The 136904-nt window shown below is 42.5% G+C and overlaps 1 protein-coding gene across 1 annotated transcript; it reads right to left on the minus strand.

Annotated features, from left to right (window-relative positions):
- Window positions 1-27167: 27167 nt before the first annotated feature.
- MED27 (mediator complex subunit 27) lies at window positions 27168-112029 on the minus strand. Its single transcript, XM_066563105.1, has 8 exons — window positions 111794-112029; window positions 109139-109283; window positions 79410-79540; window positions 55179-55272; window positions 44966-45073; window positions 37552-37593; window positions 30368-30445; window positions 27168-27624 (listed from the first exon to the last, which is right to left on the minus strand). The coding sequence occupies exons 1-8, from the start codon at window positions 111997-111999 to the stop codon at window positions 27490-27492; spliced, it is 939 nt and encodes a 312-aa protein (XP_066419202.1). The 5' UTR covers window positions 112000-112029; the 3' UTR covers window positions 27168-27489.
- Between the last annotated feature and the right edge of the window lie 24875 nt (window positions 112030-136904).

The following is a 136904-nucleotide window of genomic DNA, read 5'->3' on the forward strand; positions in this document are numbered from 1 at the left end:
ATAAGAAAAGAGTAAAAAAGTCACTCAGCCTTCAGTACAATTAGCGTGGGACCAAATCCTGTTTTCTCCCCAGCTTAAAGGTGGGCAGGGTTTAGCTCAGCTCCTGATAAAGTTGACACTGCTGTGGTCAGGATGGCAGAAAACCCAGCATGCAGCACATTTCAGATGGACAGCAAGACTCATTTCCTTGTGGCTGAAACAGGAGTAAGATAACCCTTCAGCAAGCTGGAAAAGCAGTAAAAGCCAAACTTGAAGGAAACCCAAGGGGATAAAATCAGGGATTCAGCCTGGTTACCTTCCAATAAAAAAAAAAAAACCCAAACAAAAAACCAAAAACAACAACAAAAAACCAACCAAACAAAAAAACCAACAAAAAAAACCCCAAACCAAAAACCTCCAAACAAACAAAAAAAAAACCCCAAAAAACCATACAAAACCAACCAACCAAACAAAAACCAACAAAATAATAATAATAATAATAATAATAATAATAATAATAATAATAATAATAATAATAATAATAATAATAATATTTAACTAATAAGTATCCAGGTGAGCTGGATGAGTGGGGAGAACCCTTTGGCTTTCTCCCCCTGACACCCCCAAGAGCAGGACACAAAGAGAAGGCAGTGGGGAGCCCTTGGCCACAAATAATTCTGCATAAATTGGGCCACCTCCCCAGTCAAAGAGGAGCCTGTGCAGTGCCTGCATCACCCCCTGGTGGGTTTGGAGTTGCAAACACGAGCAGCTGCTGAGGCTGTGGATGTGATGGAAGAGAGCTGGAGAGAGTCGAGGAAGGGGAACAGGATTGCTCCCCGTTACACAGGGATGCTGCTAAGGGATAATGGGGAGCAGCAGCAGCACCTCTGTGTCTGGGGGGTCCAGAGAGGCTCTGGACCATGCAGCAACAAGGCCTGGGGGGGCTCAGAACAGCTCAGTGAGTCCCAGCAGTGGCTGAGCAGTCAAGAACTCAAAAAAGGAGCCAGGGCTGGGAAACGCGACTGCGGATCTCAACTGCTGCAACAAAACACACAGAGAGAAAACTACAGATCCTTCTGCTGCTGGATGGGGGCTCCTCCTGAGAGAGAAAACCACAGGGAAGCAGCCTGGCACTGCTGCAGGGAGCTCCAGGAGCAGGGAGTGTGATGGGGAGCAGCTGCCCCTTCCCAAAGTTTGGACAGAGCAGGGAGAGGCAGCAGAGCTGCTGTGACTTTATGAAACTTCACCTTCAGCAGAGTCTGCTCATCACCCCATCATCCCTGCCAGCACAGAGCAGAAATGGAAAAGATCCAAAGAATTGCAACAAATAGTATCAATAATCCATGAGAAGAGATTAAAAAGACTTAAGGCTATTTAGTTTTAGAAGAAGAAGGGATGGGATAGAGGTGAAGACAAGGAAGGCAGAGGCATACAAAGCACTGAGTGAGGTAGAGGAGGTGGCTGGGAGCACAAATTGGCCCCTGCAGCACCAAACCAGGAGACTTTCAATGCAGTTAGAGGAGGGTGCCTTCCAAGGCAGAGCTGCAGGATTGCCCTGCCCGAAGATCCACAGGAACGTGGAGCTCAGCAGGATCTCCAAACTGGGCACAAACTGGAACAACAGTGGTGTTAGCCAGGATTAAATTTAATAATTTCAGCTACAAACTATCTTGCCCAGCATTTTGTACCTCTGGGGTCTCTGGCATGGACTCTGCTGCAGACAGGACAGTGGGGTGAGGATATAAAGCCCTGGGGGTAATTCCTGTACCTTCCATGTTGAATAGCCTGAGGACAGGCCTAGAGCTACTGATGGGGAAATAAGAGCTGCATCTCAGCATCTGCCTGGAATAGATCCCCATCTTTGAGGGATTGGGCTGTGAGATGAGAGAAACCCCTTAGAGGACCTATCAAAAAAAGCAACAGTGAATAATTACTGTCATCCACAAGGTGTCCTTCATCTTGGACCTCAGAGTGAGAGGCTGTGCCTGGGGAAACTGAGGCACAACGACACAGGTGAGAGCCCAGAGCTCCTGCCCACATTGCAACAAGAGCTCTCCCTCCCAGAGCTGCACACCCCCTTGGCAGCAGGGGCACGGCAGAGAAAGGGAAGCAGGTTGTAAATTCAGGGTGGGTGCTCAAGGAGGCTCAGGGGGATGGAGGGAAGGATCTGGGGGCTCCTGTGGCATCAGCTGGGTTGGTCTGTCCCCCTGCCCTGCAGCTGGCAGCATCCCCAGGGTGGGAGGGACAGGGGGTCTGCAGCCAGCACAGCCCAGCTGTCCCCTGGGATGGTGGCACCAGCAGGAGGAGGGACAGGGCACCCCTGGCAGCTGAGATCACCTGCTCCCCATGGTTTGTTTGGAGGGTTTTGCTGGTTTGCTGCAGGAGGCCAAAGCAGAGGAGCTGTCAGGAGGCCAGTGACATTTATTATTAATCCCTGCAGTGTGTCACTCGCCAGCCTGTTTGATAGTGCCTCTGTGCTGGCTACCATGGTTTCTCACCTCTCTGCTGCTCAGGACAGGGTTTGCTATGCTTCAGGGACTTGCTGGATATTTTTTCCCCCCAGTCACTTTTTCTACCGTCTCTTCCTCCTGTCCCACAGCCGCTCTCTCCTCCTGGGTTTACCGCACGGTTTGCTTTGATCATCTTCTCCTTCCCTCTTACCCCAAGCCCCTGACTTCTCCCCAGACACAATCCCCAGTGCTCTCTGCCAGCTCAGCCCTATTTCATCTTTAAACGAGGCTTAAAAGACTCTTTACAGGGGAAGAAACAAACATCCCTCCTCCCTGTGCACCCGTGGATTCCCTGCCAGCCCAGCCCAGCCCAGCCCAGCCCGGAGGCTCCCGGCCACGCTGGGGCTCAGGGAGCATCACCACGGTGGCACCACTTCTGTTCCTCAGCCGCCCTCGGGGAAGAGAAAATGAGCAACTGTAGCTTTAAAACAAAGATTAGATGCAATTTCCCCCCCCCCTCTCTCCCTGCCTTTCTCTCTCCTTTTTTAAAGGGAACTTGTCAAGGTTTCCATCAATAATAGATAATGGTGCATCACTCTGGCAGGTTACACCCTCCGGCTGTTTTGATATTTTCCAGAGAATTTGTCAGCAATCTTACAGCAAAGGAGGGCTGGGGGAAGGGTGCTGGGGGGCGGGGGGAGAGGCCTCATTAATTTTTTGTCATTTGCATTCCTGCTGCTAAATAATGTATTGATTGCTCTTTCTCTCTCCCTCTTTAATTCTCTCTCTTCTGCAGTGTCTCGCAGCCCGTGGCCCTCACTCGGTGACAGATGAGTTTGTCACAGGCACCAGACAGCTCCTGCTCCCCAGCACTGGGCTGGGAGAGCTCAATGTGACCCTGGCACCAGCTCCAGGCCTGGTGACACCAGGGGGACACCGAGGACTCTCCCAGAGCAGGTGCTGAGACATCCCAGTCTGTGCCTTGGTTGTTATAAGTAAAAAAATCGGCCAATTTTTTTTTTTTTTTTTTTGAAAAAAGGGTTGCAGGGTGAACCAGTCAGACCAGTTGCTGCCAAGGTGAAGTTCTACCTGTTTGTTATTTTAATCACCGGCCATTTTCGTTAATTGCTGCTTTTGCATGGTAAGGCCCTGCCTGGGGCTGAGTTGTCCTTCTCCCTGGTGAGAGGAGGGGACATGGGAGGGGGGCATCAGACAGAATGCAAAATAACCTCGGCACCAGCATGCCATGGAAACCCACCCCACCAAACTCACCGAAAGGACCCCGAAAACAAGGAGCCAACACAGAATTAAGAGATCAGGGTGATGTCTGGACGTGAGGAACAAAGTACCGAGCCTGCGGAGATGCTGAAAACATTTGCTGCTCCTCGCCCTGAGCAGAGACCTCTGCTGGAACCAAGACCTCAAGCCTGGAAGGCTCAAAAGTTGAAATACAGAGTATAAATATCTTGCTCTTGTGAGAAGGCAACGTGTTTTTCTGCTGTGAATGGATTGAGCTACACAATTCTCTGAGTTACCCCATGAGCGAGGAATGGAGGTTGTGGATTGATTGTGCCTCCCAAGCTTGAGCTGGTCTCTCTCAATAAGGGCATTAAAAAGGAGAGAAATTCTCCTGCCCTGTTTATATCATTGGTAATTTCCCTCCACACCTGGCTCCAGGAGCTCAAGCACAGCAGCACAGGGGGGTCCCAGCCCCTTGGGTGTCACCAGAGGAGGGGTGGCAGCCGTGCCCAGCCAGGGAAAGCAGCCCTGGAGCCTCTGCCAGCCCAGCTCCACAGGCAGCTCTGGGCATCTGCAGGAAGGAGCCATGGGAAAAGCCAACATGGGCAGCTCTTACCTTGGGAGAGCAGGAAAATGGGAATTTTGGTCTCTAATTCAGGAATCTGTTTCCCTGTCCCTTCCACAGACCTGAGCCCTGGGAGACACAGACAAGGTCCACTGAGTTGGCAGCTGAGCTAAACAAGAACTTGCACATGATTTGGGCTTTGCTCAGCTTAATGTGGCTTGGCTTATCTTTTAATTAATAAATACTTAATTACATAGTTAATATTTTAATATTTCCTTTACAAAAATCTGATTTAATGGAATTACTTCCAGCTATTTGTTTTGTATTACTTTTATGTTTATTTTCCTCTTTCATTTCTCGTTTTCCCCTCCAACCCACTGCTCTAATCCCTGAAGCTCCCAGCTGATCTTTGCTACTGGAAATCAGGGAGGAAATTTGCTTGAATTGCTACTGGAAATTTCCAGGCTTTTAGGTGAAATGCAGTCTGGCCCTTGGTGCTGGCATCCACCAGCCTGAAGTGTTAATGTGGGTTATTAGCACTGGATTCTTCTCTGCAAATGTACCAGCCCCTGGAGAGGGGAGGTAGAGGGGAGGTGCCCAAGGAGGGGAAGTGAGACAATGGGATTGTTAAAAATTGGTTAGAAACTGTACTGGGAGTGTGGTCCTGTTCTTAATAGGATGACCCCAAAGATGGGGAGAACCCCAAGCCTGTGTTTGCCTTTCAAACCTTACCTGGCTGCTGTCAGGAGCAGCTCACCTGCACCCAGGCCAGCATGGAGAAGGGTTCCAGCTGTGGGGATGTGACCTGCAGCAGTGACAGCTCCTCTCTTCCTCTCCTCAGCCCCTGGCTCCTTGCTGCAGCTCCTCTGGCTCCAGGGTACTGCACACGGTGAGGGGATGCACTGAGAGAGTCACTGAATTAAAGCAGATCCTTCCCTTCCCTTCCCTTCCCTTCCCTTCCCTTCCCTTCCCTTCCCTTCCCTTCCCTTCCCTTCCCTTCCCTTCCCTTCCCTTCCCTTCCCTTCCCTTCCCTTCCCTTCCCTTCCCTTCCCTTCCCTTCCCTTCCCTTCCCTTCCCTGGCAGCCCCCACCTCACAATCACACCTGGTCTCCTAAGTTCAGCTCCAAATCCACATTCCCCCAGCCCAGGTGAGCTGAGCCCAGGTGAGCTGAGCCTTACCTGGGCTGGGACATCTCCCCCATCCTCTCTGGGAGCCCATGCTGAGGACAGTGGGTGTTTCCATGCCTGTTGGGATAATAAAACAAATAAACAGAAGAGTTACAGCCAAGGCACTTGGGGCGCCATAAAACAGGCTAAAAGCAAATACAGCCTCGTTAATCCATCATAAAATAACAGCTCCTTACGATCCTGAATGCATCAAAAATGAACGAGAGACCAGCGGGGCCACAACTCACCCAGGGCTGTGTGGAATGTGAAGCAGGGCTGGGAACAAACCCCAGCCTGCTGGGCGGTGGCTGAATCAGGGCTCCAGGAACTCCCACCTCCCTGCCCAGGGGTGTTCAGAACCAGTGACAGCAGGAAGAGAGGTGTGCTGGTGAGAGAGATGCCCATGCTCCTGCTGCTGGTGGGGCTGGGGGTGACAGGGAGTCGGTGTCAGGAAGGGAGGAGATGAAACAGATCTGGATGGAAACTTAACGGGGCTCTTTAGTGCTCCATCTTCCCACTAATGAGGGTTCTGCATGTGAGGGCAGGAGAAAAAAAGCCACCAGGCACTAATAAAGCCCTGTGACTCTGCTGACTGCAGGCACTGGTGCTAATGAAGTCACCAGAGAGATGGGATTCCTCTGGCAGCTCTGACATTGCTCTGTAGAACTGTTATTTTAATTCAGTCTGAGGAAACAACAATAAAAATGGAAAAAAAAAAAGAAAAAAAAAAAAAGCCACAGACTGGTGTGGCCTGCCCAGGCAGCAGCTGATGCTGGTTTGCCTGGTGGCTGGGGAGCCTGGGTGGGAGGTGGGGTGGGAATGGGGGTGTTAGGGACCCATCGAGGGCTGGGATGCTCAGGTCAGCCCTGGGGCTCAGCTCTCCTCGGAGCTGGGCTGTGAGCACCTCCTGGATGGTGTGCCAGGAGCCCTGGGGACACACAGGCAGCTGAGGGCAGATCCTGGAGAGGAAGGCAGGACAGAGAGATGGACACTTCCCACACTGGATTTCAAAGGATTCCATAAATGCCACGTGCACCCTCCAGAGCCATCCTTGGAGCAAACACCCAGCAAGGGCCAGTCCATAGCCCTGGAGGTGGAAGATTGTTTCCTGGAAGCAATGGCTTTATACATACAGACATATATTTAAATCAATTTTTACATATTAATATATTAATAGAATTTATACATAAAATATCAATATATTGATATGTTTTATATATATATGGTATATATATGGTGTATATATATATATGTGTATATATATATATATGGTATATTATTTATACCTAACATATCAAAATATTTTTAAAAAATCCCTAAATGTTCCTCCTCATGTACATGTGTGTGTATATACACATATAAAAGCTCAGGGCTGTAGTTTGGCACTGACAGGCTTGAGCAGAGGCTGGTTTTGGAAGCCTCACAATGTCCCCTGACATCCCCCATCTCATCAGCTTTTGTTTGAGGCTCACTGAAGTTAAGGAGGAGTCGTTTCACCGTCCTGGGGCCCGGTGTCCTCATTGTCACCTGGTGGAGCAGGGAGGAGCAGACAGATCCCCCCGGGGTTCTCCAGTGCCTCTTTTTAATTAGAAACCTCGTCTCTGAGTCTTACGTGCCCTTCCACAGGGCTCTCACCTGCTTAATCCTGGGAGATTATTTTCTGGTCTCTTTTAAAAAATAACCCAACCACCCCAAACTCTTTGGTCTCTTTCAATTCTTTTCATTTCACCTCATTTAATTCCTTGCCAGCTTAATGACTTGGTAGTAATGAATAAGATGAAAATTAGGGCTTAATAAGTGTTAGGAAAAGACAGTTTTCTTGCTGATGAAGGGAGCCTGGTGGTGGGAAAGTGGAGCCTGGGGAGAGCACAGAGAAAACCCCAAAGCTCCTCCTGACCTTGAGAGGGGCGATGCCAACTCTGGCTGCAACTGGTGACAATGACAAGCTGCAGAGAGATCAGGGATGCGGGGCTGGACCAGCCAGGGATGGCACAGGGCACAGCTGTGAAAAATTCGTATTTTTATGATTGGATTTTCGCAAATATTCAAATGAATATTATCTGTGTTGTGTTAGAAAGTAACGCTGTATTCATTCTCTTAAGTAGTGTGTTAAATATAGTTTTAGATGTGAAAAATTCGTATTTTTATGATTGGCTTTTCGCAAATATTCAAATGAATATTATCTGTGTTGTGTTAGAAAGTAACGCTGTATTAATTCTCTTAAGCAGTGTGTTAAATATAGTTTTAGGCTATAAGAAATGTTAAAATAGAAACTATGCTATGGAGGACATTTTTCTAAAGAAAGGACTGGCAGTGAGATAGCAGCCACAGGACACCTGAATCTTTCAGAGAAAGAGAATTTATTGCCCCATTATCAGGAGAAATGAACTTCTTCCTGCCTGGAAGGCGCTGTCAGGATTCAGAAGTTGAGGATGACCAGACAGAATCCTGTGTTTGAATGGAATTTATGCATCATGCATGAGATATATGAATATGCAACAGGCTGTTGTTTTTAAGGGTTAATCCTCTGTTAACGTGGGTCCTTTTTCGGGCTTGTGCTGCCCACAAAAAGGTACCCGGACGTTCATAACCCTTTGTTTCTATTGACTCATATTGTCCTAATTCAAACTGTCCAAATTATTATTACAAATTATTATTCAAACTGTCCAAATTATTATTAATCTTATTGTATTACTTTTTTTTGTAACCATTTTATTACTACTAAATTTTTAAAATTTTAAAAACAAGTGACTGGCGTTTTTCACCCAGCTCACAGCTCACACTGCATTAGCTGACTCTGGACATGTCTTCTAATTACTGATAATATTGGAACTGACAGGTTGATCAGGGGAGAAAAGGTGCAGAGTTAATTGACCTGTCAGCAGATGTGTCCAACAAGATTCAAACACAAACCCGTCCCTGCCCCTCTGCCCCAGCCCCTGGTGCCCCACGCTGGCACTGTGGGCATTCCTCTGACTCCCAGGGCACCCTGAGAGCTGCCCCCACCTCTGCCACCCTCCAGGTTACTCCTCCATTGTTGCTTTGATTTTTTAAGGTTTTCTAAGCCTTCGGATGTTTATATTTTTGTAAGGAACTTTCTCACGCGCTTTCTGTAAGTAACTTTATTGTCTTGCATTCTTTTCTAGAAGAGGAGAAATTTGATGGACTGTTGGTTTGTCCAGTGTCATTGGAGAGGTGGCACTGTCGGCCTCCAATCCACTGTCACTCTTAGAAAACTACAAATGTTAAAGTGAGAAAATAAACTCGTGTGTGCAGGCTTTGCAGCGTTGCCTTCCCCAACACCTCCTCCTTTTCCAGGTGCACCAGGGGATTTCAATTCCCCTTTCCTAGTGCAAGGACTAGAGGTGGTTAAATGGGTTTCCCCACATCATCTGAGCTGCTGAAATTCTTATTCGAGGGTGGGAAAAATCCTGAAGAGGAGAGTGAACGAGGAGCTCAATGAGATGGGGCAAACAACACCAGGCTCAGGAAATTCCCTCAGCTAAAAGTTGTTGACACTAAAATTTATTAGAGGGCTCAAACATATTACAGGGATCAAAAATCCTGTTCCTGCTCACTCCTGTGCATCTGCTTGTGGCTACTACAGCAGACAGGAGACCAAAACCCCACTAAACCCCCACTATCCTGCAGCAAAACAGCTCTTGGATTCAAAAGGATGCTCCAATCCCCACACCTTCTTTTTAATTTTTTAAATCATTTTTAAATTATAAGTCTCCTCCAAGCCTGTTTCTGCTGTGACAAACAGCATGAAAGAACCCCTCAATAATAAAATCAGCTGCTGCCCCTGCACAGCCCAAGATCAGATGCACCTGCAGTGGGGATCGATTGCCTGATTAGGGGGAATTGATTGCCCCAGCCTCATTAGCATATCGTTAGCAGTGACCCCATGGCTGGCCCCACTCAAGCAGGCCATGGCCTGGATGGATTAAAAAACGCAGTGCACTGGGGAGGGATGGGAAATCAGTGAGCAGGAGAGGGGGAGGTGGAGATCCTGGTCGATAACATGCGCAGCATTGCCCTGCTGAGGCCTCCAGTGCTCAGCACCCAGCACTCCTGGAGCATCCCAGGGGGATGCAGCTCCAGGGAACACTGCCCTGCCCATGGCAGCCCCAGAGGAGCATCCCCCTGGGGACCATGGAGGGTTTCTTCAGGAGCTCCAGCCCTTTTGAACATTGACTAACAGGTTTTTTTTTTTTAGTGCTGTGAGTCAGGAGCCCCAGATAGGATTTCCATCTGTACCATGCCAGACTGTGCTTTGGGCCTCCATCCAAATAAAGCTGAAGAACTGGTTGGGGTTTGATTTGGTTTTATGGTTGGGGTTTGATTTTTTCCTTTATCAGTTTTGCACACAAAAGAAGGGGAGAGGAGCCTGGGCTGCTCCAGTGGCCCTGTCCAGCCTGAACTTCGCCGTGTGAGTGGCTTTACCTGAGGTCAGGGGACAGCCTGGTGTCCCAGGGGATGGAGAGCCCCATCCCAGCTGTGCAGAGTGGCCTGGGTTTGTCCTGCACACCTGGACTCTGGCACAGCATGTGGGGACACAGCTTTTCCCTGTTTTACCAAATGATCAAAGCAGCAAGGATGAGCCTCTGGGAGTGGGTGCAGGGAGCAGCTGCTCCCATTCAGCTGGGATAGCTCCTGCCCACTGCCCCAAGGTGGCATTCATCCCAAACCCAGCTCCTGTCCCATCCCTGGAGGCACCCAGGTCCCTTTCTCTGGACTGATTCACACAGGAGCCCCTGAGCATCCTCTGCCTTTGGGTGGAGAAGCAATTGCCAGGCCCAGGGGGGGCAGCAGCACTGCAAATGCAGCCAGACATGCAGCAGCAGCCCAGGGCTGGACTGTGAGCTAATGAGATCCTGGCTCCAGGCAGGAGCAGGGCTCCTGTCCAAGGCCTTGAGCCATCCAGGAGGAGGCAGAGCCAGCCCTGGTCCAGCCAGGACAGGAGCCCCAGAGAGGTCATGGCCAGGCATGCAAGGGCAGTTTGTCTGCTCCCAAACATCCTTTGAGCATCCAGGATCAGATCAGATATCTCCGTCTCTCCTGGTTTTTGGTGGCTTTTTTTTGTTTGTTTTTATTTTATTTTTTTTATTTTTAATTTTTTTGTTTTAATTACCTGATGTGACAGCTGCGGGATGCTCGAGGACCACGGGCGCAGCACAGGTGACCTTACACAGCTCAGGTGACATTCAAACATGGACACCCCGTGCCCATCTCTGCTGACCACATCAGAAACATCACATGGTGTCCAGCACGGCCTGGACAACAGCAAGAGGACACAGGGTGCCCCACAGGCCCCTGCCCTTGGTGTGTGCTGGGATGTGGGGATGCCACCTCCAGCATCGTTCCCCCTCACCTGCAGGGTGGAGGTCTCCCTGTGCTGTGGGTGTTGTTCAGGTTTATAAGGCATTTTTAAAGTAAAAGGTGCTAACAGCAAATAAATTCTGGTTTCCCAGATAATCAGCACAGATTTGGCTAAAAAAAAAAAAAAAGGGATTTCCTTCCTCCCACACGGGTGTCTGGGACAGTGGAGAGCCCCAGTGCTATTCCCACACGGGATGCACTCCTGCCTGTTGAAGCTGTCCATCAGCTCCCATTATGGTTCATTTTCTCTGCTGGGTGAATTATTGCCGGGGCCTCGGCGCCGGCAGCCCTTGGCCAGCTCCTGTGACACAGCGCATTAATTAACAGCGCTGTGCTAACGACCCGCGGATCTCATCACCGTAATTGCACCGCGCGCTCCGGCCGCCAGCATCTCATCTCCTATCGATGGACGGAGCCGGCTTCCCCTCCCACACCAGGCTTCCTTTCCCACTTTCCCCCCCCACGCTCCTTTCCCATTTTTTTGGTGCCGTTTCTGAAGAGGAACAATTTGTCCGGAGCCCGGGGATCGCGGCAGTAGCGGGAGAGAGGAGCACATCCAGGGGTGTGGGCATCCTGCAGCATCCCTCAGCTCCTGCAGGAGCCCTGGGAATGTGGGACTGAGCCTGCTCCCCCCTGCAGTTTGGCTGCTGAGCCTCCCTGAGGCATCCCAGCCCCAGCCAGCACCGGGGTGATGCTGCACTCCCGCAAGGACACAGCTCCAAGGTGCTCACTCCCTCCCTCTGCACGGGGACAGAGCTGCTCTTCAACAGGAACCACCTTTCAGGCAGTGCTTTCCAACAAAAAACCCCTCCTGAGCCCCTTCCCTGTGTTTTTCCAACTGCAAGAGACGTGAGTGTCCCACTCCCCCTCTTCCACCACCCAACATGGAAAATGAGAAAATCCCGTGAGCAGGACCCACCCGAATGACAGTGACCCTCCCCTGCCCAGCTCTTCACAGGATGATTGCACATTGTTCCATGAATGAGGAATGGCTCACTGCAGATTTCCACCTGTTCCCAGCGTCTCCCTGTGATCTCTGTGGCTTTCAGGGAGCACAAACCAATTTTGCAGGCAGCAGAGATGTCTGAAGCCTCCTTCACCCCAGGTTTCAAGGGTTTATCTCCTCTGCTTGGCCCAGCTGTGCCTCCTTGGGTGGGAATGGGCAGGTCAAGGTTTTGCTGCTGCAGGCCCATAGCCTTGTCCAAAGGAAAAGGTGTTGTGAGCATCATTAAGCCACCAAAGAGAAACAAAACCCAGTAAAAACTGTGTTGGCAGCTGGGTCCCAGAGACTGATTAATTAATTGGCTGATTAACCACCTATGCGTCCAACCCAAGGGGCTCCTCTGCTGCTTTTCTCACCAGTTAAGGGAGCTGGGTCTGCAGGAAGCTGCTGGGGTGACAGATATGCTCACTGAGGTGCAGAGAACAAGGAGAGCAGCCCCTGTGTGCCTGGCATGTTGGAGATAACTTACTGTTGCTGGAGTATCTTCCTCCTCCTCTCCGTAACAGGCCAGAAATTAAATCACCAATATTGCTTTACTGTTCCCGAGCACCTCCACCCACCCAGCAAAAGGCAGGGATGGAAAAGCTGCTGTGGCCTTCAGGAAAAATAAAAAAAACCTCAAACCAAATCCCCCCCAAGCTTCCTCTTTCATTCCCTTGTCAAAATAAGCAAATGAAAAAAAATATGGAGAATGTTTTGCCACCAAACCTAATGCTTCACGCTGTGTAGGTGTTCTCCTTCTTTATGAAATTAGTGTTGGCCAAATTTAGTTATTTTCACATCATTTCAAAACAAAGAGTCAAGATACTCCATCTTTTAAGGATTATGAAGAAACATTTTGACACAAAAACCCAACCCCCCCATTCATCAAGACCTCATCTAATTCAGCACAAGTTCATGAATAATTTTCATCAGCCTGAAACTGCTCGTGGCTGGTGAGACTCAGCCCAAAGTGCCCATCAGGGTGAGCTCCTCTGCCCTCCCAGGAGCTGCAGCAGTGAGATGTCCATCAGCTCCTGGCAGCTGGGAATGGTGACCCCAAAGTCCCTGAAATTTCCTCCCAGGCCCAATGTTTGCTGCAGCAAACAAATGAAATCCTGGAGGAGTCAGGAGATGTGGTGAGAACCCTCCAACCCACCTTCCTCCCCTCCCTGGGGCATGGCCACATCCCCACCAACCTTCTGCACCACTTTTGCTGCTCTGGCCAGCAAGAGCTGTTTGGAGGGAAAAAGAAAAGCCCATCCAAGAAAAGCCTCATCAAAGAAAAGCCCATCCAAGAAAACCCATCAAAGAAAAGCCCATGCTGGAGTCAAAGCCATAAACCTGGGCCTGTGGGGCCACCGAGGTGTGTCATCATGATGTTTTATGAAAAGTCATTTTTGCTAGGATCTTTTCTCCTGAGAAGCTGAGAAGCCTCAGAAATGAAATGTAAGCAATGGTTATCTGCTGCTGTGGAATGCAACAGGTGCATCTGGGATTGGTCTCATGTGGTTGTTTTTAATTGATGGCCAATCACAGTCCAGCTGTCTCGGACTCTCTGATCAGTCACAAGATTTTATTATCATTCCTTCCTTTCTTTGCTAGCCTTCTGATGAAATCCTTTTCTTCTATTCTTTTAATACAGTTATAAGATATCATTTTCTTTTAATATAATATATATAATAAAATAACAAATCAGCCTTCTGAAACATGGAGTCAAGATTCTCCTCTCTTCCCTCGTCCTGGCACCCCTGCAAACACCACCACTGAGGTGGCCTTTCCCAGGGCAGGGTGAGGGTCTGTCCCTGTGCCCCTGGAGAAGATCTTGGCCATGCAGAACATGAGGGACGCGTGTCCAGTCTCAGTTTTTCTCTCCCCAGGGGCTCAGCTGCCAACCCAGCCCCCCAGGAAGGGCATTCTGGGCTCAGGCAGCAGCACTTGGGGTGGTTTGGGGGGCAGGAAGGCCAAGAGCTCCTGCTTCACCTCCCTTCTGCCCTCCGTGCCAGGCTGATGGCAGCAGCAGTGCCTGCTGCTCCCAGGGGCTCCCAGAGCTCTCAGCACTGCAGGGGCTGCCTCCTGTTCTTGTTTTCCTAAATAAACTTCTCCACAGCCAAGATTTTTCCACACTGGCTTGTACTGCATGAGCAGATCCCCCCCAGATGTGGCTGCAGCTGCCTCCCTGCACTGCCTGCCTCTGCTGGGAACCCAGCTACAGAACTTCTGGCTGACTTGCAAGAGAATATTTTTATCATTAATTTTTGCCTCATGAAATCTTCTGAACCCCATTCTGCCTTCCTGGGATCTCTTGGAGCCAGCCCGTGGGTGTTCAGTGGAATCAGGGGGTTAAGCTGGAAATTCTCCTCCCAACATCCACAACTTTGCACAGTTGTTTTTAAACTGATGGCAAAGATTTAGGAGGGTTCTCAGCTAACAAATGCTACCAGATAACCTGGGAAACATTAAATACCATTTAATCACAGAGGACTCCCCCAGGGCTGGGGGCAGTTTTGGCAGCCCAGGCTGGGCTGATGCTGTTTTGCCAGCCAGCTTTTCAAGCCCTGAGCCCAAACAGCCCCAGGGAAAGCTCCCCAGCCCCTCTCCCCTCCAGGCTCTGCTCCACTCCCATTTTCCCTGATGGTGAGGCAGGACCCAAGGCATCATCCAGCCCCCCTGAGCTGCAGGGCTGGCAGCAGCACAGGCTCCAGAGGGGGATCTGGGGTGCACCTGTGAGCAGGGAACACCTTGGGGCAGCATCTCCCTGCAGGCAGAGGCTGCAGATCCGCCCGGTGCCTTGGGCTGGCGGAGCCATCCCCTCACTGTGGGACACTGCCCCTGCCGAGAGCCTCAGGAACACGCCAGCCTTGCGTGTGGGGGAAGAAAATAATGAACAAAAAAAGGAAAAAAAAATAAAGGAGGAAAAGAGAAAGGAGATTAAAAATTATAAACGGCAACGGACAACAAAACAACAAGAAGAATATACAGCTTTCTCCTCAAACTGTTCTTTTAGTCCCAACAGCGTCTGCTGTGCAGAGCTCACGTCTCAGAATTCACAGCTGCTCAAAAAACCCAAAAAAGCTCATGAATTATTTATCCCTGCTCAGATCAATCCTTCAGCGGGCTGTCAGTGAGGAATCAAAGCCCCAACAAGGCAGGCAGGTGAGGAAGCAGCTTCCCAGCTCCCTGAGTGACCAGCAGGCCCCTCAGCTCTCCTGCTGCCCCTCACCTGCCCCATCCCTGTCCCCCTGTGGCCCTGGTACCCGTCACACACAAATTATAAATTGAAATAATTTAAATTATAAACTGAAAAAAAATTAAATTTAAATTTATAAACTGAAATAAAATTGATGGCAAAGGTTTATTCCAAGGAACACAGGGAAGTTTCTCCCCCTCGCCCCCGAATGCAGCCATTTCTCATAGCACAGCTCAAAGGTGCTTTTTCCACAGCTCTGCCTCCCCCAAGGGACTCCATCTCCTGCCTGCACCCTCTCAAACCCTGAAAATCCTGGGTCTGTCCCCCACAGCCTCTTCCCTCTCGTAAAACTGGCAGGGAAGTTAAAAGAAGAGGATTTGCAGCAGCTGAGGGAAGGAACCATCTGTGTCCCTGTCCCCACTGTCCTGTCTATCCAGCGTCTGTCTGTCTGTCAGGAGCTGCACATGCAGAGGAGAGCAAAGGACAGGGACACACAGGGGCTGGAAAAACTCCTATTTGTCCACCCTGTCTGGTGTGGAACAGCAGAGAGGGTGGGATGGAAACAGAGGGAACATTTCAGCTGCTGTTCCTCTTTGCTTTTCAGGTGAAAAATCCGCCCTGTAAAGAGAGGTGGCAATGTCCCAGCAGTGTCCCCAGGGCTGCTCCGGGCTCTGGGCTGGGACTGGGGGTGCTCCCAGGATCTTTCCCCATCACACCAGTGAGAGCAACAGGGGTGACCCTGGACTGGGGAATCTGAAGGGATGATCCTGGACTGGGGTACCTGAAACGCTGCCCCCTTCCAGGGTGAGGATCTCTCCGTGGGCTCTCACTGAGTTCAGTCTCTCTTTTTCCCCAATCCCGAGTTTCCTGCAGTCAGCCCCGGTTCCTGCATCACCACCGCTCCTCCTGGAGCATCTCCGTATCCCTGGGTGAAGGCAGCGCTGCTTAATTAGCGCCGGCTCCTCATTAACTCCGGTCCGGAGCTCCCTCCAGCTGCAGCTCCGCTCCTGCACAGCCCAGCCTGGCTCAGGGCAAGGCAGGAACACACCCGGGACACCAAATCCCCATCCCTGCCATGCACAGGGCAAGGCAGGAACACACTCGGGACACCAAATCCCCATCCCTGCCATGCACAGGGCAAGGCAGGAACACACCTGGGACATAAATCCCCATCCCTGCCATGCACAGGGAAAGGCAGGAACACACCTGGGACACCAGATCCCCGTCACTGCCATGCAGAGGGAAAGGCAGGAACACACCCGGGACACCAGATCCCCATCGCTGCCATGCATAGGGAAAGGCAGGAACACACCCGGGACACCAAATCCCCGTCACTGCCATGCACAGGGAAAGGCAGGAACACACCCGGGACACCAAATCCCCGTCACTGCCATGCACAGGGAAAGGCAGGAACACACCCGGGACACCAAATCCCCGTCACTGCCATGCACAGGGAAAGGCAGGAACACACCCGGGACACCAGATCCCCATCGCTGCCATGCAGAGGGAAAGGCAGGAACACACCCGGGACACCAGATCCCCATCCCTGCCATGCCAGGCAAGGTGGGCACTCCCTGCCAAAAACCCAAGCTGCGATCCCCACTGCAGGACTGAGGGAGTGGGCACAGGGGGCTCAGCTCTGCTGCTCTCCCTGTTCCCATCCCACCCCCCCGAGATGCTCCGGGAGAGCCTCCAGCATCCTGAATTCCCGCAGCACCGCCCCTGGTGCACAGCCATTCATCAAGGCACACAAACAGCTCGGCTGCTAAAGGCCACGCCGTGACAAAATGCCAATAGCTGTATTTACATTCAATATGTGCCGCTAATCTCGCCTTCAGGAAGCGTCTGCTGAACCTGCCTGTTCCTTGCCGGGCATCACCTCTTTAATCAGTCTCTTGTTACTGATCGCAGATTGATTGCAGTTCCAGTAGCCAATAGGTTTTCCTTTTAATTTTCGGCATCATGTTTAATTAAAGCAGGGTGGGTCCGACCCCATCAAATCATATCAAAGTCTGCCTAAGCCCCAGGTGAGTGAAAACACCGGCATAAATTATTGATCAATCTTTGCTCAGATTAATCTATCACTGCCTCTCCCCGGGCAGTGCAGGACAGAGCTTGTGAGGTGTTTTGTGGCAGCTCAGGACACTGTGCTGGCCCAGCCAGAGAGATCAAAACTTGCTCCTCAAAGGCATCACATCTCCTCACGCTTTCCTCCCAGAAAATCCCAGCCCAGGGGCACAGCAGGTGCTGGGAGATGCTGCTAAACTTCCAGAGCTCGTTATCCGCTGGGAGGAGGATGCAAACCACTGCGAGAAGCCAAGATGAAAGAAATCCCCATTTCTGCACAAATGCCAGTCTAAAAGCCCTGGAAGAATGAGTGGTTTTGCCCAGTTTTGGAGGCCCTGGAGCTGCAGGGTCAGTGGGAGCAATGCTCAGGACAGGAAAACCTTTCTCCCCTGCCCTGCTGTAGAGTTCCAAGTGATCCATGGAAAGGCAGCTGGCACCTGGAGGCAGCTCTGTGTCAGAGGAGATGAGGAGCACAGGAGGTGGCTGTGATGGGCACAGAAAACCAGGCAGACATGGCAGGAGGTGCTGCTGCCCCTCAGCCCGAGCATTTCCCCCTGTGAGCTCTCTGAGCCAGGAGGGGTTTCTGCTCCTCTGGGGCTGGGCGAGAGCCTGAGCTCAGAAATGATCCAGAAATGCTAAAAACCAACAGAGCCTTGGAGCACCTGAGAGGTCCTGCGGGGCTCAGGCGGAGCCGGCTGCTCCAGCACTGCAGCTGGAGAGCAAACACGCCTTTGGATGATGAATAAAGATGGAGAAGAGGCATTCCTGCTGCTCCCAAGGCTCTCCTGCCTGAATACTAATTGCTGGTCTGAGCTGAGACTGCTTAAAAGCATGTTTGGGGCCAGGGTCTGGAAGAGACTGCAGTGCATTTGCATCATTCCGGGGAAAAACAGGTGGTTTTGCTGGATTCAGAAAACTTCTGTTCCTGGAGTAAACTTTGGATGCTGCCAAAGCCCGAGAGGGGTGAAGGGCTGCATAGAAATAGCTGGAGAGTGGGGAAGCATTGCCAAGAGCATCAGCTCAGCTCGTGAGTCAGCAGCATTAGCTCTCACCTCAACAAGCAATCTGCAAATTGTGCAAATCTGCTTTTCACAGTTCACCTAACCTGCGAAATGGCCTCAGATTTACAGCCCCGGTGTTCACGCTTAAAAACAACTGAGTTAATGAAGAACTGGGAGGGAGGGGAGGAATTGCACAGAGACAGAGTCTGGGTTTCACCTGGAGCCCTGGCTGGTGCCATCCCCCATGAGGGTTTCTGCCCCATCCCCACAAACACCTGGGGCTGGTTTGTCACCGTCACATTCTCTGAAAAATCCCTTTGCCAGGATTTCTTCTCCTGGGAAGCTGAGAAGCCTCAGAGAAAAATGAAAACAATAATTACTTGAGTTGCTTCTCCTGTGTTTTGCTGCTTTGGAATGTGGTTTGGACATTGTTTACAAACAGGTCATTGTTTGACTGGTTTCATGTGAATTGTTTTAACTTAATGTCCAATCACTGTGTCAGACTCTGAGGAGAGAGTAATGAGTTTTTCATTAGTATCTTGTTAAGCCTTCTGTAATTGAAATAATTGAATAATATCCTTTCTCTATTCTTTAGTATAGTGAATATAATATAATATAATATAATATAATATAATATAATATAATATAATATAATATAATATAATATAATATAATATAATATAATATAATATAATATAATAGCCTTCTATGAACATGGGGTCATATTCAATCACTCCTCCCAACAATGCGGGACTCAGAAAATACCACACTGATTCCCTGAACCAGGCATCTCCTCTGCTTCCCTCTTTTTCCACCTGCTTGCTGCAGCTGCAGCCCCATCTGAGGCTGAGCTGGAGGATTCTTTGATAAGGCAAAGATTTCCAATCCTTTCGGATTAAAACCCTCCCATCATCAGACGCAGGGCGGACAAGGAGATCAGTCTGTGCAAGGAGAGGATGAAAGGGGCCGTGTTTGCCCTCCCTTTGTAAAGTGGTGAGATCAATACCACGTTTCCACTGGGATAAAAGGGCCAGCTCGGCTGTGGGGAAATTGCTGGGGAAGGAGGAGGCAGGAGCAGAGTGGAAGGAGCCACCCCAGGGTTTACCTTTAAAGTATTTTTAGCACCGAGCTCAGAAGAAAAAGCTGCAGCTGAAGAGTTCAGAGCAGGATGAGTAGAGGACGTGGAGGAGTTACCTTTGTGCACGGGTCCTGGAGCAGAGCTGGGAATGAGAGGGAGCAGAGGAGAGGGGGGAAAGCTGTGGCAATTCCATCTGCTCCTGCACTGAGAACACATGTGACAGGAGGGTGGTGGCTTTGAAACCTCTCTCAGGGCCTCACCCCTTGGATTTTAGATCTCTGAAAGAAAACCCATCAGTTCTTCATGCAGGGCTGTGTGTGAGAAGGTACCTGCCAGCCCCATGTGTGTGAAATCCTGGTGTTCAGCAACCCTTGGGTGATGCTCTGGATCATTTCCAGCATTTTGTGGAGCTGCTGCATCCCCTGTTCCATTGCTGCACCCTGGGACCTGTCCAAGATCCATGGAAGCCAGTGGAAAACTCCCATTGGCATCAATCAATCCATGATTAAACAGAGGCTGTAAAGCCTGTGATACCTGAGGGATGAAAGATATAAATATAACTCCTTTTCAAAATTTACATTTTAAAGAAATGCAGTTTTCCACGATCAGTAAAAACCCAGCACTGCTTGTTGTGGTGAAACTCGGGAGGTTGTTCTCCTCATTTCAGGAGACACTGAGCACAAGGAGGGGGAAAGCTGCTGAAATCTGAGTGCAGACCTGGAGGACAGAGAGGAGCACATGTGCCAAAAGCTCCTCAGAACTCAGGCTGAAGGATGCTTCAAGCCAGGAGACTCCAGCCCCAACGGCCTTGGAGTGCAATAAACCAAAGACAAGAAACTCTTGTTTTTTGCAGCTTCCTTGAAATAACAGGGGAAGAGGACAAAATGCCAGGTATCCCAGAGTTATTTCTTTGAAATGGGAGCATTAAAAGGACCGATTTTATCTAAAGGTGATAAAACAACAGAACTCAAATGGCATCCAAGGAGACCAAAAGCACATTACTTGGTGCTAGGAGCCTTACAGGAGAAAAGTTCTGCTTGGCACCACAAATTTAAAGTGCAGCTTAAAAACCAGGGACTTCAAGGTGGGTTTTTTGTTTCTGTTCTGTTTCATTTTTTTTTTTAAATAATTACTTTGCCTTTGGAATGCTCTTCAAAAGCTTTGCTTTCTCTACCCAGCAATTCTCACACCGTGCTCGTGCAGAGCCCTGGTGGCACCAGACTTGGGGAAAATAAAGTGAATCCACTTTTAATCTCAAGGGCTGAAGGTGTTAGGTTTTGTTTAAATCACCACTATTTAATGTTGAATATTTGCAGCTCTTCTGATAACCAGGGTGAGGGTGTATTGATTTCTCCACCTCGTGCTAGAAGGTGGCTTGTATGAAAAAAGAGACAACTCAGCTCTTTTCTAGTTCAGAGCCTGCCCATGTTTGACTGTTTTTCAAGCAGCACCCTTGCTCCTCCAAGAAAATCCTTAAAAATATTCACAGATGAAAACTAAATACCAGCCTTTCTGCTGAGTTTTGTAACAGTCCATTAACAGTAAAACAATCAAACAGATTTTTAACAGAAGCAAATAAACCAGTTTAACTGATTTAACAGGAAAGTGAGGTGTCAAATGTGGGATGATACCCAAAGATTTGTGAGGAAATGCACGGTTTTAAAGCTTCTTGAACAAGTTTGGGGATTTCTGCCTTGCAGAGAGCAGCAGCCCCTGCACATCTGCAAAAGCTCTGTGGGGAGCAGCTGTGCTGATATTGGAGGGCTCACCTGTATTTTCCCAGCACAATCAACACGGCTGTCAGGTGAGTTTGGCAGGACTCCCTTCCCTTTCCCCCACTGCTGCTTTAAGGCTGGAAGAATGTCCTGTCACAGCAATTTAAATGTTTCCCAGCCCGGCCTTTCCACTCTCCTACCTCAGCAATTTGCAGTTTTAATTTCACGGATGTTTGTAATTACAGCAAGGGGCTCAGTGAAAACAAAAAGCAAACCAGGAGAGCTTGGCAGCTTTGCTTCTTGGCTTGTTTTGTTGAATACTCTGGGATTAATTTCCTCATGTTTTTCTGTAGGAGAAAAGTACTTAGTACAATGAATAATTTGGCTATAACCTTCCAGGGCCTCAGACCCAGGTGGCACCTGAGCTGAGGCCAGGAGCAATCCTGCAGCAGCATCAGTTGCTTCATCCACAGATCCAGGGGGAAAAAACACCCAAAAGCTCAGGGAACCACAGGGGCCCTGAGCAGAGCAGACCTTGATGTGAAGGAGCAGCATGGTTTCTCTCCCTCCCCTTAGCTGGGAGCACATTTCTGTCAGAAAACCGAGGTTTGGGAAGCTCAGGATGAAGGGTTTTGGAAGCGCGAGCATTTCATCAGAGTCACCTCCTGGCTCAGGAAGAATTCATCACGAGAGCAGGATTGATAGGAGAGCTGGGTAAAACCCCAGAGAAAGAAAACAAAATCTAATTAAGCCTCCTGTTAAGGCTGTGGTTTAGCAATTTTTGCTCAAATTCAGCATCTGAGGACATCACCTGGCTTTGGCTTGCCCTGCCTGGGCGGGATGCTCTGTCCCCTCCCCAGCCTTTATTCCCTCCCAGCTCCCATTCTCCTCTGACATTTCCCTTCCCCTCAGGTCCCCCAGCAGGTTCCAGCCTCGCCAGCTCCAGGAACTGGTGGCTGGCAGAGTTTTTCATCCAGCAGAAAATGAGCAGTGCCCACGGGTCACCTCTGCTGCGGCTGCTCTCGGGATTGCTCCCAACCGAGGGGAGCCCACAGCCCACTGGCACCCCCGAGCCCCAGCTGGTGACACTGTAAAAAAGCACTCCTGCTTCCTTTTCAGCATTTTAAAGAGGGATTGTCAACAGCAAGGAAAGAAAAAGGGCTAAAAATACCGTAATGAACCCAAAATGCAGGGAGGAATTGCAGATGGTGAGAGACAAGGGCACGGCAGTGCTGCATGGGCACAGGCTGCTGCTCCCCTCCATCAGCTTTATTTTTATATATACCAAGGCTACAATGAAATTTCCTGCTCATAATTCTTCACCTGCAGATGCCAAATGAGCAGCTTGTTGTGAAACTCAGTAGCTGAGACGTTGGTAGCAGGGGTTAATTGTAATTGGGTACATAAATCCCAGCCTGCATTACTGTCCCTTAGAATCACGTTCTCCACGCAAATATTTGTTCTCATGAATTCGAAATGATCTCACCATTAATATTTTTCACATATTTGTTGTTTTCTGGCAATACTCTTGAGCTGATTTGCAGGACTGCTGGAGATGTTGAAGACCAGAGTGGGGCACCTTTAAACCCAAAATGCTCAATCTCAGCACCTGAATAACAAAACTTCTCTGTCCTTGATCCTGGTCCTCTGGTTTTCAGAGCAACTTTTTAATCAGCACAATCCTGTCTATTACAAGGACTCCCATTTTAAATTAGCCTCCTCATTAACATAGAAAAGTAAATAAAATGAGAAATGCTCAGCTGTCCCTGGGTTCTCCCAACTCAAAAGACAATAAAAGCCCATTTACATTCCTATGCCATACTTCATTTTTTTTTTAAATCCCCCTTTCATTTTTATGACACAAACCCAGCAATCAGGTATTAGTGCTGCTGTTGAACTTTACAGAGGATAAAATGCCAGCCGATAAAAAATCCTGCTTGCTGCAGGGACACACCCCTGCCCTTCCAGAGGGTCACTGCTCTCCTTGTGTTAACAAGGAGCAAGTCTGGAGACGTCTCTTGTTTTGATCCTTTTCCTTTAAAAGGGAAGAAGAAAGACAACCTCACAAATTCCAACAAGTTCATGACACACACACGCCTTTATAGGAACTAATTATCTGATATTGCAGTCACTGTCCCTCAGAGGAAGAGAGGAGACACAAAACAACCAATTCCCTCCTTAACCCGCTGCTTCCAACCAGGGAATACCCATGGGAAAACCAGCTGCTGTCTGATGTGAAGAAACCCAGCTGAAGCCACCCCTTCCTGTGCTCACCTGCAGCAAATCTCCTGTTCTGAAGGACACCAGGTGAGTCTGGAACAGAAGCTCTGACTTTCAGTGCAGCGTTTGTGATGAACCAGGGCATTGGAGACTCAGCTCAGGCTGTGGGATTCAGCCCCTGGGACAGCTCCTGCTCAGGGCTGGGGGAGGAGGAGCAGGACATGGCCTGAAGGGCCAAACTCTCTGATGACACCTGACTTCAGTCAGCTTGAGGCTGATCTGCCCCCCTCTCGCATGGATGTGAACTAAACCCATGCAGGGATCTGTGCTGGGGTCACACCAGCAGAGGTGAGGGTGGCAGGAGGAACTTTTGACTGCTTTAACACCTCCAATTAAAGGGTTAATTAATACCTGCAATTAAAGGGTTTGACTGCTTTAACACCTGCAATTTTGGGTGACAGCTGGAAGGGGACCCTGAGCCTCCTGCCTGACCCCCTCCAGGGCCTCAGCTCTGGATGTCCTGGAGCAAGGGCCGATGGATTCCCAGGGAGATGCTGGTGGAGAGCCCAGGCACAGGGGTGGGAAGGGGCCCAGTCCTGCACTGCCCTTCGTGACAGGGGACTTTTGGAAGGTTTTTCCACATCTTTGGAATTCACAGCTCTGGAGACACCAGAACAAGTTGTGGAGAGAACGCTCAGGATGGGGATCCTGCCGCACACCAGAACCCCCAGTCCTGCTCACCCCAACCAGGGCTGCAGCACCACAGCACAACACAGAGGCTGCTACTGAGAGACAAATATCCTCATATTTAAGCTGCATTTCTACCTTGAAAAGCAATTTGCAAACCCACAGAGCGATTCTGACAAGCCTCACTGAAACCACGTTCTGAGTTTGCAAGAAAGATGCTTTTACCCAGCGCTGGGATTCATCATCATCAGGCCTTCAAAGTGCTCTACAAGGCAACCCAGCTCTCACATTTGCAGAATTCCAGTGGCTTTTGGAGCATGGGGTGGATGAAGCCTTCAGGGAGTTTAGCCAAGGATGTAAATTTGGGGTAGAAGAAGCTGCAGGAGCCCTGTCAGGTACCCAGAGCCCCGTTGGTGTGGCCAGGGCTGCTGCATTGCTGTGATGGGATTCCACTCACTCTTAAAATTTAAAGCTGTTTGGGAGAGGCCAAAGAGGAAAGGGAAACCTTTCCTACGTGTTCTTGAAGCCCTTCTCCAAAAGGTTTAGCTTTGAAATGGGACCACACCAACAGCACTCACTCTCTTGCTGCATTCCTGGGTAAAAAACTTCCCTGTGGATTCCTCTGGCTGCTGCACAGCACCAGTTAACCCAGAGCCTAATGCAAAAAATGTATTTGTTTCTGGGCAGATGTTAAAAACTTTGGGAAAAGGCAACAAATATACAAGAAAGGAAAGAGAACTAAAAGGCTTTGGTTAGAAAATTAAAGTTGTTTGCCATGGCTTGATGGCTTAATCAGTCGATCAATATTTTTCACAGGGCAGGCGGGGAGGGAGCCATGAGCTGTGATGAAAAATGCATGAGGGGACAAGGGAGACCTGGGAGTAGAAAATTAAAAAGTCAGCCTGTTACATTTGTCCAATATTGGCAGAGAAATTAAAGCAGTTTGGGGAGGGAAAGGGGAGCGGCTGCGGATCTGCTGCGGGTTCCCTTCACCAGAGAAACGTGGACATTAATTAAGTTGCTTTCTTAGCAAAAAGATGGATTTTGTAACCTTTAGCACTCGCCAGCACCACGAGCACAGCAGGAAGGGTTTGCAAAGGGAAAATAGAAGGGATTTCTTGCCAGAGGAGCAGGCTGGGCTCAGGGAGGTGACACCAAGGGACAGTGCCCAGGGCCAGGGGCTGCAGCAGGAGGGAGCTGGATGGACCCTGCACAGGAACAGCCACACTGGGATGATTCAGCTCTGCCACAGCCAGAGCCACCACAGCAGCTCTTGTTTCTGCATGAGCATCACTTTCTTTTTCTTTCTCTGCTCAGTTTGGCCACTCCTGGTTCTGCTGGCCTTGCAGAAATGAGGATAAGGACAAGTGCAGGCCTGGAAGATGCTCTGGAAGAGGTGAGAGCCAACCACTCCTTATGGATCACAGTCCTTGGTGTTTGCCTTAGAGATTGGGACTGCTTTAATACCTGCAACGAACTCTAGTGGTAAAGAGCAAAGTCACTCATTCTTCAGTTAAACTGGTTTTGGTCACCCATCCTTTCTAAGGGTGACAAAATATTTATGATGTCCAGTATCCAAAACTGAGAAAAACCACAGAAATTCTGTGACTGTGAGAATGGCTCTGTGCTCAGGAACGACCTCCCAGTTTCCAGCCCTCACACTGAGAGCAGCCTCTGCTTTCCTTGGGGATCCATATCCCAGGGAAAACCAGGCACTGCCACCGGGCTCTGGACTGCACAGACTGAATCCAAACTGCTGGAACTCCTGAGCTGAGTCTCACTCCCCTAAATATTGGAAAATATTCCAACCTGCTGCCCTTCAAGGCCTGCAGGGACAGAACTCCAAGATCCTGACCCCTCTGCTGTGGTTAAGGGAGAAGGGATGTGACAAAGGGGTTTGTGTTGCACTTCAGTAAAACAAATGATTTTTGTACTGAGGTACTTAAAAGTGAATTCTGTGACTCTCCATCACACTCCCCAGTTACAGGATTAAAATTTCAGGCTCAATTAACAGACCTGGACAACGCTGTTTTCTGCAACTAATTATCTCCAAATGCCAAGACACGATTCCACACACGGTACTTTTGTGAACCTCAGGATTTGCTTTCTGCACCATTATTTAAGCATAAACAGAAGGGAGCAGCCAGCAGTGCCTAAAGCAGGTTGGATATCATATTATGACCTTTATAGTAACAAAAAAAAAAAAAATGCTTATGCTATCAGAAAGCCAGGCCTTCTAATTAGCAGAGGAACAGGATGGAGAGTGGGGCTGATTATTTCCAAGGCTTGGGCTCATCCAAGATGCAAACGTTGTTCTGTCTTGGCTGATCTTTCGACTGAGAAGGCTGCTTGGGTCAAATAACAGCACAAAAAGTTTTCATTAGGTAATCCAACTGCAGCTGGGTTTGAAATGGCCATTATCCCACTGCTTTGGTAATTCTTCTCTTTGGTGACTGGGAATGTTAATAATAATATGGAAAAAAAAATTAGATCTCATTATTAACATGCTCAAACACACATTCTCATCCTTCATACACAATGCTGTGCCTCCACAGTCATAACCATGGATTTTCTTTCAATTTCTCTCTCCATCATATGAGCCAGTCCTGCAACAGAAGCTTGTCCAAAGGCAGAAGGAACCTCAAAAATGACTCTGCAGCACTGTCAATTTATTTGACACTTAATGGAGTGACAAGGGTCCTCCAGAGCTCCCCTTCCCAGCTCCCAGCTCAGCTGATTACTGAAGCCTTTGTGGTTTGCAGCAGCAAAAGGTGGGAATGAGAGTGGAATTAATCAAATTGGCTGTCAGGGGGTGACACAGGAGAGCAAAACACCAGAGGAGAGACTTCACCCACGACACCCCCGGGCTGGGACAGGAGCAGGGACCTTTCCCTGTGTCTGGGGAAAGGAAAAGCAGCCAAGGCTCATAGAATGGAACCCTCCCATCCCTTCCGAGCTCAGGGATTGCTGGGAGGGATCCTGCTCTTCTCCAGCGTGTTCCATGTACATTTTAAATCATTTAGGAAACACGCTGGATATCTGTGCTGCAGAAACTCTGCTTTAGGGCTGAATTATTTCAGTTGTAGAACACGACTGTCACTGCTCATCACACGTTTTCTAACCACTTAATACATGCAGATTTTGTTAACATTTCTCATTACAATTTCAGTAAAGGGAAACATCTGTTTCCCCCCCGCCTTAGAAAGTTACACTGCATCTTCCAAGCTGCCACATGCCTTTGAAATTCTGTGTTTAATCAATGCCATAATCTCCTCTTCCACAAAAATACCCCAGCATCCAGATAAGCAGCCTTGCAACAATTCCCCCTCCCAACATTTCAGCATGTTTAAATGTTTCCAGTTTTCCTGAAGAAAAGAGCAGCACTGAAAAATCCACACCAAACCCAAAGGTTTTGCTGACCAAACAGCGAAACAAACAGCACGAATTTTGAGAATACAAAATTTATTTCAAGCTTATAAAAGTCCTCAGCATTGCAAATTCTGTCACAAAACGTAAACTGTACAATGGATATTTTCATTAAAGTTTGGAGTCATGATAATTACTGCCAGATCTTCTCAGGCAGATCATTTCAGATCACACACACACACACAGAGCTTCTCCTGCAGGATGGATCAGTCCCACATGTGCCTCGCAGATGGCTGCTCCAGAGTCAAATGTTTCAGCGCAACCTCTCTGCTCAGGACAGGGAGGTTCAGAGTGGAGCCACCAGGGCTGTCCCAAGGCCCAGTGCTGGCTCCTCTGGGCCCCTACTGCCTGCAGGTGTCGTGGAAAGCCTCGAGGGTTCGGAAGTCCCTCCACGTGGGTGGGAGGCCATCCTGCAGGAACTTCCCACAGCGCTGGCACGGAGCCTGGAACAGCTTTATGTAACTCCTTAACCAGGTCTGGAAGGAAAAGGGAGAGAAATTAAAGAAAACTGGATATGGATGTTCCCCTTTGTCATTACTCTTGCCAAACAGGAGCAGCAAGGACAGAGGATGTGCTTTGGCCAGGCCCCAGTGAGGTGCAGGGTGATTTTATAAACACACTGAGGATGACAAGGTCACTGTAGAGCTGAATTCCCACTTATTAATCATCTCTTTTCTAGTCAGTTAAGCAAATTCATTAATAGAAATTCCTGCCCTGTGAGCAGGAGGCATTTGCAGCTCCAGAGCTGTGAGGGGAGGCGAGTGCTGCAACACCTCACATTTTTACTGGGATGTAATTGTTCCTCCTGGTGGTGCCTTCTCCAGCTGAGTGTTGGTTTGTCTCTTGCCATGACCATCTATCACCCCCTGCTGCACTCCCACTGCAGGCTGGGCTCTCCAGAGCTGAAGACAGAAGGACTCCCACATCCAGCTAATGAACTTCCTCTCTAATGCGATTTCAGGATCAATACTCACTGCTCATAAAAATACTGAGCCATTTTAAACCTGATTACACTGATGACTACATAGATATAAAATAAATAAAAGGCCAGTAGTTGTGGTGTTTTTGAGGTCTCCAGGACGAGGTGAGAGATGAGAATCTGATTCCATGTTCTCAGAAGGCTGATTTATTATTTTATGGTATTATATTATATTAAAAGAATGCTATACTAAAACTATATTAAAGAAAGAGAAGGATGCAAAGAATGAATAATAAAAACTAGTGACTGACTCAGAGTCCAACACAGCTGGCTGTAATTGGCCATTGATTAAAAACAATTCACATGTTTGGATAAACAATCTCCAGACTACATTCCAGAGCAGCAAAACATGGAGAAGCTGAGGCTTCTCATCTTCCCAGGAGAAGAAATCCTGGCAAAGGGATTTTTCAGAAAATATGACAGTAACAAGTAGTGCTGAACAACACAGGGTAAGTTCAGATGTTCCTTCACAAAGTTCCTGCCTCTGAAATGGGTTGTTCCCGTCATCACACGCAGCAATGAGCATTGCATAACCCAATTCCCCACTCAAGGAGATACACAACTAAAAAAACCCCAGACCAGCAGATTTATACTGTGAAGGATGCACATGAATCTTGTCATTTAAAGTCCTATTGAATTACATCGATAAGAGAAAATTGTTCTCTAAAGAAGAGGTCAGCTGCGTGTATTGAAACAAATCCTTCCATCTTCATCAGAGTCTTCTCTATAGCAACCAAACCTTGGGCTGTCAATAACTCTCCTCCAGAAGAACTAGATCTTGTCTGGCTTGAGCAGTAAATATGGGCAGCACAACTCTACAAGTAAATTGCTGTTATTTACTTCAGCTTGGATGGGCTTTGCTTGCACTATTGAGAAATCGAATTTTCTGAGCCATAATACAAAAATAGGTAAATGAAGTTAAATTGTGCACTTTAGACATGTGTTGACAGAAAAGAAAGGAATGGGTTCTTCATTCCCATCAGAAAATTAGGGCTCCAGAAGATCCTGTCATGAGGATTGCACAAGTGACAGCTGAAAGGCCCAACATATTGACACTTGTGCTGGTTTTGCTTTGTTGGAAGCTTTGGTGTTTTCTCTGATCAATACAGCAGGGCCTTGGCTCACACAAACCACTTGTTCTACTCAACACTCGTGTTCAGGACCATGTTGAACATGGATCTGACCAGTAATGGTTGCTTTCACCTTTCAAAACTGATTATTTTAAGATGCACTTTGCAAATCTCTCATCTTAGTGGCCTTTTTATTAAACAACCAATCCAGCACAGCAGGGAGGAGAGCCTGACTGCTCTGAAAATACACACTGGAAATTAAGGATGTAAAAGAACTGGTGCTAAATACTCCTAAAGACAGTGAATGGCAAAATGAGATTTATGTTTCCCAAAGTCTCAGCTGCATTGCTCCAGGTGAAGGGGCAACATAAAGGAAGGAAGTGGAGGAAAAAGCCTGAATTGTAAAGAAAATCTCCCCAAATCCTCCTCTGACTGCCAAAATTCATTTTGGTAGAAGGAATCCTGAATCTTAATTCCTTGTATTCACCCTCTGATCAACACGGTGCTTCTTATGCTAGTTTATTTCACAAATAGGATTCTACATACAAAAAGAATTAAAGGGGATAAACTTAAATCTGTACATCAAGGTAGAATTGTATTGGATTAATTTTATTCAGTAAGAGATGATCTGAATACTCCAGTGTTTCCTTGCTTCTCCTAACACCTGCTGCTGAGCTGGCTAAGTACACACAGTCCCACAGGAACAAAGTTTGGATACAAAATGGAACCTTCTGTAAATAATGCCCATCCCTTCCCATACTGGGCAAGCTCCTCAGCTGGATTACTAATTTGGGGCATTTCAATTTCTTCTTACCAGGGAACTGCCAGTGGAGCAGATTTTGTTCATGCAGAACTTGCACAGCAGGAACTGTCCAAGGGCTGGCCCAAAGGACAGAGTTTGGTTGAGGGAGTTTTTCCTCCTGTTCTGACCTTTGCAGACAGGAATCATCAGGCCAATATTGAGACCTGGACAGAAGAGCCATTCCCAGCTCAGTTTTCCAACACCAGTTCCCCCAGGGAAATGGGAATGGGCTCTTCACCCCTGTCCAGGTAGGAGACACAGAGAATCCCAGTCTCTGGGGGAATTCCAGCTGCATCAGAACTGCCTGTGTCCATCACTGCCAACACACTCAGATTGGGCTGGAAAAAGGTGTTTTCCAACAGACTTACCATGAAAGACCTGACCACCACATCTGGCATCTGGGGCAGCTGGTAGTGCAGCAGGGCAGTGGTTGCATGATCTGTCACCTGCATCAGACCAAAGGAGAAAGAAAATACCTTTGTTCACTCCCCATTTCACACAAAGCAGTGTCAGCCTGCAGGCAAACTACGAATTCCATGGGGAGGTAGCAAACCAGGGAGTACAAAGATTACTCAGTTTCATTTCCTCTGACATCAGGAATCAATTAATATGATTATGGTTTATAAATAACTTGCATTACTAAAAGATTTCTGATAAAAAGCTTTTTAATTTCCCAGACAGAGCCATAGCAAGATCACACATCTGGGAATTGTACATGGGCACAATACATATAAAATGTGTATTTATAATAACAAGAATAATTACAAGAAAAATCAGGAAAACTAACCAATGCTGACAGACTTTTTTTTTTATTTTAAATAAGTACAATTTTTCAAATTATTCTGGAAGGGGCAGTTTCTGACAGTTATGATACACTTTTCTAGCAGTATTCAGCCTGTCAACTGTTACCAGCACACTCAACAGCTTACTGCTTCTTAGAAATTCCATGTTGAATGCAAGAAATTATTGGAAAAACTCTTTATGCTGGACAATAAAGAATTCAGAACAACAACACAACCACAAGAACTCTTTCACAGATTTCAACTCATGAATCTCAATGGTCCTCATCAGTAATGTCAAAGCTTCCAACAAAACACATGACTTTACAGAGAGTGATTTAATTGTATTTTCTAGTTCTGGCATGGGAGTGGAACACTTCTCAGGGCCAGTCTACAGACTATGGCAAACTCTGAGTAAGAGGAAGTGAGAACTGACATTCCCAGTGCTATTCCCAGCTAGCTCCAGTTGCTCCCCATTTGCAGTGAAGTCCAATCCGGCAATGGGAGTTGGAGCACTCCAAGTTTCACTGGAGACAAGAGAGGCTCGTGCTTGAAGCTATTCAGGGAGCTGGTTTTGCCAAAGATATATTCCTGAATAAATCCATGTATAGCCAGGCTCTCATTCACACCATACAAACTTCCTCCACAGAGCTCTCCATCACATCAGGCTGTCTGAATCCAGTGCTGAGATTTCCTGCTAATTTCAGACCCAGGATCTGCTCCCCACCATTCTCACACACCCAGCTCCCTCACTCACATGTGATTCTGACATTTGGAAGGCAAAACTTTCAGGACTTTGCACATCCTGGTGAGTTTGCAAAAATATTCACAAAAAGGACCTCGGCCTGTTTTAGCCATTTCTGTGTTACCATGTAAAAATAAATATGAGAAATAATGTGATGAACTGTGCATTAATAGCACAGCATAACTCAAACCAGCCATTGCTTTTAAACACATCTCATGCAGTGCTCAGAAGCCCCCCCAGCTATCTGAATCTTTTTTTGAGATGGTGCTTTTATAGGATAGTAGCAGACATGTCAAAGAATAGGAAGTTCTGAAGATATTTATGAGCAGCCGTTCTCCTTCTGCTGTATTTCTACTTCTAACAAACTGTGGTTTGTTTTTTTTTTCTCTTTTTTTCCTCCTGAACAACAAAGTTGTTTTCTCTTGGCACTGAAGAAAGTCGCTTAAAAAATACTGCTATTAACAAATTTAAATTGACTGGCCACTTTGGTAAAGCTGCCCATATGCTGTTGCTATTGTAATGTAAAGATAATGAGATTCCTTGGGGAGATGAAAGCCATCCCAGCATTGCTGGAACACTAATAATGCCTTCTGCACGAAAAGAAGGCAATTTCTACCCTAAGCAAGAGCTGATAGCTAAAAAAGATCAAAGTGGGTGTCAAATTTGAGGAAGAAAAGTAAAGGAATGACTCCCCACCCCTTCCCAACCCAGCAAAAACCGTGATGTCAAACAGAAAGGAGCTGGGCCGTGGATAAACTGCCCAGGGCATGGGAGTGAGGGAGAATTTAACCCCCCCCAAGAGAACAGACAATGAGAGAAAACACAAACTGATCGAGATTAAAAAAGAAGAGGAAAAAGGAAAAAAAAGGGGAGGGGGAAAAGCAAAAAATAATCCCAAAAGATCAATACCCAGCTCTCCTAATGGCAATACAATTTCACACCAAAGCAAAGCAAAACAAACTGTGGATGTGCCAGCTCACTTAAGGGACATACTTTTTCTTCCAGCCAAGCTGGAATCAGAAACTAATTTATTCTGGGTGTAGGATGATATTTTGTACATCTCAGGGTTTTATTTTATTAACTCCACTTTTATCGTTGTGCCTTACCTGCTGCTATCTAAGTTATCAGTCACTCTCTAATTTCTCTACTTTTTTTTTTTTAATAGGGAAACATATTCAGGGGAGCACACATCGATTGGGATAGCTCTGCTCTGGACCTTGAAATGGATTTTCAAGAGATCTTGCAGAAGAGCTCAATATTTCACAATTCATCTATTGAAAAGCACTTGTGTTTCTTGTCTAAAAAAAAAGGAAAAACAAGGCAATCTCCTGCAGCAAAATTCTGCTGAATAAAATAGCCATTGTTGAACTAAGCACTTGGAGACTGAGGAAAAGAGACTTCAGTGACATGGAAAAAACAAATTTGGCAAAAAGTCTCAATTTTTCCCAGGAAGAGTTGTAATGCATTGGATTAGTATGGAGTTTTCCAAAGGTGACACATCCAAAAATGGCTTTATTGGGCTTTGATGACAGTGGATAGTCATACAGCATTCCCAAAGCTGGAAAATCCATTAAAAAAAATTAAATTATCCAATTTACAGGTGGAGAAGGCTGAGCAAGTGCTTCCTGTAAGTGGGAAAAGCAGCACAAAAGCAAAGACCTAAGGCACAGCCTTGCTCCACCACAGACCAGGTGAATGCAGCTATACCTGGCCCAATAAAAACCATCACATGGCTGAATTATAAAAGCTCCCTCTCCCCATGTATTCCAACTCACTGCCAGGAAATATCCTTCTCAAAAGTAAGTGCAGAACTTCCTTTAAGAGCCACAACTTTCCTTGCCACTCACTGGTTTATTCCCTCAAGCATGGCACTGACAACTCCATCTAATATAAAGGGATTCTTTAAATCCCCTGAAAGGTTTTTAATTTTTTTTTTCCAAACCCTTGTAAGTTCATGGCCTTAACAGTAGCCTGTAGCAATGAGCTGTGAAGGCTGATCACAGCACTGAGGGAAAGAAAAAAAAAAGGAAGTTATTTTATTAGTGTTTAGATCTTTTATAACATGGAAAACTGCACGAATGCCTTTGTTCATTTCCAAGGATTCCCATTACTCAATCTTCTCTCCAGGAACAGATCTGAGTCCCTCTGGAGGGAATGTGGAGCACAGAATGTGGTGCCTGAGAGGTGCTGGGAAGGATGATGGATGGTGGAACAGGCACTGAGGAACTCGCACAAATCTCTACACACCCTTCCCCAGTTCAGGAAAGCACCACCAGACTCCTCTGAAAAACAGCATTTATCCCTTGTTTTCAGAGCTTGCAGTGTTTAGTTATTATTTTGCTTGTTCTGCTTATTGGGACTGAGTCCCAGAGGTTTTATTTCACTGCAGGAGGTCTCTGAGGAGAGGCAGGGGCTGATCCTGCCCAGGTGACCCTGGAGCAGCCCAGCTCCTCTCCTTGAGCAGCAGCAGCAGCAGCAGCAGCAGCAGAGCCCACGCTCTGTCTCATGCATGCATTCATCCTGCACGTGATCTCACTCTGAGATTATTGACAAGAATACATCTTCATACATTACAATACTTATGTGCCCTTGTGCTGGTGAAAATGCCAGCACTTTGGGATCACAGGGCTCACAAACAGCTTCTCCAAGTTCTGGTGAAAATCTGCTTTGGGGAGAAGCAGACCAAGCAAAAACACAAGCAGTTTGTGGCATTGCTAGAACTGGTGAGACTGTTTAGGTGAAAATAAGGATGGGACTCGGAGATCAGAATGAAATAAATGGGTTTAAAGCTTTTGTATATGATTTAAACAGCCATCCTCCTCATAGTACCCAGCAACACCAGCTATGCTGCTCTTAACTGAGCAGCTGTTTGACACCATCTCCCAGTTTGATCCCCTCACAGCAGCTCCAAAATTCTATATTCTTCCTTCTTTTTTTGAATGCAAAGTTATGAACATGGCACCATTCTTTACAATTAGAATTTTGAACTATCTGCACAATAACTAGAATTATTCAGCCTTCATGTATACCAGGATTTAAGCCTCAAAATCTTTCCTTATTTCCTGCTTTATTCCTCCTCTTGCTTTAGTGGATCAAGAGGCACAAGGTGTTAAAATTAGGAGGTTTAAGATGAAAACATTTGCTCTTCCTGTGGAGTTTAAATGTCACACCAACATGGAAGCCTGAAAAACCTTTTCTTTGCTCCTTGTGCTTCTGCCCTTTCAGCATTCCCCTCTCTTATTTCCCAGCTCCATTCTCTGGATCTAACCCTGCTGCTGCATTCAGTGCCTGTAAGGTTTGTTCACCCCAGGAGCAGATTTAGGAAGTCTCCAGGGAACTGGGAAAATGAGTGTACACTGGAACAGAAATGGCCCTCCAGGAGCTGGCCCCCATCAAATCACACACACCCAGGTCCCCTGCCTACTAAGGAGGAGAGAGAAAAGCCTTGCTGACACAGCCACTGTTTGCAAACAAAAAGTCAGGACAAATTTAGCTTGGTTTGACAGGGTTGGATTGAAGATCAGAGGTCTCTGGTCCTACAAAGTTGTGCTGCAACCCTGTGAGGATCTGACAGGACTGCAGCTCCCCCAGGCAGGGATCTGGGGAACTCCAGATGTTTTACTTGTATTATCATTGAAGACAGATTTTGGGGACTTGGTTGGGGTTTTAAAGAGGAACAGCCTTGTCCTTCTGTACATTTACAGGCAGCAGAAAGGGCTGCTCAGCCTCCTCCATGGGGGCAGCAGTTACTCATCCCTATTTTTCCTTTTTCCACATTGCCATACTGGTGACTGCCATGAGAAACACATTTCAAGAACATTCAGATGTGCTCTGACACATTTACTCATGATTTTTTAGTGGCATGAAAACATTTGTTCAGAAAATCCTGCAGTACAGATCCTACCCTGGTAACAGAGTGTGATAGTTTCTGTAACACTATTTTATCTATTTCCTTCATTTTGCTACTCCTAAATCACTACTCCTGGGTATTACAAATAGACACAAGTGCAGCTTTAGAGAATAAAGAGGAAATCAAACCAAGCACTGCACCACAGAGAATTTACTATGCTGAACCACAGCACTTTCTGTCACCTGTTTGAAAACTTGACGTGGGTCTCAGCCTTAACTTCTTCAACTATCAGCTCAATCTACACCACCTATTGATTAGAAGCTGCCATCACCTTCCATTTTTATCACATTTCTCAGGCAAGAATCTGAGAGCTCTATGCAACCAATTCAGTGAGAGCTCCTGTGAAGTCAGCAAATATTATCCCAGCCTGAGGGATGAGAAACGCAGCCGAAGAGAGGTGAAGCTGTCCAAGGTAACACAGTGACAGAGCCAGCAACAAAATCTATAAAACTACTATAAAAACCCCCCACAGACACTTGTTCAGCTGGTTACAGAACACCTTTTCCCTGAAGTCTTTCTGGGTTGGTTTTTATTTTTTGGTAAATATGAATAATTTGGTATTTATCAAGAGAAAAATGGACAACAGGAACTTAGGAAGAGAATGAAGATTCTCATTTATCCATACTGCAGCCACAGAGGCAGCAGGAAGAGGGGTATTTTATGTTTTCTCACTGATCTCTTCTAGTTTCTGCTCTAAAGCATCACCTGGACATGAAGGGAAATTTATTCCACTTATTTATGCACCCTGAGTCCTTAACATGGACATCTAAGCAAACTGGACATTACTGAACTCTGTTATCTTCCTATAGACAATTATATCATCAAAACCTGATTATTTATTATCATTTAACACAAATTTAAGCAAGTTATTCTAAACAAAAACATCCAGGAGGACAATTTTATGCCCAAATGAGTGTACAACCAAACACACACACACACACACACACACACACTGGGAAATGGAGATGATGCAGGTCATCCCAGAACCTTACATTTATTCCACTGCAAAAATCACTTTAAAGCAGGCTGATAAACAAATGCTGTTTTACTTCCTGCTCTATTACCCTACTTGATGCAAAAATAGAAAGAATATTTCAACCACTAAATCTCCGGGGTGTGAAGAATCAACTGCAGCAAAAATTCGCTTTAATGCCAGGCAGAGAAGGGAGAGCAAGGCAGCTCCCCAAAAGCTGTCCTTTGATCTGCAGCAGGGCAATGTCCCAGGTCAGCATCCTCCCCTCCTGACTGCCTCTGAAACCTTGGAAGGGAGCTGCACAAGCACAGCCAAGATGCCAGAGTTTTGACCCCTCTTTTTAAGCTCTTTCGAGTCCCTGACCCCCATTTGCTTCACAAACTCCAAAGGAGGATGAAAGGAGCCAGAGCAGCAGCTGGAGGCTCCAGCTCCTTGAACTGGGGCTTGAGGGAAGGGAAACTGGAATTTAAACTTGGATCAATGTGAACTTACAGCATTCTGACAAGAGGCCTTCAAAGAGAAATCTTTCCTTCCTTGAAAATAGCAAGATATAGATCTTTCTAAAATACACTTTAACCTTCTTAGCAGTTTTATTTTTATTGCTGCCATTCTCTCATCAGGCTTCTCTTACTTTATGGCACAACATTCATTCCAGTAAGTCCCTCCTCTGGCTTACGTCATCGTGAGAAGAAGGGCAGGCAAAAATAATGCCATGGAAAATATTTACAAACTCATTTTGGAAAGGGGATTCCACTGATTTATTAAACTCAAGTTCTCAGGAATGTGAGGGAACAAGCCCCAGTGAAAATAACAAAGCAAAATCCAAATGAACCTGAAACAGTCCTTTCCCCCCCCAAAAGATTTAAACTGATTTCTCATGAAATTTTAAGACTAGTGTAGTATAATCTCTGATCTCCTATTCCAAACCATGGACTGGAACTGTGATGGGAAATAAATCCAAATTAATAACACTAGAAGTGATCTTCTTTTCTACTCACAGTTTTCCATCATTACAGATTATTGTTTGCTATTTGCAAGTTGTGATGACAAAGAATAAATTCTGAATTATTTAACATAAGGGCCCAGATATTTAAAATCAATTCCACATATGTGCCTTAGGTAGAGAGAAATGATGTGAGACTTACCTTCTGAAAAACTTGATAGTTGGATTTAGACCATATGTCAAGCTACAGTAGGAAAAATAGAAAAAAGTTATATATTACTACAGATAAAGAAGCAGCTTTGGAGAGAAAATGGATCAACAAAGATGCATCTCTGAGTTCATTCTTTTGACCCCTTGCCCTCACCTGTTGCAATCCAAGAAAGGGAATTAATAACATAAGATTTCCTTTGTATTGCAATGGAGAGTGAACACAGTTCAGCAGAGTTTCAATAAAAAAATTATACACACAAGACCTGTTGAATTAATGAGTTCTCTTTAAAAAAGCAAAATCTTCATTTGTATGGGGTTGTGGCTGATCTATGCAAATATTCATCAGCTTGAGTGTGTTTCTAAAATGAGGGCATTTTTATCAAGTTTATGCTTGTCTTGTGTTGAATAAGTGATTCAGTTACAAACGACACAAAGAGCATTTAGCTGAATTAAGCCAAAGCTTTGGGTCTACTGGGGCTAAATAAAACATCCCTCAGGAAGCTGCATTTACATTTGCAGACAAAAATCACACTAAGAGAGATTTAAGGTTGTAGATAAATGCACACATCCATGACTTAAACGTGTGCTCAGCTACACACAAACTAAAAGAACAAAATTGAAATTTAAGATTTCTTAGCCCAGTGGCTCTGGTGTTTAACAATTCCTACTGACACATCAATGCTCTCTTAGCTAGTCCTGTGGAACATCTCACACTCTGCCAAGGAAAAGCAGCAGGGAAAAACAACAGGAGCTTCCATCAATCCCAGACTTGCAAAGCACTTTTTTCCAACAGATCCCAGTGTACTCAACAATTCTGTATGCACAGAACTTGTCACAGGAAAGGTGTTTGATAAAGCATTAATCTCAGGAATCTTAGTCTAGACAGAAGAACTTCTGAGTGAATTTATGAAGCAGGGGCAGCTCCTCTAGTGCCTGATACCAGGGTTGGACACACGTGTTCTCACAAGGGGGGTTCTCTCTTTTTCTGGTACAACTGATTATTTCAGCTCTGCCTTAGGTGCCCATACATTCCAACTGACAGTACAAGACTCTCAAGGCACAAAAAGAGTCTGAAATGAAGGAAGTCACGTGAAGTGAGTAAAACACATTAGAGGGAGGTGAGGGAAGCGAGGGGGAAGGATGCTGAGTCCAAGTGATTAATTCACCATGCTAAAAATGGTCAGAATGCTAAAAGCTCTCACTCTTTCAGGAGCAGCAGTGTGAAGTGGCCCATGTCCAAATCCTGCCCAGCAGTGACTCCTGAGTCCCCAGAGCTCAGAGGGGACAGGATGATGCTAAAACTTCAGAAGCTGCTCCAGGATCGATGTTTCACGGCTCAGCACTGCTGACCTTGCCCTGAGACAAAAGCCAGCTGATGTCTCGATGTCCCAATGCCTTCTCCAGGCTGGATGGGGACAGAAGTACCCCGAGGCACCTCCCTGCAAACCTGGTAACATTTCCTGGCTCTTGGGGTGAGATCAAGAACCCCTCTGAACATCAGCATTCAGACCTTGACCCAGGCTTGATTTATTATCCCACCTGGGAAGGCAGCACTGCACTTCCAGATTAGAAAGGCCTACATTTGAAAATAAAAATTTAATGTATATTTTTAAAAAAACCATCCTGTTTTAATGTAATTTACAGCTTTTCTTTGACTGCAGAGTTGCTGTAATTGGAATGTATAGATGGTTTGTTAATCTCCAGTGATCAAACCAAGTATGTGATCCTCTCTAGTTAGGCTCAAAAAAAAGTCCACTTCAGATGCTGCTTTAAGATGAGTCCAACAGGTTCTGAATGTTCATTAGTTGGCATGGAGATGGGAAAGCTGAAAAAGTAATGAATGCCTGTCTTACAGACGTGATGTTATCCATGTTAAAAAAGGAAGAAAGAAAAAAGAAAGAAAGAAAAAGCCACTAGCCCCTGCTCCTTGCATACATCTTAAATGAGTGCCCACCTTTCCCTCCTGAAACTGAGGATTAAGGCAGAGGCAGATTAAAGAATGCATCGTTATAGGTCTATTATTCTTCAACTTTTCACTTTCAATCAAGACACACATTTGTAACTAAAAAACTGCTGAAAGCACAATTTCAGGGCATCCTCTGCATGTGAATTGAACAGGGGCTTTCTCTCCCCAGTGCCCCTCTCCCCAGCCAGCCCCAGCAGCTGGAACAAGAGGCCGTTTGCTGAAGGTCGCGGAGCGATTTCAAAGGCGATAACAAACCAGAATGTTCCCTGCATCCCATATCAAACAGGTCCGGTGCCAACACTTATTAGAGAAATCAGATTCAACCCCCCCTTCACCCAAACACACACAGAGCCAGCTTTGAAGTGGTGAGAATGCAGGGATCAGAAATTACCCCAGAGACAGCTCTGCCTGTCTTTGAAGCTTTCCTTTGATACTACTATTTCTTCTCCCCTCTTACGCTAGGAGGCTAAAAGCTGCCTTTTCTTATTGATATGGGGTAATTAATGAAGCCATAGCATTAACATAACCCAAGTTCCTGAACATGAGAATTCAACAGAGACACTTATGTTTCTTTAGTTAAGTCTAAGGGATGCAAAACAGGAATTTGGCTGGTGCCCACATGCCCTGCCAGGATGGTTCTTGGTCTCTGCATCCAAAGAAAAGCATGGTATTATCATGCCAAAAAAAATCCCAATATGATTTTTTTGTTGGCAGAAAGATGACTCAGCTGCCCTGTGAAGATGAGCTGCATAGCTTCATTTAGTCAGGAATCAGGAAAACACTAGTAATTAATTACCATCCATGGTTAAATTTCAATGCACAACAAGCATGTCACAGTCTGAAATTAAGGGTGGCACTGTGCCACCACTAAAATCATGAGGGTAATTAAAATGCATCAGTCTGTGGTGGACATGAAGGGTTAGGATGGTGAGCAACAGCAACTGTGAGCAGGTCCAGCACCCACGACATGTCAGAGCCTGCCAGATCTCACTTATTGTTTTTGCAAAGTGGCACCAAAAATGTCCAAGTTATGCAGCTGGCAGCTTGGCAAAGACATTCTGCAGGGTCTGTGAATAATTCACGAGAGAGGTACACGAGGCACTTAAGAAATGCAATGATTCTGTCTGTATAAGCAAAGCTTGAAAAAAAAAAAACCCAGAATGGCTGGTCTTGTTTTACTCACTGCAAGCTTAAAACTTCTGCTCTTTCACCTTAATTTTGAAAGTATTTAAATGTATGAGAGGGAGAACCCAATTTAGGGAGACTTCAGCAGAGACCACGTGAGGCTGTCATGTAGGCACCTGTCAACCTGCACAGCTCAATGTGTGAGCACACAGCAAGATAAAGCAACCTGGAAAATGCCATGTCAGCTTTCCTGGGTAACTGCTGGTGTGTCACTGTGCAGCTCCACAACCAGGAGAAAAACCCAGATTTGGGGTTTTTTTGCCAGACTTGCCTGACTGAAGGAACAGAGGAGTCTCAACAGCTCTGCTGTTTGCACTTGTCTCTTCCTTTTCTATTCCCAGCAATGTAGAATTTGCTAAAAACCAGTGTATTTTCAGTAACAAAGGATGACTGCTCTGATCAGACCAGTCTCCCAGTGATGGCCAGTTCTCCTTTTTTAAATACCACTGAATACATCTGGTTGCCCCAAACCCCCCTCTACTTGTGAAAAGTCTTCTTCCACTGAATTTCACTTTTTGTACTTAAAGGCCTTTCCAATGTGTGCAGTTTGGAGGGTGACTCAACAGACCCTCATCCAGTTATTTAAGTGCAAAGAAGATTTTTCCAATGTCCCTTCTTCAGCGTCCCTTACAGAAAAGAGGCACTTCAGCATTGCCATATTGCATGTTAGCACCTAATTTCCCATCTCCCTGTTGTTTACAAATATTAAATGTTTCCTAGGAATACATAAGCTAAGTCCCAAATCAACAATGACTGTGTAAACTGCTCCCTGGAAAAATTATCACCGCCTACTGTGTTCCTGAGGGTTCTCCATATTTCTGTTATTTAATAAGGATGATACTCACTGATCTTTTTCTTACTTTTTTTGTGTGCTTTTCCTTAATGCTGGTGCATTTTTCATGCTATCAGGCTAGCAACTGAGAAGCCAGAATGGTGTAGAAGCCTCACTGAAGTACCTTCCCAACAGCATCTGTTGTGACAGGGAAGGAATTGCAATGGACTTGTTCCTAACTGACTGCAATCGCTCATTCCCAGCAGGCACAATAAGGAAAGCAAATCATTGTGAGAGCACAATCTTAATTCTTATTCTCCAATTACCAGAGTAGTTAATTAGTGACAAAAAAAAAAGGAGCTCACTGTTTGTCAATATGTGCTCCAGTTGGCAAAACTAGCAAACTACGCATTTATTTAATCTTCCAAGCCAAATTTGCTCATGATTTAAGTGGCTCCAACTCCAATTCTACTTCAGTCAAATGAAATGTTCCTATTTATACCTAAAACAGAGACCTTCAAGTTTGCAAAATCTCTGGGATGCCCACTGGAATAGCAAAGTGCCACGTAAAGGTCACAGGTTGGTGCATCCTTGCAGGAGCAGTGACACAGCCCAGGGTTGGACACAAAGCTAAATGAGTAGAGAACAGACTCCCCTGCAGACTGGCTTAAAGCAAGAAATAAGCCAGGTGTTAACAGCAATGCTCTGGAGGAGCAGAACTGCTCCCTACTGACAGCAGGCAAAGGTTAGTGCCCCGTGCCCAGAGCTGGCCTTGGCAAGCCCTGCTGTCCCCTGGCAGCAAATGATGGCAGAGGAACAATGTGCAGCTCCCAGGAGAGTTCACCTTGAGCTGAACAGAATCCCAGTGCCAGATGCTGAGTTTCAGAAAGGAACTCCTTACTTAGCTTTTCAGCATATATAGCATTATTGTATTTCAAGGGAGCTTCAAAGGAAACTGGATTCATCAGAGAAAACGAGCACACCCAAATGAAGTGTGACATGGGAATCCATCACACACTGTCAGTGCTCTCTCAGCAGACCATCATTTCACTTCCATGCAGAACTTGGGGTGAAGAGGGGCTGCTGCTGGAGCTCTGTATTTATATGCAAATATACAGGGACTAGAGAGCAGCTGCTTCTGTGGCAAACTGGTATTTAAACCTGCCTATCTGAAAAAGGCAAATTAAAATTAAGCAATTTTTATTTTACTACTTCTTAGGCCAATCCTCCACCCTTTGAGGAAGAATGTCTCACCTGGAAAATGGAGCTGCACTGTTTCCTTCAGCAGCTCAGCTCCTGGCCTTTCCCAGAGAACAGAGGTTCAGACTCAGAGCTGCTGAACTCTGGGTCAGCACACAACGTGCTTCTGTGTGCTGAAACACAGTTATCACTTCTGAAAGGAAAAGAAGTCTCACCTCATTATAACATGGCCTATGGGTGCCAAATATTCATCTTGATATAATGAACTTCTTATTTTAATAGGCTTCATAATCAGAAGAGAAAGCTCCAGAGACAATGTGAAACATGGAGGTATTTAGTGCTGTTACTGGAACGGAGAGTGCTGGTGGATGTCTCAGGAACAGAGACCCTTGCACCCTGGAAAGAGACCTGAGCTGAGCTAAGGCCGTCAGGTCCTGTTAACATCTCCTGATGTGCTGAGGAGAGCCAGATGGAGAGTGTGCAGGCATATGAAATCTCAGGGTTCAAGCAGGGTGAGCTGTTCACAAAATAAATCACTTGTGGAAACAGGTAACACTTGCTGTAGTAGCTGCTCTTCAAGATGTGCTGCTGCAGGCAAGCAAATTCTTGAGGAGCACCTACCAATGATCCTCTCTGTTGTGTTTATCAAGCCAAAATAACCAGCCCAAGATTTCTCAATGGCTCTCAGAAGAGTGAAAGCTGAACCTTGGGCTGTTGATGTGCTGGTACACTGCAAAAATGTTTTCTCAGCAGACGCTATGAACACAGCAACTGAGGTCTAAGGTGATAAATCAGAAATTCAAGCAAAGGCTTCAGAGCTTAGAAAGAACTCAGAGATAGGGAGATGCAAAACCTAAGCAAAACAAGACAGATTTAAACTGGAACATTGTGCAAACATTCTAAGTCTTTTTCCAGTTTTGCATTTCCAGTGTGCCTGCAGTGGGATCCCAGTTTTCTGCCATGAAAACAGATGGTAATGAAGTGCAGTGCTGCTGGAGAGGCTGTGACCTATTGTACCTGCAGAGCCCCTTGTGGCAGGAAGGAATGATGAATCTGACTCCATGTTCTTGAAGGCTAATTTATTATTTTATGATACTATATTATATTAAAGAATGCTATACTAAAACTATACTAAAGAATACAGAAAGGATACTTACACAATGCTAAAAAGATAATAATGAAAATTCATGACTCTCTCCAGAGTTCTGACACAGCTTGGCACTGATTGGCCAAAGAGTGAAAACAACCCACAGCAGAAACCAACAAAACAAGCACCTGTGAGTAAACAATCTCACATTCCTCATGTGAGCACAACACAGGAGAAGCAAATGAGATAAGAATTTGTTTTCCTTTTTCTCTGAGGCTTCTTAGCTTCCCAGGAGAAAAATCCTGGGTGAAGGGTGTTGGGGAAGATGGAACAGGAAAGCCTTCTAAATATGATTGCCTGGCAAGATTTTGAGAATATGGAAACTATAAGCAAGATTGAAATGAAAGCAAGCTTTGAGATACCTCAGTTACTGAACAACTGGAAAACAATGGTGTGGCCAGCTGAAGGTGATCCCCTTTTGATAGAAGAACACCCTCTGCTTGCAGACAGCTCCAAGGGCCAGAGCAGATCCTACCAGCTTGGCAGAAGGGCCCAAAGAGGAGTTTTTAGGGTTTAAAATGTAGCACAGGATGGTAATGTAATGATTCTTACAGGCTGTATGTAAATGCAATAGGATTTGTATCTTGTACTAGATTGGTCAGTGAGAATTAGAATATTCAACACAGAAGAAGATTTATTGTATTGTAATGGGAACCTCGCTCTCTTATCCTCTTCTACTCTTTACCTCTTTTACTCTCTCATCCTTTTTACCACATTCTTGCCTTCTCTTTCTTTACTTCTCTGTGCCTGGCAGCTCCCAGCAGGGCCCTGCACCCAGGCCCCTTGCAATAAACCCCAAGTTCCACCACCTGGCTGCAGAGATCTCTTGTCTCCGTCCATCCCCACCATCCTACCCCTCGTCACTTCTACAGAAGGGAATTTTCAGAGCATGTGAGTGCCCCAGTGCCCCACCTTGTGAATGGCACAGTGCCCCACCTTGTGAATGCCCCACCTTGTGAGTGCCCCATCCTGTGAGTGCCCCAGTGCCCCACCTTGTGAGTGCCCCAGTGTCCCATCCTGTGAGTGCCCCATCCTGTGAGTGCCCCATCCTGTGAGTGCCCCATCCTGTGAGTGCCCCATCCTGTGAGTGCCCCAGTGCCCCACCCTGTGAGTGCCCCATCCTGTGAGTGCCCCACCTTGCCATCCTCAGTGTAGACGTTCTCGCTGTAGCCCTTGACGATGGTGCGGTCGATGAAGAGGCTCCGCATCACCACGATCACCTTCAGCACCTTCCCCAAGGTCACCTGGGGAGAGCAGGACAGGGACACAAACGAGCTGAGGGTGAGCTGATGGTGTCTGAATTCGTAAGACCAGCGAGTTAACAGCTTAAGTTGATGCAATTTCAGTTTTCAATATTTTATAGAGAGACCAAAATAAAAGTTCCAAAAGCAGTGTAGTGTTATGAGGAGGAGAGATAGCATAAAGTGCAGAACAAACAAACATTCATTTGCAACTGAAAATGTATGAGTTCACAGAATTCCCTTGTGCAGACATGACACTGCCAAGCAATTCTCTCCATTTTATTAACACCACAACTCAATAACTTGTCAAAAACAATGGGCAAATGTGATTATTTTCGATGAATTTGATATTCTCCAATATAAGTCCACTTAGAGAAAAACAATTTGAAAGAGGAATCGGACTCTCCTAATGCTAGCTTGTAAAAGCATACCGTGAGTTTAATGGAAAACATTTTCTGTCCAATAAAAATGTAAAATTATTTCAAAGGAAACTACAGCTTAAAGTAAAAATGTTACATTTTCAAAGGTTTCATTTCCTTCTGTGAAAGTGTTAAAGTGCAAAGAATAAAACTAGTATAATGGAAAATACAGAGGGTCAGTCAGAATATAACAACAGAAACAAGCCTAAATTATATTATTGACAAAAATACAATAATGAAGGCATTTTAATCTAAAAATCAATTTACATTTCAAAGATGAAGTTGTACTTCAATACAGTTAAGATGTGTGTCTAACAAGGATCTTGTCTTTGTATTTTGTTATGCAGAGATTATTAGAGAGTTTTTCCTCACCCACAAAAGCATAAAACTGAGATAAAAAAGAAACAATTAGCTCATTTTAATATTTCCCAACCAGCAGCAGCTCATTTTCTGCCAGTGTTCCAACATTTCATCCTGTATAGATTAACACCCACTAAAACAAATGTGTTTTTACTGCTGACCTCAGCAGACGAATCCACACCTAAAGAAACCAGTCAATATGCACCTTTATTGATCTGTTGGATGTTATTCCTTTGTAACTTCTGTTAATGACTGCTGCCCATCACCTTGTTCCAACAGCAGCAGCCCCAGCCTGAGCTGATTTAATCAGTACAGAGCAGGACAGAGCCACAAACCCTGGACAGAACTGATAGCAAACCTTTGGCACAGAACAGGGAGAACTCCAGCAGGAAAGAGTTTGAACAACAGGGCAGGACAAATTCACAGCAAGAGAAAAGGCAGGGAACAGGAAGGGAAGACAATGAGAGCCATCAAGCAGCCTGCCAGGCATAATGCTGCAAGAACATAAAAAGTGGATCAGAAGAATGGGTAATTTGTGAAGGAAAAAATGTGAAAGGCTGAAGGACAGGAAGTTGTATCAGGGCCTGAGCCATGCACACACCAGGAACCATGAACATGTATGGAAACACCACGTTGTGCTGTCAGGTGCTGTGAATTTTGGTTTAAATGCAGTATTCTTGCCAGGGTACTCTTAAACAAGGTCTAGTTGGTCCTCATATACAAAAAACTGGCAGAGTTATTTCAGCACCTGGCACTCTATTAATTAAGTTAGAAATGCAAAGTCATTACCCAGAGGTGCCTAAGCTATGATGCTGATCATCCACTGGAATCACAGAGTTTTGTCATAATTGCTAAGAGGAGGAAATGAGTAAACTTTGAGAAAAGTTGCCAGCACATTAAGAGTTAACAGTTTTCAATTTATTTTTCTGCATTATTAAAACTGGCACTTCAGTGGGATATTGGTCTGCTGAGAGAACAGACTCTTATTTATAACTTCACACTAGGCATCAACCATACATAACAAAATGAAAAGGAGGAAAAGGAGACATTTTAAAGAAAAAGAAATCTTAATGGAAGAAGGATAAGGCTGCCCTACAAACACCCAGACCCAGCTTTCTGTATAATATTTCCTATCCCCATTGCCTTCACACACTTTAGTTGATGCTCCCTTCTTTCCTCTTTCTCTTTCCATTGTGCATTCACAGCACCTCCCATTGCTGCCAGGTAGAAATAAATCTGAGGTTGATCTGAAGCTTGTGTGGGATGTTCCTGAAAATCCTCAGAGTGAACAGTGGAACATAGTACAGTGAAAAATCCTGTGTGTGGCACTCCAGCTTGCTGGAATGAACTCACTGCTGGCCTCAAACCTCCTCCCACCTGCACAGATGCTCCTGCATTAGCTCCCTGCCCTTTCCAGGTGATCTGACTTCACACCTTTCCAGTGGTTCATTCCCCCCTTCCAGAATCCATCACAGCACTGAAATGTCACATCCTGCACAATGTCCAGGACAGGACCTTGATCAGCCCCTTGCCTGACCACAGAAATTCAAAATTCCTGTCTCCCACATGTGTAAGGAGCTGTGGAAACCCAGCTGTAGCTGGGTACCTCAGTGAGCTCCCTGAGAAAGATCCTACAGCTGCACTCCCCCTTTAGAGGGGCACCCAGGCATCCTGGAAATCCAGACTTGGGCTGGGTTGGTGCTGGGTTGTCTGAATTAGCTTTTACAGTGCTCTGGTTCTGAAACAAAAAACTTCCCTCTTTTGTACCACTCTTGTTTTGACAAGAGATTCCTGCAGATTTTACTCTGGCTGGGAGAGAGATCGAGACATGGAGATGATTTCTGTAGGACTGTATCATTAGTCAAGTCTGACAGAAGCAGGAATTTTGTAAAAGAGCAGCTCAGAGAAATTACAGTTCATCGTTTTGAGAGCACTGAAAGAATGAGGGTAGTAGTACAAAGAATGAACAACAGCCTGTCACCAGACTGGAGGATGCTGTGAGACGTGGAAGCCACAACTCTGCTGCACAGCTATTTTCAGGGTGAAGCACATTCCATATTGTACACACAGCAAATGCAATAGCCTTTCTTTTTTTCCTCCAGTAATCAAGATTCATAACTATTTCCAGGGCTTAATGTTTTTGTTCAACTCTGCTGTATTTTACAAACCATGTTTTTCAGCAGACCATTTTATTCCAATCCCTGCTCAACTCGGCTGCTTGGAGGCCGTGCTCAGAACAGATCTATGTATGGAACATAATTTACACTTACAGTCATGCAGCTGTGTCCCTCCAGATCACCTGAAAGAATGTAATAGGAACACTAATGCCTTTGGTAAACCAGTAATTTGATAGTTCTACTCCAAGCTCCAAAAGTGCAGATCTCTCCTGGAGGTCCAGACTCACCCAGATGGTCCCTATTTAATGGGCACTGAAATGTCCCTGCATTTCCACAGGTACCAACAGAGAGAAGTTTCCTTCCTTGTTCAGAAAAAATACCTTTCAATTGTGACAAAATGGCAACAATTTCCCTTCTAAGCCAAGTTTTCCTATTAAATTTCAACTTCTCCTGTCGATATCCTGTTAAGACAGCACTTGGCTTTTTAATATTTTGCCTGAAGGATATATGCCAACTCGTCCTTGATGTAGAAAATTTTAATTCAAATCAATACATGTACAAGGTCACTTTAAAATTCAATTAATATGAATGAAAAAATATGCCCCACAGTTCTGTGAGCTGAAAATGGAACAGTTGCAAGTTAAATACTTCTGTAGCTTCTGTTTTGGGCTGTGTAATAACAACATACTTCTAACTTCCTTTTAACTAAAGTATACTAAATTCAGACAGTTAAGTTATTCATAAATCCCCTGCTTCCTAAAATGGCAAACCCAAGAAGAAGGTAGGACAGGCAGCTGATTGAAATCTGCAATATTATGCAGCTTTTCTGACAAAGACATATAAAATAAAAATCTTCTTGAAATATCCCAGTTTTAAAAATATTTTGTCTATCACCAAGATAAATCTCAAGGAGCATCTGACAGACACAGTATGCCAAGAAAGGGAGAGGGGGAAACAGAATAATCAGGGAGAATGACTTAGATAATTTCTTGTAAGACTGCTAAAAAAAGGTCCCATTTAACACCAGTTATAATTATAAAAGAAGAAAGTACCTTTCCAAGTAAGTCAAAATCAGGGTCCACATGAGTTTACAAAATGGAAAGGATCAAAATCAATTTACCATGCCAGAACTCTGCCTGGAGGAATCAGTTTGAATTCCCCCCTTTAATTTTGCCTCCTCACTGAAACTAGTATCAAGTGAAAAGCCCTTTTATCAACCATTTAAGCAACACATTAGCAAATGTTCTTTCTTAAAATTTAAGTTTGATATCAGGAAAATGTATGCTGACAACACTGAGCTGCCATACTTTGTGAAATGAAAAATTCCCAAAGCTGCAGATTTCCCCTCAGCATTCCAGGGAATTTGCTGCTGATTTGAGCTGCAGATGCTCTGCAATGCAGAGCTAAAAGAAAGAAAACATTATTTTCAGTTAACATGGGCACCTCCCCACTTCTATAAAAAGGAGCACAAATGTGTGTGTGGTTTTTATTCACCTCAGAAATAAGGCAACATCCAACCAGAGATGTAACCAAGCTACAGATTTCCAGCAAAAGGCCAGACACCTGCTCCTTGCCATGGAACCAGCCATAAGCTCAGCCTCCCACTCACAGATCCTTCTTACTAATCAGTACAATGCATGGAAATCGTATTTATATATGCTGGAAAAAAAAAGATTTTGCATTAAAAATAAAGTTTAAAAAAAAATCCTAACACACAGACTTTCAACTAGATTTTTTCCTCTCATTTTTTATGTCTCATCTGCTGCTGGTATGGCTGCTTTTTCCCTCACATGCTCATTATTCTTTAATGATGCCTATTTGTAAATAGCAAGATAAGATGCAATTAAGCCATTAGAGTCTAAATAAACAAACATACTAATTAGGTTCTTTACAAGGATTTCTTTTTTTATGCAAGGGCTGGAATTTACCTTTCATTAGTCTAACCTAATTGCAATAGTGCCTGATAAAAAGTCAACATAAATGAAGGACTTTAAATGCTCCCACCATATGAAGGATGAGCTGGCTCTTTTCCCTCACCAACGTTCCCATTTCTCTTAATAAGGCAAAAAAACTGGCACAGGAATATTGTTCAAAGGTTCAAGGACAGATTTTGCCAGTGGCCAGTCACACTTAGGGAACACTCACTCCAGTCCAGCATTGCTACAGAAGATGAAATGGATTTTGACTTTTTTTTCCTTTCTAAATTAACGCACACCAGGAATTTTACAAGGATGAAAATGATGTGTGATCTTCCACAATATAAATCTATGGGAATATCAATACACATCTGAGAGCTTTGGGCACAGTAACCCTGTGGAGGGAGCAAAGCTGAGGACATTTCTCACAAGTTTTTATCTACTTTTTTCTATTTTTGTTCCCTTTTCCCAATGGAATCTTCCTCATCTTCCTCATTCTTCATTAGACAAGCAGAGAACACTTCCCAGTTTACTTGCCAACTCTTGTTCATGTACTTTGGTAATTCAAGACATCCTTCCCTGCCCATGTCACCTCAAACACTGACTTAGTGCCCCTTAAATGCTGATTTTAATGCTTTTTAAATGCTGCTTCTCCATCTTAAGGCACAAAGTGTGCAGTCACTGTGAGCTCAGGAGTGATTCCTTAAACACCATCCCAGGTGTTCCCTTCAACACCAAAACCAAGCTACTGCCTCCAAGGCAGTAAATCCCCAAATAATTCATCCTACAGCCCTAAAAACCAGGTGCCCAAGCCACCAAAGGTGACCAGCAGAGCTACATTCCCTCCCATGAACCCACCTGCATTTATCCCTGAGCACTGCTCTCCTGATAAACCACCCAACAGGGAAGAAGGAAGGAAGGTTTACACTGCAAAGCACTTTGGAAATATGAAATTGTTTTGGAAATAACAGCACTGAATTGTTTCCAATCAATACAGCATCAATACTGATTTCAAAGCACTTTGCAAATTCCTCCCCACTCCTCCCAGGTCTCCAACATCAGGGTCTCATGCACAGAAATCAGTCTGGTGCCTTTCTTAATGGGCAAATAATAAAATTCAGAATCCATTTTCCTTATAAAAATAATAATGGTTTTATGTAAAACACTAATAAACAACAATGAGACACAAGGAATTATTCAGTTTCAAGGAACAGATGTCTGGCCTATTTGCAATTAATACAACCCACTGCCACACAATCAGCCTGCTGCAAATGCTGGGAACAAGATCTGAAAGTTCAAATGCAAATGTGTCTGGTTTTAAGGAGAACGAATAAAAACTCTGTAAAAACCTGCTTGTATTTTTATATGACAGATCTATTAAAAATCTAGGCAGCAGTATAAATTTATAAAAAAAAATTTAAAAGCAAAAATTTGTAAGGTAACCTGGAAAGAAAAAAATCATGATTTCTGACCAGAGTTTGGCAGAAACAATTCAGTTTTTTGGGTTGGAAGTTACTTGTACATATCATTATGCTTTAGAAACACAAATTACAGAAAACAGCTCCATTATCTGCAAAAATATTTACCAGTGCTTGCAATTTCTGTAGTAGTTCTTTACAAATATTTGGGATAAAAAGAATTTAAAGAAAAAGTAGTTCCCAGATGCAGATAAGAAAATAATCTGCTTCTCCAAGTAGGACTGGCTGGGTACATGGTGCTAAGGAACTCAGATTTCTTAGCTGGAAAAGTAGGGCTGGAGTTCACTGCCTTCTAAAATCTTTCTGTTACTAATGAATAAATTGTACACAGGATTTGTTTCACACAAAAAATATTCTGAATTTTGATAATGGAAACAAGGTATGTGAAACAATCACTAATTTGATTATTACAGTAGGAAAAATAATATATCTAGGAATATGACTAATCATTCAAGAAAAAAAATCTAGGTATTTTCATTAATGAAAAATTAGTTAATGTTTTCTTAATACACAAGATAAGGTTTATCTATTTACAATTCCTGGCATTTCACCAATAAAATCCCACAAAAAACCTTAAGGAGTCCACATTTCCCTGTGCTGCTGCTGGAAATTAATTTTGCATTACAGAGTTATTAGAGCTGATATAATTCTATGTTTAGTCTATTTTCTACATAGTGCTATTAAAAGATTAATTGAAAAATCACTGGTGAAGACTGGGATTAAACAGCACCTTGAAATGCCACAATAAACTGCTTTTAAAATCAGCTGAGGATCTAACACAGCTCTGAAAGGTTTCAATTATTTATGTGTTTGGCCTGTGTAGCATAAATCCAGACTAATGAGGTACAATTGCTGTGTATAAATCTGAAGCATAAAAACCCTCCTCATTGTCTGGAGGCAGCAGTTCATTTTTCTCACAGGAATTTGCAGATTCTGGTCAGGGAGAACCCAGCTGAGCACGAGGGTTATTTGCCAGCAGAGCTTGACCAACAGGCTCACACAGCTCCTAATTATTCCAGAATTACTGGGGTTGGAAGGGACTTCTGGAGATCATCTCATGCCACCCCCTGCCCAAGGGAGGCCCCAGCTGGAGCACAGGAACACACCCAGAGGGGCTTGGAATGTCTCCAGAGAGGGAGACTCCACGTCCTCCCCGGGTGGTTCTGCCACCCTCCATGGAAAGAATTTCTCACAGAATATTCTGAGTTGGAAGGAACCCCCAAGGATCAAGGGGAATGGCCCATAAGGAGATCAAACCTGGCACCATGCCCTAACCAAGGGAGCTCATCTCAGGGTTCTTCCTCGTGCTGAAGTGAAACTTTCTGTGGTTTCTTTTAGTTTATGGCTGTAACTCCTTCTCCTGTCACTGGGCACCACTCAAGAGAGTCTGGCACTGACTTTACACCTCTTGGAGTTACTGACAGGGATTGCTGAGATCCCCTCTCATCCTTCCCTTCTCCAGACTGACCCTGCCCAGCTCCACAGTGTCTCCTCATCAGAGAGCTGCTCCAGCCCCAAATCCTCTGGGTGCCCCCACAGGACCCTCTCCAGCAGCAACTTGTTCTTCTTGAAGAGAAAGACATCTCCTTGAACCACCAGATGAATCTTGGTGGTGCAAGTCCCACCTCTACAGCTAAGGACATCAACACATTTCCATGTGCACATGAAGTTGTAGAGTCTGGGGCTGAAACTTTCTCTCTTGGGTCTTTTTCCTAAAGATAACTTGTTTGGCAAAGGCCCCGATGTTTCTTGAGTTTCAGAGAGTCACTCAGACCTCCCTTCCCCTTCTTCCCCATCTCCCTCCAATAATTTACACATTTTTAAGATATGCATAGTGCTTACCAGTGCATTTGAAGATGAATGCACGGGTTTTCTCTGGTAGATAGAGTAATTGTATTTAAAGATGCCATGAAAACCAGACCTTTGCATCAAGGACCTTCCTAAGACACCAGGTGTGCTACGAACAGCCCAAGGATGAGCATGGTTGAGATTATACAGTTAGTTAATTAACTCTGGGCAAACAGTTTGGCTGTGAAATATTTTGATAAAATGAGCATTATCTGGAGCCTTTGGCACTGAGGTAAACCACACTTGCAGCAGGGGAGCAGCTCCAGATGTAGCTTGGGCTAAGTTCAGAGTGAGAAATCACAAGTGCTGAAGAAACCTCCCTCCTTCTGGGGGAGGTGCTCTTCACACTGCCCATCCCTCAGCACCTTTTCCACTGAAGGATCTGTGGCTGAAAACAGCAAAAGCTTTTGTAGCAGTCAGGGCCAGATGGAAAGTGCCATATTGGCAACATCAACTGAGACAGATGGGGAAGAGGGAAAACCTGGCTAAAAGCAAAAATGATAAACCCATCACACAATCACACACAAAAATACTTTAAAAACAATCTTTTTGATCTCTGATCCAAGGAAAATATGCACACCACTGGTTCAACATGGGGCTGGGATCTTGTAGGAACAAAAATGTCCTTGATTTAGAAAGCAACTGCCACATGGAATTCACTGTTACTGCTGCTGGTGAAAGGCACTTCCTTTAGTTACCACCCAACCTTGTTCCTTGGCACTCACATCCAAGATAATTTACCTTATTTCCTAATTGTGTCTGAGTCTTGAAAAACATAATCTATTTCCTGACCACCTCAAAGAGCCACCAAAAGTGGAAGGTACTTCAGTATCCAAAGAAGGGCTCCAGGAAAATGGAAAGCATTTCAAAGTAAGGAAGCAAAACCAGACATTTTTTTACAGCAAAACAGATAAAACACGAAGTCAGCTTAAGAGGAAATGCAAAAACTTCTAAGACTTTTAACTTCTTAAGACTGCACTGACGAATTCCATTCTTTTCTGGAATATATTTTTCCACTTGATGAATCCAACAATTGCAGATTAAATGTTTTAATGCCAGCTGTTTATTTTAACCTCTGACTCAGTTAATCTCTTGTGAATTTGTGGCTGTTCAAAGAAAGTTAATAATGACATGTTAGACAGTTGATTAATTAAAACTAAATACAATTAAAATACTTAAAAATTAAAAATAATCACAGCAATAGGGAAATTTCCATGAGAAATGTGAGATGGAAAAGACTGAACTGGCCTCAGTTCTTCATCTGTGCATGTGGTGTATTTTCTAGTTTTATTTAAAATTTGGCAAAATATGTGACTTCTGCCTTTCCCTAGAAGGAAATCAGCATCCAGCTGCCACACCATGGATCCCTCTTCCACCTAAAGTCTTAAGAGCCTTGAAAACTTCTTTTGCTGTAAGCACAACAGCTGCCTGTAAAAATGGATGTGAACAATAGGTTTCTCTGCAATGAAATCCTGCCTGGTCAGGCAGAAATAAGTCGAATGTATTGGACTTGTTTATCTCAAATCCAGCCTTTACTGCTCATTTACTTCAAAGGCAAATTCTTAACTTCATCATATAACAGAAATCCACTGACCCAAGAGCAATGTGAACAAATTTAAATCATATTGGTTTCCTTCTTCTTTTCTTCTTGACAACATTCTCTTCCTTCTTAATTATCATGATTAGGATTCACTCATTGCCAAGTCTGCCAAAAACCACAGTGAATATTTGAGTTTTGTGCTCATATTTCTACAGTCACATTTAACAATAAAGCAAGAGATCTTCTGTTTAAAGGGGAAATTATTGTTATCACTTATTTGCCTAAGAGCAAGAAAGATGCTGCATTGCTGTGGCAAATGAAGAATGATATGTTTCTGGGGAAAAAAAAAAATCTTTAATACCCTGCATTTTTGGGACAGCAATTCAACCTGTGAAGAAAATTAACTCAAGGATTAAATGTTTCAGCTTACCAGAAGCATTGCAGAGGTTCCATTTGGCCGGGAGAGCTGGATGGACATTTCAGGGAACATCCTGTCAATGCGACTGATCACATCATCAACGTACCTACCAACCAAAGCACACAGCAGCATCAACACAGGGGCTCTCTCACACACTCACATTATCCAAACTGTGCTTTTAAAAAACATTTGTCCTTTTTAGGAATTATCCTTTGAAAATGATCCTTTTAAACCGTGTTTATGGGACTTTCCTGGACCAATTTCTCTCTGATACCTGCGTATTTTTCAAAATCACATGCAAGAAATAATTCAAAAAGTTGTTAAGAGGAAACAAACCAAAGCCCTCTGCAAGTTGTTTTGAAAATCAATTATTCTGCCCTTAAAAACATGCACTCTTAAATTTCAGTCCAAATCTGTCAGCTTCAAACTCCTGCCATGGTATTTCTATACTTTCTCCTCAGGAGGGTTGAAGGACACATGATTACAATTACTCCTCCAGTGCAGGAATTCACAGGCTGTCATGTCCTTACTCTCTCTTTGATAAACTTAACAGATAAAGGTTTTATCAAAGTCTTTGGATGATTCTTAGGGGTGTTTTTTTTCCCTGAACCTTTCCAATTTATTTCATGCACTGGTGACTCTGAAATTGGCTGGTAAATTCCAGATGTTTCTCTGGAGCAATCAAACACAAAGGTAAAACAACATCCTTTCTGCTGGGTGTAATCCCTGTTTCTGCAGGCCAAGGTGAGCTGGCACACAGTTGTCCTATTCCCTGGGATCAAATTAAGAACTGACCTCCATTAACAGTGAAAAGAACCTTACAGAGACTTGTTTCTCAGGACACATCACCCCAAGCCATGGACATGCCACTCCAGCCATCCCTCTGAACACATTAAAATCCAAATATTTGCTTTAGCAGAGTTCCCAGGACAGTCTGTATCATCTGTGCACTGATCTGTCCCCATTTACAAACTCTGCAACTTGATCAGATCCATGAATGAATTTGTAAATAAAACTGTTTTCATGCTAATCCACATACCTGCTCTGAAAAAAGAGACTTTGGGAAAATTGGTTGCCTGAGTTAGATTAACAGTAAAACTCAAAAAAAAAAAAAAAAAAGCAAATTATTTCCCTTTAATCTGCTTAAACAAAGGCAAAAAATGTTGAATTCTTGCTCTTCAAAGTAATTAATTTCTATGTTAGTGCTAAAACCTCCTGAACAACAATGAGGTGCTATGCTCCAATTGCTACTTTGCAAAGGATTAAAACAAATCAAATCAGGAAAGCTACACCTCCTCAGCTGGTAAAGTCAGCTTTTAAAAGTAACCAAAGAATGAAATGAGTTATGACAATTTTGGACAAGAACCTTAATCCACACTTGCCATTGTGCAGAAGAAAGTTCCCCCATTCACTGTAATGACTCATTAACACTTGTTGCAGATAAGAAAAGCCAAAAACATCCAAAAGCCAAGAACTTCCTCAGCACTGGGAAAGAGGAGGCACATCAGCCACTGCTCCAGGAGGACTCAACCACACATGGAGGGCACAAACCCAGCTCATTTCAGACACTGCTGAATCCCAGGCTGATTTCATCCAGCAGGAGAGTTTATACTGCTTGATAAATGCCATTACTCCAGGCTCTGCAAATAAATTAATCTCTTGCTTGTGGGGGACCAGGGATGACTGGCTGTGGTGCAAGCAAGGAGAGATTCTGTGGTTCTGAATGTAGATTTGTGCATAGCTTAAGTTTTGCAATTTGCCAAGCTTTAGGCAATGAGAAGTTACAACAAACAAAATAAAAAGTTGTAGAAATTAAGACATTGGCATAGTCAATGCATTAAGGAAGGAAAATTCAAGTAATTTTAAATCATGTGAACAACAGTTGGACGTGGGCACTTAATCTGCTTACGTCCTTCTGAAAATCCCAGTGGACATGCACACTCATCCTTGGAAAATGGGATCCAGGCTGGCTGGAGGTAATCAATTCTTCAAAGTCTTTCTTAGATAAGATTATTTTTAAATGTAAAACTTGTTTTGACCACAAGACTTAAAATCTGACTCAAACCCAACTTGTACTACGTGAGCAGTGTAAGGCAGAACAGGGCATTCACAGGGTTGTGGAATCTTCCCTTTAAATGAAATCACACATACAGCAAAGCAGAAATCTCCTAATTTCCTTCTGAAAGCACTTAAAGGTGACTTACTGCGACTTTTTGGGCTTAGATGCCGGTTAATTTTGTACCATTTTTCATAGATCAGTTGACAGAAGAAGGAAAATGAAAACCATGTGCTCCAGGACATGTGATGTTTTACTCTGGCAGCTCTGTCAGGACCATCACACAGGGAACCTTTTCCTTCTCTTCTCCATCAATGGGATGTCAGAGAAGATCCCAGACTAACAGGAGAAAATGCATTGATGTGTGCAGCATTGCTTTGTGCCCCCATGCCTTTTTTCCAAGTAGTCATCAGGCTTTCCTGAGCATTCATCAGAACAAAGATTCTTCCAAACATACATATATAATTACTCAATTAGCCTGACTGGATTGTGTATCAAACACAAACTGACAAACAGCCTTTTCTAAGGCAAAATTCTGTAGATTTACCCTTCTGAGAGGACATTTGGTAAAATATCCTGTGAAGGGATGGACACGAGAAATCAGATGCAGTGAAGTAATGTAAAAGTGTAACTGGTGATAACTTCAGAGAAAACTGAGGAACACATGTTAAAGAAGAGATAAAGTGCACTCCCAAGGCTGTTTGGAAAGAGGGTCAGAGAAAAAGCCACTGTCTGGAACTTATTTTGTAGAACTGAAATACAGACATTTACTGCCAAAATAAGCACTTACAAAATTTACACATCTCTGTCCAGTTTTAGCTCAAAAATATGATAGTTCCTATTTATGTTACAGAACCTCTTGCCCAGTCTCAGAGAAGCAAAGCATTTGAGGATGGAGAAAAGTCTAATTTTACTTTGCCAAAAAGCACTTCTGACGTCCTCTGCACATCTCAGTTTTCTCCTACATACAAAAGATGATGGTTGGAAGGAGCATTTACAAACCCAGAAGAAATAACACAAAGTGGGGAAAAGCAAATGCCAATAAATTTGTTCAGACATTTGGCTTATTTTAATCTTAAGAAATTAATGGAATTCTCAGAATTAAATACAAGCTGGAATTTCATGTCCTAGAACAGGCATTGTTCCACCTACAAAGGGCTGAATAGTGTGTCTAGACAAATTCCCTGTTGCTTCTCTGGGATGCAAAGGTTGTTCAAAAAGGTCTGAAGCCAGACTGCAAAAGATTGTACCCAATAATCCCCATTTTACAGCACAGAATTTAAACTCTTTATAGACAGAATTTCATATTATGAACTATCCTAGGTCTCAAAAACATTTAACAACTTCTCAATGCAACATCCAGAGTTAGTCCCATGCTATTTAAAAAGACTTTAAGTAACTTCAACACCTGCAGCCTAATCCAGATCCCTAAGTGCCTCCTAATCCAGATCCCTGAACATCCTACTCAGAAAAGAACAACAGGCACAACCAATAGGTCTTCACCTCATTACACCTTATCAAGTACTAAAACAATTTCCCCAATGTAATTTTACTGGTCTGGGGGAAAATTTTTAAAACATCTTCAACAGAAGGTTTGTACCAACTTCCTCATCTCATTTTTTCTTCTTCTTTCCTTCATGACACAGGTTCACGATTTTTCAGGATGTATTAAAATTGTATTTCAGATACAAAATCTTTACTTAAAAAAAAAAAGGTAATATTGTCATTCAGGGGTTTGCATCTGAATGTGCAGAGCCAGCCAGTCCCATCAGATGCTCTCAAAGGCTGTCAACACTATAAACCAGTATTTTTATTTTAATGTAGAAGAGTTATTTTTTTCACAAACGTGCCAGATTAATACTACAAAAGTCAAAACAAATCTACTTCATGAACATCAGCAATGACTAAAATTAATTCAAAATATTACACTTCAAATGAAGCCTTGTTATGAACATGCAGGAAAGAAACTAGAATAAAGGAATAGAGATATTAGTTGAAAAATCTCTGCTATTTTGCTAGTAAATGTACACATAAATCCTTTAGTCCCTATTAGAGAAACAATGCCTGGGACATGCAGAAGACACCTTTGAAGCCAGTTAGAAAATACTTATTAGAAAGGCCTAATTATCTATGCAAAACACTCACTGACAAGTTTCATGCTAAAACATCAGGTTGACAATGTAGAAATAATTCAGGAACCATTTTTGTAGATAAATGGTCTTGTACCATCTCTTTGATTCACATAAAGGCCCCCCAAAAGACAGCAATATAGGAATGTAATTCATTATAAATGCTTTTCAATTCCACACTGGACAGATGGCTTCGCTCTCTAATGTGACCTCTCTTTTTGATTTTTTTTTTTAATTTTTACTGGATTAGATCCAGCAATCCAGTGTTAGTGTGATGTTTAACAGCTTAGACAAGACTTAAATAGCATTTTTCCCACACAGTGTTTCACTTGCATGCTGTTCTTTTTTCCACCCAATACAATTTAAAAATTAGAAATATAGGCATTAATAATAATAATAATAATTTTCTTTTGGAATAAAGAAAATTTTGCTAAGTGATCTTGGGAAGATGGAGATAAAGACAAAAGGGGTTAAAATACACATTTGTAACATGAAAGAAGTTATCTTTCCTATACACTTAGCAGAAAACACCACACATAAGACAAAAATAAACTCTACAATTCTGTCAAATCTGGATTCATGATATTTTGGAGAGCAACAGGGGAAACTCTCCACACATCCTCTCACTAGCACAGTATTTACTTGCTGACAGATTTTTTTTTTTTGGCTTTCAGTTAATATTTTCAACCCAGTTAATAATTTCTTTTCACATGTGTGATATTTCAGAAGCATGAGCTGGCCCTGCTGCACATGTTGGGTTGGTTGATGGAGGCATCAGGGGACAGCGTTTGCCTGCACTCATTCCAAGACCTATGGAACAGCTATTTTTGGCAGAACCAAGACTCAATATACAACTTAAAACATTTTAGCAGCAGCAGAATTTAAAATATTATAAACTTACAAAGAAATTTAATAGTTTTCAGGCAGGCTGTCTGGAAAAAAATAGTATATTTTAACACATAGAGAGTAATCACAGTTCTAGTGTGATTTATTCATCATGGAATTTAAGTTTTAATTTGATTCAGCTACCTGCTAGGCAAGTCTCTGCAGGTAGCAAATTCAAGTTGATAGAAAGCTTTTCAGAAGCATCAATTAACAACAGTTATTAAAACAGTGACCTCTGCCAGCTCTGGTGAGATGACACTTCCTGCTTGGATAGGCAATGAAGAGCGTGAAAAGAAATCCAACACCACTCACGCTGAGAGAGCGACTTCACGTCTCAGGACTAAATTAGACAGCTGGCACCATCCCTGACATCTGTACAACAATCCTGGAAGTCTCTGCCTCCTCTCCCAGATTCTACAGGTTCTGTTGGCTTTTTTTTTTATTGTTAACACAGGCTCTTGCTTTTCATTTCTGCAGAACCTCTATAAAATGCTCACGGTTTCCTGGCTCCAGTACTAAATTCTCTTGTTTTGAGCAACTTCTCCAGCTATGAGTTTCCTTGCCAGGCTGTTTTCTCATACAGTTGTTAACACCGTCCTCTTGTCCTTTCTAACAAACTGCTTCAGCAGTTTCCTCTCTCTTCTCACCCAATTTCCAAGTTTCTCGTGGTGGAAGATTCCAGCCAGGATCCTCTTGGCTCCTCTTACTCTTCCCTTCTCATCTGCACATTGACTTGGTCTCTGCTACTCCTGCAATGCCTCTGTTCCTGCTGTAAAATCTTTATTCATGACACATCAGAAAGGAAAAATGGTCTTTCAAATAACTAACTGACTTCTAACTACCAGGAGGTGAGGTGAGAGCAAAAGGAGCAAATCTGAGTTGTGCACATTTCTTCAGTCTTGGGGCTAAACCACAGAATGAGCAGAGTTTCAGCACTGGAGAGTAGGAATCCACAGGTGTGGGAAGAAGCCAGGACGTGTGGGCTGTAAGGAACTGATTTACTGATATACCTTGAACAAAGATCCTAAGGAACAAATTTGCTAAAATTTTTGCCCAACCCCACTCCACTCCACCTTCAGAGGGGTGGAAGCACTGAAAGATCCAAACCTGAGATAAGGCAGACTTCCGCTGATTCTTAAAAACCCTCCTGTTTTCAACTTTGCTATGGATGTTATTTTGGTCATAGAGGAATTATGCTTTATTACTGAGTGGATGCAAAAGATTAAGTTAAGTGCTTAAATAGTCTAGCAGTGTTTACACATAAACACAGGGTGGTCTGCTGCAAAAGCATATGCACACAGAGCTGTATCAAACACTCACCATCTGCACTTCTCACTCACAAAAGGCCAAACCTGGTACAGCACTTAAGGACACATGTGGAATCGTTTGGACAGCTCTCCAGAAGCCAAGACAGAGTGTTTAAGGGTTGGATTTACAAAGACATTTAGAAACCTGAGGCTGTGATTCAACAATTTTCAGGCTTCAGCAGCAATAGTGACATAAGGCACTGACACATCCCCTCCTGCACAGCATTCAGCCCCCTCAGCTGTGCTGTGCTGGAGGAGCTGGAGCTCACAACTGAAAAAAAAAGCATTGGTTTAAATCTAAACCAGTTTCATGATCCAACTCCCTGTGTGGCTGCACACACAATTCCTGGCACTGCACATCATGGGCTAGGGCTGCTGCACACTGGGGTCGTTCTATTACAACAATAAAATATTGGTTTATGGTAAAATGTTGTTACTTAAGAGGCATTGTTTATACAGCAAACACAATTCAGAATTCCTCAGTGCCACCGTGAGCCCACTGCTAAGAGATGTGGTGCAGACCTGCCTGGAATGTCCTCAAAGGTCTGAGCTGACAGTGATGGCACAAATGAACAGAGGTTCTCCTGCTGAAAGCCTCTGGAATGCAAACCTGCTGCTGAATCAGTCTCTGGGCATCTGCACATTTACATTAAATATGAACAAACAGCTCTGTAACACACTCTGTAACACACTTTATCAGTGCATACTTTGTTTTTTAATACAGAGCAAAAAGACATCTCTTACAATGCTGAATTCCAGTGCACCAGCTTAAAAAGCATTAACTTTAATAAAGAAAACTTTAAGTTACAAATAGAGACCTTGCAGTCCAATTCCCAGGGCTATTTTATTATAGTATTGAAATAGCTTTCTTTGTACTTATGTGGAATGCTCTTCAAAATGCCTTTAATTCACAGCAGTAATCATGAGAGGAATATGGATATTAGAATGTGTGAAAACTGGTTAACAAAACAAGCATGCATCTACTTTACAGTCATCACCAGGATCCTGCCTGAGCCTGCACTGGTCTGTGCTTTATGAAAAAGAAAAGCATTAACTCCTTTATACACACCTTGAGAGGAAAACCAGCCCTCCCATAACCATTCAGCATCAGTGGTAAAATCGTTTCAGAGCCAAAATCCCACAGCACAAATGCACTGTTTATATTTCCACTTCATGAGACATGATGTTGCACCACAACAATAATAATACTGTTATTATTAACAAGAAATGCTAAAAGGAGGAATTTTCAGGGTAAGAATCAGAATTATTACATTAGATGGTTCTTGAATTATTCCTAACTTTTCAAGCAATTTGTGCCCCACACATCAGCCTAAATTTGCACATGACACAAACATTTCCATACAGCAGAGCTGTGATAGAACTCCTCAGGAGAAACTCAACCCAGAGTCCTTTAAAAAGGAAAAAACAACATTTGCACACACACAGACCTGTCTCATGGTGTTCCAAAGCTGGATAATGCCCCCACCCTCTCAGGGCTCACCTGGGGTTGCAGGGTCAGTGTTGGGAGGTGAAATCTCCTCTCCTGCACTCCCAGTCCTGCAGGGAGGGACAGGGGGTTCAGCTGATGCTGACCCCAGTAAACACCAGACCCTGCTTTGACAAGGGCCTCAAAGGAAGGCACAGAGTTCAGTCCTGCCTCGAGGAAATGTGAGGAGGGGCTGGGATGGTTTCTTGCTCAGCCAGATTCCCAGAGGAAGTGAGTGGGGCTGTTTCCCATCTGGGAAAGGCCCCACTGTGTGCACTGACCCCCTGATGGGACCCTGACACCATGCACCACTCCCCACTGCCACTGAACTTGAGTTCAGCCTTCTCAAGCCAGAATTCATTATTTTATAACATGTTATTTTCAGCTCTGCTGTTGAAGATTTACTGCAACAGCAAAGCCTTCTCACTCTCTTTCTTTGTGCTTTATTTCTCCCTCAACAGAGCAGAAATTACAGTACTTACCTCCTTTTATGAACAGCAACAGATGATGCATGATACCTATTATTTATTCTATACTTATGGGAAGCAGAGAGATTTTACCTTTGGGTGCAGTGAGTGATGAACAGGAAATACAGGATGTTGTGCCCAGTCAGACCTTTTCACACCCTGGGCTTGACCATGACAGGCACTGCTGGCAGGAAGAGATCTCACTGATCACTTCTCTTAGGCACATCAACTCCCTGAACTTAGTGAAGGCATCACAAATTCCAGAGGCTGGGAGGAAGGGAAGATTAGGGATCTAACTCTCTGGAGAGCAGAACAGACCATTTCATACACAGGACTAAAAATACACAGAATTAGCATGTCAAGACTCAAATTTTAGGACTCATCAATAGAGTTCAAACAGCCACTCCAAAAAAATCATCCACTTTAAGGTCTAGAGCTTTTGTTAAAATTATAAATTGTGATAGAAACAGGCAAGTCTTAATATCACTAGTTCTAAGGGTACTTCAGATACTTGATATCAGCCTTTAAGGATCCTTAATATCAATTTGTTCCGTAATTAAGAGGGAAGCAAAGGTGAAGAAAAAAGCAGAAAAGATGAGGTATAAAAGTTGCACAGCCTACTGCAATTTATTACACAAGGTTCTACCCATTTCAACTTTTGTGATCACTTAGTTTAAGGTTTCTTGAGGGAATTTCATAATTAGTCCTGGTTTTTAGCTCTTCAGAATGATGATCTGACCAAGTACTTCGATCTGCCTGTGATACTACAGAGATAAAAATCTATCTTACAACTCAGAGTTTTATCAAAAGACTCCTTCAAGGTCATCTTCACACTTCAGTAGAAAAACTGGAGATAACAAGAACAATTAGGCATTTATAAACTCAAGACTCTCCCAGTACAAACATTTAGGGGAGAGAAGCCCTTCAAAACACTATTTTATAAAAAAAAAATGCTTTCATCACTTCTTCCTCCAGCATGACAAGCTGTTCCTTAGGTTGAGATTTTTTATAGGGCTTATGGAAATTAATTGCGTGGCTTCCGCTGAAAGTCAGCATGGGGGAGGAGGGCGAACTCCCTGGAGGAAACTCTCTGAGAAAAACTCTCCTTGAACAAGAAAGTTGGTTAAAGAAAAGGGCTCCTCATGGCTGTAACTGCTGGGCTTGGTGAGCACAGTGCTCAGACATGGCAGCAAAGTGACAGCAGAAATTCACTGCTCATTTCTGGCCATTTCCCCACTCCTGTAATCAGATTCCCTCTCATTTGTTATTTCCACTCACACAAGGATCACGTGCAGCCCCAGCAGAGATCACACAGGTTTTAAGTTCACTGTGGCTTTTGAAATGTTGGAGCCTCTGAGCTGGAGTTTAAAGTCTTTCATGGGGCTGAGAGCTGGACTAAAGCCAAGTAAGTACCAGAGTAAGAAATAAGAAATTCAGAAGTGTAGTCCTGTAGCTGCATTGCTTGATATCAACTGCAGAGCTTCACTAAAAAATAAAACCTAAGCTAGCATTAATGCCAAATATATCTAAAGTAGAATAAGCCCTGCAAAATTACCATGTCTGGTGCAATCTAGGAGAAAAGCTCAGCCTACTAAAAATAATATGATTCTGTTTATGTAGGCAGACTAAGAGAGGAAAGTGCCCAAGTGAAATCCAAGGAATGAAGATCTCCCAAGGTAAGCACAAATATTATCATTAACACTGCCTAGCTTAGCTTCAAATACATTTCCCAATCCTCTTCATGAATATCGAGCTCAAAACTTGTGAAGAGCAAATTCCTTTAAGGCACATCAAGTTGGTTATTCAAAGTAAAGAAATTCCAAGTTGTCAGATAATTTCTAATAGTAAATAATACAGATTAAAAAAAACAAGGACAGTCTATGCATCCACAGTCCCTTATTTAAAAAAAAGAAAAACTAAATCCTGTCCACTGTAATGTGACTGAGTGGTACAAAATAATCCACCTGTCCCAGGGTCTGTACTTGGCCAAAAGCCAGGGTTTGTAGTCTGCCAAACATCTCCAAAGTGCTGCTAGAGAAGGGCCAATAAAACATTTCTTGCAGACCCTGCAGACAACATGAGCCTGCTGAACCCTTTCTGATCAGCAGCCCCAGTGTCTGGCCTGTCTGTCAATGCCAGTGGCTCTCAGCAGGGAGTGGTTTATTATTCTAATAAGATGCTCCAATGAAGAGAGGGTCAGCTCTGAATCACTGCCATGAGAAGATTTAATTAGATTTTTACACTGACTAAAGACATTCCCTGCACACACACTAAATTTTAAATATGGAGATAAATGACAGTGTCTTTTAAAGCAAGGTTACTTTTGTTTTCTTTCTGTTTCAAATTCCCTATTTTTCCTTTTCTTGAGATAGCTGTTTACATTACACATTTATAGTGTCCAAGCTGAAAGGTTTTTGTGAAAGAGTTCAATAATTTTCTGATTAAAACTCTCTGGGCAAACCTGAACTATTCCACCCAACACAGAGCTCTAAAATTTCCTGGGGAAAGGTCTGAAAACCCATACCCAATTAAAAATTAGAAAAACCCAACAAAACGACTCAAATTTCTTCACCAGGAAGTAAAACCTGCAGAACAGATCGATATTGAATACATGCACATTATATACCAATGCATTATTGTTATTAATATGCTGTTTTAATTAAAAATATACTGGATAAAGAAGAGAAAGAGGCTCAGCTGTATCTGATCCACACAGCAGCAAACTACCTGTATGAGGAGACAGAATGTTCATTAAGGGTAACCTCACATCAAAGATTTTTCTAAAAGCCACCAGAGGAACGCTGAAGTCAAGCACGAGGGCCAGAGCTATTAGGGCAGTTTCAATCATTAGGAAACCATTATCTCCAATCCATGCTGCTACCAGGATCCAGGTTCACCCAGTAACATGACAGCAAATTATATGATTAATTAGCTCCCACATAGCTACTGTCAGTCAACCAGTTGAAACTGATGCCCTACAGAAAGAGATAAAATATCACCCAATGGTAGCTACTGGCTGCACAGACCTTCCTGCAGTTACATCCCAAACATCAGTGAGTTTGCAGGTGTTTTAAGGGAGCTCCCCAGCCATGCTCACTTTGTATTCACTACCCAGTGCACAACATGCATTTCTGTATTTGATTTCTCTTTCAGCATTTAATTATTTTCACCTTTTTGCCTAATTGCCATCATCAAGTTTCCTGTAGATTCAAAACATGAACTACACTGGCATTCTTCTAATGGCACCTATTCCTAAGAGCACTTCATAGTGCTTCTTTTAAAAAGAAGACAAAATATTTGCCTCCTTTGGCAATTTGGTAAAAGAAACAATGAGACAAACACTACACAACAACTCTGAAAAGGATGATGGGAAAGCTGGAAGAGAATGCTTAACTGAGAAGAAAACAAATGAAATTACATCCACCAGTGAGAACTTCCCTGCTCTGACTGGCGTCCTGCACCCCATCCTACCAGCTCAGTCAAGTGGTGAGGAGTCAGCAACAGCAAAAATAAAAACCAAACCCAGGAAACAAAACAAATCTCTCATTTTGTTCTTTTCAAGGGTTTAAAAAAAACCCCAAAGGACACGTGTGTACAAACATCAGCCAGTATTTCAGCAGTTAGTGCTCCCTGACACCTGGAGAGGCTCTGCTCACTCAGAGCTGAACTTTCCTCAGTACATCCTCTCCTTCATGCTCAGGAGAAGGAAGGAACTATTTTTTTAGGAACTGAAAACACCAGGAGTCAACAGTGGAGACCTCATGTGAGAGAAAACAACTTCATCCTTGAAACTCTCCAAAATAAACTAGAGCAGGTTGAGAGATAAAGAAATGTTGGAAACAACCTGAAAATCTAAGGACCATCCAATAACCAGGTTCTCTGTGTACTTTCCTCCCACCAGCATTTTAAGATATCTTGAGAATTTCAGCAGAATGTATTTGAGAGATTTGCAAAATGCAGACCTTTAAGATCCAGTATTTATTTACTGACACTTTAACAAAGCAATTAATACAAAAGCAAACTGTTCACTGGAATTAAGAGTTTTTTGGTGGAGGGTAATGCCTAAGACACCAAAAATTAACTGGCTTTAATACATACCAGCACAGAAAGAGATGATTCAATCATGGCACTGCTGAGAGATGCAAAAGAGCAGGACAGAAAGAAGGACATTACAACACTCAGGCTTCAGTATCAGAATCTTTATCCCTATTGATGACTTAATAAAAAACTGAAGGAAGACAGCAATTGTAGAACAACAAAAAGAAATTAGTAGCAGCAGATAATATTTTAGTTGTACTAGCAAAAATTATAATTGATTTTCTGTCTGTGGTGTTAAAGTTGCTATCTTTGCTCTGAAAATAAATTTTAATTTTAAAAGCAGAATCACATGTTAAAATAGTTCTACCTGGCATTTTCTGTCCACAGGCTCATTTTACAAGAGGGATACAGGAGCCACCATTGCTCTGTCATGTCAAGAAATCCATTTCACTTCCCTAGGAATACCTAAGATTAGAAAGCATTAAATTTGCTTATCATCTGTTACACTGTAAAATCAGCTTGCTGAAGAAGAAACCTTTTGTTTAAATGAAGAGCAACTTTCAAACTAGAAAAGATCACAGAAGCATCAACATAGAAACTGTTTTTAAGCCAAATTTCAGATTTAAAAAAAATCATGCAACTATTACTTTAAATGCCAAGCACTCCTCCTTGTAGCACTCCCTTCAATTATCTCAGCTTCTCACTGAGGGATTTTTAAGCAGGCTACAATAATCTACATTATTACTTAATGTAATTTCTTCAAAAATATGTTTTCTCCTTCCATCAGCACTGCCCTCAAACTGTCCTTCCCAAGGGTTCACAAGAAGTGGGCTCAGCTCTTTTCAAGACCTGTCTACATGGCACACACAGATCTGTCATGAGCAAAGGCATCATCTTTGCTGAGCAACTGTCAAAATGCAAAAGCCAAAATGAAAGAAGGTTCTGCATGTAAAATAGGGAAGTAGAAAAGCCTGGGTTTGGCTCCAGGGGAGCTCAGCTTTACAGGGCTATTTTGGACACAGATATTACATTCTGACTTAAAACACACCAAAACCACAGAGTATTTTTTTGCTACTCCTAGAGCACATTTGATTTTAATACCAAACACTGAATACAACAATCAGCAAAAGAGTTCAACAATTTGAGGCCACAGGAGTTTAAGCAGCTTGACACAGACTGACAGGCTCCAGCCAGGCTTGTGTGGAATTATTTCATGTGCTGGCACTTAGCCTTCCATCACTGAAATGAGCACCTAAAGGCAAGAACACAAAGGATACAGGATAATACATCACCACTCATTTATCACAACAAATGCTGGCAGTGGATATTGAGAGCTTCCTATCAGACCTTGCAAGTAGGAATTATCTGGTCATTCCTTCATTCTTACAATGTGTCATTCCCAGAGTCTGGATTTTAAAAAATATTACCTGGTCTTGAACAAGCAAAAATAAAAGGTAGAAGTCCAGACTCTCTCCCTGGAGGAAGGCAGCTGCTTTGTGGTTAATTCCTTCTTGCTCCATTCACTCCCAGCATTCCTGCACAGCTTCCAGATGATAAAATTCTCACCATTCCCATGGGGAAACTGAGGCACAGAACAACTCAACAAAACAGTAATTTGCTCTGCAAGAAGTTATTTAGGAGTCTGTATCTTGAAGTGCTTTCAAACACACATGGCACAGAATGAAAAGGCTGAACACATTCCACAATCACATTTTGTGAGGGACGGAGTCAAAGCATTACAGGCAACAGTGGAGCATAATGATCATACACAGAATACAATTTTTATTTCATTTCATTCCAGGTAAGCTCAGCAAATGTTAAATAAGTGATTCACTACGTTACCACCAACTCTGTGCCAAACTTTCTTTCCCAAAACTGAGTTTCAAAGAACAATCTTAAGGAACACTAAAGCATAAATTTAATTTCAATGCAAAACTTGCTGCATGGAGGTGCTTTTGGTTGCTAAAATTAGAGGGCTTACTACAGGATTTCCCTGGCCATGACTCACAGACAATAAAGACACAGTGTGTAGCCACAGAAAAGAGCCAACCCAAGTCTCCAATGTTAACAAGGTCTCCCCTGTGCAGTTTTCTCCCTGTGTTACCCATGCAAAGGTAAGAATCAGATAATGATGATGAGGTGAATGTATGTCAATTAGCAATGCGTATCACACTATTAATACATTTATTTTCACAATAACATACACATACTGCTGAGTAACATCAGTGAAATTGAAAGGGTGATGTTACTCCTGTGCAGGTAAAACCTACACAGCACAGAGCAAGTGCCTTCCAAAATTAACCCATCAAGAATGGAAATAACAGTAAAGCAGCATCTGTAAAGAGATGAAAACTGAGTCATTTTACCCAGTGAAACTTCTAATGGTTCCATTTTATTTATTTTTTCCCACTGTGTGTTGGGAAAATGGGACTAGAAAATAAGTACCAAAATACTTCAAATCATTTAAAGTGAGGATTATATTTAGAGGAGAAAACCGTGAAGTCATCAGCTGGAATTTGCTACCCCAAGCTTTTTTCATTTAACTCATCCATAGGATTCCTTGTAAACACAAGAATACCCAGAGAATGCCCTAAAGTGAAATTAAAAAGTAATAACAGTTATTTTTAACAGCAGGTAAAGAAAGCAGAGCAAAGCAGTTCTCTGTAGTTAGAAAGGACAGCCAGGGATGCTCTCAGACCCTGCGTGTCAGGAGCATGGTCCTAGGGATGGGAACAGCCCCCTGAGCTCCCAGGGCACCTCCATGGTGCAGTTCATCACTCAGAAGAACTTTCCTCTTTGTAGAGTTACTGCTGAGACTACTTCAATTGTCTTTATTTCCAGGTAAGATTTGCATTTTTGGAGTCTTTTACTGTGATACACTCCTAGAGCTTCCTTCTCCTCAAGGGTACAGGGGTCCCCTTTGAAAGCACTTTTATCACCCTGCCAGTGTAGCTGCTTAGTTTTCCTCTCAAATAGACAAAGGTTATTTTATAGAGATGCAGAAATAAAGTTATTAATTAATACATTCTCCATGGGCTTATACCACCCTACACAATGCAATTATACAATCAAGCTGGTCTGGCTAAGCCACCAAAATATAAAGACCTTTTCATTCCACCTTATTCCAGCTCTGCTCCTCCTCTCTGACAAGGGAATATACAACCAATGCAGATGGAAACACTTGCTGTAATACATTTTTGAATTTGGCAAGAGGCAGTTTTAATTTATTCTTTTCAGACTGACTGTCTGCTGCAGTAAAGCAGCCTTGAATCCCCATCCCCCAAATAGCAAAGCTAAAAAAAAAGGAAATTGGAGGGGGTTAAAGCAGTCTTATTAGAAAATTACAGCTTTAGCAAAAGCTTTGATATCATTATTAGGTTCATACAAATTTCCTCTCTTATCTAGTTTGTTCTTCATTGTCTTAATTAGTTCAACTACACGTAGTTTGTGTTCTTTTTCACTTTTTTTTGACACAGAAACAAGCAGTTAAACTAGTATTTGCAGTCTTTAATTACACATTAAAATCTTCATCCTCGACTTTCTTTTTTTACTGAAAGTACAGGGATTCCCTACAGTGCAATATTAATATTCTGCTCTAAATGCTGCAAGGGCATCTTCTAATGGTTGGGACTGTGGAACAACTTTTAATTAATTGCCACCTTTTAATGGCACAGTTCTCACACAAACATTACCTTTAAGGCAAACATACATCAAAGAGTCAGAAATTTGCTCTTTTACAACAGAGCTGAGGTCCCCAGTAATTCTAAACTCACTAAGGGTCTTCTACTCTGGATCTGTGCATGTTTTGGAAACTGCTACATGGCCCAGAGTCTCCAAAAAGATTCATCTTTTTCACTTCCCAAATCCAGTGTTCCAGTTAATCTTCCCCAAAGTAGACGGCAATGATTTCAAATTGCTGGGCTTGGTCACACAGGGCTCCACATCACACAACAATCCTGTAAGGGGGATTATTTGTGGAGCAGGACAACAAAATATCAAAGTCACCAGCCCCAGGTGCTTTTTGGCTCATGTCCCCATGACAGGCACGTGCACAGAGCTCATCACATCAGTTCTCAGTGGCTCACAAAACACTTGTAGAAAAAGCTCCATACGCAGTAAAGAAATTGTGAAATCACAATTGCATGCACCCTCTCTCCACAGTACTTGGCTGTAAGAGCTGTTGAAAAGTGAATAAATAGAATAGATTTTTCCTCCATGTTAAAATACACTGTGAAGTTTTATCTCCTAACCAATATTTCCTGCCCAGAGCAGCTGTGGCTGCCCCTGGATCCCTGGAAGTGCCCAAGGCCAGGCTGGACAGGGCTGGGAGCAGCCTGGGGTAGTGCAAGGTGTCCCTGCCCCTGGGATGGGATCAGCTTTAAGGTCCCTTTCCCCCCAAACCATTCTGTGATTCTTTAATGCATATTTCAGTAATTTACTATGGATAAGGCAACATCCAAGATCCTTTTGTATTGTACGGATAGAAATTATTCTCCAGTTAATGAATATCATAAGGAACATTTAGTTTCAGTCAAAGTATTTCCTTTGGACAATCTATGTTGATCAATGCCTGCTTTTTTTTTGTAATTACTTTGTAAGAAAATATGCAGCTGTATAGTACTTAAAGGAATTAAATTAAATTCAGCATATAACTGCAGCCAAAAAAAAAAAAAGCAGCACTGATTTGGCATAACAAAACAAAGAAGATTACTGCAGAAACCCCTGCTGTCAGATATATCAACATATTAGAAGATTAAATCAAGATTAAAATGTTTAAAAGAATTGTGTTTCTAAAGATGCGCAGAGCAGCAAAGCTCATGTTCTGTATCTCTGGTATCTACACAAGTTACAAAGCATCTGTAAAGTCCCAAAGTCAACATGATACATAACCCAAGTGAAAAGCACTGAAAACAAACCAGAGAAATCAGACAATTTAAGAGCACCTATTTTAAAATTTACCTGTTACACTGAAATAAGATTTCATCTGGATTACCCCTTCTCTCTTTTTTGGAGCAGAGTTTGGTAAGGTACCTTTGGCTACCAGTTGTGAGATGACCACTGTTATATCCCTGCTATGTTACTGGATTTGATCTCACTGGAGCTGCCTAATGAAGCCCTCCATGAATTAAAACTGTACTGTGGAGTTTTTTCTTTCCAGTTACATTATACTGAGTGCTCAACAGTAAATACCACTTAACTGAGACAGATTGCCATCACATTTAACAGCAGACCCTTTCCCCCTCATCACATTTAACAAAACAACATCCACTCACAGTGCTCTGGAACATTTGTCTCTGGCTGCTGATATGGGCAACTGGGAAGGAAAAATATCTGTCTTTAAAAGCTTAGAATTATCTCTCATCCAAATGACAAGGACTAGGTAATTCTCTTGTGTCACACCTGAAATCCAGAAAGGACAATGCAACACCCAGCCAAGGGCTGTTCCTGGAAAACTGAGCTCAAGGCAGGTTAATGGTGTGTCATCACCCTGGAACTGTCCCTGATCTTTTGTTACACAGGTGGGTTCAGTCAAGGGAGAAGCTTCCCCAGCTTTGGGATCCCAAAATCTGGCTCCACAACCCCTGAACACACTGAAATCAGAGTGGCAGTCAGGGGTAAATGGCACTACACTGCAACTCCCACTGAAACAGCTTCACAGGACAGCTCTGCAACAGGAGTTCAACAATTGACTCAAAATAAAAAGAAAACAGCACAATGATGTGATCCAAACTGTGCACAAGACATCAAATACTAAAATTAATGTTCGATTGACATGGTACACGGCTGCAAAGTAATTAAACTTATTCTTGTAAATATTATTGTCTTACAATATAAAGAACAATTTTAAAAATTTTTTTCTTTCATATAAAAGGGGATTAATTTGTGGAGCAAAAGGGTCACATGTTTCAGCAACATGTTCTTTTACAGTTCCTGTTGCGCTGTCTGGCTAAAATCAAGCTAAAGAATTCTGTGAGAAACTTAAACATGAACAGGGATATGAAATGAGCTCCCAGTCTTGAAAGTTATTGGAAACTGATCTCTTCCTTATTAATACAATTCCCCATCATGTACAAAAAGATATCTCCATGTTCCAGAATGCAAACAGAGTTTTAATCTTTAATTATATTCTCAACCTCAGCTCTTCTGGAGAGAAGTACAGATGTGGGTCTGAGGATTATTGCTTTATTACATTATCATCTCTGTGGTATTTAATGAATATTGATACTTAATGCAGCTTTGCCAGTATAGGCAAAGAAGAATTTCAGAACTGCACAAAACTTCTGATGACTTTTCTCAAAACAGAAAATACAGCCACACACTTTGCTCTTCTACTCTTGAACACTCCAGGAGGAGGCCCAAAGCTTGGAGTCCTGATACTGAATTATTGCAATATTATTATTATTATTAAAATTATTAAATTATTAAAATTATTACAATAACAACACTGGCTGTTAAATAACCTCACCCCTACTCCTGGTGTCACACTGAACTGAATCAGATTCATCATGGAATTTGGGTTGGAAAAGACTAACACAGCATAATTTAAACAAGTTCTCTTAAAAATTAAAAACTTATGAACATTTATTGGCTTAAGCATGTTTTGCCATTACCTTCATAAAAACCTGCCTCTTTCTTACATACTGAAAATCCCTGAACTTAGGAAGCAATTAGATGCTGTTTATAAAATAAGATGCTGAAAAAATGCTTTCCTCCAAAAAACTCTTGGCAAAGGGCTCAGGATTTTTCCTTAATGCAAAAAATGATAAATTATACAAGTTAAGTTCCAAAGAATTTATTCTGGCACATCTGATGACTGGGTGTATAGTGTGTGTATATATATATATATACACACACACACACACATATATATATAAAGTTCTTAAAAACAGCAACCTTTTTATTTAATACTAAATCCTTCCTTAAAACTCAATTTGAGTATCCTGAAGAAAGCTCCTGACCAAAGCCAATGGAATCTGACAGTACTAATTATATGACAGAACCATTGAACAGATAAGACATTAATGCTGTGACAGAACAACACTTTAAGTATGCTGGTATTAAATTAAGCTCCAATAAACACAGAGTTTGGGATATCTGTACAGTTCTGTTCCAAATTCAGATGAACAAATACCTGCTGAGCCAGGAAATTAACTTTTTAAGGAATCCACTCACTGTGCAGCATCTTTAGCTAATGCAGTTCCAAAGGATGCAGAAAATATGGACTTCTTTTGAATATATCCTTCTTCTCTAGAAGAATCATCCAGATGAATCCTGAGGTGTAGAGAGCAGATCAGAGACCTCCTCCATCTCACCCAGAACAATGAGTAGAAACAGAGTGTCCATCCAGAGTCTCTACATCCTCAAGTCCTTGTTATCTCCTAAAAGAAAAGTTATCTCCACAGATTTTTTTTTTTTGCTCATTCATCTAGAACAGTATCATGGGCAGCACTGTCTTTTCCTTTATTAAAAAAAAAAAAAAGTAATTTTGCTGGTGTGCTCCTAGCAATAGAGTACAAATTTACAGAGATTTTTACTCAATCTATTACAGTATTTTTCCTGTCAAGTCAGGGCATACATCAAACCACAAGAGGTTTACAAGACAAGTTGAAGAGCCTTAAAACAAAGAAACTGGACTCTCTTTTTACTCAAACCTCTCTGTTCATTGAGCCTGAAGTTGTCAAACAAGAACAAGACTTCCACTTGTTTATTGTTTATAGTGTGCTTATTTCTTCAAAACCACAAAGTGACAACAAATGACCCTAAAAGGCACCCTAAAGGGCAAGAGTCTCAGTACCTTCTGTGGTGATCAAGTTCTTGTTCTGGCAATTTTCTTCCAGACAGAAAAGAAAGATGATCAGTCTGGGAGCACTGAGAAAGCCCCACACAACACAGCTATCAAAATCAAAAGGTTTCCAACTGAGACCCCTAAAAATTCCTATTAAAACTGACTGACTCTTGTGTGTGCCACTGAACTGCACTGCAAGAATACAGAGAGCATCCTGGGCTTCCTCTTTTCCTCCTTCCCCAGCTCACGGTGGCTCACTGCTGTTGTTTTCCAGCTGGACAGTCAGACACCAGATTCCCTGGGATCCCAGCAGGGTGGTCTGTGGCTCTGATTTTTTAAGATCTTCTAAGCCTTCTGATGTTGACATTTTTGTAGCGAACTTTCTGCCACACTTTCTGTAAATAACTCATTGTTTTGCATTCTTTTATGGAGGAAGAGAAATTTGATAGACTGTTGGTTTGTCCAGTGTCATTGGAGAGGTGGAACTGTCACCCTCCAATCCACTGTCACTTTTAGAAAACTATAAACGTTAGAGTCAGAAAATAAACTTCCCTTTTATTCTTCACCTTGAGAGCAGCGATGTGCGCTCGTGTTCTTTCGTGTCCTACAGTGACAGTGGTCCAGGAGCAGGAATTACCCTGTGTACTCCCTGCTCTCAGCACTCCCCAGAGAATTCTGCTGCTGCAGGGTCTCAGAGACAACTTCCTAACTGCAAATTTGTGGTGCCAAGCAAAATAATACCAGATTAATTAACTGCACCAATTCCTACATTTCAAAAGGAAAAGAAAAGCCGCGCCATCATTTCCTATTGTCTTTATTCATTGATTCCCAAGCAGGAGCAACCACCCTGGTTTTCAGCAGGGCTGCACACAGACACTTCCCCAGGCATTGAGAGGAGCTGAGAGCTCCCAGCACTTGAGCAAACACTGCCTTGAGATTCCTGAACAGAAGGAAGGAACCCGCAGCCAGATGAGAGGCATGTGAGGGACCGCATCCATTAGCACGTACAGGGAGATGTCTTGTTAATAGAAGACAGAAGGAGGGACAAAGCAGGCAGAGAAAGCAGCCAGCAGTTAGTCATTTTCTCACACAGATCATTTGGCTGGGAATGAGACACACATCAATCCAGGCTTCCTTTCTGCGCTTTCAGAGCCAGGGAAAACCAATACTGAAAAGCAAAACCCAACGCCAAAAGGCCTCTCTTCAAAACTGCTCAGCACCCTTGCAAGTCCTCAAATAAACAGGGAGAAAATGCAGATTCTCTTCATAGCAGTTGCATAGGGCAGAGAATTTCCATTTTCAAAACCACCTTTTGGATTCAGAATTGCTGCTCTGTCTCAGATATTTACTAGTGAAGAATGAGAGGCTCTCACCTCCAAACCACAGCACATCAGAAGACAGCCTAAGGTTGGGGAGAAAAAGAGGTGAGGACCTGCCAAGAATCACTTTTGCCATCACCAAAACCTTTTCTCCAGCTCCTGCAGTGAGCATAAAATAGGAAGAAATGGCTGAGCCTCCTAGACAGGCTTGGGTTTGCTTTGCTTGATTGGCATTTTGGAGGGGAAAGAAGAAAAGCAGAGCAGGGATAGAGACTGAAGGCTCAAGTGAACAGTGAATTGAACAAAACTTGATTTTTCTGCTTTTATGAGATGAAACACCATTTAGGAAGTTTTAGTTTGTGGAATTCAACCCAAGTCTTACCCCAGCAGCACAGATCAAAGACCTGGATGAACAAGAAAACTGCTCAGCTTGCACCACTGCCACGGAGAACGTGAAGTGCAATAGCAAAAGTTACTCATGCAGTTTCTTCAGGGAACAGGACCATAAATAAACAGATAGTAACCTGCCCTCTAATAACACCTGTAACTCAAATACAGACATGTTTACTAGTAAACTAGCCATGTGCAAAATCTGCATAAGAATAAATTACTTTTAGGAGATTCTTTGCCCAAATCATCACCTCTGATACCTCCTGAGCAAGTGTTTCCTGCATTCCTTTGCTGGCAAAGAGGATTTACTGCAGTGTTGATATTCACTCCAACCTGCTCTCCTGAAATGACATTTTGGCATACAGCTGGTTTCAACTATTCTGTTTAAGAAAAGCTCAAGATAATATAGCTGCTCTGAACAACATTTAATAAACACTTGACTCATTGTTACTCAGCCCAATGACTTGTCACTGAACTTAATTTTAATAGCATACATCAAAGCAAAAATAGACCAAGAAATAGTTATCCTTTTCTTGATGAATTAATAAAGCTTAAAAAAAATCCTTGAATTGCCATGGGAATATTAGGATGCAGGATGCCCTTTCAAGGAGATCTGTAGTTTTGCATCTGGATGTTTTCTTCTTTTGCATTTTATAAAGAACGAAGGGGAAAAAAAAAACCCCACTGCATGATTCATCACTATTTGCATGAAACTACAGCAAAATCAAGATATTAAAATCCATTTGTCACACCTTTTTTTTTTTTTCCTCTAAATACTTTTCATAAGCCTATTTCAATAAGTTTTTTCATAATCTCCTTCTGTCCTGTGCTGGAAACAAGATGCTGAGCCCAACAGGTATTTGATTTGCCTTAATATCACTATTATTCTCTTAAGACACTGAGATAGCAAAGAAGTACAAATATGGAAAGGTCAAAGAGGAGCCAGAGAGGAGGCAACCAGTGACAGATAAAGGGCCAGCTCAGCAGAAACACATTTTCCCTGTGAATAATGCTGGAAGTGGTAATAAGATACTGAAACATAATTCAACTACTGCTTAAAGTTTAGCTACCACACTAAAATTTCAGTCTATCTGCAGATCCTAGGTAAATGCACCACTGAAGGAAAATCATCTACAGATAACAAGACATATAATACTTTTAAATATGTATATTATGTATCTCACATTAAGATTTATATACCTGCAGCTGTTGAGGAACAGATTTTTTCTATGCAAAAGTACAAGTTAGCCCTTTATACATATTTCTAGTAACTAGAGATGCCATGATTAAGAAATAAAAGAAAAAAACACCAAACTACTTTAAGACCCCTGAAAAATCTGTGTTAACTGATATACCAGTACTCCAGTTTATAGACTTCCTGGAGAAGGAAATCCATTTGAAGCTCCAGATACCCAAACAAAGAAGGAAAACTAACCAGCCACTTTGTCACAAGATAGCCCTGTTCCATCCCACATATCAGAGAAACAACATCTGGTTTTCAAACTACTGCTGGAGCCTCCTTCAAACCATTCTCCTTTGGCTGATATATTGGTAAAACAATAGAGCATTTTATGGATTCTTGAATTACCAGCACTTTAAAGTTAATATACAAGGGGGAAGCTCTATTGACTCTGATTTTTTTCACATTTCCTGTAAGAAGAAACCTTCTAAACGTTGACCTGTGAAATCTGGTAACAGGGATTTTTATTATTACAGCTACAAGGGTTTTGGTAGCACAGTGTTTATACATCGGTGACTCTTGTTTTGTGAAGAGAAGCAGGCAGTTTCCACAAACTACAAGGATGCTCAGCACAATGAACAATTGCTTAGCACTTCATTTTCTACATAATAATCAGTTTCTTACAGGTAACTAAATATATTTCAGGCGTTTTATTAATTTATAAGCTTCGTTGTGCACATCTCTGTGTTTCTGGCATCACTACACACAGGCTGCTCAAAGTGTTGATACTCTGTCCTCAAACAGTTTCTAAGTGTCCTCATAATTGCCTGTCACCTGTAAAAGAGGTTTAGATCCGATGCAAAATTAGCATATGGTGAACAGATGGACTCAGAACAGACGTTTGCCGAGAAAGTACTCACACCAAAGACTTTTTGGCTTCAGTCTTTTAGGACCTTCAGAAAAGTCCTGCTTCAAGCTCCAAGTCATAACAATCAGGTGAGCATCATTCCTCAATGACAAGCTCATGCTGCAAAAAGTTTTTTAATGACCTGCTACAAAGAGAATGCGTACGGAACAAAAACGCGAGCGCAAGGTCGCTTATTACGATGATTAAAAATTAAACCAAAAAAACCAAGAAGTTAATAAGAAATATTCCACACCCCCAGCATGGAAACTCTTCCAAATATTCCCATTACTTACTGAGGAGGCAGGACAAGAGTTGTTGGCTGGGCTTTTGGTCTGCGCTTTGCAGAGACTCCCATCTGGTTGGCCGAACGTTTCAGAGACTGCTGATTCAAAAGGCCAGATGCCAGCCCAGCATGGTACTGCAACTGGATAAGAAAAAAACATATATATATTAAAATACACAGCACTGCAGTACTCTGTCTGTGTCAGACCTCTGCTACCTGTGGCACCTGATTCAAATTACAGCCAGTCAGGAAGTTGGCGTGTGGTATTTCGGATATATTGCTTGGTGGAAGACAATAGGGACAAAAGCACATGGAAAAAGTCTGCTGTGAAATGGGTATGAGGAGCAATTATACATTAGGGCAAGTAAGATGGTGAATCAAGGACTTCCTCTCAAGTCTACCTCTCTTGAAACTTGGGCTTGCTTTTAAACATTGAAACTGTTTCTCCTCTCTAGGGACTAAACATTCTCACTTTAGGAAGAAAATAAGAGGAAGACAGATGCAACCCTTTCACAATATAAACCAGCTTTTTAGAAATAACACTCATCTTTTTCTTCTTAAACATAAAACCACAAAACATTTGCAAAGGAGTTTCTATCACTGTAAAGAAAAATCTTGTTTTTAAAATACCTGCTTGCACATCTCCATAGCACTGCAGAACAATTCACATTCAGCAGCTTTCTCCTCAAAACTTCTCTTTTCCTTTGCCAATAAAAGACAAATTTTTGAAGGACACAACATGAATCTGCAGGATTTTGAGTGCACTCCCACAGCTCTCAGATTTAAGAACAGCTACAGGGCTCTGCCTGTCCTGCAACCACCTCCAAGTGCAACAGGTTCTCCTCTGAACACTTTCAATTACATTCTGAGTTTCCCGTTTTTGAACTGGAATGGGGAGGAAGATTCATTGTCAGACAAATGTGATTTCCAGCATCATTCCAGTACCTGGATCTGTGTGTTCATTACATTGTCTGAAGATTTGTTCCGAAAAAGATGAATTGTTTCACAGTTAACCCCTCTAACCCCATGGTCTGCACATAAAAAATGGGTTATGGTCAGGAAAGAATGATTTTAAAATGTTCAGAAAACAAAATGGTCTTAGACCAAGCTGTTCTACAGGGACTGAGTGAAAAAGAGGGATGAAAAGCTTGGAATGATGTACTCAAAACCACCTGAACAGGAGGGGAGCAACCTCCTGAGCCAGTCTGACTCAGATGTCACTGCTCAGCACATCCAGAAGGATTTTGAACAGGCTCCTGGTTCCCTTGGCTGCTGTGCCACATGAGCTCAGCCTGGCACAACATGAAGACACATCACATTCCTAATGGGAAGGGAGCTGTGCTCTGCCAGGGAAGGGGGGGATTTTACTGTCCCAACCAACGGATTCTGCTCAAATTTGTTTTTCTCTGACAGTTTTCTGAAATGAAAAAAAATCAATGAGAGCGATGGAGGGTCCCTGTTTGAAAGGCCATGTTTCAGTGTCAGGGGCTTAGTTTTCAATCTTCACTACCTGAATGTGCAGGGAGTGCAATATGCAGGGAATTAAAGGCGAAGACAGCTCTGGCAGAAGAGCCCATTGACTCCAGGAATATGCTTTTCCTTTTCCTTCCTGCATCTTTCTGTGCTGGTGACACCATCCACTGATGTGCCCTGTGCAGGTATTTCAGGTAAACAACATTATCTGGACACTTGCTCAGAGATGGAGGAAGTCACTGGTACTAATCAGAGATGGATTTTAAAGGTAACCTCTTAAAAACATTTCATAACCTCCCAGATAGTGACATTTAGTGGTCAGGAATTTAAAAAACAACCAAAAAGCTACTAAAGGCATAAAAAAGAAACAGATTCTAAACCAAAATTTTGTCCTTCAAGGCTGTCTCCAAAGTGATTAAGTTATTTTTAGTAATTATAAGTATTTCTTCATAATCTATCTTTGCTCTTAGGAATGCAGGTCCAACTGTCAAACCCTGTAAGGGCCATTAAATATTTACCAAACCATCTTTATAATGGGAGAAAAGGTCAAAGTTAATAAAACTGACAGGCAGCTTCTGTCCAGCTTGATTTATACATTATTAAAGCATCACGCACTGTACTGCACAGTGCTCTCCTTTTTGGGGACAGGGGGTGTTCACTGAAGGGACCAGGAAATTGTTTCTTAATGATTTTTCTGAGGAGCACAAGCAAGACTGAAAATAGTGCCAAAGCAGGAGCACAGGTATCAGAACTCTGGCCAGGAGATTGATGGTCTGATGGATAATACAGGAGCCATTCAGTTCCCTTTTCTTGTCACAAAATCAACACCTCTGTCTGCCAGCATCCACCATGAGAGAAATGTCAGCTAAAAACACACCAACCCCCCCAGCAAATTTTTGCTTACTAACAAGAGAATGCCATTTCCAAACACATTCTCTCCACTTTAGGGAAAAGTGCTGAAATGCACTGTCAGAGGATGCTGTGGGTGCTAAAAGGCTCAGGCAGGGAGGCTGAGATGAACTCATGGGACACAAATCCTGTTTGGGGTAATGAACACACAGAAGATCAAGGAGTCCTGAATCCAGGGAATGCTGGTGGCTGTAAGAACATTGGGGAGAAGGTTGTGGGCACATGGAGACAGGAGGTGACAGAGCCTTGGGTTGTGTTCCAGCAGCTCTGGGGAGTCTGAGACCCCACGGCCAAAAATCGGAAATGCTGATGGTCAAACCTGCCCTGCCTAGGGCATCCCAACAACATTCCCAACAACATTCCCAACAGCATTCCCAACAACATTCCCAACAACATTCCCTCTGCTCCTGGCCCCTGTGCCCAGCTACACCAGCACAGTGGTGAATACTCACTGAAATGAGCACTGCTGCAGCACCAGGCAAAGAGAACAACATTCCAAACAACATTCCCCTATCAGCTGCAAAGGAATTCCCCATCACTACTGCAAGCACCCAGCTTTGGGGAATTCCACCTGGCTTGTGTGAGGTTAAGCTTTCCCTAATGAAATATTTTTCTGTATAATATCAATAAGATTGATCCATTTTCCCCAATACATGCAGATGAAACAGAAAATCTATTTCAGAAAACCAAGAAATCAAAACCAGCAACAACAAAAATCAATTTACAACATTTAGCAGCCAGGAAATACCCCAGTGCCAACTTGTACAGGTTTATGATGAATCTCATGATAGCTGATATTTTTCTAAAAACTGCAGTTCCAAGTAGATGTGTGAATTCTACTTAGGAATGTAGGAAAGGTACTGAAAGTAACACTTCAATACATACAAATGCTTTACATGAAGCTAAATAGAAACAGAACTTGGATTACTTTAAATTAGTTTTTAAAGATTAATTATTTTTCTACGTTAATGGCCACATGGCTAGATTTTGTAGAACAAAATGCTATCACTAATATTTCACATTTTCAGTGCTCCTGAGTATATGAAAACTATATTTCTGTATTAACAGCTCTTAATCTTCCTCACTAAGTGAAAAGCATCAACAGTGAAAGCACTTGGGAGTCACTTTTCTCACAGCTGTGATTGTAAGGAGGGCAATTTCTTCATCCACATAAGATGCCTTTGGCTTTCAAAGGAACTATTTAAACACAAAAAAAGGTGTATTAAAGAATTACAGATCTGATTTAGCACTGAAAGCATTAACATTTTAAAAGAATTAATCACATATTATCTTTTCCTTACTCTGCTCTAGTGACCCTTCTTACCAGAAATAAGGTAACACATCTCCTAAAACAATGAAAATAATCAAAAAGAACCTCTACATCCCCCCAAATCCTGTCTTGTTCAGATGATCTTTAAGATTTGGAGCAGACAGAAAACTTCTGCTACAGCCAGAAAAGGCTCCTTTGTTCAGCTGAGAAGCACTGACCATATTGTGACAGGTTTCCATCTTAGCCTGTAGGGTTGCTTTGCAGTGAATGTTATGAAACCACAAACATGGGCACAGTGCTCATTTAAAACTTTGAAAACTAAAGCTTCATCATTAGAATCAAGCTGGGTCTAGAGGTCTTTAGTTTGCATAATTCATGGGCTGGAGATTTTGCATGTGCTGACTGCTGCCCAAACAAGTGAGTACACTGCACTTACTGACAAGGCCATCCAAAGTTGCAAAAATTGGTTGAAAGAAAGTAAAAATCAGGGGGAAAAAAGCAATCAATTGGAGCATTAGCAACTGATCACATCAGCTACAGCTGCACATTACATTTTGCTATTAATTAAAGCCTTCTAAGCACCAACACTTTAAAAAGTGAAGTCAGAAGAATAATTTTCTTTGTAATCACATCACCCTGTTATTTATTATTCCATTCTTATCTAAATCCTTAGTGATCATATATATAAGCAGAAAAACGTTTTCTCAGGTCCAGAAAATGTAAAGTTTATGTCCATTCCTCCAAGGAATGCCTTCCAGAGAGGTGGCTGACAGATCCTCACCCACTGTGGCATTTTCTGAGTTCACTGTAATCCTGGTGATGCACATTTGCCTCCTTTAGGACGCACAGTGCTCTGCCCCTCATCATTAAACAACTTCTCCCTTGCAGATGAAAAGGGATTTGTTTATTATGATAGAACTCTACTTGCTCTTTTGAAAGAGCAACCAGCAAGCAAGCAGGACACTCCCACAGTTTCATCTCTGCAGACTAAAGTAGGCAAGAGAGAAATTATACTACCTTAATTGAAATTTTTAAGCTTTTTTCAGATAATGAGGCCTGTTTGGAAATTCTCTTTTTCTCTGAACAATGTTTGATCATTTCAGGACAGCTGAATTCTTGGCTTGACCAAAACAGCATCGATAAGCCAAAAGGAGAATCTCCAATTTCTTCACTCATTGGTTTTCCTCTTGTTGAGCTGGGTTGCAGGCTTTTCAATTAACAGAAAAACTAGACAGCATGTCTTTGCTCTATTTTACTATTTAATTAGGACACTTTATTCTATTTTTTTAAAAGCATTTATGCCCCCTTTCCAGTTTACAACAATTTACATATTTAGGCAAGAAACATCTATCCATGAGAGGAACAAAGGCTGCTCCCATCCCATTCTTTTTTAAATCCCTATGGAAAAGTTATTACCCCTTTTGCCAAACATCCTGATCTGACTAAAATGTGACAATAATGAGCTCACACTTCTCTTATGGTCCTCTCTCATGCCTGGGCTGTGAGATGCCAGGTGAATAAACTGGGATATGGAGCAGGCTGGGAACATCAGCCCTGCACAGGGCTTCTCCCTTAGAACTCTCTCTCCCTCCCTCCATGAACTAGGGAGCTCAAAAACAAGTGAGACATTTTTATTTATTTCTATCTATAATGACACAGTAGTAGGAAATACATTGATACACATCCCTGTCTCTTTTAATGCCTTGGTTTTGCTACAGGTTTTATTCCATTGTCTGTGAATTCCTATTTTTGCTGAGAGTGCTGTTTTAATTAGTGTCAGATTTCAGCCCTAAAGTGTGTTCTTCCTACTTTTCTTTTGAAGACACAGAAGTTTTGCTGATGAATGCCTGCTGATGAATGCTCCCTCACTCCAATACCGCTTGCAAGTCTTTGGCTTTTAACCATGCAGAGAAAGCAAATCCCATGGCACTTTCTTCAAGGAATTGGTCAAAACTTCAGCATCTGCATCCTTGCTGCCAATAAAATGACCTGCACTGTTCAGAGTCTCTGCAAAAGCCACTACTCCTCCTCCACCTTTTTAAAAAATGTTCTGGAATCCATTTAATATAGCAACAGAAGTGACATATTCTTGCTTTTTGGATAATGTCAACATAAAGGGACACTTCACAGCCACCAGGCTGGATTTTAAAGGGATCTAGTGTTTGAAATGGATAAAGAGGCAGAGTAATCATAATCTGGGGTTACAAGCTACTTTATGTACTCTTTACAAGAATAACTGTATTTTATGCTTAAAATGTTTATACCTCCAGGTATTCTGAAGGGTTTGAACATACACATTTGCTGAAAGATAACTAAATGAACTGGCATTTATTTCCTTGTATATGCAGCTACAACATAAACACATAACAGAATTACAAAAAGCGAAGTAGAATTATTGCATTGTGTTCTGCATCTAAATGACAAAATAAACCCAGGTGCAGTAACAAACAGCAGCAGCAGGTTATTTTCAAGCAACCCTGAGCTGAAGGCAGGTGCTTGGTACAGAGGTTTTCCAGAACAGGTAAATGGTCTTAGTGTCACTCTGTGAGGTGTATTCACAATTGTGTGCTCCTTTAATGGACTTCATTAAAATCTAAAGACCCAAGAAGTGCACATGATCAATATCTGACAGAAAATCCTAATTCCTTTTTGACAGAAGCATTATCTTCGTATAGGACAAACAATCTGTAGCAGGGGAAAGTCATCATTAAACTCCAAGATAAGGACACAATTAGTACCTTCCCCCAGAGCCCTGTGCTCCCTTAAACAGCCACCAGCACTCTGGAGACACTGCTCTCCTGCTAAAATTAGTATTTTCTAAAGCCCTGGACGAAAGCTTTGGTGCCAGGGGCTCAGGTGGCAGCTGTGTCAGTATGAAGGATGACCTGCTGCCTCTGTGACAGGGGCTGCTCAGGTGCTTACACAAGAAATGGGAAGATAAAGCTCAAATGGCAGAATCAAGGGCTGCAATCAGGTACAGAAACACTCCCCAAACTGTCCAGCACCATGCCATGATTTGCAGCTCTGAGGGGAGCCTTTGCTACAGCAAACAAAGTGCTTTATAGACAAATCAAGAAATTAATACTGTTCAATAAAATGTCTCCATGGTGCAGGTTATGTAAATCCAACCAGTACAGTGCACAAGCAAAGGGGAGACAGTCAAAGCAGAGATGAGGGAAATCCAGTAGTGGGTAAGCAGTGGAACAGTAATAACAACACCCAGTACTTGTGCTGCTGATTGATCCTTTCCCTAACTCATTAAATTTCATTGTTTTAACTTCTGTTAAATGCCTTTCCTTAGCTTTGGTGACCTGCACAATAATTAAAATGCAAAATATCTTTAGATTTTAGGCATAACATTATTAATACCCATATTGAGTGTCTGACAACAGCCCAGCTGAGGGTTTTTCTGCCAGCACAGGGAAAGCTGCCTTTCCTCAGTCTCCTGTTGCTCTCCTGAAGGGGAAATTGGAAGATCACACGTCCACAGTCCATCCCAAGGCTCTGCCAACCTACACCAGACATCACCACACTCTCCTGCTCCAGGTGACCACCCCACTGTACCAGCACAGCAGAAAGAGCTGAAGGAATATTGTTTAAACTGAGCTGAAGTTGCCAAATTAGGAGCTAATTCTTCCTTAAATGGTTACTTTTGCTAATATCTTTCTTTACATCCAGCAGGCATCCTGAAGCAAGGCTGCAGGGGATGCTGATTTCCAGCCTGCCAGTGACAAGCAATTAAAGCTTGAAGCTGCAGACTCCTGGAACAGAATACATGAGGCCTATTCCCCTATTCCTACAACAGCTGCAGGATATTCATGACCAGATTGATTTATCCATCTTTTCTAGACACTATGAAGTAACCCACAGAAAATATTCCTCCACAAATAAGAGCAAATCTTAAATTTAAGGTCACTGTTATCACTAATTGGAGTAAGAGTAACTCTCATCCTTCCCATGTAACACCAGAGACTTTTACAGAGACAAATGCTGGAATCACCACAGGTGTCTGGAAATTCTGAAAAATCTGAGTAAAAGGCATTTCAAGTAAGACATCCAAAAAATAAGTAGACATTTATAAAAGTCTTAGGCAAATTACCTCTTCAGACATCAAAGACTTAAGTTATGAATGTTTTTGGGAATGCAAAAAGAATCTATCAGGTTTGATTGATAAAAGTGTAGCTTTTAACTAAGACTGAAAAAATGGAAGACTGGCAACATTCTTTTCCAGAATAATATGCTTCCTCTGCTTTTTTCCAGCATAGTGCACATAAATCAAAGAAATGTTAAAGAGGCCAATACATCACAAGTTGGCATTTCTAAACTATTTACAAAATCTGTTATAGTCAAGAGGATGGAAAACATAAAAGTGTGACCAGCAGAGTTCCTGAAAGAAAAAAGGTACTTCTACCATCCCAGCAGAGTAAAGGTTGGAAACTCTTGATTGTGGACTTTAAAACCATTAAACCAAGACAATCCTGATAATGCAGGGCTGCAAAAAGCAAACAGGATGGTGTTATCAGCCAAATCTGGTGACAACTAGCTCTGAGTGACATGTCCAGGGATGGTGGCTTCACCTTCCAATGCATGAGCAGCCTTTCTGTGGAGAATCCTCCCTCAAGTCCAACCTGAACCTCCCTGGCAAATGCTCTAAGGAGGTTTGAAGTACAAAAGCAGGGCTGACCCCACTGCAGCCAGAGAGCCCCAGGAACAGCAGGAGGTGCTGAGCTGTGTATCCAGCACATCTTCACATCCCCACATCTGTGCACACAACAGATTTCAACAGATTAGGTTTTCCTCAACAAATTTTACAGATGAGAATCTCATCTCTTCTTCTGAAAGGAAAAAAGTGGATTATGGAAAGTTTATGTGTCCATCTGTTGGAGATGTCACACTCTGACTAGAGAGTGCAAAAAGCACAGAGATGTTTTACAACCAAATCCCAAACTTACAGTAGTCTGAACGAGTGAAGAGCCATATGCTTTGCAAAAAAACACCTCTTTTGCTACACATTTTTTTGCCACAGCACAAAGAGTAACAGTTCGAAAGCTGCTGTAATCTTTATTTCTGAAAATAGATCACATATTCTTACTCTCATCTGCCACACTCGGGTGAGTTACTGATAGGAAACCAGAAAAACAAGGAAATACTACTCTGGGAAATGCAAATTAAAGGCATTCTGCACTGCAAGGAGATACTTGCAGCTACAGAAAAGGGGCAGCTCAGAGAGCCCAGGACTGGGATGATGCACAACAGAAGGTTTGGTGCAGTGACACATGAAATGCTTTTACAGTTTTCTCTGTTGGAGACTTGCAGTGGGAGCATTTGAGATGAAGCTGGGGGACCTCAGAAATAACTTAAAGAGTAAAACAAATGGAATATACTTCATCCTATTTTCATGGGAGCTTATAATGATATTATAATTAACTCAATTACACCACAAGATTAATAGCCTTTAAAACGCTCCCAGTCATTCATTACAGGCCTAATTAAAACTCTCTTTTGGTGCTGAGCCAGCAAGAAATATGAAATTACTTACTAGCAACCATACAGAAGTATACAAGATATTACCTTTACTATGCTAGCGTTTCCATGGTCACAATTCAGTGAGAAATTTGGGGTTGGGTTGTTTGAGGTTTTTTTTTTAATACCAAAAAGAAAAAAGGGCAAGATCCACTTTAGAGGCCCCAACACCTGCAGCAGCATATCAGCTCACTACAGCTAACCAGTTTATTTCTAGTTGTGCTGCAACAGTTAAGGGCTTCTACAATAGCAGATGCCTTTCCTCCCACACATCAATTAATTTGCAAATGCGCTCAGGTTGTAGAAATAATGAAGTGCTGAATGCTTCTCTATTGACAAGTTTTGCTGTCAGGAGGTGGATGCTGTGGGCGAGGTGCTAAAATCCTCTGCTTCTCTCTGCATGCCAAAGGAAAGACATCACACGAAACTTGGACATGAAACTTGCTCACAGCTAACAGGGCACATCAATTACTTTATTTACTCCTCTCTCGTTGGAACCAAAAGGAAGATATCCTCTCCAAAAGCTGTTTATTGTATTTATTTAGGGATTTATAACACACCGTTTTACAGGGAGGTGGGAGGTTTTGTGCTGACCCAAGAAACGCTGTGTATTTGAGGAGAAAAGTAGTATTTTTCATGTATTTTTAGGTATGCTAAAAAAAATTACATTAAAATTAAGGTTACAAATGAAGAATTCCGTAACGAGGAAATGCTTCATAATGCCTGTGCAATCTAAATTAGTCTGCCTGTGCTAAGGATTCAGACTTTCATTATGTGCTTCTTTCCAGACCTCAAATTAACCACAGCCTGCAGGATCTCATGCATGAAGAGGCAGTTACTCAGCACCGTTTTCATGCACAGAATGTTATTTGCAGGATCTCACACAATGCCCACACTTCTCCTCTCAGATGCCTTCTACCATATTTTCCTGCTTTATCCTGTTTCTTCACAAATACTGTTAAATTTACCTTCACAATTCTTATTCTACTCATGCTGGGTGTGGATCTGAGGAATCTCAGATTTTTAACAACACTAAATGTTTTTACTACATACTTACTATGTTTGTAGTAGAGTTTCCATAGATAATGACTGCAGTCAGGTGCTGAGCAAGTCTTTGAAGCAGCCAGAGGAGGCTTTCAGCCAGGTCATGGCAAGGTTGGAATCTCTATCCCCACTTCTATCACTTAAAATAAAGGATTAATCTGGAGCAGTCCATTGTAACTTTCTGGCTGGACCAGCCACTAACTGGAAATAAAGCACATCCTGCCAGATATTCTCTGCAATCAAGTTATAAAAAATTTAAGTTACTGAACTTTCAGGCAGGTCCCAGACTATTCCTCTCCAATTCTTCCCATGCTTAATTACCACAAGTGTTTAAACCATCCACCTCAGCAGCAGTCCACATTTCTTAAACTTTTATTTTTAGTTACTGATTTTTTTTTGTTTGTTTGCTATAATGAAGAACCCTCTTACTCACTTTCCCCCAGTAGATGTTGCTAAAAAGCAGGTGACCCATCCATTATCTTTTCTTTCATGAGTGGAATAAGTTGACTTGTTTGATCATACAGAAGGAGCACAGGAACCCAAATGTTTCTGGCTCAGTTTTCACATCTCTCAACTAGAAAACCCCATATTAATGAGCACTAGACAAATGGTAACTAGATAGTTTTACAATTAAAAGGATGCTTAAAATAATTTTCAAGTGTTAATAGCTGAAAATGCTATTAGTAAAGGTACTAACAGGTAAGGAAATTTGCTGTTAAAAATAGATGATTTTCTGCTTTTTAAAATATGCAATTTTCAGGCTGACCTTGTTCCTTTTAAATTTTTATAGCATCTTCAGTTCCAATTTGAGATTTTCATATGGGATAGGCAAACCTTCTTATGTTCTGTATTAAATGCAAGACACCTCCTTGGCATGATCTGCAATATTAATAATATAACAGTACCAATTTCAGGAGCAGCACTGTAGCATCAACACATGCATACCTACATGAATCAAAATTTAACCATGTACATCATGGAAATCATTAATAGATCACAAGAAAAAAGCAGTTCTAAGACAGCTCAAAGACAATTTGAGATTTCCTCTTTTGCCATACTAACACATGACCTTGTCATGCCTCACAAGGTAACACTGAGGTAGCTGATGCAAGAAAACATATGCTTCTTTTTACTGGGCTCAAAATAGGAACAGAGGGGAAGGAGAATCAAACTCAGGGCCAAACCCAGGTTTCTGAAGACCAGACTTGCAGCTGTCACTGTACCGAGCAAAAAATGTCCCCACCCACACGAGCCCTACAGGATTCCTAACACTGACTGCCACTACAGAACTGGGAAAAGACTTTCTGGAAATTACAAACATTGGGGATTCATTACTTAGCCAGGAATTTGCCCTGGCGTTATCACAGGGTTTTAAGACTTGGAGACTGAGCCATTTTTATGTTGCTGTGGGACACAGTTAAAGCTACAGGAAAATAGAAATTATTATTTTTCATGGATTTCAAAGGAGACTGACATATATTTGATTTTTCATACACTGGCTGTCTTGCAAGCACTCTTCAACAATCCAATTACTACTTAAATGTTGGCCATCTAGCCCACAGACATTTCAGATCCTCATTTAAACCTGGACATACCTTATTTCTGTATCTTGATAATCACTATGAAAATCCTACCAGATCAAAGCCCAGCAGTTTATCAGTGCCTCAGTTCAAGGCACCAAGTAAACACACATTCCTCTCACTGCTCTGTGGACTTCATTACTAATGAAGTAAAAATTGCAGACCTCAATCTATTGCTTCAGATGGCCATCATCAGAAAAATAAACAGGAATGTGGCTGCTCACAGTGGCTCATCTGGCACATTCACTGGAAGGTAAATTAAAAGCACTAATGACCAGAGCACAACAAGCAAGGGAATAACATTGGACTTGAATAGAAAATGCTTCTACAATGCTTCATTCAACCAAGGCTGTGTTTTCTCCCTCAGTCTTAAGAGGGAGAAATCTTGTTTATCAGTGATTGTTTTAATTACTTCACCCATCTCTGCTGAAGGCCATGCTGCCTACAAGCCCCTACAGAAGAAATGAACACTACTGGCATTTTTTTTCTGAATGTTCCCCTGTACCAAGAAAAAATGAAAGGCAGGAAAATTAAAAAAAAAATCATCGCAATATTCCTTAATCTCTTGAAAGAACCATTGAGGCTCTGAGGCAGTTCTCCTTCCCTGCATCACCCAGTTCACAGCTGTTATCACATCCATCCCTGAGCTGGGTAACTCTAAAAAGTCCAGCTGGCTCTGGGAAACAGCACTGACCTCCCTCCACATAGTTTGTGTGGTACCAAAATTTCAGCATCACCCTGCACTGGTCTCAAACTCATCCTATTGACTGCTTCCCATAAAAACCTCAATGCATCCCATATATATGGTCTGCCACTTTCCAAAGCTTGCCAGTCCTGAGCAGCCACAGAATACCTTATATTCTCACTTATTCTTCTTTTCCTCATCTCAAAACCTAAGGTAACTCCTTCTCCAACAGTTCTGAGCTGGCCAGGAGCACACTCCCTATGGGGCTGAGCACAGCACGGTGCCTATCACTGCAGTATTGTGGGTGCAGAACACTGGAGAACCACTGCAACTGGGAATGTAAAAATGCATCATACATGTAAGAAAAAGGAAAACAAAACCCAAACCTGTATCTTTTGGTCTTGAAAACAGACGAGGAAATTGTATTAAAAAAACCTGATGCAGCGTACATTACAGTTGGAATTTTCCATTACAAATACAATTTTGAAGTAGACATGAGCTGATAAATTCAGCATTAAGTTTTCTAGAAGTATTCTCAACTCTTCAGCAGTGCATGTACTTACACAACCAAAAAGGATCTTTCTGTATGAGCTCATAGCACCAGCAATATGACAAACTGGTGTGCATTTAAGGAAACTGGGGCGGTGGGGGAGCCAGACACTGCTTCTCACAAATTATGATTTTTGAACTTGTTTCCATCACTTCTCCAGCTACAAAATCTTTTTTAATGAGGACACTACCTACCTACCTCACAAAGTTCATTTTATCAAGCCAGTAATTCAGCAACATGAACAACTGACAGTTCACTCAACTATAGTTTTTGCCTGAGGCATTCACAAAAACATAAAAGAGCAAGAAAAACTTAAAAATGGTGCTGGAGAGCTTGAAGCCTTGCTGGCGGCACGCTGAACAAACAGGAACAATTGAAAGCTGAGGAGCAGTCAGTAATTTATACTACTGAGCCCAATGCCTGGACAGTAAGGAAAACAGATGGCTCTGCAATATGGAGATGGCTCCATGAAAAGCAGTCAGCACAGGGATGCTGCAACAGCTCAGCAGCAATAGTTTCCCTGTAACAGCCACAGCAAAGCAAATTCCATCATTTCACAGGATAAAACAAAAGAAAAGTAAACGAGAGTAAAAGAAAACAGAAGTTCTTATTACAGTTGGCCTATATTCCATGATAAAGCGTGGGCTCCTTCAGAGTTTTTCCAAGAGTCCTGCACAGACAGTTCTGTGCAAATAAATGAGCTCCATCCACCCGGCAGGAGCAGCTCCTCTTCCTGTCCCGGCCCCCTCCCAGGAATTCTGCATCACACCCAACGTCTCTGAACGTCAGCTATTTAGTTCTACTTTTAGCTCTGCTTTAAATAAAAGTGTGTGGAGTGCAAGCTGCATAATGAAGGCTCAAAACCATGGAGATGGCACAGACTGCACCGGGCAGCATTACCAAGCTGAGGGGGTTTTAGGGTTTGCTTTTCTTGCTGGCAGACTTATTTACACGGAACAAAACCAAAATTTGCCAAAGGAAGTTTCCAACTCCATGCTGGAGGAGACAAGAAGCTGGTTCCAAATGGAAATGGCCCTGTTAGAGCCTTGAGGACAAACCCAGAGGCAATGGCAGGGAACACATCAACAAACACATCAACACAGGAAGAGAGGGCGAAGGAGTTCTTGACAAATGCGTAAGGACCTCAGACTAATTTTTTTAAAGTATTGCATTTCAAGGCCATCGTGACTAAGCAATACACCAGTTATGCAAGGACTTAAAATAAGCTAAAAATCTAGCACAAAACTTTTCAGAAAGGCCAAAACATTATAAACTCTTTGACCGTAAGAACCTCTTAAAATAAATATATACTCACTATGGAAGCAGAGCACAGGTGAAAGCCTCAATTTAAAGCCAAGCATAAGATCCTTCTTCCTCTGCAAGTTTCCTGTGATAAATCAGGTTGTTTAAAGGGCAAGCTCAGTAGCTGGATTTAGCAGAGAAAATATCATCTTGCCTTGCACACCATGACAGGTGATGCTGTTCAGCTACAGATTATGCTGACATATTCCTGTTTCACCTACAGGATTGTTTTAATTTAAAAAAAATCCACTAAAACAAGTGTTTTACTGTAGAATATTGTCTACTATCTTTCTTAAATCAAAACTCACTGACACAGTTGCTGATGCTGGTAAAAGGCCTCTGCACACAGTTTTACACATGGTTTAGAATTCAGCATGAGCACACAACTGCCTGAACTTGGGGTAGCCTTGTAAAACTCAAAAGCTCAAGTTTATTCTCACTCTCAGGGAGTAACCAAATATTATTGTTCTTTTAAGTAATAATCAAACAGAAAATCAAAGCAAGTTCTTTTTAAGGAAGATGCTTTCAGATATATTTCTTTTTCCAGACTTAAGCCTGAGACATTGTACAAGAATTAGAACAGAACCTGCAGTGTAGAGTCCCAGCATCCTCCTGCCAGGACTGTGACCACTGGCATTGTTCTTCTCAAGAAAGCAAATATTAAGATTGATTAAACACCTTTGTTCAAGTACTCTTGATAAGAAAGGGATTATTCTTCTCCTTTTCTAACGGGTATTTTATTCTGGCAACTGATGGATCATATATTAAACTGTTTCAGTTCCAAGCAGCATCTGCTGCTACAGTTACCAAACTGAAGAAAGAAGGAATATAAAGCTCTGTGATTTGAAGGAAAAACAAGAAGAGAAAAAGGCATAAAGTTTACATGACACTAACAATCCCACTGACAGGTTTTTCTGACTTTGCAAACTTCCTTTCACACAGAAGAATTCTTTTATAACCTGACAATTCCCTGTAGCCTGAAAACCTCATGAACATGTCACAGATTTTTGTTTTCAACCTCTCTGAAGTTCCTGCAAAAATCTTTCTAACCTACTGGTCAGGATGACATCCAACTGCAGACATGAAATTAATAACTGCATCTGCAGTAACCCTTCTTGAACTACTTCTGCCCTTTACAAGATTCATTGTTTCCCTAAGAACCCTTTTAATGAAGACAAACAAACATCAACAAAGGTTAAAAAAATAGATTTAAGCAACTTGCAAGAAAAGAAAAAGCAAATCACTCAGTCAAGGCATGTTTGACTTTATCAGCCACTGAGAAAACCACAAAGGACGTGCTGCTGCTCCAGTTTGATCACCCAAGTCTCTGAAAACTTTCCCTGGTCCATTATTTATTCAGGAATAAAACCCTTTCCATCTTTACCATAAGAGTAGTGAACATGAGACATTAGTTTTTCAGACTTCAGAGTGGCTGACAAAGCAAAACACAGACTGAATTTAGGCAGCCAGCAGAGCAAGAATCTCTGAAAAAGGGCACCTTAAATAAATGCACAATAAATGTCTCCTCAGCCCACTCAAGCAGAGCCTTCAGCCACTGCTGTATGTCCATGTCTGCTTTAAAAGCAGGTCATGGATGCTTAGAGAAAAGCCACAGACCCTGATTTCCATCCATCTGGGAATTACTACATTTTGCAAGTTAGCACATATGAAAATGCACTAAGGACAGTACTCACTAGTTCATTTAGGCTCACAGAGTTCTACTCCAAATAACCTTTGCAAAACAGTTAGCATGACCTACAACAGATTTTTTGAAGGAATGTGACTCTTAAAGAGAATCATCTTTCCATGTTCTGCTAACACAACAAAACCCTTTTCATAGCCTGACTATCAGCAAATATGCATTTACTAGCCACAAAAAAAAACCCCCAAAAAATAAAGTTATTTTGAAATTTGTTTGAAGATTAGCTGAAAGTATCTGCAATGCTGTACTCTCTGATTCAGGAACAGCTCCCATGCCAATAAAGTCTATTCCATTTTAAACTTCTCTTTTATTCCATGGAAGATCCACAGAAGTTTATCAGTACAGGAAAAGAGCAAAACTTCATTAATAAAGTCCTATCAAATTGATACAGCAAGAATATGGTTCATGAGGGAACAAACTTTACAGCAACGTGTTTTGGTTTATCAACCTAAATTAAATCTCTTTCCCCCATCAACCCATTTTTCATCTCAAGACTCTTTTACTTTGCAGGGAAAATTAATTTTATCTGAGCAGGTGAATATTCCATGTCCTGACTGCTTTTAATTCATGGAACCTTCTATGGCAACACAGTTGCTTCATTTGGGCTCTTGCAAAAAGTTAACAGGAAATTTATTCACCTGTGTGTGCAGATATTGTTACCTATCACATGGAAATAGCACTTTGAAACACCATATTTACAAAACAGAACATTCCACAGCTGCCTGGTCTCTATGGACATCTGTACAACACCAAGTGCAGCATAAAACAGGAGCAATGAGAAGTTCTTTTGAAGGTCCCACACACGAAAGGGGCTTTGCTGACTCTCTGCACCTGGGCTGCTCTTTGAAGGGACAGAATCACCCCTGGGATGCATCAGCTCAAGCAATTGCATGGATCATCTAACAAGACAGCCAGACTGCAGCTCTCTCCTCACAGCCTTGCCCTGGAAGAGAGATTTGTTCCTTCCAAATCCATCAGGTACAGTGAACTCCTCTCTGCATCCAGAGGGAAAGTATTGGCTTGGAGGAAATAACAACTAAGTAGCTCCCTCATCGACAGCAGAAAGCGAGCGCATTGACTTGTGCCCTTTCTGTATTGATGCCCTGGCTGAGTAAATGAAGATGTACAGGGGAAAAGCAAAGAGCACCACAAGCAGGTATGTGACCCAGAAAAGCACAGTAGCAGTTTTATATTTTCTTCAATCTTCCTGAAATGTGATTACAGTTGACCTTTAAATCTAGTAGATCAACCAATCGATTCTGCTGGAACAACCCCGGGTGTGATCTAAGAGCATGCCCATGCTTAAAAAACTTCCTGTGCCTGCCTGGCATAGTCATTTCATTTTGTTGTAAAAGTTACCAAGATTTGTCTGAATTGATTTTACTTGCAAGAAAAACACACCATCAAAACTGCAGCATCAGCAGACACTAAAGGTCTTAGATTCTTGCAGGATGAATGCAATATCAATACAATTAGGATGTATCCATATGAGGTACACAAGAGAGATGGAAAGAAGATGTTTCTAATCTCACTTAATCCTAATGCAGCCCCAAGTCTGCTTTTTTAGACTGTGGGAAAAAAATAAATACAAGGAAAACTACAAACACTCCAAAGTATTTGCCAGGCAAAACATTGAATTTGGAACGGAAAACATATTTAACAGCTCTTTAGGAAGTAAAGCTTTAAAGCTTTTTCCTGTTGTGTTGGATGAGAGCTTTATTTCAGCTGATAAATTGTCCTCTAAAAAGAAAAACAACCCTAAAGAGACTTCAGGATGGTGTTTGTCCATAGTGGGCTTGGTGCAATAAGATGCTCATGTGCAGCATCTCCCCCAGATTTCTCTGAGCACTCACTCTGTAGCACAACTCCTATTTTATAGTTAGATATTTTCCAGATGGAAAAAGACATGCACAACAAAGACACTCATGAAAACTCATGCAGCAAGCTAAGGTCAGAGGAAAGAGGAGGATGGATCTCTGCAGTCCCATGACAAACTTGGCAATGCTGCTGCTCCCAAAATCTTCATCCTCCCCATCAGAAGTGTTCTGGGACATCCACATCACACACTCGTGTTCACAGAGTCAACTACATAGCAAGTTGTTAAGCTGAAAGTTATTAATTTCACTCCATATTACATGCAGAGTGTACAAAAGAACCAGAAAATTGGAAATGAAAGGTTAACTGGTGCTTTATCAGGCACAAGAGGGCTTACAGACTTGATCAGCTCTGTGATCTATGATATTTCTACAAACAGCTTTGGAAGAAGCATCAAATAGTGCAGCCAAAAAAAAAAAAAAAAGAAGGAAAAAAAAAAAAAGATGGCACTGAGTAAACTGAAAATGCTACACTGAAAATTCTGAAAATACAAGATTTGACTCCAGAGTAAAACTGAAGCAGACGGCAAAGGAGAGAACTTGTTAAGTCTGAGTGCAGAGACAACTGCAGAGAAGACTCTAAATAGAACCCAACTGAAAGCAGATGGGTAGGGCAGGGAACATTAGAATAAAAATCTAACTAATGGTAAAACACACAGGGATGTTTTTTCTCAGAAGAGAAACATATATCCACCCTCAGTGAGGGATAAGCTCAGAGGGAGGAGGAAGCCATTATCTTTTTAACTGCAGCTTATTTGATACAAAAGTGACATTTTCTCTGAATGAGGAATTCTTTTTCCAGAAAGAAAAGCCACCATCTGAAATGAGACAGAGCCCAGTAACGCTGCAGTAGTTGAGAATGTCATGATTTCCATCAGAAAACTGTTTTGCAGAGATCAGGAACAGCTGTTTCAAACTGAATTAGACTAAAACTGGAAACAAGCTGTCAAAACCCAAAAAATATATTTTATACATAAAAGAATGTATTTGATTCAGCTGTTTTAGCGGGGTGGTCAGCCAAAAGAGAAATAAAGTAACATTCTGAGATCCAGACGTTGCTGCAAAGACTCTCTCATTTTAACACTCTCTATGTAGATTTATTCCTTTGAGCATTTGGAATACGAAAAATGTCAAACAGCTCATATCACAGATTCCTGAATATTTTCAAACCATGGGCAGCTTAAAACAGTTTAAAGACACCTGAGGACTCTTGCTGCTCCAGTCCACATTCTCTGCACCTTCCGTAGCAGTAACAGGCTGGTGCAATAAGGGAAATACACTGAATTGATGTTGACATGAAGAGATTAAAATAATTCACTTTAACCCACCACTTGTGGGTAATAGCACATGCATCCAGCTCCTTTTTGTGCATACTTGCAGATCCTGGGAGGCTTTTAGTGGGTATTTTCAATATTGATTTCCCTAGGAATTGCAGTTTCATGTAATGAGAAGTAAATACATCTATTTTAGAATATACTGTAAAATGTCACATCAAGATACAATTCCTTTGTGTCTAATGGCCCATGCAGTACACAGAGCACCTTTAGTACTCTGCCACTACCAATTACAGGAGCTTAGAGAATCCAGATACAACACCCAAATTAACCAAGACTCTGCTGGTTTTGACTAGAACTATTTGTTGCAAAGCACAACTCTGAACATCAAAGACCTCTGTGATTTTATTATGTGCTCTAAGATGGAGCCATTACACCCTGCTTGCCAACCAAGCCTGAGGCAATCTTGAAAATACCCTCAGCATTTCAACATGGTCATTACTTCTCATAATGATGATTCATGCTAATTCCATCTAATAAGGGTATTAGTTATTACTGTCAGCTCGTCAGCAGATGGGCTTTTGAAGAAGAGGTATCTGAGAACAAGCAAATTCATGTGCATATAAAAAAAATGTACACCCTAAGAAATGCATTTTTAACTCTCTAGAAGACCATGCAATAGCAGCCATGTGCTATTTCTCCCCTCAGATTGCTCACCCAGTCCAGATTTAGGCATTTTAACTCGAGGGCTGAAATTTTCAGCACACACAGTGCAGCTCCAAAGCATGGCTGAACGTTCCACACTAAGCCAAGAACTTCACAAAAGAGCACAACAAGGTAACTGCTGCTCAGGATACAGAAACTTTTGATCTTTCTTTGAAAAGATCAAAAATGTGAAAGACTAGCACCTGGTAGAATCAATCAGCTTTCATTAAGTCTTCTTTTATTAATTCAGAGGACATCTTCTTCCATATACACTGTAACTGAACAAGTGTCAGTGGTTAAAAGATTTATTAATGTTTTTTGTTTCTTCTGCAAGAATCATTGCATTCAGGCACTTTAAAATTAGATTAAATGAACTGCTAAAAATGCTTGGGCTAATCTTGTATCAGCAAAGGACATGATAACATGTACTGGTAAGTGTCTTTATTTCCAGAACTTCAGGATTTGACAGCTCTAGTAGATTTAAATGCTAGCTCATACCAAGAAAATACACCAGCAGCAAATGGGCTTGGGAGTGAAGCAGCTCTGCGTGTAATGATCATATTCTGGTCTCTATTTTCCTATCAACCCCCAGAGCAGCCCAGCCATGGCACCACTGAGATTCCAGGAGAGCCAAGACATGGTTCTGGCACTACTCAAGAAGCCTGAGAGCAGGGACAGAGTTACACAGCCTGCAGCTCTTATTATCCAGTAATGGTCCTGATGTCTGTCCTGGTTTTATTCACATTTTTCAGCTGTCACACAGCCACAAAACACCACCCTTTGTCCAGGCCAGGATTACTCTCCCCTCCCAGGAAAATAAAAATCAGTTTTCATTGATCCCAAGAGAATTCAAGGGTCACCACAGACCCTCTGCTTTGCACACCTCCAACAGCAGCAGCTCAGTATTAGCTCCTGCTGAACAAAAAACTGCTGGCACCTTTTTGCCAAATGCACATTTTCAAAAAGCAGCAACCAGTGGTCAGAAATGCAGTTTTGATTATATGCTTACACTGCTCCTTACACACACTAGTCCCAATTTTATTAGCTGTTAAACCATCTCCATGTTTTGTTACCCAATTATCAACTGCATGAAATTAAGATACAATGGGGAAGAACTGAGCATTGTTTATGTGCAATTCAAACAAATCCACTGTGAACTGTCTGGGGGGGCAACTTCAGTAACTTCAAAAGAGAACTCAAAGAAAAACACAGATGAGTAGACTTCTGCATTAAAAAACCCAAATAACAGGCACAATAAAAGACCTGACAACAACAAAAGTAGAGAGCAACAGGGTGACATCATTAAATTTTCCATTTTATTTGATTTCCTCTAGAAGCTACAAAAAAATCTTTTCCATATGAAGAATACCTGTGGGATTTTTATCACCTGCATCAGTTATTTTATATTAGTGTTCATATTCCTTGAATGCCCTTCATATGAAGGTCAGAGAATGCTTTACAAACAACTTTTATTTGCCTCAAAGAAAGCAAGAAAGGACACTGAGTCTCTGAAAACATTCTTTGTGTTTTCATGGTGCCACCATCCACGAGATGGTCGGGTTTGGTCACCAGCAGCGAGCCATGGAGAGCTGAGGCAGAAGAGAACTGGAAATTCAAAGCAGTGCTGGGACTGAGCTGTTCTTGTTCTCCAGTCCTGAATATTCATCAATTAATCCCCAGACAACATGGATTTCCAGTTATACTTTGTTGTATTCCTCAGATTCTGCAAGTAAAGCCTTTGCTGCCTGCTCTGCTGGCTGTACTGAGTTACTCAGGCCACATTTCTGTGTCTGTGCCTGGCTTAGCTGCATTCAAACTCAACACAGAGCAAGGCAGTTTGTGATTTGATTTGATTTGATGACCACATTATACAACTTAGAAAGAAAAAGTGATCACTGCCCTATAAATTACATATTTGAGCCATCCAGCATGAAATGTATGAGGAGTTCTTGCAGAGGGAAAGAAGAACTAGGAGTGGGCAGAAGTGTTTTGGTTAAAACAGAGCCACATCAATCATTTCCATCCTGAAATAGGCTAACAGCTAGGACATTAATACTTATCAAAGAAACAGGGGAAAAAACCCACTCATTAGCAAATAAAGGTGTTGCAAAGCATTAAATAATTCCCACCAGCTGACAAGGGGGCTGTGATTTATAATAGTGTGTTATTGATAGATCACTTCCCATAATTAGGAAAAGTGAGACTGGTACTGCTTACAGCATTATTTTGATCAGAGCCTTGAAAAATACTGTTGAATAATAACAAACACTAGGCATAACAATAGAAAAACACCATAACATTGCTCTCAGGCTGCTTCAGATTTGAAACAAAATATTCTAAAAAAAATTCAGTAAGAAAGGCAATTCTGTTTGGACACATAACCTTATCTCACAACAGCATCCTGGTGTGAATTATTACTATGATAACTCTGGGAGGATCACAGATATAAAACATTCAAACTATGCAGCAAAAAGAAGTCAGAAACAAAGGCTAATTATTTCTCATTTTTTAAGCAACAAGTTACTCCTCATAACTCTTTTCTTCCTGAAGAAACAGAGTAACCTCAGTCTACTAAAATGTCAAATAAATTCAACTAACTTCCCTACTAGCACAAGTCAGCATATGCAGGAAATTCTCACCTGCCATGATAACTTTCCATAGTGCAAGGAAAAAAACACACTGGCAATTTTCATTTCCTTTCAGTCACATTATCAGGTGTCAAAACCACTTTTATAGCTAACAATAAAATAGTTACAATAGCCCTGGCTTGAACTTTTGTCAGAAAGCAACATAAAAATGAGAGACAAAGAAACAGAGAGCCCAAGAGCTGAAGATTCCGGGAACTCACAGCTGAGGAGGGAAGATACATTTCCAAAGAGAAGACAGAACTGATGTTATCCATCTCTAATGCCCCAGACACCGCTGGAGGCAGGGTCTCCAGGGAGAACAAGCCCTGTCTAACAAGCAGGAGCTGGTGATTCTGCCTTTACTGTTCCTATTATTGTAAGCTTCCCTGTTTTCCTTATGGTTTTGACCATTTTCTCCTCTCACTATATTCACTTTATTTTTTTTAACTATCAATGCAGAGCTCAAAGACCCTCAGAAAAATTTCGTGTCTCACCTTTTTCCTTCTCCAATATAGCACATGTGGACTACTGAAATTAAATTTTGGTACAAGCACTTTCATCCTCATCACAGCTTTTCCAGTGCTTTCCCTCCCATCACTATCATATCAAGGATAATTTCCACACTACCTGAATTTGCCATCCCTGGTCACTAGAATCAACCCTGCAATAAGCAAAGTGAGTGTTCTCCAGGCAGACAATTGAGCAGTAATTAATAACTGCAGCAGTTGGAAGCACAGAGGTAACCACCTGTTTCCCAGTCATACTAAAAAAAAAAAAAAGGAAAAACCAGGACATTAATGCATTAATGTAATTGTGAACAGCAAGGGCATTTCACCAGATATTTGCCCAAAACCACACAGAATTAAAAGCCCATAAAGGACATTTTTCCAGACTGCCAGGCAAACAACATTAGTCACTGGCTATATAATACTTGGCACATGAAAAACATTTCTGCCCAAAGAATCCAATGCACTTGGGACACATTTAGATTAGAAACTCTCCCAAGAAGTAGGTTAAGTGATATTATCCTCTTTTATCGGCACCAAAAATGAGGCACAGTAAAAATTAGTGTGTCCTGTTCAAGGTTAGAACAATTAGTGAGAAAAGCAGGAATAGAATCCAAGTGGCCCAGCTCCTATTTTGTGTCCAGTGTACAAAACCCGCGAGTCTGTGCCACTCATTTCTCCAGTGACAGGAATATCAATTCCTGTGGTTGATCTGCACAGGAAAGGAGCCCACAGCTGGAGCTCCCAATGCAGCTCCCTCCAGGGTGCTCTGATTCTGCTCTTACAAATCAGATTCCACCAGAGTCTGAGGATCAACATATAACAGGATGTCACAGTATTACAATGGTGCATTTTGGTAGGAAAAGAAGTCCTGAAAGGACATTTTGGCCACCTGCCTGAAATTCCCAAAAAGTACCAACACAGAAATCCAGTTACATTGTCCATGCTACTGTAAAACTACAACCAAGTCACAATGTTTGAGCACACCCCAAATTCAAAATTAATGTTCCTTGCAATGAACACATCCTTTTGCAATCAAGATAAAGTGATTTTTTTTTCCTGTTCTGCAGTGCTTTAATATCTCCCTAATATCATGGTTAACATTTAATGTCATTTATTGTCATTAAACTCAGTATTTGTGTCTAATCAATACTAAGCTACCAAGTGCAGCTGTAACAAGTCTGGTCTTTCTCTACATGCTCTATTGATTGCCTTTTTTTGAGCCCTACAATAAACACAATTTATACAAATAATTTATCAGGGAACATATCAAAATAATTTAATAAACAAAACCTATCTATACCTTTTCTCTTTAGTCATGTGACAGAAAATCATTTTAACTCATTAATGGTAATCTTAACAGTTCGATTTTAAATTTATGTAAAAACAAGAGGAAGCTATGAAGCAACAAATTTAAATCCAAATATTTTTAGCCTATTTCCACATGCAGATCAACAGTAATTTTTTTTCATTTTGTAATTCCCAGCATATTACTTTCAAATAAATTTATGACAACTCCTGTCCAGCTTTGTTCACTTAGAAAACTTATAATGCAGATATTGTAAAGTTTATCCAAGTTGCCAGAATAAGCTTTTCACAGATGAGTAAATGAAATAATTTGATATAAATCCTACTTTCCCAAAGAGTTACAAAGTCAGAAAAGTTGATTTTTTGCTTCCTGCTTGAAGCAGTATAAAACAGCCTTCCCAAACACGTGGTTATCACGTTCTGTAAGCAGCATCTCATGAAGATAAAACAATACCACCACCCCTCACACACCCCCACACGTGGGCCCAAGAGTTGGAACTGGAATAAAGCACATGGATAAATGCAACTCTGTAAACAGCAGGGGACACAACACTGCACTTCAGTGATGTTAAAAATCAAGGAAAAAAATTGAAAATAACATCACCTACTCAAGACTACAATTGCACTCAATTTCCCCACCTCTACTGGTATTAATAAAATAATTTGAAGGTCTGAACACAAACCCTACAGTGCAAAGGAAGGGGGAGAAGGAAAGATGACTTGCAGAAGACTATTTTTACTTGAGCAAGTGAACTCAGCTGATGCTGCTGTCACTCAGCAACGCAGGGGAGACTGAGTTTGCTGCTCTCCAGCAAACACAGCTTTCCTTCACTGGCTGAAAGTAATTCTGGTTTGGGGGTTGATCAATTCTGCAAACAGCCTTCACCTAAACAAACAACAAACAAGCAAAAACCTCTACAGTGGTTAAAGCTCAAGTGTGGGGCATGAACTACTTAACAGCATCCCAGCAAGAAAGGAGAAACCTGCCCAAAAAAGCATTTTCCTTGCTCAGTGGACACAAAATACCCTATTTTCTGTTCCAGTGGAAACCCCTTACCAGGCACTGCCTCGGGCACCCACAGGGCGAGGCATGGAACACCTCACCAAGGACAAAGGATGAGCAAGTGCACACTGCAGGCCATAAATAACCTCAGTGAAGCTGCAGATGGATAAACCCAAAGTTTATACCACAAAAAGAATGAGCTGACACTCCTGGGTTCCAAAAACCTGCTCTGACCACCAGCACAACTGCAGCTGGATCAAGTGACCACACCACCAAAAGCTTCACTGAACATTTCGCGTGTGGGGAAGTATGATGTTGGATTAATCACAGCACCAACAAGCATCTTCTCCTCCTACAAAAGCTCTTTGTTGCCCATTATTGAGAACAAATATTGAGAAACAGACAGTTGCTTAGTAAGGAAGCTGATATTCATGAGTTTGTGGTCTCATCTCCTGCAGGAAACAAGCAGCACTGGGAGCAGGGAAGGGTGGCACAAAGGCCCTGGCATAAAGTGCTCTGGAGCAAGAGGAGAGAGTTCTTGCAGTATCTACCAAAAATCACATCTCTTTAAAAAAAACCAAAAACTGACAAAACTTAATCAGTATTTCAGTCTAGAAAGTGACTTTCAAAATTTCCTTTAATCTAAGCTTAGCTGATGCCTTCTCTCTGTGGTGATAAATTCCAAGATAATGCAAGGAGCAGGCAGCTGGTAATGAGGGGTAAGGAGGAGCCTCTGCAGACCCAGTGTGACTGCTCCAGGCAGCATCAGGCCACACACACCCTGACCAGGAGCCCTCCTGGCTGCTGCTGTCATCTCAGATTGCACCTGCTCAGACACAGCAGCATATTACAAAATAAAAAAAAAATCAACTGCCAAGATGTACACAACTACTAAATCCAGAATTCAAGTGCAATGACTCAACAGAGACAGTCCATGAGAAAAACAACTACTGCTATCTACACACATCCTATCTTACCCATAATAATCTCTCTGCATTAACCTTGCAGAATGATAGCTCATTTTTACCTTATCTAATATTATATCTTCAGTATTACATTAGAGGGTACATATGGATCCTTCTGGGAAAGAGCACTTCAATTGTAATAAAGATAACTTCTTTTCTTAAATAAAATTGAAGAGGAGGGGAAAAGAAATTTATCAACTAGACCTAAATACTGTTCCATGGCTACTCCATGTCTCCATGCACCCCACAGGCAGCAAAGTAATTCACTTCCATGATTTCTACTGATACATAAAACAGGTTAAAGCAAAGAAGAAAAACCACTTAGCTGTTACTTGCAATAAAATAAACTTCCTGTGTTTTTCAGTTATGGCTTGGTGAGAGCTGTTAAACACCTGAAAAAGGAAAGTTCCTTTACAGCTGTGTGTGTATGCAATTAATGCATTTGACAAGCTGTTGTGTTCCCAAACAGCTGCTTCCATTACACAGACAACTTTACCATCTGCAAAACTATTGGATAAACTACAGTAAGTAAATATCAGGAGAGCAGGTGCTCATAAATAACAAACGCTGCCAAGATAACACACTTCTGTAAGGGAAGTTTTCATTCTTCCCACTGGACTTCTTCTTACTCCTGAAGCAGGTAAACTCACAATTAGAAATGGAGGAACCAGTGCTGTGACTCACAGGAGCACTAAAAAAAGGTTCAAGGCAAGTAGCTGTGAAATCACAATTAAATGCAACTCATCTCTACTGCCCTCAGCCAAAGGGGTTGGTAAATTTGCACCTGGAAGAGGCTCTTCTTCTCCAAATACATAACCAAGCACAGCTACAAGTATTCATCATGGTAAACAAACCAAGCCAGGGTCAGCTTAGTCTCACCTCCTGTGTCAACGCTCACATCTTAAACACAGCATTTTCCATTTATGTCTGTGACTGTGATCTTCACTCCACTTCACATCCAGCACTGCTATTTAAACCAAAAACTTGTCCATGCATCCAAGACCAGAACAAACTCAGGCATTTGCTGGAGCCAGCATCAAAACAAAGCTGCAAATAGAAAGAATCAGCTATTCTAACATCCAGTACCTCATGAACCACAGGGCAGTGCTTTGATATACTGAATACTTATTTGCTTCTCATAGGTAGCCCAGTTATTACCAACTTTACTGATTACTGTCCTCAAAGTGACTTTTAACAGTCTCCTCATGTCTTAAAAATAAGCAGAATGCACTGAGACATGCAGCACAGTCTGTGCACTCATTTTCCTTGTATTTCATGAATGTTCTTTTGGAATGGCACCACAGCCCCAGAAGTCTCCTCCCCTGGCAGCCATGGGGCTGTTCATGCCATCAGTAATGCATGAACAATCAAAGGCAGAGGAAAATGCCCTTATCTCAGCTCATCAAAAATACAAGCAGGCAAGCCACAAAGGGGTCACAAATTAAAAATTAAATGCAGGCAGATCTAAAGTGTATTGACAGACCATCACTTCGAAACCATCCCTGAGAAGCAGCTGGCAACAGGAGACACATAATAAGAATTGAAGGCAGCCAGAAGAAGTAATGAAATAACTCTTATTCCAGAAGTGTATTTAGCAATGAAGAATTAAGCAGGAACAGAAGGATCTGTGGTGGTAGAGCCAGCAGCTCACACCCTCACACATCTGCAACCTAGCCAGTGGTTTTCTTTTTTCTCTGTTGTCTCTGACTTCGGTTTCACAGCTACAATAAAAGGTACTGTTCTTCTCCTGCAACATTTTGTTGTGAATATGAGTGCACAGGAGACTAAAACTTCCAGCTTTCTGGAATCAGAATCCAAGATTACAAAAAATTGCTCTTTGAAGCTCCATAACACTCTAAGTTAATAAAAAACTACATTAGAAACAGCTCTGTAAAGCTATTTCATTACTGCCTGAGTTTACCCTGATAATGACCTAAAGTAGTAATTAAATCCCTGAAGACTTACCTGCCTTACAAGTTTATAAGTTTTCCTACTTTTACTTTTGCTGAAAGTAGCAAATTAATTATTCTTTCTTCAGTGCCAATAATCTGCTGCTAACAGCAAGGGATACAAGCAAACATGAAATATTTTCTCAATTACTGAATCCCCACTTAAAAATTTTTCCTGTGCCCCCATTTTCCAATCATACCAAATTTCTCTCAATGCCAAATTCTGCTGATTTTAAAAAACAGATATTTGTATTCTGACCCATTACTGTACAAATATTACTGTGGTATTCATACAAACATTATTGCAGAATCCTATCTTAAATCTGAATAATATTAGAATGATTGGCTCAATGTATAACAAGAATTTGCCTACAAAGTATTTGTGCACTCTCAAAGTCTTCCTGGCTCACGTATCATAATAAATAATTTAAAGTGGAACTGTTTCTTTTAATGCTTTAAATATTTTCAGATTTATTATTCCTGCTTACTCCTGCTGTCTTGCATAAGGGTATTAAAAGCTACAACTCTGACTACACTTACTACTAATAATTATTGTAACAGAAATTAATCCATCTTTTTTGTATTTCTTAACAGGTTACAGTATTTCAAACATAACTTGAAGAAAGCTTTTAAATACTTACTCATCTTCATACTTCTATTAAAAGTAATAGGCATGCTCAAAAAAATCAGGATGGGAACAGGCAACCTGAAATACAACACTGCTCAGAGGCCAGCAATAATTGCAATGCCATGTTTACTTACTTAAGAAAATTAGATGAGGAAAGGAGTATTTCTGACCCACAAGTAGATTGTTCAGAGTACAAAAGGAAACATACCTATCCAAATCCTACACATATTAAACATACAGGTTTATGAAACTGAAATATGCTGTTGAGAAAGAAGTTTCTTTCAGCAAAAACAATTAAATTTTTAAATGTAAAAGACTACATTAATATTATCTGCCTTTTTCTTTTACACTACTTAAAATTCAATGCCATATATATGATATGAAAACAGGAGGGATGCCAAAGCTGCTGAATACAAAGCTGCTTTTGAGACCATGGGCAGAAAATGGTGGGGAAAAAGCTTCAAGATTTCTGATGATGAGAACTTCCCTAGAGGACTCTTTCCTAGATACAGTTTGGAGGTGACATAAGCTGTTGATTCTCTCTTTTAATATCCCACTGCAGTGTTTGCTGCCAGATGCAAGGACACAACATACTTTTAATTTCTACCTACATAAGATGCTAAATGTGGAAATGCTTGGGAGTTAATAACCCCTTTGAGATCAAGGGCACACCTTGGTATCACAGAAAAGTCTCCTCTTAATTAAAACAACATTTTATCCTTGAAAGTACATTTAGGTATGCATTATGCTCCTCAATTCCAAAAAAATTCAGCTCTTTTGGCAGCCCCAAACACTCAGAAGTCAGCTGTATGGCCAATGCAATGGGAATACACAACTAAACCACCCAGATGTGCTTGGTTACCTTGTTTGACCATTTGTAGGCCTGCAGGAGTTGGCTGTAGAGGGGGGTTTTGTCCTGCACAGGGTCAAGGCTCAGGAGCCCACTGTTGTGCAGGGGGTGGTTCTCTGAGGGCTTCCCAACGAGGTTGCTCAGACGTTCCAGTTCCCTGGGAGGAAGCAGAAGGGCAATTTTTGGAGTCAGAGCTGGGAATCAGAGATGTGAATCAGAGATGTGCAGAGCTGGAATCAGAGATGTGCAATCCTCCAGGCACAGCAGCATGCACCAATTCTATTTTAGGAGCTAAATGAGTTTTAAACATGTCCCAAATTTGATTTAAAACATAATCCCTGTTATTACCCAAACAATTTGAAGCAGTCTGTTGGTTGTTGAGCTCGTATCTTCTTTGGAGAGAAAGTACAAGTCACGAGTCTTTGAAAACAACCTGGAAAGGGTCAGACTATGGCAGGCCCTGTTCACAGCCCAGGGCACCTCCTGAGCAAAGCAGCCCCTCAGAAACCTCAGAATTCTGATTTCAGCACTGCCTGCAATACCAGAAGTAACTTTTTTAACCACCAAGCAAGTAGATGCCTCTCATTTCATTAGAGAACTCCAAAATAACATTGTCCTCATATAAATATACACAAGAACTGGTATTAGTCCTAAGCCTGGAGACCATCCTGCAAAGGCTGTGATTACTCTAATCAAGTATCTGCCTTTCAAGTTCTCAGGATCTTCTGATTTGCATGAGCAATTTGTATATCTGTAGTGTAAAATACTCAAATGAAGCATAATAAGCACCATTTTCCCATGAAAAAAATCCCTCACTGTGAAATGATCTATCATTGCTTCATATCTCATTTGTCAAACACAACATTTAATCATAACAAAAGTTAAGCAATTTTTCAAACTTGCATTAATCAACTGTAGAAGAAAGACTGGCCACTTTGCACAGATATAAAAAGCAGTTTTTCAAGTGACATGACTAAAGTGCTTTTCCTTTTGACTGCCCAGTGCTACACCCAAGTCTGAACTTCAGAAGCTACACTAAATTAAATGCAGCACTCAAAAGGCAGCTTATGAAAACATCTGCAAAGAGAAATCCAAAATATCTCCATTTACATTTAAGAAAGGTTACAAAAATAAACTCCCAACAATCAGGGAACTGACAGTTAAAAGACTTCCAGACTTCACTAACACAAAACTCTCCTTTGTTAATCATCATTCCTTGAAGTTTTCATGGCCTACATTCTTTCCAGTCCTCTGGTGCTGTGAACACTTGCAAATCTGCTTAATACTCCTTGACAGAAGAATACAATAAAACAAGTGTGACTAGGCATAATAACTGAGGATTTGCTGAACAGAGATACCAGTCAATATTTTCACTACATAAAAGTGCACTGGTAATATTAACTTCAGCACACCTGGGAGAATTCCCTTGCTCCTTGAATAGGCCAATTCATAGAATACCCTGGGTTGGAAGGGACCCACAAGGATGCAAGTCCAGCTCCTGAATTGTTATTTATTATTGTCTGGGAATGAGATTTTGGGGTTATACTGATTACTCTTTAGGAGGCCACAGAGCCAGGCAAGAAGGAGAACCAAAGGAACAGCTCAGCAAACTGTGAGGCCTCCTCAGCTTGAAAACTAAAAACCAAAGGAATAAAACACCTGCTTCTATAGCTGGGTACAGCATCATTCATGAGAAGGGTTACCCACCACCTTTCCCAACAGAAGAGAAGCAGGTAACAAATTACATTACCATGATCACAGCTAAAAATCAGCAAGGCCTTTTAACTGCCAAGAAAGAAATTCTCGCACACAAGACCCTGGAGCAGAAGATGTCCTGGGAAGGGGTGGTTAAACATCTGGGGACACCTCCCTGGACAGTGCTGATGGCTCCCAGGAGAATCAGCCAAACCCAGCAACTCAGTGGTGGGACCAACACGGACAACCACTGAGTCAGTGAGGTTGGAAAACACTTTACGATCGTTAAGCCCAACCATAAACCTCACATTGCTGAGTCCACCACTAAACCCTGTCCCTAAGTGTACACGAAGTACTCAGTTCCTGTGTCTGTGTAGGGGTTTTCAATTTAAATACACAAAATTGCTGAATGAAACTGTGTGCCTGCCTCTCTCTTCTGCTCATAAGTTTCCCCCACGTCTTCAGCCTCAGCACTTTGTCTCTACTTACACAAAACACACCTGCTGGTACTAAGTAACTACACTTACCTGGGATAACTTTCCAGCCTGACAAGTTTTGGTAATAAAACGACCATTCTTGAACCCCTTAGATGCTACTGAGTAGTCTGCACCTAGAAAGTGTCTTAATTTTTAACAAAAAACTTCAAATATAGAGATAAATCTCCCTGCAGCCGAACACCTTCACCTTGTCAATGCAACCCCACCGACAGGTCCTTTGTGAAAACAAAACGAGAACAAAAAATTGGTAAATATTACGAGCATATTGAACCCTTTGGAGACTCTGGAGCAGAACACCACGAATGGGTTAACGCGCACGGTGCTGGGGGGAAACAAAACGAAGCATTTTCACATTTATTTGCCTAAAACTTTGCCTTGGAGTGAAAACGGCCCCGCCGGGCGCTGAGAGGAGCCAGGACAGCCCGGGACGCCCTCCCTGCCCACCGGGGGCTGCCCCGCCGGGGCCGCTGCTCACCCCAGGTCGCGGCTGACGGAGTGCAGGCTCTCCTGGAAGGCGGCCACGAAGCCCTTCTCGCGGCCCTCCAGGGTCTCCTTGTTGCGCATCCCATCCTTGAGGCAGTCGAAGACCCTGGTGACGCTGGAGCGCAGCGCCTGGATGGCGGCGATGGCCTGCGAAAACGCCTCCAGGTTCACGCCGGGGCTCAGCGCCCCGTCCGCCATCTTGGCCGGCCCCGCCGGCCCCGCCGCGCCGGCGCGGTGCATGCTGGGAAATGTAGTCCCGGCGTCTGTGGGGGCGGCCGGGTGTTGATCGCCACGAAGCGATTTTTTAGAAACTTTTATGTTTTCCTGGGTCGCTTATGTGAAAAATGTGTATTTTATGATTGTCTTTTCGCAAATATTCAAATGAATATTATATGTGTTGTGTTAGAAAGTAATGCTGTATTAATTCTCTTAAGTAGTGTGGTAAATATAGTTTTAGGCTATAACAAAACGTTAAAATAGAAATTATGCTATGTAGGATACTTTCTTTTCTAAAGAAAGGACTCACACAGAGATAGCAGTCACAGGACACCTAAATCTTTCAGAGAAAGAGAATTTATTGCTTCATTATCACGAGAATTGAACTTCCTGCCTCGCTGGGGCAGGATGATGCTGTTAGGATTATGAAGAAGAAGTTGACGATGACCAGACAGAATCCTGTGTTTGAATGGAATTTATGCATCATGCATGAGATGTATGAATATGCAACAGGCTGTTGTTTTTAAGGGTCAATCCTCTGTTAACGTGGGTCCTTTTTTGGGCTTATGCTGCCCACAAAAAGGTACCCGGACGTTCATAACTCTTTGTTTCTATTGACTCATATTGTCCTAATTCAAATTGTCCAAATTATTATTACTCTACTTGTATTACTATTTTTATAACCATTTTATTACTATTAAACTTTTAAAATTTTAAAACCCGGTGATTGGCATTTTTCACACTTAGGTCAACAATCACAGAGTCGGCAAGGCTGGAAGAGCCCTGTGAAATCATGGGATTGGCTCAGTTGGATAGAACATGGTGCTAATAACGCCAAGGTTGTGGGTTCGTGTGTAGGTCATTTAGTTCAGAGTCGGACTTGATGATCCTTGTGTGTTCCTTTCAGTTCGGAATATTCTGTGAATCTGTAAATCATCAATTCTAACCATCCACCCAGTACTACTACCATAACCCCTAAACCACATTGCCCTGTGCCATGTCCACATGCCTGGAATCAGAAAATTACAGAATCATTGAATCACAGAATATCCTGAGCTGGAAGGGACCCAAGGATCGTCCAGTCCAGCCCTTGGCCCTGCATGGACACTCCAACAACCCCACCATGCTATCCAGACATCCTGGAGCTCTTGCAGCCCTGGGGCCGTGCCCATTCCCTGGGGAGCTTGCGCAGTGCCCAGCACCCTCTGGGGAAGAACCTTTTCCTAAATCAAATCTAAACCTCCCCTGACACAGCTCTATATCCCTCAGGTCCTGCCAGTGGTCACTAGAGAGAAGCAACCAGTGCCTGCACCTCCATTTCCCCTGTTGTGGAAGCAGCAGACCATAATGAGGTAGTTGTAGGGTTTATTCCCTCCCTTGGATGTTCTGTGGATCTGTAGGGTGCTTCCCAGGCACAGAACCAGAAATAAAACTGTTTGGAATGGGAAGCATTGGCCCCAGTCCTGCTGCAATAACTGCACTGAGCATGATGCAGGCAGGAGCACTTCCATCCTCCTGATGCTCCTGGGGAGAGGGGAGATGCGCAGGTCCCATGTTATTGTTCCTGTCTTAGTGATGGAGCCACCTGGTGCAGTGAAAGGTGGTGAAATGAGATGACCTATAAGGCCCCTTCTAACCCAAACCAGCCTGTGATTCTGCATTTCTATATTTCAGTTGTGATTACTGCTGAAACAAGTTCCTCGTCACCCGACCTTTGCAAATCACTGCAAAGTTCAGGAATGCTTTCGCAGCACTGAACTGGTTTGATTTTGTAGGAGCTGCTTGTGTTTTCCATGCCACTGCCAGCTCTTTTCACCCTCAGAACGCAGCTAAAATAAATAGAGCTAAAGTAAATGAAGCACTGCACAGGCCGATAGTCACTCCACACAGAGTAAACTGCAGCACAGGGATGGGTCCTTTGTTTTCTCAGCTTCTAAAGTAAATAACAACATCTTTCATAAGGGTATTAATTAAATTCAGTAAGCAAAATCCACACAGATTCTTTGGCCATGGGTGATCTTTCTTTTTCTGCATGTAAAATGGAAATGAATACAACAAGGAACAGCCGAGGTGTCAGTGGCCAAGTGAAGCGAAGCTTCACCCTCCACTCAGTGACACTTTTCTGTCTGTCAAGTGATGGATTCTGAAAATTGTATCCAATCAATTAAATGTTCTCAGAACACCATGTGAGGTATTGGAAAGTGAAGCCCTATTACTTAGCATGAAGGATGAGAAAATGAAAGGGCTGCGGTTCCTCTTGAGCTGAGGGATGCTGTTCTATCCGAGCACCGGGGTAAAGCAAACCTGGAAGCAATATAGGCTGAACCAATGGAGCTCAGCCTACACAGCCAGTGAAATACATAGCAGTGTGCTTCAAAGAATCAGCAACAGACTGAGCACACTTAGTAAGGTAAATAGGAACAAGGTAGGAATAGTTCTTTGTGTTAAAAAATACTGAATCAAAGAAAAGCAGCCAAAGGCAGAAAGGACAGGACTACCTCAGCCAGACCAGCAACCTAAACTGTTTATGGGTCTGTAGTTTATTTTTAACATATAATACCTTTCTTTGGATGAAAATAGATTGATCAAGAAAGTATTATTATGGAATACTTGCAGGCTGAGAGATCATTCCTGCATGACATTGGCTTTTTTCTTCCCAATACAAAGTTCAGACTCTTGATGCACATTGCAGATGTCTGTAACTTTTTTTATGTGTTATTACTTGGAAATGGATGATTCTTTTCTATTTAATAGTTCCTACTTTAAAGCATCTATTTTTGTATGTCAATACTGCCATTATTTTAATTATCTCCAAGAGCCCTGTCATTGTGGTGCCCAAATGCAAGGAGTTCTGATTTCACATGCTACCTGCAGCAAAAAAGATTTGACAGTTGTTTTACTATTTTTAAACAAACGACAAAACAGTGGCCTAAAAACAAACCCATAAATATATAAGGAACCATTTGGAACTTGCCCCTATAGAACAAAGTGCACCACATAGCTTTGCCTTAGAAACTCAAAGGAGGGCATTCACAATTTTTTGCTCCAGGGATCTGCTTTTTCTTGCATAAATGAGGAGCCAAGTCCTCCTGAACAGACAACAGGCAATTCAGAGCACTCAGAGCTCCACTGGCTCCGTGGGGAGTTAAGGCAGGCACTGCTTCAACACCTACAGATAATGGCTGAAGGAGAGAGCAGGAGCTCCTTTTCCTCTTGTTATTCCTCCTCCTGTTTTGCCACATCTAGAAAGAAAAGGCTGCATCATTTTGTGTGCTCATTTGTAGGGCATTGCCGTGCCGATGTTGCTCGTTTCTTTTAAGCAAAATTCCTTAACTGGCAGCTTGCCCAAGCCAAGGCAGTATGTTCATTTCATCTTCATTATAGGTGCATTGTAAGGGGGCATTATAGAGAAAAAATATGTGGAACCAGGATATCTCCAAGGTACTGATAAAAATCTTCTTGCCTTAAAATCATTAATAAAACATAAAAGCAAGAATCCAGCTGATGTTCGGAACATCCAAAAATCTTATTATCTGACAGCTGTTGAGTGGGCTCCTGCAAAATTATCTGGGTGGCTCAATACAGGCAGGTTTCACCTGAGCAAGTAGCAGAACTGGTATCTTTTCTCCTCTCCACCAGCAGTTCAAGGACCTGGTGATCTCCCACCAAAAAAAGTCACATTTAAAGCATAGGGGGTAAATCCACATGGCACAACTCAGTGTCATGTGGAGAGGTGCTCCCTTAGTGCAGCATCCTGCCCACACTAATTAACCCTGTGTCTCAGCCTGGCTAATTAGCTGTGGCAGACCCCTGTGCTAACGCAGTGATGCTCCAGCCAGCTCAGTTCTCCCCATCAGTGCTGCTCCACACTGAGCAGAGACTCTACGAGATGGGAGAGGGAAAGCTGCTCTGAGCTGCCAGTTCTGGATCTGTTCTGTGGCTAAAGAGAGAATTTCATTTTGGGTGCTGTCAGTCTCGGATCATACATAAGCTCTGAACTCACTTGGAGGGAAGGGAGGGGTAAAAAGTAACAATCCAACCTGGCATCACATGCAGCAAGAGAAGTTCAGCTCCCTTCTCAAGAAGAAGCTTGGCTGGGGGAGTGTGTAATTAAGATGAACATTTCACAGCAATGTTACTCAAATTGCAGCTTCTAAGAACCACGTGGGCTGTAATTAATCAGCAACATCAAAGCAAAGAGATGACTTCAGAATCCTTGCAGAGGTACTGTAAACAATTTGTCAGGGAAGAAAGTGTCCAATTAGAAATGCATTCTCATTTAAGAGAAATTAATTTTGTTGTCAGGAGAGACAATTAATGACCACTATTGGGTTTCAAAGCAAGTGCAGATAATCTCTCACAAAACGTCCGAATAGGGCTCAATATTTGAAATAACTTATAACATAAGAAATTATCTTTATCTTCCTCTGACAGAGATAAATGCTGATATTTATTCTATGGCAAGCTGGACTGATATTCATCACCAGAACCTCTTCATTTCTTTATACTTCATTGCTACATTTTTGACAGCACTTCAGATAAATATAATAAACTGATTTTGTTGTTGTTGTTCAAATAATTGTGATGCTCAATAATGCGATTGGCAAGATGTTCTTGCTATTTTTACATTCCTATTAATTTCTTTCAGGTTTTCAGTCTTCAGTTAGCCACAGAGTTTACTACACGATGCATTATTGAAACAGAAGAGAAGCTGAGGGGTTATCGACTCACGTTTGAGGCTTCTGCCAAGAGAAGGAAATGAGTCCTGCCTCCCTTTAGAGAAGGCTGGAATGGCAAGACATTTTCAGATGTGGAGGAGACTTGCTCTTCAGTGCTATTTCTTTCCTATTGTTCCCTGAATCAGAATCCCCCACTATATCCAACAATAGTGAGCAAAAACCTTATCTGAAGACTCCTGCCAGAAGAAACAGTGAAATAATGAACCGAGCTGACAATGATGTAGCTATCATCAGATTTCCTGTGGGATGAATAGAGTTAGCTTCCTATTGTTTCATGCTCTCAGGGACCGGGCTCACATTCAAAAGGATCTTCTCCCACATCATGCTGGATGGAAAACAGACCTGGAGGCCTCCCTGTGCCCTTAGGGAATCTCTGTAACTGTAGGAACTATGATTTTCGGGTGGCTATTCGGTAATCCAGAGTGTTTTCTTTCAGTTTATGGTTATAAAGTGTCCCCATGACACACAGAGAATCCAGATTTGTCTGCAGAACCAACAAGGGCTGGCTGGATTATGACTCTTCCATTCCCTCTTGCCTGATGAAACTGGTATTCTTGACATCACTTTTAAGAAAATTGAAAGAGATCTGCTGTTGTGTTGTGCTGCTTCTGGAACTTGGTTCCTTGGAGATGTCAACTTAACACCTTATCCCAGCACCCAATTTACATGAGAAGTGTAAAGCAAAATAGAAAAAGTAAACCATACCCAGCAAAACCCATGGTGTTATTTTATGCATGAGGAATTCTGTCCCAAAATATGTCAAATTTTACTTGCAAAAAAAAAGGCTGCTGTTTTATTCTGTATGTGTGCAATCTGCAGAGAACTCAGTTACTTCTTTTCTTTAAACATTCAGTGATCAAATGGGGAATCTGCTGTAAAACCAAATGGGAAGAAAGTACCATTATTTAAAGGCTACAGAACTGCTTAAAATTAGAGCTGTGAAGGCACCAAAAAATACCAGAAATCACAGATGGTTTGCAGATAAATTCACATTGCATTTAGTCCACTCAACATCTAAAAAAAACCCCTATGCTTTTGCCTTGCTTTTCAGTCTATCTGTTGATGCCTGCTCAAAAGGTACTTTCTTTAAATTGGGCTTTGAGTCGTGTTCTGTTGCCCTACACATTCAGATCCCAGTCATTTACAAAAATCTGCACAAATCTAGGTATTTTTAAATGATGCTGTTAAAATTTAATCTATTCTGCATGTTTGCAAAATCACAACTATCCTCAGCAGGTTAAATAAGACATTAGCAGGGATGAAATAATAGCAAGAACAGACAAGTAGTTCTGCAATATGCAAGTGCCTGAGACAGAATGACCCAGTTGTTTCTTCTTGTCTATACTGATGATTCTGCAGTATTAGAGTCAGTTAAACATTGTTTTCCCCACTCAAAGACTGCAGGATCAGGCTTTTACATAATTCTGGGATATTTGTGTATTCTGTAATTTAACTAGTTAAAGCCTATTTGTTTTCGGGGTTTTTTAATGCCTAGGCCATATTTTCAAATGCTCTCTCTTGTCCCCTGGGTTTTCTCTCTGATACTGGCTTGCTTAGGGGAAAATTCCGCTTCCATTATCATGAAAGATCAGGATTTGGCACAATCATTCCAGCTTCACAGCCTAGCAGCATCAGCAGAATTTGTTGAATACATAATGCTCCATTCTCCTCCTTACCAGGTTCTTGCGGAGGGATTTTGCAGCAGGCGAGGGGAAGCTCGGAGCGTGATGGTCGTTCAGTACCTGCTTGAGACATCCAGGAGCTCTTGCTCCTCATTGCACAGGCACAGGGAAGTTTTAGATGGCACTGCACCCACTGTTAAGAGAGTAAATATGATGAAGTTCATGGTACAGTACATGGCATTTCTTCTTGCCAGGAGCAAACTCTCACCTGCAGCCTGGAATAGCCGAGGCTGCTTTTCCCCTGGCTCGTTAAAAAGCCTGACACAGTAAAAATCCCTGAGACAAGTTCAGAGAGTTCTCAAGTCCCTGATTAGGAAATATTATTTGTGCAAAATGTAATCTCAGGACAATAAGGCCTGACATGAACCAGATTCGAGCACGTGTTTGGCAGTCCTCAGCTTTATTCCTTCTCAATACAAATGCAGCATGCCAAGCAGCGATCCTCTAACTCCTGAGCTTAGCTTTCCCTGTTCCACCAGCCACTTGCCAAGAGTCATTTGCTCCAGTACTTCTCACAAAAGCCAAGCTACTTCTCATAACTCTCCATCCTAATTAAGCTACTTGCTGGCTTTTATAATCACCTCTCCATACACCAATCAATCTCAGCAGGATTTTTAACAGATGAAACTTGGCTGATTTCCCCTTAAAGCACCAACCATCCTGAAACAATAAGGTCTGGTTTTTTTACTTTTTACTGCCTTTTTTTGCAGGCCCTTTTTCTTCTCTACCTGTCAAAAGAGGTGGCCGACAACAAAAACAAATATAGTCAAGTATGCTTGCAGCTGAATGAGGGCATGGAAACCTGCTGTTTTCCAGATGAGTCAAGCAGTTCTAACAACTGTACAGACCAGTATTTACTTCAAGCTATTCCACACTCACTATCGTTCATCAACCCATCAAAGAGGACAGACAGCCAAACTTTTTAACAGACATCCAGACAAAACAGGCAGAATAAAGCAAAGTTCTGGAGTATTCAGAACTTTAGCATTTCAGAAATTCAGTACTTCATCTTGACCTTTACTCAGTAAAGCAGCTTGAGCTAAACTTGGAGAACATACAAAGGGAGTTTTCAATCAATAAGTCCTTCTACAGCACTGCTGCCTGCTTCACAGCCCTAGCCCGGAATTTGCAGGGAATCTAAACAGAGCTCAGTTCACAGAGTCTACAACCAAGAGAGCATTGCCTCTGGAGGGGGTTTGGGGTGGAACACACATATCCAAAGAGTGCTCAGAGCATCCCCAAGTCATTGCAGCACTCAACACGTTACCAGAACCCAACTGACACTGCTCAAATTGCCACTGGACTGGATTTACCCAGAAGCTTCTAACCCCTGAGGCACTGATATGGGAAATAAAAGTTAACCAGTTTGATGTCAAAGGCAGCAGAGTGCTCCTTGCTGTCTCATAAAGAAAGGGACATCAGCACTTGGAGATAGTGGAGGCTCCAGATGATGTGGAACCAAACTGACTTCAAACAAAAACCCATCTTCCTTTTGCCAGGACAGAACCAGAGCAGATGCCCTCACAGTGGGGCCACAGAATTTCCAGCACCCCCAGGTGTGACGGTGTTCACAGGGGTTTTCAGGTGAGGGAAGAGACGAGAATGTTGACTCCACGTTCAGAAGGCTTGATTTATTATTTTATGATATATATATTACATTATAACTATACTAAAAAAAGTTTCATCTCAGAAGGCTAGCTAAACTAAGAATAGAAAGGAATGAATAATAAAGGTTTGTGTCTCAGACAGAGAGTCCAAGCTGACTGGGCTGGGATTGGCATTAATTATAAACATCCAAGATGGGCCAATCCCAGATGCACCTGTTGCATTCCACAGCAGCAGATAACCATTGGTTACATTTTGTTCTTGAAGCCTCTCAGCTTCTCAAGGAGAAAAATCCTAAGAAAGGATTTTTAATGAAAAGATGTCTGCGACACTCAGGCAGGGTCAGCCCTTTTGGGTCTTGCCCCACTGAGAGCAGCAAACCCAAAAGCCACTTGCAGGACTGTGCACTGTCATTTCCTGCCTGCTGCCACACCTCTGTGCCAGCTGACAGTGCCCACAGGGTTGGGATGTGTGGCATGGGCAGCAGGTACAGAACAGATTGGATTGTTTCCAAGGGCCATTATCTGAAAAAGACTTTGCTTTATGCTTGGGCCAATATGGTAAACTGCATCCAGTTAGCTCAGGGAAAGGTCAGACATATTTTAAAGCTAAGAAAGGCCATCTCTGGCAGGTGTATCCAATTCAGAGAGATATATTATCCCCAAAGGAACATGAAAAAAAAATCCTTATTTATTTTATTTCTGCATATTCCACTTAGACTTACCCTGGTGCATTGATGATATGGAATTGAGCAATGTTTTCAAGCAGAATCCAGCCAGTCTTTCCTAAAATGAGACATAGTTTGTCTAAACAGACAATCACTTCCTGGAATTTGCAGATCTAATGCCGTACTTCAGTATTTAAGGCCTCCAAAAAAAGTCACATCCATCTTCCCTCTTATAAAAAAAAAAAAGAAGAAGAAAAAAAGAAAGATTTTCCTCCTATCTGGAGATTATTTAGTGCTCTGTTATTGACACTGCTTCTATTGAAAGATTTAAAGATAAAAATGCAGTGTATTCAAGTAGTGATCATTTTTCATCGTCACTTAGTGACAGAACAGCCTGTAGTCAATTCCAACAGATTTATCTTTTCTGCTATTGATCCTGTGTGGGGCTGAGCTGTGCACTGGGACTTGGCTGTGGCGCTTCAGAACTGCAGCAAGAAATGCAAAAGGAGTGGACAAGAGAGGTGCCAAGCAGTCTTGTTTTCATTCTCAGGCTGTCTAATTATTTCCCTCTAAGTGGTGAGGCAGGCTGCTAGAAAATAACTTGTGTGTAGACACATGGCACTTCCTGATGGACAAAGGGAACAGCTCACAAGTGCTATTTCCCCATGTAGCTCAGTCTACAAGGTGTTCCAGAGCTGGGTTCAAGACATTGGATGTAAATCAAAACTTCAGGTACTAGAGGGAAAGATGTTTTGTGAAAAGTAGGAACTGCCAGTCAGGTCCCTAAAGAAAACCTCCCGTGACCTCCTGTGGTGAAGATGCTCTCTTGTGCTCTCATGAGGATGCCCATCACATCATGGAAAGAGTCTTTCTGCTTTTTGAAGCCCAAAGAGAAGGGAAAGTATTATCCTGAGACTTTGGAGCACTCCAGCCTCCAAAGTTCCATGGCCAATTTTTATACTTAAAACACAGAGATTAATTCTGGTCATCTTCTGAGTATGTAGTGAAGCTGAAGGGGGAAAAAACCAACAAAACATTTAGATGCAAGGTAGAACCTGCATCTTCTCAAACAGTTCAATACTGGATCCCAGACTATCTACTATTTTAAACTGAGCCAGACTTCTATATATGCTCTTCTTCACTTAAGCCAAATACATCGGTAAATGCTGATACAGAGGCTGTGAATTTGATGGCTGAATAATTTTTGAATCCTTCAGAGACCAAGAAAGCTTTCTCCAGAAGCTGTCATGCACCTCCTGATGGATCACTGCTCACAAACCATAAAGGCAATTACTGTTGGGAGCAGGCAGAACCAGATCTCCAGCTTCCTACAGCAGCTGCTCTCTTATGGAGCTTAAAGGTGCTTTTGGGCTTGCTTTCCTTCAGGCACTGGCTGAAATGTGGCCCAGACACCTTTAAAGTTCCTGTACATCACGTGTAAGTTTTAAATGTAAGCTGGAGAACTGGAGTGAGTGAACAGACAGTGGTGCTTCTGTGCTGTTTGCAGCTTTCTCATCCTGCTGATGCCATTTATCCACAGTTCCCACCGTGACTTTGGGTCTGTTTCTTAGATATTTCCCACATGGGTTAGGAGATGGAAACACAAGCACTGGCATGAACAAGGAGAATTATTCTAGTGCTTGTGTCTGGGGACACCCAGCAAATTAATTCAGACAGCAGCAAAACCCCCAAACATTGCAACTGTAGGAGCTACATCAGGATGAAAATCACAGACTGTATTCTGGACTCAACCAAAGCCAAGCAAACTGTACAAATAAAACACATATACAGGTGCACCTCATGCACCTGTATATGCCCTTCTAGCCCTTCTCTCCTTCCTTGTTCATCATGATCTTCTGAGGTTCCTTTTCTAACCACTTCTGTGAAAAACATTCTTCTACAGAGATCTCTGCACTCCTCTGCAGCTCTGGCTGCCTTGTCATTTCCTGATCCAAACCCTTTTGATTAACCATCTCTGAACAGGTTTATCAGTCTGTTCTGGAGCCTGCACACAGGAACATACATGTTCAGCAGATATTTCCTCTGTAACTTTCTCTGCTACACTATTTTGGAGAGCTGTTCCAAACTGTGCCAGCTAACTCTTGCTATTTGCAGACATGGGGATGGGACTCTAAGCCATGAGCATTTGCCAAGGTAGCTATATGGGTATACTAGCAAAAGGATATTTCTCCTACTGTATAGCTCATTCCTGCTCTTCAAATAAACTGTACTAGTAAAAAGACTTCCACTGCCTCAGCATCAGGGTTTTGTTGATAGATAATTTCACCTCTTTCATTGCAAACCAATGTAACAGTGATAATGCAGCTTTTGACCAGAGTGAGTTGTTTTTCTCCTCAGTATTCACAGCTGCCAGAGAAGGAATATGATCAGTGTCTTAAAGAATAACAAGTGGCTTCATTTTGTCCCCCAAAATAATCTGCACTTTAAATCCATTCTGAATTCTTTCTCTTGCAAGGCTTTCCTGCACAGAGAACAATGTTAAACAAATTAACAAATTACTCTCTCTGCAAGAGCCAGGTCATATTTCATCATTAGAGAATGAGTCTGATTTTGGTTGGGTGAAAATAAATCCACGATAACACCATTTGCTATCATTCATGTCTCAACATTTCCCCTCAAAATAGTTTCATTTTGTTATATTTAATGCTTCAGCATTACATCTTAAAATAATGCCAATAATTACAAATCTCACTGTTTTATTTTAGGCACTGTTCTCCTGAAGTGACAGAAGCACACAGATTGGAAATGTTGCTGAAAGATTGCTGGTAGAGAGGAAAAACACATCCAAGCTTTGCCTAAGTGGTAAAGAGGGAAGAGATGCTCTTTGGACACAGTAGAAGGAGATAAAAAAGTTGGTAACATTCGTCATTTGCTTAAAGGCTGAAGAGGATTTTGGGACAGCAAACGGAAGCACTGCAGTGTCGTGGGTTCGTGGTGCAATATTTTGGTCCTTGTGGGATGTTACACTGCAATATTGAAATGAAGGATCATCCTCTGAAGTCTGCAATCTGGTGCCCCTCTCTGGCTGTCATACCCAATTCTAGGCACAAGAAACCCAATAAAGGATATTGATCAAACTGTCTGATGTGTCAGTTAAAAAATAGCCCTTCATATGTAAACAAAAAACTATGCAGAGCCAAAAAGAAATAAATTCAAAACCCTCCTCTTCTTCAAGTTATTAAAGCTCTTTCTGTTGCTATACAATGAGAATCTTTGTATAAGTTTTATGAGCTCTATCACTGATCTATTCATTTTCTAATGCCTCAAAAATTACAGATCTTGTGCCTATTGAATGAAAAAGCAAAGCCCTTTACAAACCTATTAAGAAAACAATATTTACAACAAAGCACCAAGGAAAATTCTCCCATTAAATTTTACAGCAATTTCCTTGGAAGAGTCCTTTCCACTGAGAACAGCTGGACTTAATTGCAGATGAGCTGACTGAAGGAAGTACATCTGATTGCAGATGTAATAAAATTCATGCTTGACACCTTAATTTTTTTAATATATATTGGCCACCATCAAATCACTGCATTTGCTGGTTTGCAGGCTGAATCTATCAAAGTTTTGGCAGGAGAATAGACAGGGAACGGAAAAGCTTGTGGAGGCCTTCAAAGCTTGGTGCTTAAGACACAGCTTTTTAATGCTATTGATTCCTAACAATCAATATTTTTTTTCAATAAGAAGGTCTCATATTACCCCTTTTCCCAACCACCCTTCACAATGAACTTGGTTAGGATGAAAAAGCACTTAATGGCTTTCTTTGGAGATTTTTTTTCCCCATGTTCATTGCAGTCTTTTCTCCCTTACAAAGTTCACCTTGCTCAGCCCTTCTGGTTGGTGCTACATGGTTGTGGAGTGGTTGACCAGATGTTTTCCAGCATAACAACCTGCCATGAGGTTAAGCTTTGACCCAGTAGAGGTAATTTCTTTCAAATAAAAGACATTGCAACCACATCAACCTCTAGCCTTTAAGGTTATTTGCTTAAAATCTGCCATAAAATCAAAGAGCTTGCTTTTCTTCCTCATCCCTGTTTAAATTCTGTAGATAATTTAATTCTCAATGAGTTTCACAAACCAGGTTTTTAAGTAACTTTTTACCATTAAACTTGAACCAAAGCAGTTATTTCTGTTAGGAGTTTTTTACAGTGACTTTTCAAAAAGTGGGGTTGGTCATCTTCTGTTGTGCATCACCAGGGTGTGGAAATTGCTTAGAGAGAGAACAGGGGGAGTAGGAGCTGTGCTTGCTGCCACTGGAGATTGCCCAGGAACTGAGTTGCAGTGCTGACTAATTGCAGGCAAATTGCTTCTGCTGGAATATATTGAGTGAAGAGCAGCAGCAGTGCTTGCCTGGAAAGCAGAAAGTTTAACAAGGATGGAATAAACACTAAATGCTGCCTGAATCCTCCTGCAGTGGGGAGATATAACCCCTTCCCTCTTCAATCTGTGATATGGGAGTGTGGGATCCCCTCCCATTTGCCCAGCTGTTCCATTTTCTGCTGAAGAAAATATTGGGATACTCCTCCAATCCTTTCCTGTCTCCTGACCTAACAGGATTATTCCTGGACAGAAACCTACATTTCTGTGAAAGGAAAATAGTTCTATTTCATCCCTGTGTTGTGAGCTGAAGCTGATAATCAGGACTCATTACAAACAGAGGCTGCTTCTCATGCCTGGGGGTTTTTTGTTTGCAGAGTAACACTGTGTGGGCATCCCAACACTTCAAAACCAACCTGCTGCTCCTCAGGTACCTAGCATGCCACTAATAACAGCTTCATGAATGTTGCAGAATCTATAATAAGAAACTTAATTTTTTTTTTTAAAGGAGTAGCATTCACTGCTTGTTTCTGTAAGTGGCTGTTTAACCAGGCCTGCCAAACGTTGCAGATGTGCACACAACTGCATTTTAATCAACCACAAAAACACTCTGTAGCATAAGTAGTTAGGCAGCTATGCCCACAAGAGCACAGGTAAGTGGGCTAGTAAATATTTAATCAACTATTGTTGCATGGGATAGTAAACATTAATATTTAGTATAATATTTACTTACATTTATATCCCATGTTTAGAATAATATTATGTTTAAGGACAAATATACATTCAGATGTTTGGTCTGGTAATACTACTCATAGACACCTGCTTAGGTAAGTTATTTAAACACTGTCATGATGCAGACAAGAAAAGGAAAGGATTAGTTTTTAAGATATAAACACAGCCACACAAGCTATATACATGTTTAGTTTTCTTTGTGGAGTAATTGCACTGTGAGAAACAAATGCAATGTACACATCAGAATCTCTTTGCAAGGTGGTAGATGTTGGGTTTTTAGCATCAGACTCATCACCTGGCAGGGAATGACCTTGGGGGGCTGCCTTGCAAAATGCTGGACTGGCACGAGGGCAGTTTTCCAATGAACACAGCATGAAGTGCAGATATCACTCCCCCAAGGCACAGCCCCAAGCACAGACAGACTTTATGCCTTTCTTAGAGAGTAAAATGGAGGGGTTGGTGATTCTTTAGAGAAATGCAGGATCCAATCAGGCCAAAGAAAAAAATTCCTTACCAAAAGCCCTGGAAATGCACCAGCTCCCTGGCAGGACTGCGACTCCTCCTCCATCAGGCTGGCTTTTGCCTCCATCCTGAAATAGAGGTGGCATCCAGCTTCACACATTAATATTTACTGCAGCTTGCAGTGCAGCAATAGTCCTACATCAGAGCTGACTCTATTATAGAAAAGACCTGCATTATAGCAAGAGGTGGCCCTTTACAGGGATTTGGGTTTTCTGCCTGATAACACATTTTGGACTACAGAGTCTCTATATACATTGAAAATTTCCTGTTACAGCCACCTTGCATTCATGATGACAGACAGCCTTTCTCTTCAGCTGGGGGCCTTCTGAAAGAGTTCCTTAAGGTCTTTTTTTATTTATGAATTAAATGAGACTTCTTGTAAAATGTATATCTGTATGTGGATGTGCAGGCTTGGGTACTGGTTAGTGCCATTTATATTGGACCCCTGACCAAAGCCACATCACCAGCTTGACCAGAATATTTTGTGCCAAAGTAGAGAAGTCATCTGAGGACCAGTAAAGCAGTAACAAGCATTTAATCACTATTTCATGGGCTTACAGATGGCCCATGTTATTCAGGACTGGTTTCACAACCATGACCTCAGCGAGATGTGGCGTGGCAGTGGGGCTGCTCTTAGGGGATACAAGTTGTCTGTTGTACAAACAACATTGTCACTGCTGATATCTCTGCCAGAAGGACCCGTGTGCAGCACTGGGGTTTGTTGCTTCTTTCCTTAGCATGCACTGCCTTTTTAGCAATATGCCTGCTGAATATTAACCACCCTAACGATCCCAGCGCAGCTCCACAGCACTGCTGCTGCCTTTAGTTCTGGCTGAAGTGATTTTCTGCTTTTGTAGCAGTTTCAGTAGAGGGGCCAAGGACTGGCAGAACTACAGCAGCTGAGCAACCTTCCTCCTCTTCACAGGCAGCTCACAGCCAGGCACCAGTGCTGACGCACAGGGCAAAGAGATGCTCTGTCCTCTCAGGCTGCTTTGACAAGGGCATTTGGTGGTAGGACAAGGGGGAATGGCTTTAAACTGGAAGAGAGTAGGTTTAGATTAGATATTAGGAGGAAATTCTTCCCTGTGAGAGGAGTTAGGCCCTGGCATAGGTTGCCCAGAGGAGCTGTGGCTGCCCCAGCCCTGGAAGTGTTCAAGGCCAAGTTGGACCAGCCTGGTTGAGTGGAAGGTGTCCTTGTCCGTGGCAGGGCTTTGGCATGAGATGATCTTTAAGGCCCCTTCCAACCCAAATCACTCTGTGACTATGATTCCATGGCTTCCATACCCTCCCCTGGATGCAGCTGGACTGGCTGACGTGGTGGCTGTGTTTGGATGCCCATCCCTGCTCTCCCCTTTCTCTACCAGCCTGGCTGGGTTACTGGGGGTGAGGGCATCCAGGGGAACTGACCCAGCCAAGACCCCCCCAAAACAGCATCTGCTCTCTCTCTGACCTGCCCCCAGCCTCTCTGCAGGCACACTTCATTTTTCATTGACTGCCTTGGAGCATTGTGCCTGACTTCATTGAGAGCCTTTTAAAATCTTCAGCTTTGCTATTAGTATTGATTAGCTTTGTCCTCTTAGCAGGCTATTCTTTTTGTGTGTGTGTGTGTCTCTCCTGGCTTGTTGCATCATCAGGTTCTATATTGCTCTTTAGGGTCCTTCCCATGGATTTATAAGTGTGAATACAGCTGGGGACAGCTCTGGGAAGAGATGCTAATCTTCTGAACAAACCCCCCAGGCCATCTTTCAGTGTTCAGGAGACAATTCACAATGAGAAAGAGGACAAACAATCTGGTCATTGCAGCTAGGCAAAAAAGAAAAAAAAAAAAAAAAGAAGAAGAAGAGAAAAGAGGGAGAGCAAGTTGCTCTTCCAAAGGGAGAGAATGAGCATCCAGTTACTTAGAGAGCCAATGCACCAACTTCATTCCTGCAGCCACGGGTTCTGAGCTTAAAAATACAGGAGTAGTAATTAATAGTTTGCACTTACATAGCATTTTTGCAGATTAACCTCTCCACCAAAATTTCACCTAAATCTAATTGCAGCAATTTCTGGAGTGGAAAATAATGGGAGTTTAATAATGCATAGAAACACCATGCAAGAAATCAAGTCAGGAATACTACACAGATATAAAAATGCAGGGGCAACATTCATAGTGAGAGAACTCAGCTACTCAGGCTGAAATTGCTTTGTCCTGTCCAGCTAATAACCTGCCTTACAAAGTTGTTGCTGAGTTGTTAAAACATTACTAGTAGGTGTTGCAAGTCCACTTCAGTTCCATATCTTATCTTCCAGCCATCATCTCCCAGATGCTCACTGCAGACCATGAGCTCTCCAGCAGCACACACCTCATCCTCCTGCTGCATGGAGAAGTCCTGTGACATCTGGATCTGGGATGTTGCTCATGCACAGCGAGCTCAGCTCATGGAAAAGGGAGAAAATACTCCTTAGGGGGGTGTTCACTCATTAGCTGACCCCAGGTATTCCTTAATTGGACTCTGCTTCCCTCAAAATTCTCTCTTGAGGGTTGAGCTCTAATCAAATTAATTCGTCTCTTGGCCAGTGAGGAATAACAGTAAATCTGAAGTCCCTGAAGGCGTGTGGAAATTGGCCCACATGAACCATATAATTTTTAAATATGAAGGAGAAAAGGGATTTGCAAAGGAAGTTTCTTAGCTGGCAAAATAAGCTATAACAGAGAGTACAGCAAAAGGGAGAAAGTAGTCAGGAGAATAATGCAACACAGCTGGAACACAAGGCTTTGTCTGAGAAAAGCACTTTCTTGTATTTTACCAGAAAGGCATTTCACTCTGAAAATGAAATCCAGACAGGATGTTACTGAAGGTCCACATCTTATTTTCAATAAATGATGAACCTTCATGTCCCATGAAATATGAAAGTATAAAGCTGCATTTCTATCATATTCAGCAAAGGTAGGGGTTTTTTGTTCCCTTTTGTTTAAATAAATTCATTATCAAAGGTATAGTGCCCTTGAGAAGCTGAGACAGTTGCTTGTATTGCTGTGCAAGGAATTTGAGAGACTTTGGTAAAGTTTTTATGAACAGTGATGCAGGGATGTGTAGTGTGTCTTTCAAGACCCCTGATCCATCCATCCAGAGCTGACACTTGAGCTGTAAAGAGACATCCTTGTCAAACCACTTACATATTGCATATACAATGAGATAGCCCTTCATTTCTAGCACACCAGTTGCAGGAGGTAGAATTTAAAGCAGAAGGACTCCAGAACTCTTATTTCAGATTCTTGTGGCACCAAGTGTGGAAATCACATTGGCAATAATGAAAGGTCAGTATCTGAATGCACATTTTGTGAGAGGGCATGGAAATATTTTGATGAAAAAGAACCTGTGCTTCAGAAATTGTCAGTGTGCTACAAATCTGAGGGGTATGGAGGGCCAGAGCCTGTTTGGGATGCAGGTTATCCCCGTACATCCTTTGTTTTGTCCTGCAGTTAGGAATGACACTATGGAAAACAAACCCACCTGCATGTACCATATAGACCTACAATGCAAAAGAGAGGGAAAACTATCTCAAATGGCAGGTTTCTGAAAGTCAGAAAAAAAAATGAGATTCAGTTCAGCCCTTAAATACACACCAATAGCCTTATCTTATGATTCCTCTGTACCTTTTAACCCTCTTACTTTCACTATGATTTTATTTTAATAACACTTTTATACCTTCTCCCTGTCCTTTAGACACACTGGTTACTATTTCATATAACATTTCAATTTTTAATTTGTGTGATACCCTCACACACAATTCAAAATCAGGAAGAATTACTTCTTTTCTCAAAAAGTAACAGTGGTTGCTATTAACCAGATTTTGGTCTCTGCAGTGCCACGGGAAAAAGGTGGCTCGAGTGACTCCAGTTGTAACCCAGGAACTGAAGCAACCAGAAGTCAATGCCTGAGTTGACAGGGAGCTTTCTCCTCTGGCTGTGTGTTTCCAAGGGAAGTGCAGGCGCAGTCATGCTGGGTATTAAAGGAGATCCATTTTTATGCCAGTTTTTGTCCGTGACAATCTCATCAGCAGCCATAGAAGATGATATGAAAAAATCTGAAGATGGATGTTAACAATTCATTTCTTAAATTTCCATACTTAATGTAAACTTAATAACTTCCACATCCTACCGGCTTGATTGTGCCTGCTGGAGTTCACTGCTTAAATAGTTCTCCCTGTAAGGAAAATGTACCAGGGGCATCATCTGGACCAGCTCTTTCACTGCCAGGAACTTGGATGATTTCTTAGAATAACGATCTGGGCAGGTTTTTTACAAATCACTGCAAGTTCAGCTCCTGTGAAAAGGGTTTTCTGAGGAAGAACCTGCAGGCACAGCATGTTTGGAGGCAAGCAGGAGTTGAAGATTCCCCTCTGCCTCCATGGGAACGGTGCCTTTCCCAAGGCAGCTCTCAGAGCAGCAGAAATCCTGCATGGCATCAGGTCAGCCTTACCCAGGGAGGCTCCAAAGGCTGCTCCAGCAGCTGGAAGTCTTTAGAGGTGCTTTATAAATATGCCCATTCTTACAGCAGGTGCCACATCCTGGTCCACCAAGGAATTTTCCTGCATCTGTTCCACAGAGAGATCCCTGCGAGGCTGAAGGTCACAGCTCTGAGGAGTCCTTGTGTTAAGTGACCTCAGCTGGCCGGGATGTGGTCCTGGCTAATGTCTGATGGGTTTCACATGACTCAGGTTTTTCTCCTTTGTCCTTCCTTCTCCTTGCCCAGCATTTTGCTAGTTAGTGGTTATGCAGCAACAGCTGCAAAGTACCCTTTCAAGGCAAATTATTATTAACATCTCTTTGCCAAATTGGCACAAACTATTGAACAAGGAGCCACGGAGTGGTTTGGGTTGGGAAGGACCTTAATGATCATCTAGTTCCAAACCCCCTGCCATGGGCAAGAACATCTTCTTCCAAGCGGCGTGCCCACTGCAGCCATCCAAGCAGAGCGTGCATTTTTAACCCCACACGTTTTTTCCTCCTGGAGGAGGCGAGAAGCAGGACCTTGGCTGGCAGCAGCGGAGCCGAGCACAGCCCGGCCAGCCCCGCTCCGCTCCCCCGGCTCCGCTGCGAAAGCGCCGGAGGAAAACCGAGGGAAGCGAGCGATGCTGTGCGATGTGGCAGCTCCCGAGGTGCCAGGCGAAGCTAATGCTCCGGAGCGATACTAGAGGGCACTGTAAACCTGGCAGTTTTGGCTTCCGAATGGGACGAAGTAAAAAAATTGAAGTGTTTGCTATTTGCGGTCGTTAAAGCTCTCCTGGTATTTAGTGCAAAATTAGTGCTAACCCCAGGGTCCTGAGCGAATTAATTTGTGGAATTACACTGGAATTGCTCCCTTACAGTCCGGGATCTTTATTCATTGCCAGACCCTGAATTGTTGCATCCACTGCTGGAGGGGCTCCTCTCCCAGTAAATGGGCAGGCTTGGAGGAAAGGGGAGCAAGAACCATAATGAGAACTCAGCAACTTTTTTATTTTAAAAGCTATCACTTAGCAGTAATGTGCTCATTAATTGGCAGCCAGACCACTGCCTGGCTTCAGTTAAAACCTGATGGTTTCCTTTCACTGTGGTAGCAAAGGTTTCATCCTGCACCTTCCCTATATGCCAACATCATTTTTTTCCCTGTGCCTGATTAAGGATACACACCTACCAGAGAAAAGGAGAGTTCCTGCAGTGAGATAAAACAAAATTGTTTTTTAAAGAGTCTTTTAAAACATATTTAAAAATAGGAACGTGCTACTCTAAATTAAACACTCCAATCAATGTGATCGATAGATTAATAGGTTTCAGTACCTGTCTCCTCAGACAGTCCTCATACACCCATCACCGTAATTTATAATTCAGTGTTCAACTTAAATTAGTAAAACTTAAACTGAAACAACAACAGACTGATAAGTAAACAAGATTTCCCAATTTAAATGTGAAATGTTTACCCAGTGTGCAGAATCAAGCTCTCCGCCCTCACAATATCACCACCACACAAAATAAACACAGAGCCACAGGGGATAAGAGGAAAAGGCATCTTGAGAGGTCACCTAGCCCATCTCCTTCCCCCAGGGCAGGATCAACCCTGCCTAAATTGGTCTTGACAAGAGAGTTTCTCTAACCTGTTCATCCCTGGAGGTTTCAAAGGGAACTCCACAGGCTCCTCAGATGGTCTGTTCTGGGTGTCAGCTATTCTTACAGATGGAACATTTTCCCCAAAGTCTAACCCAAATTACTTTTACTGCAGTCTAATCCCACTAATTCTGTCTGTGAGCAACAGTTCATTACTTTTGTAGCATCTTTTGTATTTGGGGAGATTATTACTGTACCTTCATCAGCCTTAGGCAATGGGCCATAGTTCTTCCCCTCTTGGGAGGTTTGTTTTCTAGACTGTTCTTTTCAATTTCTGTATTTCCCTGGAAGTCTGATGACGAAACTGCTCCTCCCCAACACTCAGCAGAGATGGGAGCAATGTACCACACCACACTCTGTTGATGTAAAGCAGTGTCAGCTTTGCTTTGCTCACACCAGGGCACCACTGTTGGCTCAGGGTTCATTTCTAGCCCATGGTATTGTCCTTTCTCTTAGGAATGCTGCCTATGCAGCCATTTCTGGACACACATTTCAATAGTTTTCATATATTTATCTTTGCTCCTGTCCCTGTAGAACATCAATCTCTTCTTTCCAGCCTGTTTCTTCAGTTTGTTAGGATTTTTTAAATCTTTCTCTTGTTCTCTGAGAGGACTTACAGCCCCTCTCAGCTTGGTGTTGTTAACAGCTGCAATATGTCTCCTCCATATTCCACTACCCAAGTCACTAATGAAAATATTGAGTGATGCCAGAGCTGCACAGACCCCTCCAGCATTGTATTCAAGCCATCCTTCCACTTGGACAGCAAACAGCAAACAGTTTTCAGCGTGTTTCCCAGCTGGTTTGGTACCTTACAGCATTTCTCCCCATCCCTATTCCCCCACCTCGCTCCTGGAACACCCCATGAGTGAGAGTCAAAAGCCTGACTGCAGTCAAGCTGCAGCTCCTCCCCTCTCAGAGACCTGCTGCCCTGCCACAGGAAAATTAGATTGCTTTGACATGATTTATCCTTGACAAAACCACAGCTTGTGGGGCTACTGCATCCCTCATGCCAGTGCCACGCCTTGCCTTTGGATCCAGTGAGCAAAATTCTGTCCCCTTTGACATAAGGGACAAAACTCCCACAATCCAGGAACTTTATCATGTCCAGACTCCACCCAGCCCCCGGAAGCAGTGGAGATACCATCACATTACTGCTCATTTGGGTAAGCAAGGGTTTATTTCCACTGAGAGCTGCAGAGGCAGAACATAATCAGGAATATCACAGCTGGGTTTGAGCTTTGAATCCCCCAAGTACCATCAGGCTGTGGACACACAGCCCCTACCCAAAATTAATTTCCTTGGGACAGTTCAATAGAGGCGGGAGCAGGTGTAATTTACACTCTGAAGGGAGCTGCAAGGAGGTATAAATTACTCAAGCACAAGCTACCTAAGATTCACTTAAAATTCACTCTGAATTTGGCACCAGAAATGCAGAAGATAATCAAGTTTTCCTTTTTGAGATCTTGTGTATTTAAAACCTGCTGTGTTTAATTTTTGCAGTCACAACAATGCTCATTCATAAATATTTCCTAATGTTTGATTCTATTAGTATGTACAGTGCAGTGTTTGATTAATGAACTGGAACAATGCGATCAAATATATTTTGGGCTCCAGAATACCACTTTGTAATGCCTAATATTTGAGGAAATATTACCGATAGGCTTGTCTTCCGACTAGAAGCGATTGCACTTGAATTCTGAGAAACCCAGATAGAGATCTTGGATAAGATCTGAATTTCAAGCGAGTCCTAATAACAGAGCACACTGGACCAAAGCTCGAGGTCTGCACATTTCCAGCGTTGGAGTCTTCACAGCTCAGATGCAAATGTTGTTTCTTAGCCCTCTCTCTCTCAGGAATTCATAACATATTCATCAACTTGTAGTACCTAAGAGCCCTGTCCGACTGTATTTGGAAGACCTTAATTTGACTCCGGTAGGAGTTTAACAATATTAATAACTAATATTAAACTGGATTCCTGACGGGGATGCTGGGACAATACTCTTTGATCACTGCATTAATCTGGTGCAATTGTGTTTATATCAGCCTCCTTCATCCCATGTGAGCTCAGTGCCATCTTGGCATGAATATGAAATATGCAAATCTGGGGGATACACGTTAATAGTGGGTCCATCTGCTTGGATCTTTTATTAAAGGGAAGTGTGAATGCAGTTGCCATGCAATACACTCTTACACACAAAGACCACGAGTTACAAAAACAAGAGAAAACATCTCGTGCTTTGGCCTTATTGGTATTTCACATTTGTCGTTTCTGTATCTGGTTTTTATTTTAATTTAGAAATTTTCCCCAAAACGAAATTTGAGTGAAAAAGCTCACCAGTTAGGAATGACTGTGCGTATACATGCACGCACATCTCTTCCTCTCTAGTGACAGACAGGATATTACTTTTCCACTGCATATGAAATTAATACCAGAAGCACAAGAAAAAACATGTAAATGCCATCCCTTAAAGCCTGATCTGGATCTCACTTCCACTGCTTAAGACATATATAACATCGAGGAAAACTAGTTGTTGGAGTGGAAAAGAAGGTAATCCTGAGCTGGTTTGGGTGAGCCAAGCCCAAACATGAGCTCAGCCTTGGCTGTGGAGTCATAGCCCAGTGCCTCCACAGGATGTGGATGAGCTGCTGTTTTCTGCTATCCCACTTTCCCTGTAATAAACAACTCCCTCAACTCCATCCAAAAGGAAAAAGCTTCTATGGCTCATTGTTCCTGTGCACTGCCATGATCTTAGCTTGTCTCCCTCGGGTGTGTGCTGTTCCATGCTAATGGTTTGGGGGCAGTGCTGTGATTTATTCAACAGCAGGCAGGTCAAACCTCCGTGCCCCAGATATGCAAGTTCTGACTCGCACGTGGAGAGGAGAAGGTGCCCTGATGACACAAAGTCAAAGTATCCACCTTGCTGAGCATTCTTAATCCAGGAACAACCCTTCATCCACCAGCCTGCAGAAATGGAGAGCTCCTGGCACCACAGTTGGTTCTGAGCCTCACACTCACCCCAGAAGGCTGGATTGAGCAATCATCTTATTCAAGGACATTGGGATCTGATGTACAAAAGGCCCCATTCTCCTCCTTGATTCACAGATATTTGAGTAGGCAGCAGAGTAAGCAAGAGGAGTTTTTTCCATATCTTCAATATGCAAATAGATGAGTGAGCTCAGCTCTCTATTCATTGCTTCCAACATACATGACACAGATGATGCTGTTCCCATTGTCACGCTAAAACTGGGGGCTTGATGACAAGAAACTCACTGAGCTTCCATCTGCATAGAGCTGAGATGGTGGTTGGGTAGGGAAAGTCACTGCACTGGATTATGTCAGCTCTACTGTCTGCTTCCACAGTTTATTAGCTGTGCTTGGGATCTGAAAGCCAGTTGAAATCACAGTTATTCCTGCAGGATCAGCTCTTGATGTCACCTGGGCTGGGCCTCATCTGTCACTACCCAGGACTGGCACCTTTTTCTCTAGTAGAGGCACAGGGACTGTGATCTGGGAGCCAGCGAAATTACTGAAGGGAATGTTCGACCAGCAGGTGACCCAAGAAAAAAGTTAAGTGTTGAGATTTATTACATGTGCATTTCTTAATAGCACCTTAGCATAACTGGGTCAGTTATCTGGGAATCAGCACATGTGTGCCTGGGAGGGGGACATGTGCATGGGTCTGCTGGTTCTGTGCTGCTCAACACGTCACCTGCTTGGGAGAGAATGAATGTGTTTGTCCCAGTGCTAAGGAAAGAAGGAAAAAAGAACAAGTCAACCTTCCACAGCCAGCTGATTATGCATTTTCCACATCAAATTGTCAGCATTTATTCAATTACTTCACTCATTACAAGTGTGCTCTTCAGCCACTAATCTAAAACCCCTCCCTGCTGCTGTCAGCTCCATTAGAAGTGACACATTCCTTCCTCAGGTGAAAAAGGTTTTGTGGAAGGCATCTCCTCCCAGGACAGGGCTCAGGGCTGCTGGGGGGACACAGCCCTGCCCTGGGAAGGGAGCTCCTCTCCCTCTGCTGCCCTCCTTGGGCACAGGAATCCACCCAGGGACTGAGGTGAGTCCTCCAAGGGGTAGCAGGAGTTGTTTTTAAAGCCAGATGCTCTCTCAGGCAGGAATTAGAGGAATTCACAGGGCTCAGCCAAGGATACAGAGGAGATCCCCAGAGCCAAAACTGTATATTCTCCAAACACTTCCACTTTAATAGTAAGTTAAAAGGAAAGTTCCCCTTCTGAGGGGTTGTTAATTATAGATCCCTCCTTTAAACAGTCCTCCTGTTTTTATCCATGCTTACACCCCCACAGCTGGTAAAGAGGAGGAAAGCTCTACCTTCCCCAAAAAATCAAATACATCCGAAATGCTTCCTGAGCTGATTCACTTGGCTGGGCTCCTATTTGCTATATGAAACAAAAGACAAGGCAGCAGAAAACAACATATTTTCCCTGTGTCAAGGTGAAGCACT

Source organism: Molothrus aeneus, chromosome 19 (assembly GCF_037042795.1).
Source record: "Molothrus aeneus isolate 106 chromosome 19, BPBGC_Maene_1.0, whole genome shotgun sequence".
In the NCBI taxonomy this organism is placed as follows: Eukaryota; Metazoa; Chordata; class Aves; order Passeriformes; family Icteridae; genus Molothrus; species Molothrus aeneus.

What these genes read in the sequence shown, in the direction of transcription:
- MED27 (XM_066563105.1), bottom strand. Translation starts at nt 111,999, where the DNA reads ATGGCGGACGGGGCGCTGAGCCCCGGCGTGAACCTGGAGGCGTTTTCG. An exon ending in CCTACAAATGGTCAAACAAG is followed by an intron (nt 79,541 to 109,138) that starts GTAACCAAGCAC and finishes TTTCTTATCCAG; the next exon opens with TTGCAGTACCATGCTGGGCT. An exon ending in GAACCTCTGCAATGCTTCTG is followed by an intron (nt 45,074 to 55,178) that starts GTAAGCTGAAAC and finishes TGCTCTCCCCAG; the next exon opens with GTGACCTTGGGGAAGGTGCT.